Source organism: Conger conger, chromosome 17, assembly GCF_963514075.1.
Source record: "Conger conger chromosome 17, fConCon1.1, whole genome shotgun sequence".
Taxonomy (NCBI): Eukaryota; Metazoa; Chordata; class Actinopteri; order Anguilliformes; family Congridae; genus Conger; species Conger conger.
In genome coordinates this window covers 20786622-20930800 of record NC_083776.1, presented here as the reverse complement: position 1 = coordinate 20930800, position 144179 = coordinate 20786622, and the positions used below count along the sequence as shown (strand labels likewise).

At 43.2% G+C, this 144179-nt stretch overlaps 3 protein-coding genes across 5 annotated transcripts in view; 1 reads left to right on the top strand and 2 right to left on the bottom strand.

Annotated features, from left to right (window-relative positions):
• The window catches only part of fmnl2a (formin-like 2a), a 60018-nt gene extending 25123 nt beyond the window's left edge, over positions 1-34895 (bottom strand). For all 3 annotated transcript variants that reach the window (XM_061227207.1, XM_061227206.1, XM_061227208.1), the window contains exons 1-4: positions 34332-34895; positions 9134-9217; positions 4967-5047; positions 1359-1435 (exon numbers count right to left, since the gene is read on the bottom strand). In XM_061227207.1, coding sequence (XP_061083191.1) covers positions 1359-1435; positions 4967-5047; positions 9134-9217; positions 34332-34448 — 359 coding nt within the window. In that variant the 5' untranslated portion in view covers positions 34449-34895. The remainder of the gene's footprint in view (positions 1-1358; positions 1436-4966; positions 5048-9133; positions 9218-34331) is intronic.
• A 3668-nt stretch (positions 34896-38563) lies between these two features.
• mylka (myosin, light chain kinase a) lies at positions 38564-103849 on the bottom strand. The gene is made up of 32 exons (XM_061227209.1): positions 103564-103849; positions 90625-90768; positions 80748-80955; positions 79120-79168; positions 78439-78604; positions 77661-77826; positions 77311-77332; positions 76620-77140; positions 76093-76296; positions 72313-72447; positions 70293-70445; positions 65500-65640; positions 64512-64709; positions 63993-64239; positions 63251-63322; positions 62136-62890; positions 59746-59862; positions 59160-59228; positions 51842-51889; positions 51433-51560; positions 51187-51343; positions 48590-48898; positions 48389-48421; positions 48218-48302; positions 47880-48083; positions 45936-46153; positions 45536-45659; positions 44009-44161; positions 42170-42293; positions 41749-41854; positions 40652-40786; positions 38564-40302 (listed from the first exon to the last, which is right to left on the bottom strand). The coding sequence occupies exons 2-32, from the start codon at positions 90760-90762 to the stop codon at positions 40061-40063; spliced, it is 5427 nt and encodes a 1808-aa protein (XP_061083193.1). The 5' UTR covers positions 90763-90768; positions 103564-103849; the 3' UTR covers positions 38564-40060.
• A 14797-nt stretch (positions 103850-118646) lies between these two features.
• kalrna (kalirin RhoGEF kinase a) overlaps positions 118647-144179 on the top strand; it is a 165972-nt gene continuing 140439 nt past the window's right edge. Inside the window, exon 1 of the mRNA XM_061225614.1 lies at positions 118647-119090. Coding sequence (XP_061081598.1) covers positions 119024-119090 — 67 coding nt within the window. The 5' untranslated portion in view covers positions 118647-119023. The remainder of the gene's footprint in view (positions 119091-144179) is intronic.

Here is a 144179-nt window from a genome sequence, read left to right as displayed (position 1 = left end):
GAGAACACTGACCCAGACACTCCCCTCACTGTTGTGCTTTTTCCTTCAGGTCCAACGGCTTTTGAAGAATATTTTCTTAAAGCCTGTTTCGTAAACATTTCAAAATAACGCACAAACCGCAATACCTCTGATCTGAGATTGACATCTTGGTAACCCGAAAGCTTTGGTTTTGTTTCGTTTTTTTTACATTTTCTTGGATGATGTCTTTGGTGTGTGAGAGATCGCCTGTTTTTGACACACTGCGAGTGTCTTGTGTAACTGCACCTGGCAGTGGTGTAATAGAATTGGATCAGGCCTCCCTCACTGTGGCCTTCCTGTTTCTCACAGAGATGGGCCAGTGACCTTGCCCCATTTATCAGCACTGCCCTCCGCCCCCTCACCCCCCCACCCCCACACATTCTGCTCCCTGTTCCCACCATGCATCTGGGCTCTTTAACTGCTCTGATGACATCAGACCTGGACGCTGCCTTTAGCTGATTAAAAGCAGATGCTTATGGAAGTAAAAGGCTTGGCTCTTCGATCACGGAAACGGAGAGTTCCGCAAAACAGGGGCGTGACAGTTAAAGCACGGCTATCTTTAACAATCCTGCTGAAGATCCCCTTCAAGAATGTGTTTCTTGTTTGTTGACATCGCCATTATCCCTCAATGAATACTGAATAACCCAGCTATCACAAAATGTTCTGACAATGTGACTGGAATGTTATAACGTTACCACTACATGGCAGCAACATTGTGAGAACGTTTTGTGTTGACCGGGTTATCTGCAATGCTAATGTCATCTTAATGTGATCTGACCGACTGGCTCCATGGCACAACAATGGGAAAATGTAATCTCATTGCAGTATGAGTGTCCCATTCCAGTGGTCTGTGTTTAAAAGCACTTTGTTTACTTGGCTTAGTAGTCAGTGCAAAGTTCTCACATAGAGCCTGTGCTTAAGCCTTAAATAACACACAACCTTATGACATAAAAGTCAGCTTTTCCAAAACCTATTTTCTGAAACAGAGCACTTTCCATACTTAAACTCTGATGTGATGCTGGCCTTGTCGACTCTAACTGCAGCACCTCAACAATGAATGAGATATCATACATAAACTGAAAGCGGAGGACATTAAAATAAGCAATTCTCTTTCATTTATGAGCACGTCTCAGATCAAATACACAGACTCCAAATCAAAACTATGACTGTATCCCCTCAGTGGACCAAGCCTGGAAAAAAAAGTATTTTCACTGGCAAGCGTTCAAAGGGGAGAGAACGGTTTTCACTGATCAAATCAATGCCTGACCGCACTATAGAAACCTCTCTCTCATCTGGATTGTGAGGCAACTGTGGTGTTGAGAGACTGGTTGACTACTTACCCGATGTGATTGGTTCTTAAAGAAATTTCCAGTTCTCGGAGCACTTGGGTCGATTCCTGCACTCTTCTGCGGAATTTCTGGGGGGAAATGGAACGACTGTTAAACCACGGTTGACCCTTCCGTGTTAAATCACGATAACAGCCCATGATATCCCTGCCAGCTTGGTTAAGCTGGATGACCTCACTGGGGCAGAGGGAAAGCAGTAAATGGAATACTTCCAAACAGTAGCGCTCTGTAAATATGAGGGCACGCAACTCAAGATGCTTAATCACGAAGAGACAGCATGGTGACTCCTCTATTTCTGTGTGTACTGAGCCACAACAGTACATCATTGCATGCAAATCAAAACAGATATGCATAAATTATGTCATATCACGTTCATTTGAATTTCAGCTCCGGCTTAAAGCATTTGCGCAGTCAAAAGCATTAGACATTTCGCAGTGATCCTACAAATTGCAATATTGCTACCATTCCTCACGTTTAGCTACTCTTCGAACAAAAATAACCGCGAAACCAAATGACATTGTTGCATATTCCGTCTCTGTACTCTTCCATATTTTTGTGCATGCAGTGAATATTGTTTGCTTGATAAAGTGACCTCAGTTAAATGATGTCTATTTGGGTTGTGATGGTATATGAAAAACACACTGCTCAGTCTTGCTCCTGTGCAGTTTCCATGGTTACTGCGGCTGAAGGAAGGGAGTATCAGAGCTAATGGTGAGCCAGTAGACTGGAAAAGCGCACGTGAATCAACTTTATGGCACCGGTGTGAAACGGTACATTCTCCATCTTATTTAGACCGGAGAATTCACACACACAAGGCTGCAATCTACAGGTATGACGCATAAGAACACAATTCTGTGCACACGTGCAGAACACAGTACAGGCTACGCTTGCGAGAGTTGCAGGTTACAGAATCCATCCCGCCATTATGTTATTTCACTAAAATCATCCGGACCGACTGAGGAGCACGTGCTTCTATCCGCCGAACAAATGAAAAGGGGAAAAGAGAAACTACTCGTCTGAAGCGAGAGAGGCACGATCGCTCACGGCCAAAGCAAAATCGACCTCTCCGAAAGTACAATTTTCAAAAGATGATATTTTTTTTTCACTGATGACAGGGAGTGAAATCGTTGCATCAGGGCTGAAAGTGAACGTTTTGCACGGCGCGGAGGTGGTGTAGCCGCTTTGTGTCTGTGTACCGGTCGAGGGGAGAGCCGGGGCTTGGTACGTGCGACACGCGGGTGGATGGAGACGGAGCGGGGCTGTGTTGTGTTTTTTTTTTTGTATCGAGGAGGAGCTCTTTTATGTCTTTGTGTGGAAGTCACATGCTAGCTGTAGCCGCGCAGACTCTGCCCCCTGCTTACAGCACAGCTCCCCTATAACTACTACCAGCTGCAGGGAGAGGCGCAGGGAGAGAAAGAAACGGTAAGCGAGAGAGAAAAGATAAAGAGAGAAATAGTGAGAGAGTGAGGGAGAGGGAGAGAGAGAATAGGAGAGTGAGAGAAAGTGAAACAGAGAGCAAGAGAGAAAGAGAAAGAGAAATAGAAATAGTGAGAGTGAGAGAGAGTAAGAGAGAGAGGGGGGAGAGGGGGGAGAGAGAGAGGGAAAGAGAGAGAACAAGACTAAGGGAGAGAGGGGGGGAAGAGAGAGAGGGAGAAAGAGAGGGAGAGAGGGAGAGAGAGGGAGAAAGAGAGGGAGAGACAGCACGCTTTCAAAGGGGTCATCCTGGAAACAAATCAATAGCCGAGACATTCTTGAGGACTTTTTGGAATGATCCTTTCCTCCTCCCCTCCTGATTGGCTGGGGGCCGGCGGTGGAATGTTCCGGACTGCGTATGTAAAGCGGAGGCACTGACCTGGGGCTGCCTCACAGAGGCACAAAGTGCCGATTGTTTGAGTCTGAAGAAAAGGGGGTTGAACAGGAATGTAAAAGCATAACTCTTTCCCTCTCTCGCTCTTTCCCTCCCCCCAGTTCTCCCCCTCTCTCTCCCTGTACAAGTTACTGACCTCCGTGTGGGACATGAGGGCTATTGTTGGAAGTGGGCATTCCCCGGGGAGATGGGCCTACGGAGAATCCGCAAGGTTTCTCACAGAACGACTTGGCGGTGCGGCCAAACGTCACGAAAATAAACTACTATACCCGGGCGCCTTCTCCTCACACAGCCACACACCCCCGCTCTAAGATGGAGGCTGTGGTGGACTGGTCTGTCCTCCAGAACGACACAAGGTTTCACTCAGTAAGGCGATCCTGCGTTTGACGCCGGCGCGTAAACAAAAGGGCCCGGGCGCAGACGCAAAAGCCCGTTATAAATCGCGGAGCTGTCGCCGGGGGAAACGCCGACACCCTTTGAAAGGGACCTGGCCGTTTCTCCTCCTCCGGGAAGACGCCTCCTTTTCTGGAAGCCCTGCCCATCCCTCCACCCACCCACCCACCCACCCTTTCACATCTGACTTTCTTCACAGGACTCCTGAAACCACTGGAGAGGCCTCCCTCTCTTCTTCCTCTGAGGAGGACGATAATCCTCACTCAGCCCTGCGTGTTTAACATCATCCAGGCCCATATTCAGAGAGGGGGGAGAGTCTCGAGGACTTAAATATAACCACGGACACACAGCCTCCCTCATTACACGCCATACCTGGCACATTACCCTTTCTGGTTTCTGGGGAACGTCTGGGAGAAAATCACTTTATTGAGCGTAAAATATTCAGAAGATTAAATAATAGGCCTACATCATAAAGGGACAGGTCGCGACTGCCTATTGCTAGACGCAGGGAGAGGCTTCACATTGAATAATAACAGTGTTCTACACGGTCGCACAGGAGAGCGGCAGTCTCTCAGACCCGCGTGCTCGTGGAGACGGCGGGTCTCGCGGCGGAGGGAGGGCACTGCCCCAGTGCGCAGGCCGGGATGACGTCACAGGGAGGCCGCACTGTGCAGCCTCACGCGGCTCTTGGCAGCGTTTCTTTGCTGACTTGTTTGTCTGAGTCGACTCCATTTCACAGCACCCTTCCTGTCTCTGTGAGCCGGGGGTCTTACTATCTCCTGGCAACCTGTCTCACTCGAGCACACACACAGACAGACACGCACACACACACACACACACACACACACGCACACAGACACGCACACAGACACGCACACAGACACGCACACTGAAAGGGACAGACAAACACACATACTATTAACACACACACAGACGCACATTCACACGCACGCACACACAGACACAGACAGACACAGACATGCAGACACAGGTATAGTCACACACATGCATACACATTCACACGCCCAGACACACACACACACACACACACACACACACACACACACACACACACACACACACACACACTGACAGACACAAACACTTGCGCACACACACACGCACACGAGCGGAAAAACCTAAATTCACACTCCCATCCTTCTATTTAGCATCCCTGCGGTGAGTGTGTAGAACAGCTGCAACAGAACAGGCCTGCTCATCCAGCTGCAGGCCTATCACAGGGGCTTTCTGGCCTAGCAGGGATATCCTGGCATAAAGGGGGGGGAGGGAGGAAGGAAGAGACCCTGAGCTGAGGAAAGAGGTCTCTCCCCCGCACTCTCACCTTCCGAGTGACGGCTGGGTCCAGATAACCCCTCAGCTTCTGGATGTACGTGTGCGGAGGGTTCTTCACCTGAAACCGTTCCTGAGAAACAGAGGAGGAGGAGAACAAAGTGAAAACCATTTACTTTCTTTCTTTCAACTACTTTCAACTTTCAACTACTTTCAACTTACTCGATAAAGGGAGACAATACCAGTTATTTACCATTGTCTGAGCCTAATTCAAGATCTGAGAACTTCTGCTTTTAGTTGTTTGATGTAGGAAAAAAGGAATGCATCTTCGCTTCTGCAGGTGAAAATGTACTGTATTACGAGGAGACTACCAGACTTATCATATTTTTAAACTACGCCAAGGAACAATATAATCTTTAACATGGTTGTAAAAATACTTCCTGTAAAAGAAGAAACCCATACTAATCCAGCCAGGAGAAGTTGTGCTTCCACAGTCAACTTGCTGTGCCATAATTCATACAGTATGTTGGCACGCATACATGCTAATGGACATTCTCATCATCCCACTAGGCGGCCATGAAAATGTGATAAATGAATAATCATGACCTCTCTTTATCCATGATAAGAAGGGCTGTGGACGGCTCCAGTTTCTGCTGACTGGGCACGTGCAGTAAGGCTGCATTACCCGCCCTGGTGGGAGCGGGTGTGTGCAAAGCAGAATTTATTCAAAGAGGTATCACTCTGACCTCACTCTATTAGATTTGAAAGAATGTTTTCCTACATGTTAACCTGTATGAGAGAGTGTCAGAATGTGGTTTGATTCACCAGAATAACCAACCATTCATGAGAGAGGGCCCCCTCCCCCCACCCAAAATCCTCACATTCTAAAAGGGTGAGGTCAGAAAGTGATCGATATCAGACGGAAAGCCCCCTAAACAAGCACTGCCAGTAAGGGTGCTGTGTGGAGTTGCCTCCAGTCAGAGAGCGGCAAAAAGCAAGATCCCTTTGGAAGGGGTGCACAGGCACTGTGAGAGCTGGAGACTGGTATCTGTCGATCGTTGTTGATGTTGCGATGACGCGCTCCATCGCCCTACATCAGGGGCCCGTTCTGTACCCCGTCTGTGCTCCCGAGGGTCACGCCTCTATTCCAGTGCCCGGTGGACTCTGCGCCGTTACCGTGCCAACAGGGCCAGGCCACGGGCTGAGAGCTCGCTTCCTGTACTCTGTTCCACATTCACGTAATGGGATTAGCGGGGCTGTGGAAAGTCCCGCGCTGGAACGGTTGTATCAGACAGGGCTGACGCAGCCTGCGGCTTTGCTCCGCGTGCCGGCCGTCTCGCAAAGGGCATTGTGGGATCGCGGCTACTGCGGTGGGAGAAGTTGTGTAAAAGATTCGAGTCTGTGTGCAAAACTTTCTCTCCGCCTACAAAACTTTCTCTCTGCCTGTGAAATTTTCTCCCTGTGAGCGAGACTTCCCGTCTGCCTGTGAAACTTTCTCCCTGTGAGCGAGACTTTCTCTCTGCCTGTGAAACTTTCCCTTTGTGAGTGAGACTTTCTCTCTGCCTGTGACACTTTCTCTCTGTGAGCGAGACTTTCTCTCTGCCTGTGACACTTTCTCTCTGTGAGTGAGACTTTCTCTCTGCCTGTGAAACTTTCTCTCTGTGAGCGAGACTTTCTCTCTGCCTGTGAAACTTTCTCTCTGTGAGCGAGACTTTCTCTCTGCCTGTTGAAACTTTCTCTCTGTGAGCGAGACTTTCTCTCTGTGTACGCGGAACTTTCTCTCTGTGTGTGTAAAACTTTCTCTCTGCGTGCAAGACTTTCTCTGTGTGTGAGACGTGATTTATCTCACTGCTGCCAGAGCACGTATCGCACTCAAAAACAGGAAGGACAGCGGCTTGGAGAAGAGGAAGACTCGGTCCCCACGAGGAGCGCACAGGGACCGCCGCTGACAGGAGAAAGCGGAACGCGGGCGGGACTGAAACGCGGCCGGCAGGAAGCGCGGCAGGAAGCGCGGCAGGATGCGGACGACGGCGCTCTAGCGCGCGCAAACGTCTGCGGCCGACGCCGAGGATGAGCGCGGAGCCGAGCCGGAACGTTCCGCGCGCGCTGCACCTGCGGGGGCTGCGCTCAAAGCGCCTGGGACGGCGGGGGTTAACACGCTGCAGCAGCGGGCGCTTATGTAATATCCTGTGGAGAGAGGATTCCATCCCGGGGCCGGCAGATCGAAAGCAGGCCACAGTCCCGGTAATTAGAGTGAGTGAGTGTGTGTGTATGGGTGAGTATGTGTGTGCGTGTGTGTGTGTGCGTGCAGAGCCTTCAGGAAATCTCGCCGCTCCTGGGGGACCGTGGTGCAGCGCAGAGGAGAGAGAGCCGGGAATCTCACACAGACTGCTGGGGACGCCTGTGATTAATAAAGCCCACAGACTTACGCAGGGCTGCCTTTCGCTGCACTGGAGACAACGCGGGCCTCACCGAGAAGCTTGAGATCAGCGCTCTCAAACTCACTGCCATGGAGGGCCATGAATGCAGGCTCGCATTCCCACCAATTAATGCTGCCTTTGATTCCAATGACTCATTCAGCCATAGGTATTTAACTGCATTCAAGCACAGAATATAAGCAACAGGTGTGATTTAGACAACACAAATAACACATTTCGCTTTAAATACATTATGTTCAAACCTACAGCCCTAATTCAGCAAATAATTTAACAAAATATATAATCAAGTGAGGTAGGAATAAAACCAGCATACACTCGGCCCTCCATGTCACTAAGTTAGAAACTAACTGCTCTAGAAGCTTCTGTGCGCAGATATTCAGTCACACTGAAGATACCTTGTCATTTCATATTTTATCAAGACCAGTCCATTCAATCCATTTCAAATAGCTAAATAAAAGTCACTAACCTCTCATTTTTAAAAAGACCAGTCCCTTTAAAACCAAGAAATAAAAGCATTTTTCTCAAATTAAATAATGCTGCCGAGTAAAACCAACAATCATGATTAATTTGGTAAAAAGAACCTTCTAAAGGTCAGAGAATTCCTCTCTAAGCATTAGTTATGACTCCTGTCATGGCGCATGTGATTTAGTTCTTTGCTGGGAACGATTCTCTGTTGACTTACGGAGTCTTCCTATCCCCCGCCTCACACGTTCTGCCCGGAGCACGGTGTTTGGAGGTGCTTTCGGTGGTGTTGGAGCCCTGACTTTGAATTCAATGCTGAGCCCTTTCGCTCTGAAAGTCCTTCATATCAAATATATCCTCATAAATTTTCAATGTTTCAATCTACCAAAATAATATTTCTAGGAAAAACCTTTTTGTATATATATATATATATATATATATATATATACACACAGGGACGTGCGTCTCTCAGACATCCTACACTCTACCTTCCTTACGTCATGGTTACCATGGATACATAAAGATGTTCGGAGAAGCTATTAATATGACATCGAAAACATACCTATTCTCGGGAGCTGAAGTCGGCCTTTACGGTGGCAGAAATAGTAATAGAATAATATTTTTTCTAAATAATTGAATGCTTTGCTACACCTTTGATACATTTTCTGTAAAGCACAATATCCAGAAGGATATATGTTTGTGAGAATAGACTATGGCAAGGTTATTGTACACTGAGGGATACGGTCCAACGACTATGGTCCCCCTGGCTCCCCGTGCTCAGAGCAGCAGAACCCACGGCGGCACACAGAGGGGAGCACCCCGTCTCACCCCGTCTCCACACAAATCTCCGCCTGTTAAACGCACGGCTCCGCGCCAGGTGTGGTCCGGCCCCGGGGCCCGTGGCGGGAGCGTGCCGGTTTGAATTCTGTGCAGACCGCTGTGGGCCGCGGGACGGAAATCGATCGCGGTCGCGGTCTCTCAAACATAAGGGGCTTCTGCTGGGTTCTGCTGCCAGGCAACATTTCAGGAGTGCGGATTGATGCGTCTGATTTTACGACTGTTTCACTGCAAAGTGGAGGATCCATGAGACATGCCATTACGAAGAGTAGGAATCTCATTGATTTTTCCCAGCGTATCCCAGGTGACTGAAATATGCTGCGTTTTATCAGATCAGATATTCATCTCATTAAATTATTCAAGGGTTTGTGAGCAGTGTTTCACTTCAGAATCGTGCCCGAGACCTCAGATGATGAGCCCAAACCCTTCACCAAGCGACTAGAAGCGCAGGGATGTTCTAAAAGACGGAAATAAACTCTCACCTGATCGCAGATTAGTTCCCATTTCTTCTCGTTGTCGTACTGACGCAGCAGTCTGGCTTTGTCTGGAGGAAGGTTCATGGAATTCTGAAAGGAAGGACAGAGGAGGAACAGTCATGAACATGAGTCAATCATACAGTGATTAAACACATGCATCGTGACCTTACATTGCACTTATGTATCTGATGCTTTTATCGGAAGCGACTTACAGTTGATTAGACTAAGCAATCCCCTCAGAACCAATATGGGGTTGCAGGGCCTTGTGGTTGCACTGGGGTGTGAACCACCAACCTTCTGGGTTCCTGTCAAGCAACTCAGCCACTAGTCTATAGGCTGCCCCACTAACCAGGGAACAGTATCCATATCCACACCAAACAACACAGCACAAAAACAACAAGCTCCAGCTTCACCTAGACCTTCAACTGTGACCACCCCGGACTAATCACCCGCCATCTTCTCTACACGACACGCGGTGGCAGGCGGAGGCCGGGGACGTGGGCTCTTTGAAGAAGCTGAGGCTGACGCGGGGGAACGGGCGAGCGCTGATTACAGCGGTCATTGCGAGCGCAGTTCTCTGGGAGACGAGCTCTGACCCTCTCATAATGAGCCGCATCGACAGCGTTTGCTCAACACCACTTAATCCCCTGGCCGCTTCCGGAGAGGGAGAGGGAGAGGGAGATCCTGTTGTGTGCGCGCAAACAGCCGAGCATCAACAACGGGCCAGGCCGCGTTACTCCAAGCAAGTCTGCCTCCTTCATTCCACCACACTGAGGAAACTTTACGGACAACATTTAAGATTTTAAATGGTTATCTTGAGCATTTTGTCCTTTAACATATCCGTCACCGCAATCTTTTAGACCGGGGAAGTAGTTATAGCCTGAGATTCACACTGTATAAGGCCAAAGTGCAAACAAGCCTTTATTACATGACATTATATTACAGTCATTTAGCGGACACTTTTATCCAAAGCGACTCACATTGATTCGATTAAGCAGGGACAAACTCCCCAGGAACAATGAGGAGTTAGGGATCCTTGCTCATGAGCCCAACAGCTGCACTGATGTTATTGTGGCCTCCCAGGTCCCAGTCAAGCACCTTAGCCATGAGGCTACAGCCTGCCCCCAAAATGATTAAATACATAGGCTAGTGTAAAGAGCGGTATGACAAATGGTCGCGGCCTTCATGTTTTTGCTCTAAGCTCATCAATAATCAGAAAATCGTCTTACAGAGTGTGCGTGCAGTACACACGGTACGTTCTGGCAACACGCAGGTCAAACCCAGCTCTCCACAGCACCCATCCCGCATTCCCACCTAGCATGCGGTGGACGGCGGGTTAGAATGTAGTAGGCTACATTTCACAATGGCATTTGGCAGCATGAGAGTGCGTTAAGTTCAACGCCCGTACGCCTGTAAAACGGTGAAGGGAATGAGAGAACCTTCTTACTCAGAACACGTTTTTCCATTCTGACCAAGTGCAAACAACATCTGCCTCGTGGAACTCCCCCAAAGACAGTTGTCTTGTTTTGGCTTCAAACAATAAAAGTGCTCCACCCTTAAGTGCCTTTAAAAAAGATTGAAACAATCAGTGCTTAACAGCTCCATGCTGCATACACACACATACTGTAAGAAGACCTAAGCTAGAGCACTGAAAGGCCCTATTAAACCTTATCTCTTGAGAGCAAATATGAAGTTTGTATGATATCCTGTATTTCAATCCCTCAATCAGATAACCCAAAAATACCCATTTGTCCGTTGTCTCAGTTTTAACAGCACCAAGTTCTGTTCTTTCATGAATCTGAGATCTTATCACTTTGATTTCAAAAGCTGTGAGGGCAACAAAATAAAAGACGAGGGTGTTGTGATAAGCTTAGCCTTAGCAGAACTGTGTGACTAACACAAAAGAGGCAAAATGAGCACTGCTGTGTTGTGTCTAGAGATGAATCCAAGGCAAAGTGCATTAGGTCATGCATTAAGTCATCGGCTTATACAAACACAGCATAAATGTAGCAAAGTACTGAAAAAGGACCAGCATTACTTGAAAAAACAGAACTGCAAATTACATAAGGATAAATGATTATTGTGATATTTTTGATCAATCATCATCATCAGTACTGAAATAAAGTTTTTATTCTTTTCATATTATTCCATGTTTAAATATTGAAAAACACGGTTACAGCAGACAGAAACTGGAGAAGAGGAATACTTGAATACTGTGGCTGGTTGCATCTGAGGAACAGGAACCTAACAAGGTCAATTCACACTGGAGAGCTTGACAAGAAATGTGGTTTATTTTTATACGGATCGTAAAAAGTAATTTATAAACAAAAGTGAAACAAGCCTTCATTATAAACCTGTTCTGAACAGGCTTTTATCTAAACAGAAAAGGGTGGGTTCTCCTCCCTTATCCTCTATAGGCCATTTAATCTACAAGGTCTTGGCCATATGATATTTTAATCAAATCCCCTTTCTGACTCTCCTCTGGGCTCACAGTCTCCAGTGAACAGCGATGTTTATTACAGTGAAGAAGTCTGACTCATAATGTGTGCTACAGAGACACACTCATTCAGTCATGGACTCGTGGTATAGGGTGACGTTTTGTGAATGAAACCTTAACAAAGCCTCGTGATCTCTGGAGGCTTTCGCCTCCCATGAGCATCCGCGGTCAGGGCTAGACAGGAAAAGTGCCATTAAAGTGACCGTTTAAACAGGCAGCCTGCTGATTTGAGGGCAGTAATTCTATGGTGCTCCAATGAGTGACACCACTCATTGCCATTCTTGAAATAGATTTACTGGATGCCCCGGACAGAGCAGATTCCTGCACATCTGCTCCGCAAGGCAATACCTCAGGAGTTTATACAGTTGTAATCACTATTTCCACATGCTTGAGCTCTTAGTATACAGAATACTCCCTGCTATCTTCGTGTTACTCCTTCAGAAAATCGACTTCAACAGGGCCTAGGAATTTAGCCTACTTCCTGGGAATTTAGATAATATTTTCTTGGAAACACCTCTGAAGCCAAGTAACGGATACTTTCCACAGGGGTACATACACATTCAGGCTATGACCAAGCTAAACCTTTGACAACAAGATAGCCACTTGAATCGATTGATAAGAGAGGGATTTCTAACTGTTTCAGCTTCAGTTTCTTAGTATTAACCCATTTTTTCCTTTAGTAGTGGTAATTGTGCTATTTTTACAACATATTCACCTGGTAAATACATAGTGCTTAGGGGACTACAAAAAGAAGAATTATCATAATAGTACAGTGGGGATTAAATACAGATAAATGGGACCACTTGGATGCTGGCAGAGATAATATTTGCACTGGTACTCTGGCCAGTGCAGGTCTCCACTGTGGAGTGCAGTTGGCCTGCTGGCACAGTGCTCCACCCTTTGGGTTTTCTGTCTGGTGAAGATCCAGTAAAAGCAAAGGGCAGTTACACCGCCTTTAATCTTCCTCCTCCCCAAATGAGCCCTGGCAGGCACTCAGTGCAGCTCTCCTGACGTTCCCATCCCAGGCACCACATAAAGCGTGTGCGGTTCAACGGCAGCGGGGAGCGCAGCGTCAGTCTTACTCCCGTCAATTCTCCATGACCTTCTCTGACCCCTGCCAAGGAAAATAAATCCCCACAATCCTCTGCCCTTCAGGACATACACATGCTGGGTGCAGATTACATTCCCAGAAATTGTTTTGCCAGAATAGCTGCCTACTTAATAATACTTACAATAATCAACAAAGTCTGCCAGGTTTAAATAAACATGGGTTTTCAAAACTAAAAACAATATTAGACGTGCAAATCCTGGGTAGGCTTACCTCAACATTTGTTAAGCACACAACGATATATTTCGGTCTTATGTATCATAGCCTGGTACTTAAAATATGAATATTAAATATGAAATTTTGTCTTTCCTTGAATGTGTCAGCAACCCTTTTATAACAGGGTTTAAATTATATCAATACACTTATCCAACTTTAGTCCACAGCAAAAGTACTGCTGGAACGGAGCATGTAACATGTTATTTCCAGTTTACAGTGCGAAGTGGTGGTTTGGGCAGTAGGATGATGGGGCACTTCATACATTCAGATTTGGACAGATGATTCTATTCTGGTCTGTGAGGAGGATTCAGTGAAGTCACAGAAGTCTGAGTCAAACTCAAGTCTCCTAAACTACTGAACAAAGCCTCTGAATCTGAACCGATTATGCAACAAAAACATATGTTTTAATTTATTCTTATTTTTTAACGTAACCCACATAAAGTGTACCAGCACTGAATGGGTTCATTTCTGCTTGTCTTACGTGACAGGTGGTGGATGGAGCGCGCATGCATGTTTTCGCTATCTTTCCCTGGATACCAAGATCGATTAAGAAGGAAGTTTAGCGGAGATTTGAATAAATGATTTCAATTACTTTTCAAAATTTCAGTACACATAAATTGGAGATGTCCCATAGACAGTTATATCAAAATGCTATATCTAGTTTAGACGCTAGAGCCTAGCCTAGTGTTTATTTTCTGGATAAAATAAATTGTATAGCTTTTATTCCAGTAAAGCTATACATGTAAAATACAAACAAAGGGGAGAAATGTGTAGCCATGTTATTCCTGTGTTCTTATAACTCACAACTATTGGCAATATAGCCAGCTATGTCATTTAGCCTTGCAAGTGTTTAATATGTTGAATTTTGTGTCTTTCCGAAGATACCAGTCCACTGTAGCACAACTCACCCAGTTACATTAATAAAAAATCATTTTGCCTCCAAAAGCTGAGCAGGCATTCTTGCATCAAGAGAATGCTAAAAATACGCGCCGTGATGACCGTGTGTGCCACTTCCTATAAACGCCTGTCAGGAAATCAAGTGGAAATATGCTTGGATTTTACTGGCAGCGAAAGACAGAAATGAGGCTATATTCCTCCAGAAACCCCCAGCCTCAGTGCTAAAGGGCCTGAGTTTCTTCTACACTGCACATAACATGCCTGGGGCAGCCAGCTCCCCTTAAATATTCATTCAGTGGGAGAGTGTGACGGACGGGAATCAGTGTCACTGACGCAGACCTTTATAGCGAAGCCCGGAGACTAACGACATCATTAACTCCGCCGCGCGAGAGAAGGCCGCGGGGGAGGAAGCGTCTGAGTAAAGGGGTCGCTCAGGACGAGCGCAGTGGGACGCCATCTTCAGCTGAGCCCGGTGACAGAAGGACAGATCTCTGGCTGTGGTGCAGACCATGTGAAAACCGTTTGACGCCCTTGCTGAGTATCAAACGCACACCTGAACCTACACTTCACAACCATTGGTATTTTACGTTTGACCCATCAGTGCACCTAAATCCACCTGCACATGATTTCACGATGGAATATTTCCATGACAAACAAATCAAGTCTTTACATACGGGGGCGATATTAGCTCGATATTAGCTCAGGAGGTAGAGCAAGTCGTCTGGCGGGCGGAGGGTTGTTCGATCCCCCGCTCCGGGTGTGGGTGGGAAGTGTCTCTGAGCAAGACACCTAATCCCCAATTGCTACAGATGAGCTGGTCGGTGCCTATTGCTAATGGTGTGTGTGTGCGTGTGTGTGAATGGGTAAATGAGATGCATTAATGGTAGAGCACTTTGGGGAAAAAAATGCAGTCCATTTACCATTATGCAAAAATTGTTTGTTGCAGCATCCTACAACCATCCATCTATCTGTCGTCTAACCCGTTTATGCCTAGTCAGGGTCGCAGTGGGTGCTGGAGCCTATCCCAGCAGGCAGCTGGCATTAGGCGAGAGGCAGGAATACATCCTTAACAGGGCCCACACACCATTCATTCACACATTCATACCTTCATCCCTATGGGCAATTCAGTCTCCAATTAGCCCACTGCATGTCTCCGGAGTGCCTGGGGGAATCCCACACGGACACAGGGAGAACTATCCTCCATTAGAATAAACATCATGATGGAGCGCTGGTGGTCACCAGGAGCGCGGTGGAGCCAATCAGCACCGTCGCATCTCCATCCGCTCCTCCACGTTCGGCCGGTTAACCCCGGAGTCAGCACGACATCAGCATGGCGTGGTGTTTTCCATCTAAACCCGCGGAGCCACCCATTACACGTCTATTACGCAAATAAAACAACAAAACGACCGCGTTTGCCTCCAAAACGGCTAAAAAATACCCGTCAGTGTTTTACTTAGGCCGTTTCACACAAAACCCATTTTCATACCTTTCAGAAATGTCATTTTACATTTTCGACTCTTTTAATAATAGTCAGTGGTTTCAGAAATAGACGCTTTCTGCGTTGGCATATCGTCAGGAGGGATCCGATGTCCGGATATGAAAACCTCAAAATGCGTCTGCTGCTCCCCGCTCCTCCTTGGTTCCCCCCTCCATACCTCGACTGAGAGGACCCTGGAGAGGGGAGATATAATGGGAAAAGAATGTGCCCCCTCTCCCCCACACCCACCGTCTCAGATCCAGAGGCTCCCTGACCTCATGGGCAGTGGGTTCCAGGGGCCCACCCTGCTTCTTTAGAACCGTATGAGTCAGAGAGATGTGGAGTGCACTGGGAAAGCACAGTGGGGACATTGTTGGAAAAGCTGGAAAATGGCAGCGCTCCTTAGCCTCCGCCTGTTGCAGACGGCTCTGGGAGCTGTCCGAACTCTCACATTACCCCTCCCTGCACCCCCCCACCTCCATTTCCTGAGCTACAGCCACGGTCTGCCTTTCTCCAGCGCAGTAAAAACAAAAGAGATCCGCAGAGAGAGGGAGAGGAAGACAGAGAGAGTGAGGATGGAGAGGGAAAGAGGGAGATTGAGCAATGAGATGGCGTTTAAACCACCCTGAATAACCAAATAGGCAATACCCCAGAGGACAGTTATGACCCCCCGCTCACACACACACACACACACACACACACATTGCTATGGTCACTGTTTTGGGTACTGCACAGTGTCACACCTTTCCTAGCCTCACACAGTCAGTAACAACTCAACGTAAGTAGCCTGACAACTGGGCGAGAGGAGGTAAACATGAAACAGGATTACTCCCTGCCACTCAGAATGGATTCCAATTACCCAGAGTTCCCTGCACGTGCTGCCAGACCGTTGTGCCATCCCCTCATTTGCGCAGCTTGTTCTCTAATCCTCTAATTTTGACAGGGGTGCAGGTGTTCCCCCGTCTGCCCTGGGATTAGCAGCGTAATCCAGGAGAACGGTCCCTGCAGCAGCAGGCCAGCTTCCCTCCTCCTAAACGGTTTTGTTTACACTGACGCCTGCTCGCATTCAATTGTGTGCTTTGGGTGACTGACATATGGATGGCCAATGACTGTGAAAGGAAGCCAGCTACTTTAAAGTCAGTCATGCAAATACAACTTGGTCAATAGTTTTTTAATTGGAATTATGTGAATCAAGTGTATCTGACTTGGTACTGCTTTGGCCTAGTTTGAACAGCTAGCCTAATAAAATAAAATAAAACATGGAAGTCCACAACAAATCTTTCCTTACAAAACCCCTCTGTTAAAATAGTATTTCCAACACATCCAGCCCAGAAAAGTAAAATGAAAATAATTGTTCCAAATAAGATCATCTATTGTCTCTATTACTAAAAACATTATTTGGTTTTATTAGGCTATAAATCATTGTTTTGGTTTCTTTTCTCATATCGCTGGTTTATCACCATGCGTCTTCAGCACTATGGGAATTCCAAAACCCACGTAATCAACTTTACACTAGAACCACAGAGTGGGTAATTTTAGGAGAATTCAATTTCAATATGAGCATATACACTCACTTTGTCAGGTAGACCTGTACCCCAGCTTGTTAATGCAAATATGTAATCCGGCAATCATGTGGCAGCAACTTTTAAAGCATGCAGATGTGTGTTTTTCGGACCAAATGTCAGAATGTGCAGACAATGTTGCGGAAAATAACCAATAATCATTAAAAAATGGTATAATGTGCATTTTAATTTCTATATTCTTACATGGTTACAAGGTAATATAAGAATTGAGGACTTGAGGACACAATAACATTCATATCTAAATAATAACACCATAAACCTTATTATTGCTTTAGCTTGCAATTGGAGAAGATAAAACCCTCTCAAAGTCTGTGACTTCCTAGCCTTTTGCCTTGAAACAGTTTTAATGCAATGCTCAAATTTCAAAAGTACAAACAATTGTATTAATTTCCATCCACTCCACTGACTGGCAGTGAAAAGAACACTCTTAAATCGCCATCGTCAGTAACTGTCTGTAAAGGTGCCATTCAGAGGTTCCTGCGCTAAAAGAAACCTGCAGACTGAGCATTGGCTGATTTATTTATTGAAACTTTTGACAATGACACATGGTCCATAAACCTGCAGTAGTCTGTATGGAAATAAGGCCATGGCTAGCCAATGACAAACCATAAGAAGATTTACTGCCACAATCTTCATCGGTCTCACGCTTATAATCACTTTGGCAGGTTAATGTCGTCTTTAATGTTCCAAATAAGGCAGAGGTTCTCAGTGTTGTTCTCAGTGTCTGCTTACATGGAATTATTAAAAAAGCTACACGCATTCATGAAACTCGTTTTTCACATCGTTATCGGTCCGGGAATCCAAACAGGTGTCATACAGTCATATGTTCCCTTTAGCTCAATGTACAGAATGGTGAGTACAACAATAGACAATTCTTAAACAGGGGAGCTGTATTTGACATTTGCCTCTTTGCTGCCTTCCAGTGAAGACAAAACAGCAATTAAAATGAACTGAAACTGAATCTACGCCACAATGCCGAGGTCAGCCCACTTCAAAGACGGCTGAACAATCCCCAGCCTACACACAAAAGCGGATCAATGCCGTCTGGACACCCAACTTCCCCGTTTTTGTGTCCAGTAGCCTGCTCAGACACCATTGTGAAAGATCCTACTACTTGAAAAAATAATAATAATTGGATTGTACCTTGTTGCCAGTGAATAACTATTTAATGAAGGGAAAAAAACTGTATGAAATCCAGTCAGTATTTTATGAGATGGTCATTAATGAGTCATTGCCGTTATTCTAAATGACTCTGACAGTGTTTTGAAAAAAACCCCCCACTGAACTCCTGTTAATTTCATTTTTTTACTGTACATTTCTTTTTTTATATACAAACAAAACCACAGCGATTTGAACTGAAATAACACTTCTGAGCTAAGAAACCACCGGGAACAGAGGAGAACCCATGCGCTACACACCCAGACCGTGCCCCCTCTGTGCCACCTCTCACACTGTGAAGCGTGTCACCTCAGACCCCTGCCAGGGCGGCCGTGCTCCCGCCATCCCCCACGCCTCACCAGCGCCCCAGACAAACCCTCTCACTTTCGGGTAGACGGGCCTTAACTCAGCCCCGAGCTCCTCTGCGCGGCCAGCTGCAAACCATTACCGCTTCGCCCACGGCTCGCGCGGAGGAACGCACGTACACGTGAGCGTTCCTGGCCGTCGGGAGCTGTGGGTGGCAACGCGTCCCCCAGAGATGCTGCCTTCTTTCTGACCGATGAACGTTTGGCTTCAGTTTACAAAGAAAGTGAAGACAAAAAAGTGATAATTACCAATCATGCTTCAGAGGTGAATATAACAACAGAGGAAATAGTAAAGTAAAGTAGGATTATTAAAGTAGGATATTGCTGCCAAAACATCTTTTAACAAGGAGATGCAGCATGACACATTGGAATGGTGTGATAAACCTTACCAAGTTCACATTCATGAATAGTCACGCTAACTAGCAGGTTGCATGAAGAAAGTAAAATCCATTTATAATCTTGCTTGTACTGTCCAACAAATTGCTTCCAGAAATTGCCGTGCAAAGAGTGGAAACTAGTGTTAATGAGCAATTGTGTACACATTACCACATTATAGGTGAACAGCAAACTGGCTAAAAGTGCATGGGGCCAGAGCAGCACCTGGTAATGACACCTAGCTTTTGCAGATGGTAGCTGGAAGGCTACTTGCTCGACAGGAGCAATAAACAAATAAGACTTATGGCCAGAAGTAGTAAAATGCTTAGTGCTTTAAGCCTAAGCCATCATCAGCCAGTTGATTCCACTTGTAAATCTTAAGAGGAACCACAACAGGATATAAGGGGAAAGTAGCCTATATGCACTGAGCCCATAACCGATTCATTACAAAATATTATATTGCGAAGAAGCTTGCTAAGTCTAGTTGGTGCTATATTATTACTTTTATCTTGTGCAGCTAATGGTTTATACATTTCTGACTCCCCAAATTTCTGATTTAGTCAGATACACAACTGTACTGTATATTTTCCAGTGCAATTAAATGAATGAGAACATGCACAATCACAGTCAATGCTTTTCTTGATCACTAGTCTGCTACCACTGGTTAGTTAACGTGGAAACATATTTTTTGTCTCAGATATAACTTTTTTGTTTTTGAATGAATCGTAGCATGTACAGACCCCACAGCAGCATGCTGGACACTTAAGATATTGCCGTCTGGGTGGATTTCAGCATGATATCGAAACCTGGGGCACAGTCCACCTCCAAATGGAGTTTGACAGCTCTGCTAACAGCCTCACAGTGCCACAGGCACATTTCTGACAAAAGAAACTGGATTGCACATAAAAGCCCAGGACCCATTAACCTGATAATGCTATATCACTGATCAGCCTGACATTTGACACCTTGCTGCCAGCCAGAGAAGCACAAAGAATTTCTAACAATGTGCAAAATGTGTTGTCACTCCTTTATAAAGGCAAATGATTAATGCACGAAGGGTACAGCCCTGATTTATTTTCTTTTTTTTTTGCAGTATGATATTGTAGCCTGCAATTCAGGTGGAATCCACTACACTTTTCTTTCTTTGAGCACATAAGAAAGCAGTCTGGTATCATCAATTTAAATCTGTCATCTGACAAATTACGATGTTGACTGAATTCATCACACTATAAGACTGGAACCAGCAGCCTTTAGGTCAACATGGTTGTGTTCCATACTGATCTGGTGCAGTGCAGGATACAACGATAAGCAGAAGTTATTCTGGTAACACGTGGTCAATTCATGACAAAATGGCCTGAAAAAGCAAATGATGATGTCTCAAGCCCAGTTATGTTGGCCGAACCGCAGCAAAAAGAACATCCTCCATTTTACAGCTTTGTTAGTACTTGGATAGAAGGCCTCTTGGAAAGCCAAGTTGCTGCTGGAAGTTGTGTTTATAGCATGATAGTAGGGATACTGCATACTGCAAGAGAATTCCAGTGGCAGTGTTTTTCTTAACCCCTGGACTTGTGTTTAACCTGAGCCTTGAGTGCATACTATGAAGCACCTCCAAGTATCAGAGATAAGGAGGTGCATAAGGTCAGTCACGAAAATGTACATAACTTCCAAACTTCCAAAAACATTTAGGCAGAGTTGTCAATCAAAAAAAAAACCTCAAAAGGACCCAATGTGCTTGGCCAAATCTCTTCAAACTAACATGTCAATCAAGGTGTTAGTTCTACTATAACTCATTCTGCTAACCATAATAGAAGAAGCTGAATAATTTAAAAACTGCATATAAGAAAAATCTGTCATAAGATACAACCACTTAAAGTTTCAACATGAACATCTTTCCAACTTTTTTATAGAACAGCTGCATTGACAAAAATAACTACTTCCTCATGAAAAACAAAAAAAAGTCTGGAAACCATCACTAGTCCTCTAAAATCTGTGATACTGGAAAAATTCTCTATCACACAACTCGTACAACATGAAGAGTGGACCACGCACAATGTACAAGCAACAGTTAGCACTAATGCCAAAGCTCGGATATTAGCTGAACCTAGTTTAGTTGCATACATTTGTTCTTGTAGACCTGAACTTGCAGATAAGCCAATAGGAATTGACACCTCTAGCTTACTTTAGTAGACAACTGCTCCATGTGATGTGCTGAGCCAAGAGGGAGGGAATGATGTTGTCCATCCAGCAATCCTGTACCGACAGATTGCTTCATTGTTCCGGCGGGTAAGGAGCTGTCTCTTGAGCCCTTTATCAAAGCCAGGCAAAGGATGGGAGGATGTCTAAATGCACCAGGACCTTGCATTTTATGTGCAGATGTTGCTATTGGCAAGAACGTACCGGGCCAAACCTTCTTACTTCAGCCACTTCGTAAAAGCTACAAAGGTCCCAAGAGAATTTCCACAGTTGAGCTTCAATTAGGGCCCGAGAAAGCAGCCTGCAGACCCGTACCTAAATATTTCAGCGTGGGTGCAATCAGGCGGACGCAACATTATTCAGGAGAACTGCAGACACAATGCTGCCTTTCCCTTACAACGACACAATGCATTAGGCAAAGAATACATGCACCATCTCGGGCCAGGACTCCCACAGGGAGATTCAGAATGCCACAGGCTACCTTCACTGTACCAAGAGAAATGCCTACTTTACAAAGTGCCTGTAAAAAAGGGAAAATTAACCTAGATAAGAAAGAACTACTGATGTTAAAAGTGAAACGGTGCATTAAAAATGAGATACCATGAAGAGGGAAGGCTACACAGTAAACCATAGTGCAAACAGAGGAACGTGAGCCCCTTACCCACATCAACAAACCAAGGAGTTTCCTCGGTCATGAAAGCAGTCAACAAAAAACTCAATGTTATCACCTCCTTCCTTGTCCGTAATTATGCTATAAGAGAGCACAATATAAAAAAAAAAGAAAAATGCAGCTCTATGAAAAACTAAATTTTCTTCAATTCACCAGGCTTTGGAATTATTTAGGGTAATTTTTGCAGTATCAATGCAAAATACTGCATTGATACTGGACTTTGTAAAAACCAAATCAAAATGGAGACAGAACTGGAGAGCAGCTGGGTTTTGGGAAGCAAAACAACAGAAGTTAAAATCAATATTTCATCATTTCCATCAACAAACCTTCAGTCTAGCTAGACCCCATAGCCTTGGGTCAGAAATCATAAAAGTCTTTTATCTGTTATCATGTAGCCTACATCATAACTAGTTGTTATAATAGGGAAAAACATACTTTGTCTAAAATGTCAATACATTAAAAAAATTGCCTACAGGCATAATACTATCCTGGACGCTCAGTTCAACAGAATTCTGAAAGTGGATCAGTTCAGTTGCTTCCAGTCTGTGTCAGTTGTGATTATGTCACGGGCTCTTTAAATAAGGTGCTAGACTGTGACAATGGAACCAACACCGGGGATCACACCATGATGCAGTCGTGCTGCGCAACTTGAGGACACTACGGGTTCGTTGACGCACTGTGTTCAGCACCGGCTGGCCCAGACAGACACTGCCTTACATCATCTTCCACCTGCTCCTAACTCGGGAGACAGAGGACAGCAGAGCTGGGCAATAAGGCTGCTCTTACAGTGCTGTACTTGGCCAGGCAACAGAAAATACATTAAAAAATATAAAAAGGCCATAAAGCAGCCATACATTACTGATTTGGCAAGTACGACATATTGCACATAGTGCCATTTCGACTCTTAAGTATTCTTTATGCTATATAGTGCCAGGCAGTATTTCTTTTATTTATGCAGTACTGGATATTTAGCTTTTAGATTATGGCTTCCGAGAGAGACGGCAAAGTTGTTCATGGTCCATAAAATGCGACAATGTTATTAAGTAACCTGCTCCGGTTGACCTGATCGTAAGAATGCTCTCTCTCTCTTTGCCATCCTCAATCTCCAAAGGGAATGTCCTTAGGCAGTTAAAAGTCACACTGAGTCCTTTATCTCTGCATACAGATCAGGGTGTCAGAGTGGCTCCTCTCCTGGGGAGTTGAATTACCATTACTTCTGAAGAGACACCAGAATGCAAAGCTATTTATGGGAGAGTCAGAGCCCAGCATGGCCACAGAATACCATACGGATCACGGTTTCCTTTCTGATTAAAAATTTGAATGCCAATATGTGTTCACTTGAAAGTCTTAATGACTATGTAGATAATGGCTGTTGAAGCTTGCCAGTGTGGAATTTACATTTTTGCAGACAGCTCTAGGTCAGTGTGGCCTTGTCGCATGGACATACTGTTTTGCCTGAAGGTCGAGATTGCACAACTGACTGGACTTAACAATTTCTGCCTACAAACGTCACCTCTGTTAATGATGAAAGCAGGGGGGTACATTTCCATTTTGTAGAGGTATTCAGTAGCTTAGCAGAATTACCCCTTTACATAGTCAATGTGTGATTGTGTTAAGAGGCTAAAACCATGCACCTTTCGATAATAATATGGTTTTAGATCCGCTTTCAACAACATAAGTTCCCTTTAATAAGTACGTTTGTCAGCTTTGAGATAAGCCAGTCCATGTAATGAATGAGCCAGAACCCCTTCAGCACTCCCCATCCCTGCATCAAGGCAGGCATCCTCGAGCCCTGCTGGGTAAGGCATTTATGATGGCCCAAGGAAAGAGTTTGTTTTGCCTCAGAGAAGAATGGTTTTCCTCTTCACATATACAATTATTTAATCGGAAGACCTAATACTGTAGTTGGTTTTGACTTGTTGGTTGACTCCACCAGGTTACTGTGACAACCAGCCTAACCTTTCCAAAATGCAGAGATTTAAATTATTATAATTTTAATTTAAACTTTTAATTTAAACTTACCATCCTGTTGAATGCATCATGTGCTTAGCAATCAGGTTTGTGAGACTTTCTTACTTCTTTTATGGAACTTTTTTTCATGACAAAATTGTTATGAATTCCAAAAGCCAGGGGGAAATTAGAAATAAAATGTTGACTAATTGCTGGGGGAAGTACTTGCCATTTGTCAGACAACAAGCTGAGATTCCATTTGGCACAGCTGTGGGGACGCAAAATTAGAAAACTGTGACTAAAGCCGAATACATACACTGGATAAAAATACACTACAAATGAAGGAACTTCGAATATAAGCCCAGTTGATGTTTTACTTTTCTCAGGGAAATTAAGTTATGGCCCTTCAACGACTCACATACCAAACATACTGCTGCCATTAAGGTTCCGAAAGATCTCGTTTCATGTCAAACAGACACTTCAGAGACTTTGTAAATGGTGTGATAATCATAAGGTGCCAAAATCATCGAAAAATGCGTGCCCAAATGGCACAAGAACGCCGCTTAAAGGGCCAAACACCGCTACTCTTGTTTCAACACCATGATTCTCACCGACTGCCAAGAGGCCAGTTCCCACATACTGACACAGCCAGCAGAGAACAGGCTCCACAAATTCCTCAAAGATAGCTCCAAAAATTTCTGCACCTCAAGCACATGGTCCCCACAAGCCAGGGAGATGCTGATGCGTAAGGGAGAAAACATCACGTTCAAGCGGGCCCATAAGGGAACCTTCCCTCAACATTTATCTGAATGTGTATTCAGATAAACAAAGGCACTGAAATGTTGATGCTGGTAAAGTTTGCATTTGAAGCCACAGCTAGTTAGCCTCCCTTTCCTCTTTGGTCAAGTCATATCCGCAACGTCTAAAGCAATATTTTGTTGCTTTAGAAATCGCTGCCAAACACTCTGCCGAGACCTTTTCCCCCTTAACTTACAGTTTATGTTTTTTCATTGGTTTGGCTAATTAGCAAGGCAGGGTCCTGGGGCTTGAGCATAATGTCGCTGGTCAGCCTTCAATCAAAGCCAGAAACAAGGAGGCCTTGACTGTGGTATGAGGAGGCTTCCACGCGTCAGGCCAGGCCCCTGGAGGGGCGCTGGAGGCCTGTGGCTTTGGGTTCTGTGCCAGTCTCCGTCTGTCACAGAATAAGCCAGGCTCTGTTCCACTGGCTGGCTGCACTGTGCCAGGCCAGTGTCGATGCACTCCTCCCCAGAGAATAGCCATTGTTCTTATTTTATTGAACAGTCAACAATGGAAATGCTCAGAATGCCTGGTGAGCAGCGTGCGTTCTCCTGCCCCATGTGTGTGTGTGTGTGTGTGTGTGTGTGTGAATCTACGCCACCCAATGGGGCTGTGCAGTGTGCTGGGCTAGGAGAAAACCGGGTGACTGAAAGCACAATGCGTCAAGGCCGTCCAGCTTCTCCACGTACTAAAACCCGATGACTAAGCCTTTATCTACTGAAAACAAAAAACAATGAAAACAGCCGTACATCATGTATGGGACAAATAATCAAATGTACCTCATCACAGAGCAGTTGTAGATAGTAAAAGAAAACAAAACACAGTCTCCCCTGGTTTGTGCAAAGTTAGAGAATCTCAGAAGGCTCTAAGGCTATAGAAAGTGCAAATGCAAATGTGGACAGCAGTAAATGTCATTGATGGCTAAGGGCCCACTGCAGTCTTCCCCAGATACCACTCAGTCCATAAGGCTTGGCTGTTGGCCCAGGACCCCACCTAGTCAACCCAGTCAGTAGCCAAGTGCATCCCACTGCTGCTCAAATGTGAGACGCACAAAGGAAGTGCATTAGGCTTGCCAACCTAAAATCTGGGGAAAGGAGTAATTCCCAACAGCAAAGAGCATCCTTCAGGAACTTTCCGGCACAGCCTGTCTGAGAGCGTCTTGCAAACGCAAAACTTTTCCAGGATATTCGAGACACGGCAAATCTTGACACATTGGAATCTGATTTCATGGTAAAGCTACAGGACACAGTTAATTTATTTTAAGAATGAGACAAATAGTGAGGATTATTGTCCTGAAACCTCCATATGTGCAACAATTCCTTTGATACCATCTCATGAACAAAGGTATCAAACAGGCCACTCAAAACAAGTAAACCCAACAGAAATCCATTTACTGAAGATTACACAACTCTAAAGAGATCTAAATTTAGATGAGAATTACTCAACTCAGCCCACAGCACTGTGACCTGCTTTTTCCCCATGATCTTTATTCTTAATACACTGAGGACCACCGAGACTACCAAGAAGACAAGGAGAAAATACAATTTATCTAGCAGTAGCAGCTAATTCAAAACAGCTAAGGAAAGCACTGTAACTTATGACTAATTCAGTACCTATTAAACGCTGCTCTCTCATAGCATACCAGGGATCTTATTTTCATTATGTGCAGCCAGAGTTACAGCTCTGACCATTCATAATTAATCTTTCAAAAATAGACTGTGCTAAAAATGTTACCACAATGGAAAAGTTTCCTTTTCCAACAGTACAATTCAAGCCATAATCTAGGCTACATATGCCAAAAGCATCAGACTTGAGTATTCAATAACTGAAACAATGTAGTTAAAACTGCCATCGCTGATGTTTCAATGGATAATGTTACTATTCAATCAGTCAAAGTAAACCAATTAAAATTACTACCATAATTTCTGCTCATAGTCCAGAATGATCACTGAGCAAGCAATAGCGATTGTTTATAGAAAATGTAGAGATGTTTAGCATTCAAGGCTTCATTGCAGAACAACACAGATGTTCCTTACTCAGAGGACTAAAAAGCCTATCAAATAATTTTACTCTTTTCAGCTGAAACACACAACTTTGTTATAAATCAATTAGTCTACAATTTCCGCAGAAAAAGAGAAGTTAATTAAATTATGACAAATGTAATTAAACCCAACTGAAAACCTGTAAGGGAATCCTACCAAGACAGATGTGCCAGTGATTGCAGGATGTAGGACAGGTAATACTGGTACCTGCATAAACATTTGCCCAGAATCACAGGGACAAAAAAACCCCCCCAAAAAAAACATGATTCTTTAGCACCCGTTAAACAAAGCAGCTTATGCATAATCTGGGCAGACAACTGTGAGCTCAAACTACAACAGCCACAAAGCCTCCAGTTTCCATATGGCATTGAAGCGAGCCCCAGTATGCCTAATTGCCTCAAACCTTTGGTCCTAGCATTGCTTAGTCAACATGAATCAAAAGCAGGAGTCAATGTTAAAGATGGACAATGTCGAAAGCTTCCTTTAGAGATCCATGTTTAGTCTGGTAAGAGAATGTACTCTTTTACAGGGGGGGGGGGGGGGGTTCCACTGGAAAAAATCCACAATCCAGATCACATGATGTGACTCACACTGTAGACCATAGACTGAAGAGTATTTTCCAATGGTTGATGACTGACGCAAATGCCTAACAGACAGAAATAACCATTTACACTGCCAATGGGTCGTTAAATCTCAAAATACATGGGCTGAAACTGCTCAATAAGTGCGTTCAAACTTGAATTTTAATGCACTCCGATCATGTGAAATAATGAGTTCTCCATCGCCAATAACCACAAAAGCTTTTATTGATGTGTTTTTTTGTGAGCTTGAAACACAGGCAACAAAGAATCCTGTGTATTTTACAGTCTAGCCAACATGTTCAATGTGTTCAGCAAAAATAACTGGTTTAAGTCATAGCCTAAGAGCAAACAATGGATAAATTGCATTCTGACAGTGGTGTGTTTCACACAGGCTAATTTCTGAAAGCATGATCAAACTGAGACTCACCTCTCATTAACATTTTAACACACACATTGCTTCAAATATTTCTGACTAATGTATCAGTAGTTAGGAGGAGAAAAAATAGTAAGACCATTAGAACAAGTAACACCCCAGCAATTCTGATGTGGCAGAAACACACCGCAGCTAAATCATCTGGCAAGGCAACCGCTAGAGGACAAAAGTGAGATGATTGTTGTTTTTGCACTTCCTAAGTGAAGACAAAATAAAAAGTAAAAAAAAAGGTTATGGCAATATAAAATGAAGACATGGCTCACATTCCAGCATTCCATTCACAGAGCAGCAGGCAATAGCACTCCTGACTACAGCTATTCCTTTCACCCAAACTGACATCTATTTCACTCTTTACCCGGTAGCCAACAGGCACATCCTGGGCACTATGGCAACCACACCAGTGCTTATAGACACGCTCCTGTCTGAAAGGGGCTATTAAACGCAAACACGGGCTTACTTTTTCCCCCCTCTGGTCTTACATTAAGATTCCTACACATATCCATGTCTTTTATGGAAAAAGAGCCTTGAGCAGACAATTCCTAAGTGTAAAGAACAAACTGTTTGTTTAATCCTCCGGAGCGTTTAATCCTCCATCTATGGATATGCTAACTGTCAATGATTCGGAGGGAAGCCACTGAAGCATTCTAAGCCAAATCTAAGCAAAAGTACTGCTGGTCAGAAAATAGCAAATGTCTGGCTAATACTCCTGCTTCTGGCAATCTACTCAGTAAATGTTCACATAAAGTCTGAGCTTGCAGGTTAAACCAGTGCAATGTCAACAGAAAAAAACCCATCTGGGGGTTTTACTCAGGAAACATATCACTATAGTGATAAGTGTAGCACACTGATATGCACACTTGTGTGATAATCATTTAATGACAATAAAGCACTTATTGCTACTCGTTTTAAATGAATTACAAATAGCAAGTTTGACATTTAAAAGAGCTATGAAACCAGGGTAGGTTAGATAAAAAACCACACGTAGATGACAAAACAAACTGACAACCTCAAAAGACTGCAGCACACATAGGCCTAGTTGACAGAAAATTTAATTGAGGTATGTTTGCTTAGAAACTAATGGCCTTAACATTTGCAAAAACAAAAAGTTATTAGCCGGCATTCCATTACCATCGTCAAGGTCACACGCTCGTTCTCCTCTTCTCAGAGTCTTAAAGAATAAAGTGCTTTCAGTTTGAGATCTGGTGCATAGGTAGTGTGTGTATGTGTATACCAGACCAAGGTCAAATATGTAATTGCTTTGGATTCAAATGCTTTTCTGTGCTCGACTGCCTGGTGCAATTGAGGCAACCACTTTTTACACACTTAGTATAAAAAAATTAAAAATCTTTCTGTTAAAAATGTAACTTGTGTGTATTGATTATTACACCATCAATTCCTGGGTAAATGGTAAGCAAACTATAGCTAGGTGACTGAAAATAATTACAAAATTAGACTTCACCTATATCCTAATGAACTAATAAATACTAATGTACACATTATTTCATGTAATGAATAACCAGCAGATAATTACTGCCCTAAACACTGGGCTATAATCTTAATACCCCAGTGAAATGAAGATAGCTGGAGGCGTCCAGCAGGCTAAATGTTTACGCTTCCTTTTGTGCAAAGAGTTACAGAATGCCCGAGCCTGCCAAAGAAAACAGACCTGACATTTCAACGGGAACAGGAGAACAACAAAAAGCCGTGTTAGAGCTGACGTTGTAATGCAAATGTTCTCAAATGTTCAATGCATCTGCAATCTATACAAAAAAAGGCTTGCCATTATGTTTACTGCATTACAATGACTTTCGCTCAATTTCAATTCCCCACAATAATCAAACTGATGCGATATGAGAGGCAGTCACGTATGCCATCTGTCATTACCCGAGAGGTCTCTAATGAGAATAAAGTATCACCACAAGGCTGGTACTTCACACTTATCCAGACGAACAACCTTCTCTGTGCACATCCAGCTCTTTCTTTCATAAACTGACCATTGTACTACTACATGGTGTACGTGTGTGAAAAAACAGTCCTTTCTCTTCCTTCCAGAACAGAAATATGAGATTGGCAACAGAACCTCCTGGTTGTAGTCCAGTATCACACTGCTTTTCTGCAAGATGCAACATACTCAGAGCTGGAAAGAGTGCAAATTAATCCAACAGAATGATGGAAATTAGGTTAAATGGTTTACAGCTCAAAAAAGAAACAAAAAAACATTAAAACGAATGTGGCCCCATTCCAAGTCCAAAATAGCACAACCCCTTGTAAAATAAATCATCTTTAAATAATGTACATTATGTATAGTCCCAGTTCGCCTGCTTCCTCAGCTTGAAAGGGAATCCATCCAGTCAGTAGTCAAAGGATGCACTGTGGATGCCTTCAGCACTTGGGACTTCTTCAATTACAGCCTCGGCTGATATAGGCCACTGATTATGTAACATGTGGGTTTTCTTCCCCCCCCCCCCCCCCACACTTTGATTTCCTTTGATCTGAAATACAAATGAACCCAGAACAGTGCTGTACAAACAAAGTCACAGTCGCTCGGTAATTCTGACCTGTGGCTCAACCCCACTTCAAACTGACGTGTGCTGCAGCAAATGGAAGCCCTTAGGTAGTGTCTTGAAACTCACTCACAAGCAGTAAACCAAATCCAATATGGCCTGTAAGCTCGATGCTGCCCTAAACAATAGTTGGAAAGTGCCCTGTGAGGGCAGAGCAGTAGGTGAGGTCACCGGATGATCCTCACCACAGAGGCGATTAATGCAGGACCAGTCACCAGGCAGCACAGACCTGCGCCAGGCCTTTAACACCACTTAATAACACCAAGTGCTGCAATTAAAACACTAAACACTCCTAGCGTGGCATGGTAGACAGTCTGCCAAGAGTGAAGACATCCTTCTGGCAGAGGCCTGGAGTTTCCCAACACACCATCCCTTGAGTCATGTGCTGCACTCAGCATCTCCACACAAGTGAACACCAGTGGGGTCTTAAGCCCAGTTCAGATTTGCGATGCAATGAAATGATGAAAATGTTTTAGAATGTTACAGAGAGGAGTTGCAGCAGAGTGAACTAGCTACCTGTCTGAGAATGTCTGATGCTAGCACTTGCCCTTGCAGGTGATTCAACTGGTCTAATCGCTGTTGGCAAGTTTTAGAATATGCAAAGAGTCACCAGTTGCAGCGAACCGTTGGTCTGAATTTGGCTACAGTACAGTTGGTATCTTTACTGACAAATCCTGCTCCAGTATACAAGTCACAGTTTGAGTGGGTTTTTGTCCCACCAAAGCACAAGATGACTCAGCTAATCACAGTCTTGAATGGACCAACTTAACCACTACTCCTAGCCGCTGCTATTTTAGTGACCTGATAGGGCGTGGAGCTGCAGGACCAAAATTTGACATTTCTCCTCAGGGTGATACAATGAGAAGAAAGCTTTTGGAAAGTCCTCAAAGCAACAGACCAAATAAAATGTGTTTAACAGGGGACCACCTTTCCTGCAGTCCACCACAGCCCACATTCACTAGATGAGGCGTTAAGGCTACATACAGTCCACAGCTGACAGGAAGCCAATGGCTCAAAAAACAGACAAGATTAGATGGAAAGTTCCAATCCCCATGACATCATTCAACGAAGATCTGTTCCCAGTGGTAGAGAGCTAGTGGCATGCAGCCCCGACAAACCACTGCGATATGCATTAAAAATTTCTGCAAACCTGCAAATTCTTCATGAGGTCTGGGAAAGCCCTTTTGGCAGTCAGCAGCACTTAACTTTAATGAAGGAAAATCTACACAGTGCGCTTCAGAATTACTGGCACCCTTGATAAATATGCACTAAAAATCCTGTAAACTAAAAATAATACAGTTATTGACATAAGCTTAATTTTTAAGTCTCTCTACATTTTTAAGATAAATATATTTCCCCAAAAACAGGATTAACAATTATTGGCATTCCTGGTTTAATACACTGTGCATCTTTGCAGCCCAAAGGTGACAGTCTTGAGTCTTTTCCTAGAATTTGTGATTAGTTAAGAGAAGACATTTAGGGGAATCTTTGACCATTCCTCCATGCAGAACTTTTCAGAATCATTTATATGCTAGGGTTTGCGCTTATGGACTGCCCTCTTCAGTTCAGATCAAAGGTTTTTGATGGGGTATCTGGGAAGTCTGGAGAATGAGATGGCCATTGCAGAACATGGATGTTATTTTCACTTAACCATTTCACCTCCATATTTGACAGTAGGTATGAGGTGCTTTTTGCCACCAAAAAAATTGATGTTATTTACAGGCAAGGTTAAATTTCAATCTGAACATAATACTCTCTTCCAGTTAAAATTCCAATGACGTTTGACAAACTCCAGATTAAAGTTTGTAACCATTATTACACCGTTATTCATGTTTTACTTTTTTTTTGTGCCATAATAGTGCTAAGGGGTATGTTTAACTGTGTATGTATAACTCTGTACCCATTACCAGGCGTTCAGTTACCAACTGTCTCTTCTGAATTGACAGTTCTTTGGCTTATCCCATGCTCATCGATGACAAAGGGATTTTGCGTGCTTGTTACATAATTTTTACACTCTTGTGAAACAGGAAGTGATGGAATTATACAATATAGTTCCCTCAGAGTGAGATTAAGTAAATTAAGTAAAATTGCTTTGATGATTTCACTTGACTGACAATCACTGCCTGGGGTGCCAATCATTTTGACATCTATGGCTTTAAGAAATAATGAGTGACTAAAAAAAAACATTGAAACATGAGAAAAAAATAAAAATTGAAATAAAGGTATATACTTTTCCCATATGTTTGAAAAAAACATATAAATCATTATCTGTGCTATATATTATGTGCAGCCTTTTTTTTTATAATTCTGGAGCCCACTGTAAAAGTAGGCTTGTATGATTGTACCCTTAATTCAATCTATTTTGTATGCATTCCATCGAGATCACACAGTATTCCCTCGTGTAGATTTTAATCTGTGTTAATTAACCCAGCCTTGGTTCAACAGCGGAGCAGCAAGCTACAGTCAGTGGTGCATTAGGTGCCTTTACACCAACGTCTGACCCACATTTGCATGACCTCATAAAACTGGGCCTCCCCTGCTTTCCCATCCACGTGGGTCCACATCGTCTGTGTGTCTGTACAGGATGAAGTGGCCACCTGATGTAGCAGTGCTTCATCCCTTTGCCAAATTTCATATTTTGTTAAATTTAAATGAACCCTGAATTTTTTCCCAGGTCAAAAGAAGGTACTTCCAACTGTTTACATTTTTTAGTATGCAACCACCGATCAAGTCACGTGCAAGCGTGCAACACGTCAAAGGCGATTTAAACGCACAAGCAGATACAGTTAAATGAATCACTGACAAATGCCACCGCGGAGGGAGTTTAAATTGGACAGAATTAACGACAAATGTGCAGATGCTTCTTTGAGTAAACACAGGTGGTCACAGGGCTATGTGCAATACGCGGTATGTAAACATCCTCAGACATTGGGCCAATAATGAACAACCCCCCCCCCCCCTTATTTACCCTGCAGAAAAGAGAATTCGCAGAGGGAGGTTTCTCTCTTGCGAACAGTCGTTTCATACAATAAGCTTCACAGTTGCTATTTTAATTACGATTTGGGCAAAGCCACTCGCAATAACAAAAAATAAAATGCAGCCAAAGCGTTAGTTTTTGTTTGTTTGCTTTGTACGCTCTTGTCATTTTATTTATTTCCATTTGGACAGAGTAAAAACAGACAATGAATTTGATAAAAACCTATTTTTCAGAGCCCCACTTTCTTAAATACTGAAGAGTCGATCGAAACGTGTCAACCATTCAGTAGGGTTTGTCCTTTTTGTTTTGTTTTATTAAAAAGTTTTCTAAATAACCTAATAGATAGCTTGTATCCTTATATTTAAAGCATACTGAGTCAATCAGCTATTGAATGCCAGAAATACATACTGCTTTCACATAATCCATGCACTTTTATTTTTTATTTATTTATTGTATTTCTTTGAAAATTGTATTTTCACTATTTTTCAAGCATGTATTGTATGCTTACTCTCGTTGTTCCAGGGTTTGCCTGGGATCTTTTGTCAGAAACAGCCACAGTAAGCTAGCCTAGGCCTGAACAAATGGATCGGGAAAAATGCTAATAACGATGGTGCAACCTCTTTGTATTTCTAGTTTAGTTTCACATTATAATCCATTTTACTACGTGCCGCATTACCCAATTCCATTTTGTTGTAACCAACCCTAGGCAGGAGAAAATATATTTACTGTTCTAACTTTTAGGAATACGGCTCGCTAGCTACGATAGCTAAGCTTTAAAAACTGCAAATAAGCTTTAGTCCATGTGGTTGTCCATGCAGCCAGTCAGTCAGACCCCGACACTGTGAAAGGATTCAGGGGTACATTAACCAGGAGACCATTAATAGATAAACTAAGTGGGATATACGAGCCAACCAGTTCCCAGTAGTTTTCTTTTCTTTTCTTTTTTAACGCCAGATTAATAAATTGGCTAATTATCTCATTTTCTTAAATTAAAATTAAACCAAGTGGATGTACAAACAGCTTGCTTAGCATCGTTAGCTGGCAAACGTTGCCATTCGCTCTATGCCTCTATAGCTAAACACTGCAGGCAAGCGATCGTTGAAAACAAATACTCAAAACCACCGACAAATGATGTTTTCTGTCATCTTACAAACGAGATTCATTAGCTAGCCATCAACTACACACAATGGATGTGGTACATTAAACCTAGGGAAAGCTAACCATCAACTGGGCGAGAGAAAAATATAGCTACAGGTCTAGTAAAGTCACGTGAGCAAAACAAAGAATAGTAACGTTTGGGAAAAAATACTTAAAACCTACCAGAACGATGGCAAATCTTTCTTCCAGTTCACCTGGGTCGGGCATCGGTAATTTCAGTGGCAGGTTATGAGCCCTGAAATCAGTCTGCTGAGAATCCATACTCCCTGCGTTCCCCATATTTTAGCTAGTCTGTATGAATGGCAATTTTCCAGCCTTACTCCTCGACTTAAAAAAATCAAAGCGAGACAAAAATCAATTTATCCTGGGCGGAATGCCTCTCACGAACTCTCCAGTTTTGTCCCAGTCAGATCACTTCCAGCAAAACAAACGTGGCGAAGACAGCAAAACGAGACGTATTAAAAATGGTCTCATTCAAGCAAAACAATTCTGAATAGTCTGACCATTTTCATTCATTACTAGTGAAGCAATAATCAAGTAAGGCGTTGAAACAAAATAAAACGTGTTCCCTATCCGTATCTTGCACAATTTCTGCACCACTCCCAGTTTGTCGTAATGGTGATGGTGTGCATGATTCAGGCTTAGCGGTCCTCTGTGTAGCTGGTTAATCCTTCCAGTACTGACAAGCGATACAGTACACAGCATCCACACACCATACAGCTTACTCTACATTCATATTCAACACAATGAGCCCTTTCAGACTGGCCTCCCACTAGGGCGTGCCAAAGACGTCGGGAAGGAGAGGGGAGGTGATGCTTTGTTTTGTTGCATGCTGGTAGTTGAAGTGTTAGAGGAGATGCGACTCTCCTGTAGCAACATGAACAGTGGCTTTAATGAACACACGATATGATTAAAACGTGATTTTACATGATTTTGATGGCAAAGACTTGCGATCAAAGGCAGACGATTCAGGGTGTTGTTTAGCCTTATTCATTCGGCTGACTACAGGGGAAAACACGTTTTCGTGAACAACTGTTTCTGATATGAAAAGAAGTTCTGCATTAAGCAACTGCATTATGTACGGTAATGTCTGTAATGCACGCTCGAGACAAATAAATCATAACTTGTTGCCTGTTACTCATTTGGGAAACTAAAAATAATACCGTCTATACAAAACGGTAAATGAATAGCTATACAGTGAGAATGAAGTCAAGACTCTACAGTTATGCGGTGATGGTTGGATAACGTTGGCTAGGAATCCTTACAGTCTTGACCAATAATAAAATTATGATGTATGCACGCAAACACCTTGGTAGGATAGGCTACAAGTATATTTCTTGTGGATTTTTCAGTACAATTGATTCCACCCAAATTCATGAATGTATGACGTCAACAGGGAGAGGAGCTCAGCCCTGAAGCGCCACAGATGTGTAGTTACTTTAGGGAATTCTGTACAATTCAACAGGGCGTCATCTGTTTAATGGCTGAATTCAAACATGCACCACCCACCCACGCACGCATGCTGTACGCACACGCGCGCACGCACACACACCAGAACTGAGATCATGCAGTTTCACATCATAAACAAAGCTATCGGCCAATACAGCAACCGACCTTAAACTGTATTAATCTGTAACGTGCGATTTCCCGATAACAAGCTTTATAAAAGAAAGCAAGGTAAGCCATTGTGCCAACTATGCTTCCATCTGGTATAGATAGCATAACGTTCTCAGATTATTGCAGACATTTGGAGTATCAACACAGTAATATAAGACTAATTCCAGCTGAAAAAAATCTTAGCTACAATAATTACATATTCAATAATCTTAGAAACAATATACAGAATCATGCAAACAAAGATAAACCAGGTCTTCCACACCAGGCGATGTGCATTCATAACATTATCATGATAATTCTGTACATTTGTCAGTTCTAGCTGTCCCTATATTGATTTGTTTGGCCTGTTCGTCATCATTATTCTCAAACATACACAAATCCCTCTGGTGCTAGTCATCTTGACCCTATGACACCAGAGTTCAAAGCTCGTTGTTAGCGATGATGTGTTGAAAAAGAAATATAGCGCACTTCCCATATGAAATACGAGCATTAACATCAGGCCGTTTAGGTCCCGGGTTCCTGTAACTAAGCAGTGAGAAGGGATTGCAGCAGTGGAACACAGACACAGTGACGTGCAGGTCAGGAGACAGAGGGAACAAATGACAGACTTGTGCTAATATTGTCTGATGGGGCCTGGGCTCAGCTGGCAGGGCAGGGAGGGGGCGTCACTGTTCTGGAACTGGAGAAAGAGGGGCTCAGGTGTGGCGCGGAAATAATGGGGAATATGGTCTGGAGTTCCACACAGAGAAACTGTCCGTTATTCCCTCATCACTCTGTTAAAAAACACTGGGCCAATTTCTGTCTTACAGCCGAGTGACCAATCGCAATGTTGGTAATGTCGCATTGTGTCTGATAAATGAGTGATGTATTTTTGTATGCCAAAACCAATATAGACTAATACAGACTAAATACAAAATCTGATTACATCATGGGAGGGACATTGAGCTTCAGTACAATGCTACACTGCAAAACTTTGAGTTTACAAAAGAAAACACAGGCATTTGATGAGGCTGATTGCAGGTGCAACAGATAAATTAACAAAATCACTAAAACTAAAAGTGTAAGGTCGACGCAAACAATTGAAACAAAACAAAAAACAATATGCTTTTTAACAAATGCATCCTAGTAGATAAGTAGATAACAATCTACAGGCACTTGACTGTTCTCAAGTCAGTAGAATGGGCGATTATGCTGCTGTCAGGGGGAGACACCCCACACATGCTGCACATTAAGTGGACTGAAGAAACTCTCATTGAGTGCCCAAAATGAACCAGAGGCCAATCATGAAATGGCATACAGATGCCAGAAGATTACAATGCAATCTCTGTGTTAGTAATCTCACAGGCATACCAATTCACAGATGTGGCCAACGTTTGTCTTAAATTGGCCAAAGGAAGCAGTGTTCAGACATTTTAAGTGCACATGTTTGCAGAAGAAAAGAGATAGACAGAGGAGGGCAGAGAGCGAAAGAGGCAGACAGAGGGAGGCAGAGAGAGCAACCGAGAGAGAGAGAGAGAGAGAGAGAGAGAGAGAGATGTGACATACAGAGGGCACATTGTGATTTGACCCAACCCAGTGCCTGGAGTCAATCATTCCTCACTGTGTTCACGAAATCACCAAAGAATCTGTCTTCCCAGGCCAAGCAGAGGTTTCTATTGTGTCAGGAGACAGAACATGTCTTCTTCTATTTTCAATAATAAATGAATCACCAATACCATGTAGTTTCTGTCTCTGTACAAGTATGTAGTATTGTTCACTGAATGAATTAGGGAATTAAAGTAGTAGCATATGTTGGCCTCTAGTGGATGAGATATGCATTACAAAACAAGAAGGGAAAATTGAAGGGATGCCTTCCTTGTATGAAGATCGACACTCAGCCGTAATTCGAATGTAAAATGAAGGTCAATTAATTTTACAGATGTGATATAATTAATACTTAAGTGAATTTGAAACTTGGAATAATGTAAGTGACTTACGTTGTTAAATTCCAAGGTTTATAGTCATTGATTTGTACTTGGTCAATGGGTCTTTATTTCTGGCATTGCATTCTGCCTCATGTGACTCATACTGCCTTAATGATGAAGGACCCTGTGACCAGGCATGACTCAGTCATGTTGACAAATGCAATTCATTGCAATCTAAGGTTTGAAGTATGGGGTATTAAAATCTATTTCTGTGCATGGGTAGTATGTATGGGTATGCATGTAGTATGCATTATTAGGGTCCAGTGAGAGAGCATACCATCTCTGTATTAATTGTTGTTTTTTATATAGCAAAAGTTTGACTAAAATGGTTAAACTGAAGCTGAAACAGTGATCAACATTCTCATTTAAAATGTAGCACTCACTTTCTGTTCGTCATGGTTTTATGTAAATTATTTAGAAATTTCTATTTTGTCATTCCCACATAACCCAATACATATTCAACACAAGATGGCTCCCTTTTAATGTTCATAGTAATTGGGTCTCTTGAACCAAATTCAAGTAATGCAAATAACAGCAGTGGCATGTGGAAGAGCATCTCTGGTGGATAGGCTACGGCAGCAGAAGACTAAAAAATAAGTTTAAGGAATACCTAATAAAGTGCTCACTGAGTGTATACAACTTCAATTTTGATCTGAAGCAGTGACAGCAGCCCGGAACTGTGGTTTGCGTTATGAACATATAATTAATTATAGGCCATTACACTGGAGATAATGTAATGCATAATTACACCATAAGTGTACCTGAAAGTGTGGTTTACAATTCTACTAATAATGAAACAGGCTGTACAACATGTAGTTTAAATTTTGTTTAATATTGAAGGTGAAAAATACAATTAGTACAAGTCTCTATTCTAGAACCAATAAATATTTAATGTTTTTTATCATAATACACAACTTGACATTGTAGCCCTGTACAAATCATCTTAAAACACCCTTTGTTCATCACTGAAAATCCCACCCTGGTTTTGTACTTTATCAGAAGTTAAGTAAATGTTTGCTGTATTTTTCTGCTCAGAAAGCCAATTCTTTACAGACGGTACAGATGTACCACAGTCCTCTTCAATTATTATACTGAGCTTAATGAAAATGTATTTATATATTTTTTTCATTTGGAACCTTGAGTGTGGCTGTAATAATTATGACATTTAAAACCAATACAAACAACACACAAATAATCATGAGTGTGCATTTTAAAGGAAAGTGACATAAATATTGACTTTTTATTGGCAACAAACAGGTGAGGGGAATGCTTGATTTGATTGCAGTTTGATTCAGGAAAACAACCCTCACCATCTAATGTTTCATTTTCCCCAAATAGTTAGGATTTGCCGGTTAAGCAGAAGTAAAAAATGGTTTGTCGGTTAAACAGAAGTAAAAAAACCAGACATAAAAACCATGTGCAGTATCACTGCAGAACCCACTCTGATCCATATTTGGTCTGAATTCTTTACACCAACTTCCTTGCTGTAAAACATTTCCGCTCAACACCAGTCTGTCCAACTATTCCACAATGGAAAGGCATCCTGACTTCAGTTCAAACGATGAGCAAGTCATATATATATATGTTTGTGACTGGAGTGGATTTTCATGGAACTCTAACTTCTCCAATGCTGAAAATGAAAAATCTTTTCTTTCACAACATGCTTTTGTGAAAACAATTACTCTGAAACATTAAAAAACTGCTAAAGTAGTGTTCCCACTACTTGCACTCTGCAGTTTTCCAAAGAGATAATTACTTTTTCAAATAAAAATGAATGGAATACAGTCTACATACATCTCAAAATAGTGTTATCTTATTGCATCTGTTTCTACCTGTAAATCGAGATGGTGGACAAAACTGCATGCTGGGATATTTCAAAACTGATGCACAAACTACAATATGATATGGATTCTGTGCTCAAATAGTTTTAAAATAACACATTGAAAATGTAAAAAAAAAAAAAAAAAAAAAAGTCCTGGTAATATCAAAGATCATAATGTTGATAATAAAACATTTGAACAGACTTTTTGTTTGTTTTGCTCGGTGGACCTCATCGACGGCATGCGATTCAGAATCACTCGTAGAAAAGAAAATATCAGCTGGAATGTCAATGGTGTTGCAGTAATGTTATAAATATCAACGTCTGATTTCTGCTATTACACTTAAGACAGAAAGAAAGTGCCCAAACATAGCAAAGGGTGATCCAAGCGCAATTTCCCCCTGTTGGTCAGTCTGTTATAGAGAGTGGGTGCCTCACGAAAGCAGCTATTAAGAGTACAGTTCAACAGGAGACTGCTCCTCTTGTACCACTCACTCCTCTTCCTCTTCCTCCTCTTCCTCCTCTGCCATGACCTCCACAATGAGTTCAGCCACGCAGGTGGCTTCACCCAGGCTGTTCAGAGCCTTGCAGGTGTATTTGGCGTCGTCGTCTCCGGACACTTCCGAAATGACCAGGGAGCAATTCCCGTCCTCGTCGTAGTCGATCTGGAAGTGCCGCGTCTCTTTTATGGGCTGTTCGTCTTTGTACCACACCACCTCTGGGTCAGGGTAGCCTGGAATCCCCCCCCACACAAAACAACCCCGTTGTGAGTCTATTTGTATGTATTTATTCCTAAGGTAAATATGTTTGTATTCTCATGACAGATAGTGACAGAATTAGCAAATCCAGCGGATGAAGGCACGCTGAAACACAGAGGGATCAACCGGCTTACACTGCAGGCCATAATCTGAGTTTAACAACAGCTGACCTAGATCTATAGAGAGCCATTTCAGAGCACAGCTTATGTAACCTGCTGGAATTGAACTGCAGTACATTTTATAATAATTTCATGGCCGAGGCTGTAGTTATTTGTCTCGGTGTAGGAGGCAGTTTTGAGCAGTCAGCACTCGAATTGACATTACCCTCAATCTTGCAGTCGAATCTTGCAGCGCTGCCCTCGACCACCTCCACGTCTTTAATAACTTTGCTGAAGGTGGGCTTTGCCTGAGGCCGGTCCTCATCCTCCACGCTCTCCAGTAACTGGTTGGTCAAGTCATCTGCACAAGCCGATGATCATAGGGATAAATCACACAAGAATAAATAAATAATTACTTCAGCCAAATAAGCACAAAACTATTGCCTTTATTTGTACGTATACAGTGAGCTCCATAACGTTTTTATTGATTTGGCTCTATACTGGTTAAAGTGTGGGTTTACAGCTTTTATCAAAGCCTATTTTTATACATTTCAGTTTTGCCATGAAGAAAATAGTCATATATTATTTGCCCATAGACATAACCATGTGCTGAGTCTCTTTGGCCTCAGCATAAGTCCTCAGTATACTGTATATACTATCACTCTGAAGTCAATCCTGGTCTCATCTGTCCACAAGACCTTTTGTCCAGAACTCTGTAGGCTCTTTTAAGTACTTCATAGCAAACTGTAAGCTGGCCATCCTGTTTTTGCAGCTAACTAGTGGTTTATGTCTTGCAATTTCCATATAAATCCACAAGATTACAGAACCCACTGTATATACAGTATAATAGCATTTTATTCCTAATTGTACCCAGTATAACTGCATACTGCTTTCAGTAGCCTGCTCGATCATTTCCTTGTTCTCTTCTGATGCAGTAGAGAGCAGACGCCAAAATACCTGCAGCAAGCTGCTTCTTTTTACAGTTTTTTTTTCTTTGACCCTTTTCACCTTTTTTTACCCTGTGCAGCTGTGAACATTCAACCAGAGAAGCCACTTTTGTGTGAGACCTGCACACCCTGTCTGAAATGACCCCTGGCCACAGTCAACACTGTGAAATAACAGCATTTGGATTCCCATTAAACCTGTGGTCCACGGTGTAATGATGAATATACTGACCAAATATGAATCTTCCCATCAATAATTGTTTGGGGAGCATAGTAATAAAATGACTGCCCAGGCTGAGCCCCATCACTGGATCAATAACGCTAAATATATATTACTTTCTGGAACATTTGTGCAGTGGGAGAACTGTTGCTATGGCACCTTCACTCGGGTTACCAGTTGGAGAACCCCCCTTCTTTGCGCTGACACCAGCTAGCATCGCCATGGACGACAGTCTGCCGATAGCTCGCACTGCATGGCCCGTTTTCTGTTTAAAAAAAAATAACAATGTATTTTTCTGTAAAACAGCATAGGAAAATTTATAGAACTATACTGTATGGATGCCATCTTCATAGTACATTGATAATATTCCCAGTATTTATACTAGACATGGGTCATTAACATATGAGATTACATTTGAATCTGAATTGTTTTAGATTCAAATACTTTTCTACACTCTACTGAGCTTGTCAGGTGTATTGGATCCTACGATGAAATACTCTTGAAAAGTGCAAACCCCCCAAAAAAGTATTTGAATCTAAAACAATTACATTCAGTCTTGCGGAGGGGGACGTGTCTTTACCTGCCACTTCCTCCTCAGGATGTATTTCTTCATCCTTTCCTTTGAGAGCTTCTTAGCCTCCATGTTGTTTGTGTCCTGCTTTAGCCACTTGTGCTGGAAGCACTGTGCGCACGTGAGCCTAGCCCTGAGATGAAACACAACCACACGTGCTCTGCAGTGAGAACCCTGGCATTACCACTGGAGACCAACCCAGATAATCCTTTGGCAGCCCATGGCCTATTGGCTAAGGTGCTTGACTTGGAGCTGCTTGGTGGTTCAAGCCCCAGTGTAGCCACAGTAAGATCAGTGCAGCTTTGAGCAAGGCCCTTCACCCCACATTGCTCCAGGAGCAATTGGCCCCTGCTTAGTCTAATCAATGTATGTCGGATAAAAGCATCAGCTAAATAACTGTAATGTAAGACAACCCAGACTGGCACCATCAGAACACAACCCAGACTGGCATCAGAATACAACCCAGACTGGCATCATCCGGACACAACCCAGACTGGCACCATCAGAACACAACCAGACTGACGTCATCAGGACACAACCCAGACTGTCATCAGAACCCAACCCAGACTGGCATCAAACACAACCCAGACTGGCATCAGAACACAACCCAGACTGGCACCATCAGAACACAACCAGACTGACGTCATCAGGACACAACCCAGACTGTCATCAGAACCCAACCCAGACTGGCATCAGAACACAACCCAGACTGGCATCAGAACACAACCCAGACTGGAATCATTTGGACGCAACCCAGACTGGCATCATGAGAACACAACCCAGACTGGCATCATCAGAACACAACCCAGACTGGCATCATCCGGACAAAACCCAGACTGGCATCAGAACACAACCCAGACTGGCATCATCCGGACACAACCCAGACTGGCATCATGACACAACCCAGACTGGCATCATCCGGACACAACCCAGACTGGCATCATCATGACACAACCCAGACTGGCATCAGAACACAACCCAGACTGGCATCCGGACACAACCCAGACTGGCATCAGAACACAACCCAGACTGGCATCATCAGGACACAACCTAGACTGGCATCATCCGGACACAAGCCAGACTGGAATCATCCGGACACAACCCAGACTGGCACCATCAGAACACAACCAGACTGACGTCATCAGGACACAACCCAGACTGGCATCATCAGAACACAACCCAGACTGGCATCATCCGGACACAACCCAGACTGGCATCAGAACACAACCCAGACTGGCATCATCATGACACAACCCAGACTGGCATCATCCGGACAGAACCCACACTGGCATCAGAACACAACCCAGACTGGAATAATTCGGACGCAACCCAGACTGGCATCAGAACACAACCCAGACTGGCATCAGAACACAACCCAGACTGGCATCATCAGGACACAACCCAGACTGGCATCATCAGGACACAACCCAGACTGGCATCAGAACACAACCCAGACTGGAATCATTCGGACGCAACCCAGACTGGCATCAGAACACAACCCAGATTGGCATCAGAACACAACCCAGACTGGCATCAGAACACAACCCAGACTGGCACCATCAGAACACAACCAGACTGACGGCATCAGAACACAACCCAGACTGGCATCATCAGAACACAACCCAGACTGGCATCATCATGACGGATGCAATGTAATGACATCAGAAGGATGTCATTACATTGCAGCAAAGGCCTGATTCACACACATCTCTCCAGAAACACTGAAATTATTATGCCCCAAAGTGCGATAATTGCTTTGATTCAAAATCAAATGTTAGTGCCAGATTCCATGGTTGTATGTAACACTTAGTTCCTTTAAAAGAGGAATATATTCATGAGATGTCTTACCTCATATCTTTCTTTAATAAGTTGCTAATAAAGTCTTTGGCTTCATCTGAGATCTCGTCAAAGGCCTCATCCTCAAAATCCCAGGTGGCAGAGGTGACGTTGGACAGCGTCTCGTTGTCATTGTCTCCCATGAATGGAGAAAGTCCACTGACCCTGGTGGCAGGAAGAAACTGTTAACCCTTTCCAAATACAGGATTATTAAGAATACATAACTGGGCAAAATAATGCTCAGATTCAAAATACGAGTCAAAGGTTAAAGAGCATAATTTCCTAAATGGCTCCAACATGTATTTGCACAAGCAATGTTGCAGATACATATGGACAGGGAAACAGCTTCCAAAGTGCTGGGTTTTGCGAGAGCGATAATCCGGGGTGAATATTATACTCAAGCTGAGACACCAGCCCATTTTCAGGCCCTTCTGAGGCTAAAGGCCCTTTAATAACCATTTAGAACCACACTGGACCAGTCTGGGATCATCTGGCTGTGGAAACAATCTGTCACTGAGAACATAAACCAAAATAACCGAGCCCAGGCCTGAGTTGTAGGCCACAGCCGGTTGTTAAAAAGGCAAAAGCGAGGCCCCAACTGCTAGCAAGTATCAAAATGCTAGCTAAGGAGGGGTGGGGTCTTCCATTCACCTGCTACTGCCTGTTGTGATGTCAGAGGTGGTGGGAGGAGGCCCAGCCAATCAGTAAGTCTGAGCAAACGGAATTCACTGATTGCATACAGAACTCTTAGTCATATCAAAATTAATGAATAAATCAACATAACAATTCTTCTGACATGCTACTGCTAGAAGATCAACAAGCCCTATTCATGGGACTAACAGTAACTAGGCCACATCGTTTTTGATTCAAAGACATTTCTACGCTTTCCTAAGCTTGTCTGGTGTATTGAAACCTATGAAATACTCCTGACCTCCTGGTCCTCTTGGTTGGCTCAATTGCACCAGGCAAGATCAATCGAGCACAGAAAAGTATTTGAACCCAAAACAATTATGTATCTCATCCAGGTCTGGCCACCTCAAACCTCTACAAATCACTCACATCTGTTTGCGCTGTTATTAAGCTCCCCGGCCTGACTCCTACTCAATCAGTCCTGCTCTGCCTAGGTCATTCTCCGTCCGTCCTGAATGTAATAGTTACTCATCTAAACATAATCCGACAGGCTGTTATTTAGCTTTTAAATTCACCTCCTGCAAGCCATTTAAAATCCACTCAATAGCGTGGATGTGCATGCATGTTCCCAGCCAAGTTCGAACAGCGTCAAGTTACACCTCACATATTTTGGAGTGCACAGTGTTTTCACAGATGCCTGCAGAGGAATATTTTGAAGGGATCCACAGTTTACTTTGTCCACTCCACTCCACAGTTAACGTTCCTCTTTCTGACACACATGCTCAGTTACTACATTATTGTGCATAGTTGAAACGAGTCCTGGTTTTTAGTGTGTTGAGGGAGCGGTACTAAATTTTATGACTGTCCTCAGCTGGACCAAGCCTGTTTCAGACGGCATTCCTCACTTACAGAATGTAGCAGATGACTCCAATACTCCACATGTCTGTTGGGTAACTAATTGCTTCATAATTGATTACTTCTGGGGCCACAAATTCTGGTGTTCCAAACAGAACCTTCAGAGATCCAGAAGTTTCTGTGAAAAAAAGGAACAGAACAATGCAGGTCAACTTTTCTCTTTTTAATAAAAAAGTCTTCCGTTTTAGGCAAGACCGATTTGATGCAACATAGCACCAGGCCTCATTGGTTGAAAGTGACTGAGCTCACAGTTGTAGCAACCTTTATGGAGAGACAAAAGCTAGGAGACTAAATCTGAGATATACGGAGTCTTTTTCCATACAACTAGAGCTTGAACCTACAGTTTTGAACCTGCCATGTTGTCATGAGGTCCAGGGTTGCTGTGTGGAGTTACCTAGTCGCCGTGCAAGGCCAAAGTCAATAAGTTTGATCTTTCCCCCAGTCTTGTTGATGCACATGATGTTCTCAGGCTTCAGGTCCAGGTGGACAATGCCCTGTTTGTGGATGAACTGCACCCCATCGATGATCTGCAGCATGTACTTAATGACCTCCCGTTCTGTGAGCTCAAAGTCCTCGTCAATGATCCTTTCAAACAGCTCTCCTCCAGAGATCCTGCAGGATGCGGAAACAGCGATGAACAGTAGGAACCACACTACCCTCTAACACACCCCATGACACAAGTGGCTGCAAACCAGCCATTAGGCAAACAGTCAGACAGCTAAAACAGCACTGTTGTTTAGATGCTCACTCAACAGCTGGGCTTGAAATGGAGCGACCTCATTGTTTTGGTCTTAGTCATGTACACATACAGTACTCATGGGTTCAAACTGAACTGAGTCTTAAATTCAGATACATTGCGTTTCAGGTGGTCATTTGTTTAGGAATGCCACATCACATTTATGAACATGATAGCCTTTGGCAATGCACCACCGAGCTGGTTTAGCACTAATATTTTGTTATTTACTGAGACTTTAGGTTTTCAGATACATTGCAGTACATTGCATTGCTCATTTTCTTTGGGGCTATGTCTTGTACAATATTTCCTTTCATCAAAGCTCCTGACAAAATGGGAGGTCTTGTTTTCCTTTATGGTGAACATTTACATTTGAGGAACAGTTTTGTCCATCTACTGTTTCATTCCACACTATAAAAAGGAAACTGCTATATTTGATTTGTTTGCTTCTTTCACATTCTTGGCAAGAGGCCTTTTTCCATCCAACACTGAACCCCCACCAATGTCTATTTTTTCTGAGTCTGAAAATTCCTTCAGGATTCGCAAGGCAATTCCATAATGCAACAAATGGGAACCAAATGATAAAAAACCTCAAATAAGTTCAGACATCTGCAAGATGTTGTTAATAAACCAATTCAGAATACAGCAGCAGTGCTTTCTGCTCCAGCTATGCCAGCAGTGTGTTATAAGAAGAAAGGATACAGCCCTTTCCAGGATGGAAGCTGTTCACAAATTTTCGATTTATTCTTGATGAAATTATAAAATAATAGTATAGGTGATGTAGTATATATTTTATGGGCATTTGGCATAGGTTGCATTTAGGCAATAATGCATTGGTATATTATGTGTATTATATTAGGGGCGGCCTGTAGCGTAGTGGGTAAGGTAAATGACTGGGACAGGCAAGGTCAGTGGTTTGAATCCCGGTGTAGCCACAATAAGATCCGCACAGCCGTTGGGCCCTTGTGCAAGGCCCTTAACCCTGCATTCCTCCAGGGGAGGATTGTCTCCTGCTAATCAACTGTACATCACTCTGGATAAGAGCATCTGCCAAATACCAATAATGTAATGTGTGTTGCTAAAAATATGGAAATCCTGATATTTATTTTTCTATAAAGTGAGAATTTTGGAAACATTTTCAGTTTCATAGAATGCAGCTGCTTGTATTGTCCATGTCAACAAGTAAGTTTGACGTGATAAAAACATGTCTCGAAACAACATAACAAACAAGATACAGATATGGTCAACAAGTGGATAAGGTGACAATGATGTAATCTAAAGGAGCATCAAATAAGGATATTTAAAATCAAATAAAGATATTCATACATTACAGCTACAGTGTGAAATCACATGAAATGAGAGATACATCTAAGATAGTACAATGCCTTTATTTATGGCTCTTACAAAGGGCTTTAAACATACAGTATTCTGCATTTCACCACTAATGCATTGACAGAAGTCTTGCATTTGCCTAAAAATCTTGAAATCCTGAAAATTGTGTTCTATAAAGTTAAAAGAGCAGCTCTGAACATTTTGGCACTGTTGTAACTTGGAGATGTGACAGTACAAATCTGAAGGAGGAAGACGAAAACAAGAGATACTCACATTTCCAGAACCATGACGATGTCTGACTTGCCTTCAAAAGCATCTATGCACTGCACAAGCTTGGGATGGTGCAGGCAGTTCATAATACTAATTTCTTGTCTCACGTTTTCTTTCTCTTTTGCAGAATAGGCTTTGATGAATTTTCCTGCCCAAACTTTTTTAGTCGCTTTCTCCACAAGTTTAAACACCTGTCCAAATTTACCCCTGAAACAAAGACAAATGTATGATTTAGCCATTTCTAAGAGAGGACGGCAATGAAACTGGCAGAACACCACTGCCTAAATGGCACTTCATTTGAGTATCGGTGAGTGTGCAGGTAAACAGAATGGCTCACTTACGTCCCAAGCCTTTCCTCCACGTCATATAAGTCCTTGACTTTTTGCTCTTTTTTAATGGTTACATCTCTGTATTCCGGTTCTTTCTCTGCCATGAGGGAAGTGAATATTCTCTTTAAACAAAGTGTGGACGGATTATATTTAATGTAGATCGTTTTAAAATAAGACACCTACCATCATCAGATACCTCAGCCTCCTCTTTCTCATCTGGTGAAAGATGAAATCAAACAGAATTATTATACCTTCTGTGCTTAAAAAGCAATGTTTAATACTTAAAACTATGGACTTTATTATAAGCTTTAGTTTAACTGCAATGTATCCAGAGGAACTGCAGGAATTGCAGGATTTATTGAGTGACCACTAGGAGGAGCTCACCCTCTTCCTGTTCCTCTTGTCCCACTCTGACAGGCTCAGACTCAGCACTGGGCTCCCCGACTCCGTACATGTTCACAGCTCGTACCCGGAACTTGTAGTCCCGGTCAGGCAGCAGGTTTTCCACATTGTAGGAAGTGCTGTTGCAGGACACCAGATCCTTCCACTCCTTGTCCACGGAGTTCCAGATCTCCAGGTTGTAAGACTGGACCGCGCTCCCCCCGTCGTAGGTGGGGCCGTACCAGGACAGCGTGAGGGTGGATCTGCGGATGTCCGAGGCGGCGGGCACGCGAGCGGGGGGGTCAGGCTTGTCTGGGGGGGGGGGTACACGCAAACACCAGGACATCACTTCTGGCCAAAGCTAAAACCTAGACTCACACTAAACAAGAGTGGCTTTGTCTGTCACTCATGTATCTAAGACAGCTGTAAGGTTGTATTTCATTTAGAGCATTATAATTGAATTGCTTGCTGAAATGAGCTAGGAAAACTATACATGCATCGAAAACTGAACTGAACCTTGACTCAGGCTGAAATTAACCGGGTTCCACAGTAAGGTGGTGGGTGTGAATGAATAGGGGTGGCATTGGGGGTTTACCTAGCTGATGAAACGAAGGCTGTCTGCTCAGGTATAGAACCTTAAACCAACCCTAAGCTGTCTGTCACTATCATCGCTGGCTCCATGGTTGTTATTTCATTCTGTCCCACAAAAGTATTGTTTTACAAGGCAATTAAACCATTTCACACTTGTATTGTGAACACTTGTACATTTTGCACCCTCGTATTTTAAAATGAATGAATGAAATAACAAATATTTTGATTCAAACCCTGCAGGATCTGATTGCAATTGTATTGACACACCTGATTGAAGTAAAACTCAGTAAAACAGCAGTACAAATAAAACTCAGTAAAATAGCAGTATAAACCTTAAGTTCTGGCTCCTTCAGAACTTAAGTTACATCTTTAAGTCTTCAGGACAGCTCGGACTGTTTAGCAGTAGAAATAAAACAGGTTCCACAAGGGTAACATTTTACCCCCAACCTTTCACGAATGTGGTTTTACACAATAGAGGACTATAAAAATGACAGCAGTGGTCCTTGATGAAAGTAAATAAGTATGCACAAGGTGAACGCGTAAAAGCCGTACAAGTAGACTAAAAGGCTTCAGGGCAGGTCCTGCACTTAACATATTTACACTGGTGTCAGAAGAAAAGGTACAGATGTTCTCTTCGACATTTCCACATAGTTCTATGGTACATAGCTTTAATCTCAGTATCGCTGAGGCCATCACTCTCTCAAGCAATCATGAAAGTAACCCACCAAATTCAAAATATTTTGTCACTTCCCATCCATTTTCCAATAACACCCTGCTCAAATGTGATGGTAAACGCTGCTACCAAAAACAATTTGACTGACTGAATGACATATAGAGCTAGGTTTAAAAAAGATAAACATTTTGCAGTCACGCAATAGAAGCATTCAACTGCATTGTTCTCATAGGTAACAGAAATTGGTGTTACGCATTGGTGTTCTTGACATATAAACCCCAGAGACTGCAAGCAAAAGAAAGCTACAGATTGCTTCTACTGGATAGGGGCCAGAAGCAAAAACCACTGGTAAACCCACATCAACAACCGCGGGCCCAGTACTGGCTACTAAACTCTCATAAAAGCCGATCCCAGCGCAAGAAAAACAGTGATAAAAATGGGTCCCGGCACAGGCTAAAAATCTATAAAACTCAAGACTCCTGACTGCACAGAATGAACAGAGCAATGCAGGCAAGCAGCCCTTTAATAACTAAGCCTGCTTTTGCCGGTCTCCAACATCCCCTTTGAACCTGTGCTACTTTAGGTACGGAGGCCCATAAACAGCATTAAGGCAGGGAGGCCCGGCTGAATTCCCCCGCTCTGCCTCATGTTCCCGCAGCCCGGTTGGACACACTCCACGCAGACAGCCGTGGCAGAGTCTTTCATATGAAGTGGATGGCTGGAGTGCAAACAGAACCATAAAAGGCCATCGGAGATCCCTGGGTCAGGCCTGCTCGCGCGAGGATCCAGATCCAGAGCGCACCACACTTTCCCCAGCAACCTCGCAGGGAAAAGCCGCATCGCGAGAGGGTGCAAAACCGTAAACACCTCGTACCGGGCTGAGCGTTAAAGTGTCTGAAATTACAGCAGCGGTAAGGTTCTAACAAGGCTGTAATGGTTTTTTGGGGGGTGTCAGAAATGATTTTCCAATAAAAGTCAGGGAAGCATGGATATATTTTCATGCACAAATTAAAGGGAAAACAAGGTCCACATAATTCTAGAGCTTATTATTTTTAACAGCATGTTATTATCATTACATTACGTTTGTTTGCCAACTTCCACTCCCCCAAGTGGCATGCACTGCATGTGTGTTGTGTATTACCATAATATTTCAAACGGGTATAAGTTTATACTGCAGTTAAGAGCGATTAAACATCCTTTGGTTCAGTATGCATATCGGTACTATGAAGAAGGTAATGGTACTTTTAGAGGGTCACAGTTCCATTGAAAACTGCAACACTGAGGCCAAGAATCCAGCACCCTGTCCTCTTCTCTGTTCAGTGGCAAGATAGCCTACCTACAATGGTGAGGTTGAGGGCAGCCTGTCTGGTGCCAAACTTGTTATGGAGCTCTACAGTGTAACATCCGCAGTCATCCTGCGTGGTCGGTGAGATGGACAGTTTACTCGACGAATCCGTGGTCTCGATGGATACATTGCTTTGCTCATTCTGGATCTGTGAGAGAACATTATGTCAATTATTATGTCCCGACATACAGTATGAATGGCGTATGAAATATTGGGAGGAGCCCACATAGACCTTACCGGTTTTCTGAACTTGAGCCAGGTGCAGGAGATGGGCAGTGCTCCTCCAAACTTGCAGAGGATTTCAACCTTCTCTCCCGCCAGGATCTTCATGTCATCAGGAAACTGGAGTATCTGCGGCGGAACGACTGGGAAACATCGTGGAGTGGGAGTCACATACAGTACTGTACTGTGAATGACCTACGACCTACGGCCAATCACTTATCATCAACCTCTCTAACGACATCCAACAACACCCTGCTATTATTATTATCAGTATTATTGTCCGTGGTTCACCTGTGTCCGTCAGTCTAAGAGCGAAGCCTTACAAAAAGGCCCGGTCTCCCCCCCCCGGGTGATTCAAAAAATAAATAAATCAGCAGATAAGATCTTTGCAACACTGTTCTCTTAAAAGAAGCAAGGTTCTTACCTTGTTTAGTAGTGGTCTTTGGCGATGGCTTCTTTATTCTTGCTTCATCTAGAGGAGAAACCACAGAACAAACAGGCCATTACAGCGGATGCAGTGGTTATGTGTGTGTAGCCAATGCCTTGCCGTCAACTTGGCCACAAAACATTGGTAATGTGTTACAATGCTGGTAGAAGCACAATAAAATAAACAAACCAGGAACCACAATTTCAAGTTTACAAAGTTATAATTCTAGTACCCTAAACCATGTGTGGCACATAAAATAACCACCAAACCCTACTGCAGCCCACTGACTGTGAAGTTACATACAGGTCTTTAAATATCGGGACTTTAAATATGAATTAATTTCTCTGTCATGCAACTAGATCTAACACATATACACTCAGCGATCACTTTATTAGGTAGACCAGCTTGTTAATTCAAATATGTAAATCAGCCAATCATGTGGCAGCAACTAAATGCATGAGCATGCAGACATGGTGAAAACGTGGCTGGTTTTCAGACCAAATGTAAGAATGGGGAAGAATGTGATCTAAGTGACTTTGACCGTAGAATGATTGTTGGTGCCGGGCGGTTTGAGTATCTCAGAAATCTCCTGTGATTTTCACATGCAACAGCCTCTAGAGCAGTGGTTCTTAACCTTATTGGAGGTACTGAACCCTGCAAGTTTCATCAGTGCATTCACCGAACCCTTTGTAATTGAATAAAATATGATTTCTTCAAAACATAGGTATATATATTATAGTACCTAAACTCTAGAGTCTAGAGTTTGCAGAGAATGGGCGAAAAACAAAAAGCAGCAGTTCTGCCGGCAGAAACGTGTTGTTGATGAGAGAGAGAGAGTCAGAGGAGCAGGGCTCAGTTTGAAGCTGACAGGAAGGTGACAGTAATGCAAATAACAACACATTACAACAGTGGTATGCAGAAGAGCATCTCTGAACTAGCAACATATCAAACCTCTAAGTGGATAGGCTACAGCAGCAGAAGACCAATAATTCTAAAAAAAAATGCTTAAATCAACAGCCAAACACTTAGTATGAATATTTCAAATGCTTCACAGGAAACAATAAAAAACTTTTCTGAGATGAAAATATTAAGGCTGCAGAAGTGCACAATTAAAAAACAAAACCAAGCAAATGATGTGATTGATTTACTGTGATTTGTGTTATGCACCTCAAAATCGGCAAAGGAGGACAACCCTTAATCCGTCACTACAACAAACAGAGCCATTAAACGGTGAACTGATATCGTACATCAGTTTATCAGGATGCAAAAATGTTTATCCCCATACTCCAGTTACAAGATAAACACAGGAGCACGAATCACGAATGGCCGTCTAACAGAGGAAACATCAGGCATGCAGCAGGCACCCTCAATTAAAGGCAAGCTCAACAACAGAGCCTGAATATAGAAGAGCTGAGGATCACAACAGCCATGAGAAGACCAATGGATTTGTGTGGGACCTTTTTTGACAGTACGTGGGAGAAGGAATAAAGGTTCCTGATAACCGTTACTGGGGGAGGGGGGGGGGGGGGGGGGGGCTATTCTCTGGATGTCCCTGGGAGAACGGCTGCCTCAGAGCTCATGTCCTTTGGAATTTGCCTTTTTTGGTAATACTAAAAATAGTCTGAAAGTAGGCAGGAAATGGGTCTCAGCACTATTTATTTTATGTTTGATTGCTGTCAAGAAACAATGTGCCAGTAAAACCAGCTAATGCGAAGAGCGAATCGCAACCACAGAAGGGGACAGGAAAGTTAAACCAATTAAAATTTTGGCTGTTGCCTCGCAGTCATTAATCTTAGGTTTTCATATTTTCGGCTTCAAAACCCTTCCTCCTTTCTCTAAAAATAGTATTGAAAGCGCAAATCTAACTTTTGATCTTTCCTTTTTTCCATAAAATGTTTTATTTTTACAAAAGTCAAACCGGCAAACCAGTGCAATACTGGAATTAGCTTTTGCAAAGGGTGGTCCAACATAGGGCAGGATGAGTATGGGAGGCGATATACTGACAACATCATTCCAACATCAAGTGTGGTCATAAAAAGCAAGATGAAACAAACAAAAACAAAAGAGCAAATGCTCTTGTCCTAGCAACTCCAACAGAATAGCATGACTGTGCAAGTGGAAGCATCCCTTTAGATCCTCAACAACAGAAACTCTGGCTACAGTGCCACTGCATTGCTGCCAAGCTTAATTTCTCAGATGACAGAGGCCACCAGGCAGCCATTAATAGGAAGTCTGCAATAATAATGTTCCACTTGCTACCATCGCTCTTCTAGGACACAGTGGGCCAATTGCGGCGTGCTTAGCTTGAGTTTAAACACACAACCTGAACAGATATCCGAGTCTGTGAATTAAGGATTAGCTGTTCCGGTTGTAATTCAGTTCTGTTGTCTCTGTTGCCCTGAGGTTTACACTACTACTAAGCATGCTGCAATTGATCAACCATGTTACAGGACTATTTACTGGCTTACACAGTAAGTAAGCCAGTAAATGAAGTGCTGGTGGTTTAGGTAGTTTACAGGTACAATCACCTTGCCTGATTTCATATTTTATTTTCTCTGTTTGTAATCAAACAATTCACACATGGTCAAATACAGACTCAGAGCTTTTATTAAAGGGTATTTTTATATATATATATATATATATATACATTTTGGTTTCACCAACTACAGCACTTTTTATAGTATGTCATCCTCCATTTCAGTGTTTGAGGCAAATTAACATAATGTCAACTAAAAGAGTCATGCATTCTATTTGGTTGCATATCCTTTGCATGCCATGACTTCCTGATGTCTATCAATATTATCAATATAATCTGGTGGGACTAGATTCAGCTGTAAATTACACTGATAAAGTATGGAACTCATTTGTTGGCTGAATGGCGTTGAGTCATTAAGGGTCCATGGTATCAAACCAGTCTCAAACCTGTGTGCTGCCACTGAATATACAGTAGATACATCAAGGGTTGTTTCTCCTAAATATTTTTTTCCATTGAGTACAATGGGAAAGTTAGTCCGGAGAAACAATTATTGTATTAACTGTTGAAGCAGGATCATTTGATACCTTGGACCATTGATGACATAAAGCCATTTAGCCAACAAATGTGTTCTATACTGTATCACTGTAATTTACAGCTGAATCTAGCCCCGCCCCAAAATTCCTACAGAGATCCATTCCAATGCAAAGAGTTTTCATATCACTTGTAGGACAACCTGGAAATAAGATATCCAGACTCCAGATGATTTTGATAGGTCACAGACATTAGGATGCATTGCATGCAAAGGATATGCAACCAAATACAAAACATGACTCTTTGATTTGACATTTTGTTAGTTTGTCTCAAACATTGAAATTAGGGGCTACATATAAAAAGTGCTCTAATTACTGCAAGAAAAACCAAAAGGTATAAACAATACCCTTTAATAAAAGATTGGAGCCTGCGCTTTGACCACATGTGAATTGTTTGATTACAAACAGAGGAAATGAAATATGAAATCAGAAAAGGGCAAGGTGATTCCAAACTTTAAAACGGGAGTGTATAAGTGGGTTGTTTGTAAGTACAGAGCAGCCCGTAAGTTTTTGGACAGCGACACAATTTTTTAACTGCAGCATATTGGATAAACAATGAATGAATATGCGGATTAAGTAGAGACTGTCAGCTTTAATGTGTGGGTATTTACACCCATATCCTGGGAAACCTGTGGGAACTGCAGCCCTTTATATACAGTGTCACTGTCTAAATACTTACGGACTTAAGCTTATAATACGTATGCACTGTATTTATAAGTGTACATTAAACTGCATTTCCTTGCACTAGTTGGAACAGGCTCTGCAATTCCTGCATGACTCTCTTGTTGTTGCAGCTTGGCCGTGTAGAGTCAGAGTGGGACACAGCCAAGCCATTACTCCAGTGCTAGCATTAGTCCATTCGGAATCAGTGGTGTCAGTACCTTTCAGTACTGGTGTCACAGCCCTGGGGACGAAACCCTTAAAAGGAAGGACACTCTGGCCACAAGGTGATGGATCTACTCTCTCCCCAGGTACCAGCAGTGTACACACTGTAGTATATCTTCCCCAAGATGCTGAGTACATGCAGGGTACTTTTAAAGGGAGGGGGTGTTAACAAATCTTGTAAAGTGTCAGTTGACAAAGAGCGTGTGGTTTTGCAGGCCCTGCTCTTGAGAAACGGAGCTGTAGTTTAAGGGAAGCACAGAAGTCAGCCTCAGAGGGTCACGCTGATGCCGTAAATATGACATGACCCTCACAGCGACATCTCACAATGATCTACATCTCCATTATTCTGCTGACGGGAGGTGCTTCAGCGAAATGCTGTGCATCGCGATCGTATATCTTTTCGTCAATTCAATCAGTCGACTGTACCGAAACAGGCTGTATGTCTGACAAACCTACATTTTGCTCTTTGACAAAAATACATTTATAACATGTAAGTACAAATTTTCCATTCATCCAAGTGAATTAAATCCTTTTTTTTAAAGGTTTTAAAAGTGAATGACACAGTAATAGGCTAGTGAGAATACAGTACTGCTCCCTGAACAAAGCACTGAGATGGATTTTTCCACCTGCCCGTAAACACTATCAGATGTGCAAGCAGAATCCTAAAAGCACAAAAACACAGGCTCATATTGCTCCTCTGATGCCAGAGCCATCTGCGGCCGGCATCCCTGGCAGGACCGCACATAAATGACATCAGCATCAGGGTTAGCGACGTTTGATCCGCGTCTCATCGCGATCCCCCCCGGTCAACTGAGCGCCAGCGGCCCGCTAGCTAAAGCCGCACATAAAGTGTTGACTCTGCGCAGGGTCAGGCTTGTGGGCTGCGGCCTGAAAAGAAGCAGCTGGTGACACTGCGTGACTCGGAGGAGAATGCGCGCTTATCTACGCTCTGCGGCAAGAGCGTGGCTGTACACGGTTGGACATTCCAAATTTGGAAGAAAATTCGGGGGAGAAAACATATTTACAAAGAAATTTTAAATGAGGAGAGGGAACGAGCAGCTACAGGGCCATGGCCTGTTGTGATGTAGAGGCTATGTCCCATGGATTTGTTCAAAGGAAAGGAGGTGGAGCAAATTCTTTAAAACATAACTACCCTTAATTGTGCTTTGAAACATGGGCTTGGCCTGTTCACATGTTTGGACAAAACACAGTAAACTGCATAACACTGGACTCTACAGTCAACACACCTCTATAGATGTGGCCAACCTCAGTCTCCTGCCCAACACTGCAGTAAACGACTGAGGCACATGTTTTCAACAGAACCTTCAGTCCCCTACATGTGGACCAAGTCCCCTTGCAGTCTTAAAGCATTGCACATCTATAAACAGCGCCCCTATATCCATTACACGGGGCTAGCACTAATATGCACTTTGCCACAATGCAAAATGAGGCTCAGCGGAGCTTATTTTGTCAAGCCGCCTGTTGGAATCACAGTTGACCCAGAGGTCAGGGAAAAGCAGACATGTAGATGTTGGAAAATGTCCACTGCGGGTATCCGTGTGGCCCCTGCAGACTTGGGCCACCGTACCCTTTCGCTGGGACAGAGGAAATGGGAAAGGAAGCTCGGTGGCAGTCCAGATGGGACTGAGTGTCGTAAGCCCTCCAGGACCCGGTAAGCGACAGTGCCCCCAGGCACAGATAAAATAAACGCGCGGGGTTAGCGTTTTCCAGCTGGGATGAAAAGCAGGCTTATTTTTGTAGCACTGCGACAGCAGTCTCTGAGCAGGAGGGAGCTCTGGCTTCGCACATTTCCCATGGTCCCCTCCTTGCCCGACCGCATCACCAGCGGTCACACACACTCGGAATGTCTCTCAAACCGGCACCCTGTCCGACAGCGTGGAACACTGCGCGTTTCGACCGCGTGACGATGAAGAGTTAAACCCCACTCGGAATGCCACGTGAGCGGACTCCTCTGACCCAGACGCTAACTCTCCAGAGGCTTCCGGCATTTTCGTTTTCAATACTTCATAAAACAGGGATGAAGGAAAGTTGCTCTGTGAACATCTGTTTGTTCTTAATATAAAAAGGTATTTAGGATGGCCTTAAGAAGCATAACAAAAGCAAACTCATTTCATGCCCAGCCACGAACAGATAATGTCAAACTATTATGCTTGACCATTAGCACGTCGACCTCAGTGACTTGCTGCCAGTTTATGTTTCACAGTTTGCAGTGAAGTTCTCTATATGAGGTCCTATGGGATCCCACTGTGCATATGAGGGCCAGGACATGGTATTCGTCTCTAGCTATACCCCAAGGCCAAATGTTCCTGTACATTTTCGTCATGGTAGAGCAATATTTTGCTGGGGGAATAAGCCACCCACTCTGTCCAAGAACAAAACAACTAACTGGCAAAAAGAATCACGTCTGTTTCTCATGCCAATAACAGACCTCCTGTTATGAAATTCTCATTCCTTTCAGTGGGATTTCAAAGGGTCGATTCCAGCAGTAACGTTCCAGGGAGAGACGACTGTATTCCAAATCTGGCAGAAGCTCCGCAGAGCCTCTGTATATGGGGGGAAAAGGCTTATGCGCCGTTCTGGGCACGAGAGGCCAGGAGCCGGGAGACACAGGCCTTACATGGCAGTTTGGGAGAAGGTGGTGAGCGAGCAGGGCAGCCATGCAAGAGGCTCTCTCTCTCCTTCTCTCTCCTTCTCTCTCTCCCACCTTCTCCCTCTCTCCAGGTCTGCTTCTAAGCTCCTGCTCCAGCCGTGTGTCAGGCTCAAAGACAAACAGCCCTCAATTAACATTAGATCTGTCAAACAACCGAGTGCACTGAGTGCCCGGGCCAGCCTATGAACCCTGAGAGCTGCTGAACATGAAGGGAGCAGTAAAGCTGGCTTCACGGAGGCAGGCACGCACTGAAGAGAGCCCTCCTAAAGGGCGGTGCGGGAGGCTCGTCGCGCTCTTCCCAGGCTCAAATTCCATGCAAAAACCACAGAGGAAGAATCCGTGCACTCTCTCCTCCACTTTGTTCAGATAGCTCTAATCGTAAAGATGGAGAGATCAGAAAGTGCTCGTGAGCAGCTTTTTAAACACAAGGTTTTTTCTCAATCGGCATGAATCGGCTTGTATCGCAATTAACAATTTGAAGTGATTAATGTTGCCCTGATCTATGCCGGAGTGATCAGATACTGAAAAGAGATCGGCAAGATTCGATGAGCAAGGCCAGGGTACAAGCAGCATTTCCCTGCGTTCACATGCTATAAAGAGACTCCGGACAAGCAGCCGGCACCAGTCGGAAACACACACAAATCCCACAGCACTCCTTTTTGGGAAATAAAGCAGCGTGTTTTGGAAACTCACTCTCCGTGGTAGGAGCAGAAGGTTTTTTGGTCTTCTTGTCAGCCGGTGTCATGTTGGCGTCTGTAGGGTCTGGAAATAAGGGGGACATACGTGACACACTTGTTTTGCAGCTCCTTCCAGTAAATTATTTCCTACATTTTTGCATTTTTACTCGTAATGTAATCAGAGGACAAATTATCGGCATTCCAGGCTCATGAGATTTTATCAGTTTTACCAAACAAGCTCCATCTGCATGAACACACAGTCCAATGACTTGGCTACTTTTGTCAACACCATTTCAGAATGCGATATATTGCCACTGTCCTACTGCTGCATGAAACCTTTTCTATAAACAATTCAATGATAACACTTTACTTTACATGACATTATAGCTAAAAAGTACTGCTGTATGAAACATCTGTTGAGCAAGCTTGTTTTTTTCGGGACCATTTGAGGTGTAATTTACATAACCCTGAATGGGACGTGCGGCAAGAGAGAAACTGAAGTGGGATCGCAGCTGCTAATCATACGCTTTAATGACAGGAAGTTGCCTCGGGGCAGGGAGGGGCTCGGGGGAGCGGGGCAGGAAGTTCCCGCGAACACTCACCATCCACCAGGACCATGCAGTCGCATTCGGCTGAGCCGGCCGCGTTCTCCGCCCGGCACTTGTACTGGCCCTCATCCTCGGGCAGGGCCTTGTCGATGGTGAGGGTGCACTTTCCTCCTGGGGATGAAAAAACTCACGGTCAGGGGGGTCTGGGAAACGGTCCCCGGATGGTTTCTGTGCAGCCACGGTCCAACACAACCTCAAAAGCAAGACTGTGGAAATGGGCCCAGGCAAATATAAACTGTTCAAAAACCTTTTCTTGATCTTGATGGGAGATCAGAGACTAAATGTATGCAGGATTAACATATCAATAATATGTGCAAGAACGCATACGTTCCATTTTACATATGCTTCTGGAACAGCTGCGAGGGCTGATGTTTAAGGCAGAATGACTACATTTGTGCAATAGCAAGTATGAATGGGAGGCAGTGTTGACATCCAAGACTGGGTCGTGGCCACAGGTGTAAAAACCAGGTTCAGAAAGTAAAAGTCCTCAACAATATTTAGTTCCAATCTCCTGGATCTGCACAATTCTTCAGCCAGGAGATAGAAATAATCAGTGAAATCAGCTGGCTGAGAGTGAGTTGGGTCGAAGAAACACATGGCAGGACTTTCTGACGCCTGGACTTTCCTCCTCTGGTCATAGCACTGCTCTGATAGCAACAGAATGCAGTCAGCACCACAGGGCAGTCTGCTGAACAGAAAACCACAGGTTCAAGCCCAGGAATAGCCACTATAAGATAAGTGCAACTGTTAAGTCGCTTTGGAGAAAAATAAGATAAATAACGATCACAAAGGGATGTTTCACTGATCACAAAGAGGACAATCCTCATCTATTGGCATAAATTACACAGAAGTGTGCATGTAAGAGCAGGTGCACCCAAGGCTGCCGTTACATTGCAATAAAAGCCCTGCACAGGAGAAAGGACTCTTGACCACTTGTGTCCCACAAAATGGCAGCTAGAATGTGAAGACAGCAGGCCTCTGCTGGAACCCTCGATGTCTGCTATGATTTGTGTTTTTCTCCTTGATTCCACAAAGCAACTACGCCACAGGCCCTTATCTCCACGGGCACCTGCTCCGTTTCCTAGGAACCGCACACTTGGCGTCCGTTAGGATGTCAGTTCGTGTCTCGCTGTCCTTTTCAAACCCATGGCTTGACTCTGTAAACACTTCTCTCTGACGGAATCAGCTGCTGTCAGTGATGGGTTTTTTTGGCACAGCAATAGAAACCGTTTCAGTTTCATACTGTATCGCTGCTGCCGCGGTGTTAGTTAATATGCTGCATTTACTTTCACTTTGTTTGCTTCTGTTACTCTGAACATTTTATTTTACTCTTTATGGCTAATAGTTACACATTACCTATGAATTCCACTCTTTATATTTCATCAACACAGGTGCTGCTGAGATCTGACAATCACAGAATACTGTACTGTGTATCAATCAAATCTATCTACCTTTCTAGTGACTAGTTATAACGTGCTCACCAAGATGCATACTGGATCGCATTGTAAAAAAAAAAAAGCAAGTGGCTTAAGCATATGAATTAAAATGGCAAAGGTCTCACTGATTAATTCACATAAAGGATGAAGTACCAATAGTCTGAAACAACTGTGTAAACAAAAAAAAGGATCACGATGGGGCTGGGCTCAGGTTACACCTGTGCAGAGGACTGTCCGCAAAACACACGTCAGCCACAAGCAGTAGTACTGTCGGAGCTGAACCGTGGAGATCGAGCGCGACATCGAGCAAACGTAGCTACGCCCGAACCGAGAGGACCGGAGCACTGTGAAGCTGGAAACATTTAGGCGCATGGACTGAGCCCAGCTGCAACGCACACAGACGCACGGGCTGAATCGTTAAAGCAGAATATAACGAGGCGAGCAGCTTCGCATGCGATGCGGGAATGCCATACATCACTTCAACATGCGTGAAATGACACTGCTTGAAACAACGGAAAAAGGATTAATACTATCCATATAAAACTGTCAGGGACCAAAAGGAATTCAGACACAGGGAACCCTCTGGCTATTCTTGTGCTTTCTATTTAGGGAAGAATAAAAGAGACAGGAAATCTACACCGGCCCCTCTTTTACATGAAAACAAATACCCCAATAGGCCTATGAGGTAAAAGAGCTAAAATAATCCTGACTCTCCTATGTCAAATAATCTATTATTATGACAACACTGTCAAAGCTCTGTGAGAGAAGCAAGAGCTTACCTACAATCACTAACCTACAATTGACATTCTTACAAATAACTGCTCCAGTTTCATGAAGATAAATCTCTTTTTGTGACCAGCAATGTCATATAAACAGTGAAATCTTACATAATAACTCTAAATTCAGTGATAATAAGGTGCTGTCTGTCACTCAGTACTGGGTTCTCACCTTCATTGGACAGGACGATGAACTTGGACGCCTTGACGACTTTCCCGTCTAACGTCCAGGTAACGGTGGGCTGAGGGTCGGCGGCGACCTGGCACTGCAAGCTCAAGCACTCCCCGTCCAGCACCGCGGCGTCGCTCAGCTTCTGCGTGAAAACGGGCTGCTTCCCGATATTGTTATTTTTCTTATCGATAATCCCACCGTCCACGCAGTTGACGTCGTTCTTCAGCTTCTCCCCGGCCGTGGCCTTGGGTCCGGGGCTCTCCCCGTTGTTCTCCACGGCGGCCGGCGGCGGCTTCTTCTTGTTCCCCAGCACCGCCCTGAAGTCGGTCGGCGGGTTTTTGGCGGCTTCGCCGGCCTTCGGGGAGGGCGCCCCCGCTTTCTTGCCCAGGACGGCCCTGAAGTCCACCTGCTGCGGGCTGCTGCCCTTCCGCTCATCCTCCGGTAGCGGCTTCGGCTTCACCTGCCGCTGGAGGTTGGCCCTGAAGTCCATCTGCTCGGCGTTGAGCTCTTTCAGGTCCTCCTCGGAGACGCTCTTGGTGACGACCTTCCTGGACAGCAGGCTGCGGAAGTCCCTCTGCTCGGCCTCTTGCTGGCGGACCTGGTCCTCGCCGTGTTCCTTGGTCTCTGCGCGCCTCTTCAGGAGGCCCCTGCTGCTGCCCGAATCCTCTGCGCTGCTGCTCCTGCCGATCCTCTCGCAGGCTGCTCCTCTGTCCCGCGCTGTCCCGTCAGCTCCCTCCCAAATCTGACAAGGCTCTCTGCAGCGGCCAAAGGCGGGAGGGGGGGAAAAAACGGGGTGGTTTTAAAAGCCCCCGGCTGGCCCAGCCTACTGTCTAAAATAGGTTAATTGGAGGAATACAACTCATTGCTTTATTGCATCAGTGATGACTTCAGTGGCCTTATAAGGGCATGAGCCTAGCCCTAGAGCGTGTCTCCAGCCCCCCCTGCCTTTGAACAATGGCACAGCTGGGGGATGTAAACAGTTTCTGTGGCTTTCGGGCACGCAGCACTGGCCGATTACCTGCTTTAGAGACAGGGCAGAGCTGAGGGGGGGGAGGAGGGGTGCGTTTGTGAAGAATTTGGGGGGGTGGAGGGGGTCGCCTGAGAGGCGCACTTACGCTGAGGAAAGCTCTGAGTTCCCCTGGCTGACCAGCAGAGTGGCCACACAGCTGCAGTCTCCCACCGAGTTCCTGAGAAGAGGGGAGAAGAGGATTTAACGAGAGGAGGGGGGTGGGAAGGGGGTGCAGAGCAGGGTCACAGTGGAAAATTAAAGGAAAAGGGGATAAAATGGAGAAAAGTTTCTTTCCACAGAAAAGTCTGTCTTGCTCTGCGATCGAGAAAAGAACCAGGAATGGGGAAGAACTGCAGCACACTGCTTTCTGGGTTCTTCTTTTTTCTCTTTTTTTTTCTTATGTTTATTTTGGAATTACTTAAACTTTTAACCCCTCGGAAGCTGGGCCCCATCTTTGGGCTATTTCTGGAAAGCATTCGGCCAATCAGCACAGGTCACACCTCCTTGTGTTTACGTTAAAATGTTAAATGTGCAGGCCTTATATGGTAATAAACATATCCAGTATTCCTCCTTCCAGAGTGGGGAATACAACAGATATTAGCTTCAGATTGAACAGTTAAGAGGTCTGGGCTTTGTGTTTCACACACAGAGCTCCTCTTCACTCAGTACACAGACTGTTGCCATTAACAGTGGAAATGAACAACAGAACAGCGCATTCCTCAAGCAAATATCGATGCACTGCAGATGCAGTGGGGGACGTTGTATAACAGTTATATAATCTTAGGATCGAGGTGTCTGAGAGAGTGCATTTAACAGCGGAGTGAAAGAGCTCTAAATAGGACTCGTACTTTAGTCTGATCTCGTAGTCTCCCGCATGGTGAGGCTTCATTCTCCTGATGAGCAAGGACACCACGTCCTCCTTCTGCAGGATCTCCATTTCTTCCCCCGAGGACAGCACCCGGCCCCCCTTCAGCCACAGGAACTGCGGGGACGGGTCTCCGGCGATGGCGCAGGAGAGCAGGACATGCTGGCCCAGGCTGGCTGTCACAGACTTGGGCTTGGTGATGAACCAGGGCTGGACCCCCTCCTGAGGTTCTGAAACAGGGAACCCACCATTACTGATCTTTAACACTGATGCCTTACTGTACAGGAATACACATTTTCAGATTCATTTTATCTCGATATATACAGTATACTGTGTGTGTGTGTGTGTGTGTGTGTTTGGGGAGGCTGGTGTGTACATGTACATGTGTGTGTGCATGTGTGTGGGTGTGTGAGAGTGAGTGTATGCATGTTTATTTGTGCATGCATGTATTTGTACATACCCTGCACACGTGTGTGTCTTTGTGTGTTATGATGTGAGGTACCTTGCACAGTTAGCGTAGACTCGGTGCGAGCCACCCCACTGGCATTCCACACTTCGCAGGTGTACTTCCCAGTGTCCTCTGGGAAAACCTCCTGGATGAGCAGGCTGTACTCATTCCCCTTTTGTTCAAAATGGAAGTCCTCCGACTCCTGGATTTCTTTGCCATTGTGCAACCACACAATTTCTGGCTGGGGATTGCCTGGGACACGATGACAACATGGAACAATGGTGACATCGGTGTATGTCAACAACATTGTCAACGAGAATGGTGACATCAGTGTATAGGATAATGTTGAATTATTCTTTTTTTAAATATATATTCAGAGGTATATTTATAAGTATATATAGTATATACACACAGAATATGTAAAGGGTTGACATGAAGTTTATAAACACCACTACTTAATCTGAATTTCAACAGTACATGTTAACTATAAATAACTGGGGCTCTTCCCTTAGTTCTTGCAAGTGTACAGTTATAAATAGATTAAAATAAACAAATAAGAGCTTAAAAGACCATTGAAGGAATGTTCCAGAAAGAAGGTATGATAAACATTGTGCGGCAGTCATAGTTAATACAAGGAGACAGAGTCATAATTCTGATAACGTATCTGTCATAGACTGACAAAACTGGAACACTTCCTTGACGACAAAAAAGAAGCAAATTTTTAAGAATTATTCAAATGCGGAAATATTTTCATGAGAGTCAAGTTCTGAGTCCTGTAACTTGTGCAATGAACCAGTAATTCCTTAAAAAGGGAGCGGATGCCACCCCCCTCCCCCACCCGCAAAAGGTTATAAGTCAAAAGGAAATGTGAAAGCCAGACGCATCAGTCCGAACTAATAATGATGGGTTTGGCTTGACTGAGGAAATGCCAGTGACCAAAACAAACATGATGTTCGAAGCACAAGGAGGAGACTAATGGCTGGTTTGCAGACTGCAGAAGAAATTGTGTCGGGAAGGACACTGGTCAGAGCAAAGCCCTCACCGTTCACCTCCACCCTCATGCTGACTTGGCTCCCATCCATGACCCTCAAATCCTTCAGACCTTTGAGAAACACCGGGGCCAAGGGCCTCTTCCCTACCCCAAGGTCTGCACTGGGCTCTGTCCTTCTGGCCCTCTGCTTTTCTGAAACCAAACACAGAACATCGTGACTCATTAGTGTGACCATCCTGCAAACATTCTTTCAGGTGCCCATGTATGCACACCAGAGCAGACCCTGAGCTGGTACGTTATTTAAAACTAGATTTATAGTGTTCCGATGAAAAGTGCTTCAGGGACCCATACTTGGTCCTTTCTGATATCACCAGTGAAGAGAAGGGGCAGAGAAAAGGTTCCCAATCCATGCCATCCATTACAAGTGACACAAGAAGGCATGCTAAAAATATACCCTCTTCAAATGTACAAGTGGTACCAGTAATGCTGTCATCACACTGATAAGGATTACAACTGATATATGGTAGACAAGGGAAGAAATCTAGGTATTATATTATTTAAGATATGTAATCTTAAACAATATTTATGCAGTCATTTTAACAATGCTGAATAGACGGCATACTTAAATGCACTCTGTAGAGCTTTAATGGATTCCTAATGCATGGAGGACAAACAAGAAGTAACAGACTGCCTTGAATATAAAAGCCCTCAGCATTTCTCCTGGGAGATGTGGTCTGAAATAAAATAATCACATGGGAAAGTACAGGAGATTCTAGCTTGAAATCAGCTCTCAAATCTCTAATGACAAAACGCATGGTATACAGTTCCGTGGAAAAGTCATTCTTCATTGATGAAAGTTGTAGAGTTATGGTACCACCTGGGACCTGTTCCAAAAACCTTTGTTATAGAGCAAGACATCCAACACTATTATTACCACAATGGCTGCTATGACAACAAATTGTATACACATACTAGTTCTGTCACACGCTGTATATTATGAGCCACAAACCACAGTTATTGGAAATATAGAGGGGGGAGGGGTATATGTGCCATTATCAAAAAAATACTTTAATAAAATATAGGTTTTTTATTTCAGTTTGTGGATTAAGCTTTGATTGTATGCATGTAGCACAATGGGTACAATAATAAGGTGAATCACACTTGTGTTTCTTACAGTTTCTGCTGTTCAATTTGCAGAATAACCACAAAAAGAGCTCCAATCTAATGTGACTGGGAATCACACAGTGAAATAGAAAGTAGGATGATGAAATCAAAATCAAACATGATGACATGGAACGACAACCCTTGGCAAAACAACCTAATAATAGATCTGTGACTGGAGATGGTGAATTAAGGACACTTTACACTGATTAGACAACCATCTAAACTGCCATTGTTTAAATATTTGTATATGGATATGAAGATCAGGTTGTGGTTTCACAACTCAAATAAATGCAATGCAATCTACATTTTATGATGACTTCAAACCAATGTGGATTTCCACAATCCACTGTAAATAACTGTACTTGGATTTTGGTTGGTGCAGGTTCCCAGAATCCAACATGCAAGGCTAATCTGATGAGGGCCAAGACGGGGTTTGACTTTGGAGGATGTTTGGAGGGTCAACATCCAAGACTGCAAGCTATGAGAACACTGACTCAAAGTCATGGATTTTCAAATTATATTTTTTGTGATGGGGCTTTGCACATTGTATGCTCAAAACACACAAACAGACTTTTAAAAAATCTTAATGGCAGCAACTGGCGTCAATTAATGCAAGCAACAGCTATCCATTAGATAGCGAAGCAATACAGGCAAAAAAATAAGATGACTGAAAGCTTTCTTTTGTTGACTGAACAATTTCATTGAAATATGGAGGAGTATTTAGCTCATGTTAACAGCACCCTGAGAAAGAACAAAAGTACGAGTTGCCCTTATATCCATTCTCACAGGTCCCCGTTTACCATGTATGGTGCTTGGTGATACGTAGCGGGCCCTTAGGATTAATAAATCTAGCCCTCAGGACGTCAGGACCCCGCTCGCAGAACCAAACAGGCCGGACGCAGCATTTTCCTAAACACTCGCAGTGTCTGTATACATACCCATCATACCTCAGGGGGGATCCAAGACTCAATGCAATATCTTTCCACCAGGGCACTTCAAACAGGGTCTCACTAATGCAGTCTCAGACCACCGTGATCAGAACAGCCTTTTCTAACAGTTTACACATCAGCCGAGACAAGAATCAAGCCTTTCTGTGACAAAGCTTCTTAATCCCTCCAATTTCAACACCCACAGCGCATTTAGAAATGGCGCTCAAGCAAAAATATTGGTAGCACAAAGAGGAAACAATAAGATGCAGTTATAATACTCAGTGTTCAATCTGAAATGAAATAAAACATGCTACACTGAGAAATTATTTCTCTACGATTATAACCACAGACAAAACTTCAGGATTTCACTTCCCATACTGACCAAGATGTCATTGACAGTTAGTAGCTGGCGTAGCCCCAAAACGGCTGCTTTCCTAACACGTTCAAGTAGCTCGTAAAAAACCTCATTTGTGCAATAAAACATTGCACAACAGGCTTTCGAGAAATATTGACAAAAATATTTTTCTCCCACACTTTGGATTAGGGACCTAATTTTCTTCCACATATCAATAAGCGTCAAACGATACTGCAGGACCACTTAACCGCAAGGGCTGATGTTAAACCGCTCATTTTCATCTTCACAGATTTAGAGCAATACTCCTAGAACCTCCTTTATTTTAAGAGCTAACCCCTTCTTCACATTCCGAACACCCACGGAGGCTGAACTTCCGAGCGAATCTTCCCCCTAGAACTAATAGGAGACAGTTAATCAGATTTATGAGGATGTCAATCTGTGGAAACATGCTCGGTTCTCACACAGCACAGACACAGTCCATACTCAACGCTGACTGTGCGTGCTCACTGTTCTTCCCATTAAATGAATACACCCCCCTCATTCTGCGCAATAATATCCTTACTTCATAAGGGAATATTTGCTTTGGTGACATTTACAGTGCAAACTGTTAGATTCTGCTTCGATAGTAACCTGTTTTCCGTGCTTGTCATTGTTAAAGTCTCCTGATGAGATGAAACCTTTGAAAATAAATACTGTATATTAAAAAATAATAAATAAAGCACAGGGATTCCCCAAAGCAGTGGTTCTGGGAATGTATGTATTCTATTACGTATACATCTCTCAGAAAATATTTATAACCTTGGGAAAGATTTGCGTGCCAATAAATGCTACAGTATGTCTCCAGTCACTCCATCTGTACGTAGTGAGGTTGTTTACCCTGCTGGATCCGCAGGGTAGGAACATGGTGGCACGAGGGTGACGGTAGCCTCAATGCCCCTAAAAAGGCTGCTTTTTCACGGGGCACACGAGGAGATATGGAAAATGGCTCATCGCCAGAGTTTGTGTCTCCCCTGCCTGAACGAAAACAGAGAATCGAGACTGACACGAAAAAAAAAAAAAAAATGAACCAAAGAGATGGGACCTGGAATCAGAACAAAAATCTTCTGAAATCTTCAAAAATCTACGACATTGCTGTACCTGTCTGCATGTTTCATAACCTTTTATTTAACATGTATTTCATTGCATAATTGAATAATAATAAGACAGTATCAAGCTGTACATGGGTGTTAAAAATGTCCAGCGGGTTAGCAACACTACATATGGGGAGAATAATGAGAACTGAACTGAGGCACTGACTCAAGGCCTGCTCCTTTCTCCTCAGTCAGTTGGACCCTTTCCTACTTTTTCTGCTTTACCCAGCTCCACCCCCAAACCCCATCTGCCTGCATGGACTCAGTTATGATGAGCAGAATTGTCTGCTAGTACATTCTCACATTACCCCGGCCACATAGCTGAATTAACTTCACAACTGAGCCTTGGGTCTGTCCATAATTACTGTCGGGCTTTCTACCCTGAACGTGACGCAGTAGAAATTCAACCAAGACGGCCGATCAGACAGCAGGGACAAATTACCCTGGCGACAGTAGGGATAGTGAGGAAAACACCACAGAGTATGAAGAAACTTTAAACAAATAGAAAATGTAAACCAGTTAAAGGCTCTGTTTGGTGTAGAAGGCATGCGAGGACTCTGTGTGGGAAAAACGATGGTATTTCACATTTTGCTCCAGTGAAGATGACCCCTGCCACAAAAAAGTCAGCCGAGAAAAAAAAGAGGATGTTTCCTTTAATAATACCCCAAGACATCTGTTCAGCCTTAAAATAACACCGCAAAAAGAAGAATTCACTTATGACAAGAAAGCCATAAGTCGGCTCAGAAAAATACATTTCTGTTGCCTTTCTAATGAAAATGTAAGCATATTTAACATTATTTGTGTCAGGTTTATGCTCAGTATGGCGACAGGGGTCATGGCCTCGGCCATTACAATGTTTGAAAGGAAGCTATAGATCACTCATTATACAAGCGCCTATTACTAGTGCCACTGAGTTCAACCGTAACTCATCCTGGTATGGTTCACTATCGCAATCATTAGGCAGTGTGACATTTTGTACGATATTATTTCCACATTTCACTTCAGAGGTATACTGACAAACTATCTGACTGTATTGTACATATACAATGCAGTGCGTAAGTATATGAACAGTGAGGCATTTTTTGTTGTTTTGCCTCTGTTCTTCAGCACATTGGATTTGGCGATGAATATGAGGTGAAAGTGCAGACTGTCAGCTTTAACTTAAGGGCATGCATATCCCGTGACACACTACAGTCCCTTTGGGAGAAAGGGGACCGAACTGAGATGTAATGTGATGTAATTGGAGACTGAGTGAGGGCAGTTCACCTTTAATGGTCACCCGCGCCGTGCACGTCGCTCTGCCGAGGCTGTTCTCCGCCACGCACGCGTACGAGCCGTCGTCCTCCGGCAGGGCGTCCAGAACCGTCAGCTTCGCCACACCGTTCTCAAACGAGGCGTGTGTATACGGCACGGGTTTGTCTGAAGCAGGGGATAACATGTCACACACACAGAGTTACAAAATAAAGCACAAAGCAAAAGGTTTCCGATCCCCTCGTCAACTGTAGTATGTCAGAGACATATCCCCAAGTGTACGGACACATCGCAATACTGCAGGTGTAAATACAGATACGTCTTGCATCATCTGAAAAGGCAAATTACAGACACATCAGCAAGTGAACACATACGTCATTTGCCTAATCACTGGTTATGCATAATCACAATGTGCCTGCATCACTGTAATTCTGCATTTATAGAAACATTTACAGTAGGATGAAACATTGGCATACTGTTTGTATCCTGCTGCATGGAAACAAATGGCACATTACTTGAATAACACCTTCAAAAAGGAGGTTGTGAGCTGAGAGCCGGGAACCAATACCTCAACCCATTTCAAACTGCCTGCCACCCTGTTTCAAGAAAGGCTTTAGCTGTGAACTCCAGCGGTAGCTTTTCCCCCTTCACAATCAGGCAGAGGGATTCAAGGGGGAGAAGCTCAGATGTCTTCTGGTAGAGAACAAACACTGGCCAAGCCTGGCTGGGTGTAATGTTTCAGGAGACGGCAATGCATGTTTTTCCTTTATATGGGCTCTCAGGCCTCATATTTGTTTAATCGCTCTGGCTGGACGAAGGGACCATGAATCTGTGCTCCGTTCCCTAGGAGATGCCCGACTCATTCTTCTTCCTCGTTTCTTTCGGCCATTTACTGGAACCGACGATCCAGCCCAGCCCTCACCCAGAGAACCAACATAGCTCAGACTGGGAGACTGAAATAACTTTAAGCGGAACTAAAATGAATCCTTAAGTTCCAGCGCATGCCATTTCTTGCGTTATTAGTCTGGATCTTTTCCAAAATATGTTAAGAGGGGGTTTTAGTGGAGTCAACCTAATACATCAGGCTTGCAGTTATTTTCTCTGCATGGGGGGGTTTGGGCATTATGGTTACTTTGTTTGGTTCCAGTGGCGTGGTTAGTCTCTCTCTTCCTTGATCAGGAGAACTCCTTCAGGATAAACAGTGATTGCATATGCCCAATTTCCCTCAGCTGTCGAACACACATGAAACATTGTGAAAGAAGCAAACTCTACGCTGAGGAGGAAAACATGTGCACGTATTGCTTCCTTTAAAGGTCGTTTCCTGTGTTTTTATGGGATGTTTACAACATGAAGTATCTCAGATTAAACTTTCTAGCACAGCTACGACTGGAAGAAGACCCAGGTCTCAAACACCATGGACAAACTAGCAAAAACCTACTTAATTATTCCACTGAACAGATACCATATGAACTAGGGGTTTTCAACCTTTTCTGTTGCAGGGAAAAATTTTATTCACCCTGGTTACTTACAAAAATATTTATTTCACTCTCTGCTTTTTCAAGCTATCAAGTACCCCTGGTGCACCTAAGACCCCTAGACCCTGCTGATGAGGTGCTGTCAAAATGTAAAAATATCCAGTTCTTCGTGGACTTACTACAGAGACATTCAGCCCTTTGTCTTGGACCAGACTTGTATAGTGATAGCTCTCTGGTAGGTCTCCAACTGGGTGAAAAAGCAACAGAAGTGACTCTATACATTTGGCCTTTCCGGCAGCCTTTGCCGCTGTCAAAAAACTAAAACTGTACCATTTTAATCAATAAAGATTAATGTAGTGACCTGAATTAAACAAAGAAAGTTTTGTTTTAATGAACAAAATGGAGTACTTTTGCACTTCACCCATAGTAGTGCAGTTAAAGCATAAGGAGGCAAAAAAAAATTAGGATTATTGTCGCCATCTGCTGGTCAGATGAAAAAAGTACATGATAGCAAGAGGGTGTCATGGAGTCTATGATAACAGGGGCATGTGGTCACTCACCATTCAGGAGCCAGTTAACCTGTGGCACTGGCTCTCCCTCCACAGTGCACTGCAGAATGAAATCCTGGCCCTCGCTCACAGTGCAGTCTTCCAACTCACTGCTGAAAACTGGGGCCCGGCCTTCTAGCTTCGGACCTGGAGTGGCAAACGTACAATCAGACTCTGAAAACAAAGTATGCACTGGTATACATTGTTTTCCTACACAACTAAATCTGCTCTTCTATACCATCTTATACTGCTCCTCTGCATGATCTCATACTTTTCTCCTATACCATTATCTCAGAATGTTCTTTTATATCATTCTCTCATTATACCCTTCTATACCATGATCTTGTATACCATCATTAGGGATTTGAGCCTGTATGGCTAAACCCCTATTGTTTTCCTATCTCTCTGTGTGCATATCCTCAACTTCCTGTGAAATGGTAAATTGTAAATATTCGAGACTCGCCACACATCACAAATGTGTGAAATACAGAGAAATTAAAATATGAACTGAAAGCCACATGGGGGTGCTATAGTCCAAAGTTCAAATATGAGCCCTTTTTAAGGTCGTAATCGCCACGATTTGTTCAATTCACACCAAATTGCAGTATAGTTTATACCGGTTACATTAATGACATACTTTAAAATGACAGATAATTCCTAAAATCTGAAGCAGGGGTGTGACATCACAATGGATTAAATGTCATGCCAAATGAAAGAATGAAGTCTCAGGCACATATTTTGTATTCATTACATTTTCATATCTTATTTCAGTACAGAGTAAGTAGAGGGTGTGCACTCGTGACAATTTGCCCCATCCTCAAAACAGCAGAATACTGGCACGTAACAGTTGTTGTCTACTGTATATCTGACTAACTTTTCGGAGTCAGATTCACAGTTCTGGCTCATATACATTGCCTGGCCTTGGGTACAGACATCAATTTGATTGTCAGACTCAGCTAAAAGACTTGCGTGGTCCAGGGATATTTCTCCCCATTGGGGAGTTTTTTTTTGTGCTTGCTATTTTGGGGTTCAGACCTGGTGTTTTCACCATTTTTTGCCCTTCTGTTACTCTATCTTTGTGACAGTCATCTGTAAAAAGTGCAAAACAAATCAAATCAATTGAATACTACACCATTTTACTACCCGATTGTTCTATACCATTATCTCTGCCATTCTTCCTGATCATTATTTCATACTACTTAACTGCACCATTATATAACACTGCTGTACAGATTTATCAAACTGCTTTCTACCCCAAATATCCAACACTGCTGTTTGACTCACATGGGACTCAAACCACAGCCACCCTTATGAGTTTCCTAAACTGCCCTAACCCATATCCTTAATCTTTAAATGTTTGACTCCTAGGCAAACCTCTCTAATTGGGAGGAGACTGTTTTCAGAGGCCTCCGAGTTGCACTTACAGTAAGCGATTGTCATTTGTGGGGGTGGGGGGGTGGGGTTCAGTTTACTGTGACTGAGCTGGCAGGCTTCCACAGCTAATTCACTCACTGGCTTTGCGACTAGGGTGCCCACACAAAATGGAATAACTAGCGGCACTGAGAAAATGGAGGGTCGATCGTCAGATAGAGAGGCATAAACATTCCCAAACAAAGTCTGCTATCAGAAAACATCGGCGCTGTTGTTGTGGCGCTGCAGCGAATCCCCCAAAATATTTAACTGGCAAGCCCGCTATCTCTCATCTTCACCTCAGGTTAAATACAAAAGCAGATCTGGCCCGAAGTTCAAAGACATCTAAAATCCAGCTCCAACTGCACTCCATGATTTCCATGATAACTCACTCAGTAACAAAAATCAGAATTATTATAAAAGACATCTGTGAATGTAACATACTTACCTCCACCAGCTGTGTAATGTCAATGATTGTTTCATTTGATATCTTATTTGTGCGCAGTAATGTATTATTTATTCTTAATATTGCCCAGAACATTTGTTTTCTAATGTTAATTTCTCAATACTTTAGTTACACTGAATATCAGTTTGCATGAATAGGTAACGTTTACATTTTTTCACAAAATGCACTAAATGCTTGTCAGGACTTCGTTGTTTTTGAAAGACTGATTTTTTGATTACCATTCCTTCCAGCTTCACAAATAATTGTCAAGACAAGTGCCACTGACTCCATGTGAAACTGGAGTGTGAATGTCTCCTGTGAATCTTAAGGTTCTAAGGTAATAAATAATATATTATTAATATATTTTGGGAGGAGCTGGTATGGAATACAGACTAGAAAAATGAATTTGCTTCTATTTGTTATATACAAGCAATTGAAAAAAAATACTATTAACATTTCTTCTTGAAATCTTGCATAATATTATCATAGTAATAATAACAACAGTCACAGTCTGTCACAGCACCTCAAAAACACATTCCTTAATTAATCTGATAGACTGCAGATATGGTTTCCACCAGTAGGTGGCAGCAGTCAGTGGCATGCTTCACATTGTTGGGTGGCCTTGAATACAGTCTTGCATTCATAAACTACACTTGAGTCTACACACTTCACACACAATCCGCCATATGCCATAGACCATGTAATAATGCAATAAGCATGAACTATGCTATGGAGCATAGCTGGAATTCAACACTTGTATTGATCTATTTATCTTTTTTAATGAGCAATAGGAGAAGACTGCCATTCTCCATAATAGACTTTCTTGCAATTAAACCAATATATCCAGGCTTATTAATGAGAGCAAACGGGTGTGTTGAGATGCACATAAATCATTAATCTAATTCAAAACTCCTAACATATTCAGTACTCCATTCAATCTTTTAAATAGTCATTGAATAACCATTAATCTTCATTTGCCAGAGTTGTTGTTAAAACCTGATATCATATCAAGGCATTTCACAAAGCCAATATTGCTTCAACATGCTTAAACTAACAGTAAGCCGGTGCAGGCATGTCAAAGCAGTCCTGGAAAATAGCGTAATTCCCCTATGTGTTCAGTTAACATCCAGCGCCATTTTGAATTTAATTGCAGGAACCACAAGAGCCACATAAATTGTGAGGTGCTGCAGGGCTACACACTCTGACCTGTAGGTTACTGACCTGAAAATGATTGATTATTATTTCTGAGCAATGATTTCACTGTCCAAGACTAGTAGAATTCAGATTCTGAGATATTGCATACTACTGTCCCCTCCAGCTCATAAGATTATTTTGGACTGAATTCAACAGGTCATGTCTAGACCCTCACCAATGACCTACACATTGTTAATATGATATGTCATATTAACAATGAGTGTAATCGGCTCCTACAATTTCAAGGCCGCCTGTTATTGCAGAATTTCGCTTGCGTGAAAGAACAGTACCCGAACGCCACTCGCAAAATACCACACGGGTCAGATGAAGACACAGTCTAGTCCATGCTGTTTGTGCCACCATGAAGCTCTGGATAGAGGCTAAACAGTGCTGCTACACTGCGTCCAGGTTCAAGAAGCCCTGAACTCCACAGCATAATCTCAGTCCATCTATGACTTAAAGCTACACAGCCTCAGGCTCCCTCTTACACGATGGAGCTTGTGAATTTCTATAAGGGCTACTATTTTTGGTCCGACACAGATTACCAGTTAGTGCCTCTCCCCGGATAAGACTGATGTTGAAGGCTACAATACTAGTGAAAATGTGATGCATCTATAGCGAATGCTACAGTGTTTTGTTTGTTGTTGATGAAAGAGTGATGATGGAATGGCCCATTTTGAATGGATGGAATAAGTTGCGTATTGATCGAACATTCAGGTGTTTAAACAGGTGGTCGGACTTACTGCTGACGCTGAGCGTCCAGGAAGCAGATGCCGTTCCTCTGCTGTTATTGGCTGCGCATCCGTACGCCCCGCCCTGCTCTTTCCGGACTCCCTCCAGGGAAAGGAGGTGGGCGTCTCCCCGCTGCTGCATCTTAATCCCCGCCCCCGCACTCAGACTCCGCCCATCTTTAGTCCAGCTGACCGCAGGTGCTGGAGAACCCGACACTGTGTGTGCGTATGTGTGTGTGTGTGTGTGTGTGTGTGCGTGTGTGAGCGAGTGTGTGTGTGTGGGGGCAGAGAAGAACAGGCAGAGGGAAAGGGCAGGGGTTATGAGCACATAAAAGGTAACCGACAAAAATGACTGATAAAAAATGCAATGCTACTTAGACACTGGCTGTGTATAAGGGGTCAGGTGAGGCCATGTTACTGAAAAGTTGTCAAATGTATAGCCACAACATTGCACCTACATTATGAAAACGTTTTGTGTTAACTGAAAGGGCGACAGTTTTTTGAGAGCCATAAAATATGGATAAGTGCGTGTCAGTTACCTTTGCATTCGAATACAACACTTTCCCCCTCCGAAACATCCTGGCTCATGGGGTGAGCGTCTAACTTGGGGGCGGATCCCGACGCGTCCAACCGGCTCTCTCTGCCGAACCGCTTGGCCGTGGCGGGGGGCTGCGGAGACTCGGCGGGCGTTTGGGCCGCTCTGGCGGCGGGCTGGTTCTCCACCGACCCCACCCCTGTCCGCTGCACCTTGGCACTGCCGGGGAGCTGGGGCCCAGGCCTACTGATGGCCTTCAGGGTGATGGAGCTGGTGGCTCTCTGCGGAGACGCGGCCCCCCTCTGGGGCTCCGGTCTGGGGGACGGGGCTGTCTCCAGCGTCCTCTCCTCCACCCTCATCTCCACCGCGTCGGGCGCCCTCGTCTCTCCTGTCGTGTCCGCCCTCTCCTTCGCCTTGCCCGGTTTCTGCTCAGCTAGCACCCCGTTGCTCGCGCTCTCGATGGTAAGAGGCTCCGGCGTCTTTGGGAGAGGGGTGACTGCAACCGGCAGATTTACGCCGCGTTGGCTGGAGAGAAACACATTATAACCGATGACATTTTCTAGGCACAGTATTTAACAGCTGCTTGAGTCTGCCAGGGAGCAATGAGATAAAACAGTCAAATTTATGGGACATCAGTTTTAGTTAGACTCTGCTGCTGTAATTCTGTAGAGGGAATTATTCACGGATCTACTTACATGCTTGATTCAGAAGCTGAACCTGAAAGAAACAGAAAATGCTCAATAGCTTTCTGGGGCACAGCATAGAACAATAATCTGAGTAATCAAGTGACCACCAGCAGTGGTTACTATATTTTGAGAAAAATGTACAAAGAGCTGTAATTTATACACAGTTCACTCCATATGGACATACATACCCTAAGAAATGTGGTCAGCTTTAAGGTACATCCACATTCTAATGTCTTTCAGATTGCATGTCATATTACATAGTGAATTTAAAGTTCAATAAATGCATGAGGTACCAGTGGCCAGTGGTTAAGAGCAATGGAAGCTGAGAAGATCTGTGATTGGTGGATTGGCGTGTATACCCTGCATGATGAGTTCTGCCGTTGCCATGGCTTTTCCGGCACTGTTGACCACAGAGCAGGTATACATTCCGGCGTCTTCTGTGTGAACGTCACGGATCTCCAGGAAGTGGATCCCCGATTTTTCAAACATGCTGAGGCGCCCCCCGTCCTGCAGCTCCACATCCCCCTGGGAGCAGTAGCAGGTACAGGGGTGTGTGAGGTGGACACTGTGGCTGGCTCCACTCAGGTAACATTCAGCGCCATTTTGAATTTACCGTTGCCATAAGATCCACATTAATCGTTTAAAAGTTTGACGAAAGAATCTCCCATTCACCTCTGGCAGCAATCATACCACCCTGCACTCTACTCAAACTGAAGCTATGCAGGTGTGAGATGGGTTAGTGTACAGATATGAAAGAGGTATCGATGAGCCTGTAGGGGGCACCCTTCTCTCTGGAGTAAATAAGATTCCTCAGTTGTGTGAAAGAGACACTGTGCTATAGGAGGTGCTGTTCTATAATACACTATTAAACTGAGATTCTGATGCATTTACTACAATGTCCATTACATTCTTCAAAAGAGCAGGGGTGTAAATCCTGGTGTCCTGGTAGTATTTAAACACAAACAATCACTCTCTGCTGACATCTTATTGGCTTTACAATGCTTTGCAGCATTCCTTACTCAGTGTGCCTCCTCCAGCTTATTACTGCAAATAAAAGTTATCAGTTAACCTGCCTGTTTAAATGAACATAAAAATAACAATTATGAAAAGGCTTCCCTCATTTTCGTGACAACTTACCCTGAGCCACATGACTTGGGGCTGGGGCCGCCCTGTGATCTTGGCTGAGAATTTGCCGGTCTGTCCCGTCTTCAGGAAGAGGCGCGAGGGCTTGGTCACAAATTTCGGGGGACTCTCCCCCCAGATACTGGGCCTGTTCTCCACTGAAGCCACTCCCAGCCGCCCCCTGGAATTGTGGGAAGGATAATGCCACAAATGACATCAAGCGCATAGAATGTGTCTGTTAAACATAAAAGCACAAAACAATCAGTTGGATAAACAAATTCAGCCCGACTGATGACCTCATGATAAGATTCTCCAAAGAGTTGCTCTGAGGACAGAGATAGGAACTCAGGTCCCTTCTATGGCTAGTTCAGAGAAAAACACAGGCTCCAGTTGACCAGAGATAAACTTTAAAACGAAGATAAGGTGACAACTTATGTGAGATTATACATACATTGTTACATTTTTCACAAGCTTTATTGATATGCAGGAAATAAAACAGATGGCTGACGAAAGCCTGACAAGAATTCACAAGACTACTCCGACTGTGACTAATATTTAATTACAAAAATGAAGCGTTTATCATGCCCTTTGTGAATATTGACAATAGAACTGCATAAAAGATGAGATCCAACTGTAATACTGTAATACATTCACATTGGCCATTCAGTGTTTGGACAGTAGGGAAAGCAGCCTTACCCAGCAGTTCTACTGGATGATGGAAGGCTATATTTGTTCCCAGGCCTCCCTGTTTGTGGTGGAAAATATGCATATTATTAAAAGACAAAAATACATGCAAATGAATAACACAGGACATTTTTACATTTTAGTCATTTGCCAGACACTTTTAATCCAAAGCGACTTCCAAGTGCATAGGTTCTGCCACATTTAAAGCATCAAATCCATAACAATTAAAATACACGTGAAGGGCTGTTCTAAACAAAAAGACAACAGTCAGACTGTTTTTAAAAATAGACTGTAAGATCATTGCAAACACATACACTGCCAAAAGTTAATGTTCCGCGTGGGCCTAAACTACAGTTGGAGCATTCTCCATCTGTTTAGGCTCGTGTTTTATTGAGGCTGAAGTACTAAGGATGTTTATTGGTCCTGCAAATCTGCACAGTTGTGAACTACTATACATCAAAGATCATCCACACAGACTGTCAGAGCCAAGCTGTGCACAGTACCAGGCACATGCAATTCCTCTTTGATGTGTAACAACGCAATGTTCAAGCAGACACCACATACAGCAGATTACACAGGTCAGGCACTATTGACAGTGCATTGGCCAAGGTGTGTTCAAAGTCCTCCAATACATCTTACTTTGCAGGATGAGAAGATTCTCCAAGATTTCCATCTAAACAGCAAGAGTGACACTGCTAAACACATCAGCTAGATTATTACCATGGAAGTCAAATGATTTGTTGCATTCATTCTGTGATTATATCTATGTTACATCAAAAGAAAATATAATTAATCAAGTTGGCTGACAGCACGAACCATGGGCAAGGGAGAGTGAGCAGAAGGTTGTTCGGTCAAATCTGCATTGCGGTGCTAATGCTGTAGTCTTCAACAAGCCCATTAACCTAAATTGCCCCAGTAAATATCTGTATGAGTAGAATCTGGGTCAAATACATAATTATTTTGGATTCAAATACTTTTCTGTGCTCGATTGACCTTGTCTGGTGCAATTGAGCCAACCATGAGGACCAGAAGGTGAGATGTGCACAGGTTACAATACACCAGACATGCTCAATAAAGTGTACAAAAGTATTTGAATCTAAAAGAATGACATATTTCACCCAGGGCCTATAATGGCACTTAGAACTTTAACAGCAGAAAGGTGCACTTTCTTAAGAGAACTTGCCCAGGACTTTACACAGAGTTGTGAAGGCAGTTGGCTGCTGAGGGTTCCTAGAGGGGTCTTATAGGTGACTATTACCACCCACTGTTAATATAGCTTCAGATGCTTCTTTCAGGGAAAAGGAACTAACTCCTGAATCCAAAATGCTTCAGGCTATCTCTAATCTGTTTACAAATGAACTATGACCCATCCCCAACCATGCTTTTATCCATATTTAGCCTACATTTATTTTAAATTCACCCTACCATTGTCATTATCTTCATGACATATTGTTATTATATATTGTTTTAATCGATTTATTATTACGAATGTAAATTAAATGTATTGGATGAAGACTTATTTGTACTGTGCATATCTACGTTATGCAAAATCAACTGCCCAGTAATCAGAAGACGAAAGATTTATTGACTGCTTTGTTGATAAGATTGAGTAGGTGAGCGTTTGATGTAGGAGGCGGGACCTTCGACGGTGATCTCCACGGTGACCTGGCGGCTCCCCGCGTCATTGGCGGCCTCGCAGGTGTAGCGTCCGGCGTCGTCCTCCTGCACCCCGCGCACCACCAGGCAGAAGGCCCCGCGCGCGCTCTGCTCCATGCTGTAACGGTCCCCCGCGATCACCAGCTTTCCGTTCCTGTACCACATCACCTGGGGCTCGGGGTACCCTCGTACCTGCAGTGTAGACACATTTACAGTTACAGTTATTATTTAGACAATTCTTCTATCCAAAGGGACTCGCAGTGGTCCCGCCTGGAGCAATGTGGGGTTAAGGGCCTTGTTCAAGGGCCCAACAGCTGCACAGATTTTATTGTAGATGCACTGGGGCTTGAACCTTCCAGGTCCCAGTCAAGCATCTTAACCGCTAGGCTATAGGCTGCCCCAGTGACACACGTGCATTCACACACACAACGATATGCATGCATGAGTATCTCAAAAAATATAAAGTTACATTATTGCACAACCTGAACACAGTGAGCCAGGTATTTTGATTTATGCTTAAACACCTCATGTTCCTTAAGTTCTTTTACTTACTTATAATTACTGGACACAACAAGGAAATGAATAGGCCTATTGCCTACAAACTGCAATTAGTCCAATTGAAGGGGAATTCCCTTTTCATTTGGTACTAAGACGAGGAAATAAGTGATAATATAAGTATACTCTCAGTCTAAATTCCAACATGCAACTACAAAGATAAAAAGAAATACAGAAATGAAACAAACAAATGGGTCCAAATTGTAGCAGATATGCTTAAAAACGGAATAGGACACAGTCTTGCTCAGTGTGTTCTCGATCACGGACAAAAATATCCCAAAATAGCAAGGTCGCTACAGAGCTGTGCCTGGAACATGCAGGGCTAGCTATGCAGAGCGAAGACCAGCATCAGCAGGGAGCAGCAGCACCTGACTCTCATGGGCCGTAATGAAGCTCTGCTTCTCAGCGGTAATTCACACATTCAGACAATTTGCAAAAACAGCCCGGCCCTTTTCTGTTAACTTCAGTTCAGGGTCACTTCCTCTCACTACACTTGTTTTCTGTGAAGCCTTTGAAGCATCGCAAATTTGAGGCAGGGCCCACAGCTAATAAGGACACCATATGGGCAATCTTTTTCTTCTTTTTCCTGCTCTCCCCTCTTCCTTTTCACTGGTTCAATGCTAAGCCTCCCTTCCCGAAAACCCCCTGAATGCTTGTGCGACATCGCGTTTAAAGCAGAACCACGGTAAACCAAAACCAGTCGAAACATTACACCTTAGGAACACGTTTAAAACTGTACAATACATTCCCACACAGCACTTGGTTTGAATTAGGATCTAAACAAAGGAGAGGAAATTGTTAAACGGAGCAGCTGCTACGAATTTCAGATTGAATATACAAATTAATAAAGCTCGACAGCTTGTAGACAATAGATTGATACCATATGGAATTTAGATTCCAATGGAGGGAAAATAAATACACAGAAAATAAAGCTGCGTTTTCCAGGCTCCAGTTCCAGGCTACCCTGCTCCACTCTCCCATATTACTGTCAACGTTTCAGCTCCACCTCAGCCACAATAGAAAAGCAATATTTGGGTAAAAGTGTTTATTAAAATCCGACAGACTATCCAAATTGCCGGACCGACATTTACACAGCTTTCAAGCAGCCTTCTCGCAAACTGCCAGGGTGCTGAAAACGCTAACCTCAAAAATCTCTAGCGCAAATATCACACACTGAGTGGAGAAGAAAAAACAACTGTTTACATGCAAGGGCATTTTGTTGCGAAACCACAAAGCAGGCAACAGCATTTGATTGGTTCCTGAAGAGAAAAATACATTTGTCACACATTAAATGACAGTTGCAAAAACTCACAGTAGTTTCGGAATGCGACTTGTCATCCAACCAAGACTTTACAGTTTTTGGAATCGAGCCAACATAACTTCACAGCATCAAATCATCCAGACAAAAACTATGTAAAAGCCATTCAAAATGTAATAACCAATGAAGGTCAACATTTGATTCATTGCATAGTTTGGGGGGGGGGGGGGGGGGGGGGGGGAGTAAAATATCATTATTATCTCCATTATTGTTTAGGTTTAAGTTATTTATTTCACATAAAATACTAATAAAATAAAACATAACCCCATAATAAGTCCCAATGCATAGGTTATTTAATACTGCTTGAACACTGATATTGCAATGATGTACTCATTATTAGACTACTGTCAATATCCCTTTCCAAATGACAATATTTCCCCTGGGTAATTAACTTCTAACAGCCATTGTAGAAATTCTGTTTCCTTGCGCTTATACATATGCATCATTTGCCATTTGAAAGGATTTCATTGATACAGCTCTTTATCGTTCCACTTTGATGTTCAAAGCATTGTGCAGCCTGTGGTTCATTTCCTCATGCTTGTAACCTCTTCCTTAGTCAAACATAGTGTGGCTGGATCCCATGTATACATTACACATAATTCTCAAATAGCATGTTTTTTTCTTTTTGATTGCTTTTCCTGAAAGAATGGAATTGGACAGAACAGATTCTTGCTGAAATCATATATTTAAAAAGCCTTAAATGTGAGCAGTTCAACTGCTCATTGCATTACATTACAGGCATTTGGCAGACACACTTATCCAGAATGACATATGACAAGTGCAAAACAATAACCAGAGACAAGTGTGTTGAAACCCCTAGAGGGAAATACTTCCAAATGCTAGAAGTGATCACACACTGTAGATAAACCTGAACCCTGTAGATGAATTTAATGAGCTCACTAACTGATATGGAACAGTTCTGAATGTGTTAGCTCTGTGTAAGAGACAGCCAGAGTTGATGACAATACATTCACTAGCGAGCCAACATTAAAGAGGCAATGTATTATTCCTCAATAGTACCCAATGTACTGGCTCTTTCAGTTTTTGGAAAAAATGTCCTCTGTAGGGCATATGGTGTCGATTAATCCTGCACTTAGCCTCTGTCAGGGATTCCATGAAAAACTACCTGTTCAATAAAAGCAAGTTTCAATGTACACACTCAAGCCCCCTAATCATAAAATGTATCAGAACTTAACCACTGTTCATACCCGCTGGTCTACAATGTTGGAATCAGTGTCAGCCATGCGCAAAATAGCTGGTGTCAGCTGTAGGCCTATGCATGCCAACATACAATTAGTTATGAGTTCAATACTATTCTAACATCTGGTCTGCAAATTCCAAATAATGCTCTCCAAAAGTAGAAAATTGCATTCATGTTATTACGTAAAAAGAGCATTACTCTTCTGATTCAGAATAATCTGCTTGTTAAATGTTTTCATCCGAGTATTTCATGCATTGTATGAATTGTCAGACAATGATTGATGAGAGCCAAAAGTAGCATTACATGAAACTAACTGTACAAACATGACTTTATAACGCACATTTGGTCCAAATAGCACTTTTTGAATTTTTAATTTCATCCTGTGCCAAATGTACCCGACCACCTTATTGTTTTTTAATCAAAGAAACGATGAACACAAGGGTCACTGATGTTCGTCTGACGAGGAACCCAATTCATTGTGACCCTACTAACTAAATGCTGCATTGAACAATGAAGCTACCACTTTAAAAATATTTTCCAAGATTCATCAACAGCTGTTAAAAGCACAACAATCCTAAAAGTATGTTACAGAGTGGCCAAGAGAACATCTGGAAGGAATTAGCTACCTGCATGGTAATAATAGCCCTGCGGTAGTCTATGGCTCCATTGGATGGGCAGTACCAGGGCCTGCTGATCCTGTTACTCTAAACCCGCTTTGCTGCTCTTCTGGGATGTCCAATATGACTAGCTATTACAACATGTGGACATTTAGAATAATTTATCCCATTGAGAAATTAAAGGCTTGGGTGAAACCAAAGCCAGGGGATGTCGTGCCTCTTTGGTGCTGGTCTGAAGGGTCTGGGTTACTCTAGAGGTGAAGTCTGGTTGAAACAGCGCGATTCAACATCTGCTTTCAATAATCCCACTGCCTACAGTGAGGTCTCTGACAGCATACCTTTCACAGAGTTCACAACAATCCTCACATACTCCTCCCTGTGCACTTTCCAGGCCAGCAAACAATTATTCAACATGGAATTTTTTGTATAACTTTCTCTGGTCCGTTTCTGTCAGATTTCCGTTCCCAAACTTGGCCAAAAAAGGCAAAAATGGCTGGAGGATTGGAGCCCAGAAGCGTTTGGTGATGTCTGATGCCCAGTAGCTGTGGGCATTCCTGATCTTCACAGGACCGTTCCCCTATCGCTGAGAAGACGGCCGTGGAGCATGACGAGCACACAGCCGGGGAAGGCCCCTCAGGGTGAGACAGGAGAAGCGCACTCTATGCCACACCACTGAAAACACAGTGACACCGGATCCAGCCACGATGACAGACAGACTTTCAGTTTCTTTTTCAAGATGAAGTCAGCACCAAGCAGCACTATAACTCTTAACTGCCATCCTCACTAAATTATTTCACTACAGTCTACTTTCAAAAAATTGCAATTGTCAGGACAGCTTAAATCTGCCAAGTTTAATTTGCTTAAATATCATCCATGTGACCATAGCTCAATTTCTGCAATGACTGTTCAAGTCATACATTCAAGTGAGCAGAACTACCATTTGAGTGGAGCTTGCTTGATTTTCTTTTGATCATAGCTTTTGTGTAAGTTCAACTCATATCTTTTGAATTGGTAAACTAGGTAAATTTAAGCTCGGAAAGTAAATAATCCAAGTAGACATAGCATCATTACGACACAAACAAAACATTGGTAACAGCAATGATCCTGCTTGCGTTATCTCTGCACGCCAATCAAACCAGGTTAACCTTTGTAGTACACTACAGTTGGCCACTGACTCACAGGTAACTGCCTACGGTTCATTTTTTAATAGTATTCCAAGGTCTTTATTCAGTGCCCACTGTACCACACTACCAGTGCAGTTACACCAACCTGTTCCCCATGGCATTGGCTTTCCGGCATTACCAAACATTATTACATGGATAACCTGAGTTTGTTGTAATGCTATTTGAACTCAGTAATTGTGGGGGCAACACGCAGAGGCAGCAGAATCATTGGCAATTGTGCTATATTTGACGAGCACTGTCTCTTTATCAAACCTTGCTGTCAGCAACGTAAACACAGTCTTCTCTAGGTCTCTGTGAATCATCAAACACCCAATGCCATGGAAGTAGTGTCACTGGGCAGGCCAAGGAATAAACTGGAACATGCAGCACTGTGTTTTGAAAAAAAATTAGTCGTTGGATTTTGTATTCCTCACAATAGTCCCATCAATCTTCAACATCTTATTAGTCTTATAATAATAACAATCTTATCATTATTATGTTCAATGTGAATACATGTTTAAAGTTCATTGGTTTGAATAGGCAACAGTGCCTGCCTTAAAACAAAAATGTGCTCTTCAAAGTCCCATTTAGTTGGCAAATTTGAGTAAAGCATTCATTAATGTGCTACACCCTTGTGTCTGTTTGTCTGTTAATGAGTGTGTTGGCCACCATAACTATCCAAAAATTAAGGTTCTAGATGACATGGAATGGCAGTCATACATGCAAAACACCTCAGCTTCCAGTGGGGGTTACATCCTTTACGCCCTTGGGGCATGCACTGTGGTGTGAAAGATTTGCACACACATGTCTCATAAAAACTATAGATACATACTTAAATGCAAACAGTATGAAAAATGTAATGGCATGTGCAGGGGAAAAATAAAACAATTTATTAGTGATTATAGGTAGATAAGACATTGGCTGCATGCATTCCTGAAATGTGAAGACATATGTTTGAGTACTCCCACTCTGTTCTGAGCAAAACAGAATGGCCTTGGAAGGCGCTTGGACAGTAGTCAATGGAAAATCCACCTAATGTGATTTTGGGCAGATAATCGCGCTCCACGAGAGCTGGTCTTGCTTTGGGGATGGAAGTTATGACCTTGCGTCCCAGCAAGGTATGTCACCGAACACGATTTTCAAACATCAACAGGCCTTTTATCATTTAAATTAAGAACATACATGTCCCTTAAATCTCCCTTAAACACTTGGAACTTGGCTAGATATACTGTATATTGGTAAGTATTTTATTTTTTATCAAAAGCTTATATAAGACATTACCCTTGCTAAAATCAAATACATCATTTTTAATTTTTTAAGTCAATGACAAAGCATATTATTATCACTTTAAATGGAGCAGTTTTTTAAAAACCTTTAAATGATGTAGTCACATACAAACCTCAGGAAGACATGCTAGGCATAAAATGTATAAGCTGAACATTGAATGATGGGAAAGAGTTTTTGCCCAATTCCATTGAGGAAGGCAATACCTACCGACGAAGTATCAACAACGATCTCACAGATAAGACATGGCTTCTGTGTTTTTGTTTCCCCTGCCCATATAGCATGCAGCAACAGTAGTGAGCTGAATCAGTCTATTGAATTTTACTTAAATCAGGCTGCACATGCAGATATAGAAATATATTTAAAGTATGTTTTGAGGGTGTCAGAGGCGAGCATGACCTCACTGAACACCCAGACTAACCAAAAATACCAGGTTCAATGTAGTGTCTTTCATCCAGCTTCACGGTAAATTTAAAGGTATATTTCAATTTCAAATACAAGGATGTCTCCATGAACATTACATTTTCCAACTGTTACAGTCTCAACCGACCAGCCTTAAATCCTGAATGGACAGCTGAGGATCTTTATTCTAGGATAAAGGTCCAAGGAATCATCCAACCAAAAGCAGGACCATCTGAATTTTTCAGCACCAATGGAAGCTGAAAATCACATGTTGTACTGTAGGTATTTTTAGCCCTGTGAAAATAGTGAGTTGTACATCACACTGCTTGCACATATCTCAGCTGAATCAGGCTGTATTTTACTGTACATATCTCAGCTGAATCAGGCTGTATTTTACTGTACAATCCAGCACTGAAAGGGTTAGGCTGAACACTTGCTTATATTGCTGCAACTGTTTGGATGTCTAGCTTTTTTCTGTTTGGCTACAAATTTGCTTATGGTGTGTGATGCAAACAGCTCAACGCTTTATCATTACACATAAACAGTATACTGTATAGATGACACAACCTGAAAACTGGTCACATTACTCAGTGCCACCGTGTTTGTGTGCAGTTCTGATTTAAATTCAGCGAGGTACAAACTCAAAAGTCACTCAAGTCCAGCTATAATGGGAGGAATGACTGTTTATCCACGACTGCAAATATTAAAGCTCCAGACCTTAGCACATTGTGATAACAGCCAGAAAGTAAAACATGGAGCTGGTGGTAATGTTATTGTTGGGTCGATGCACAGAGCAAGAATGTCACTGAGGAGGCACAGATGTCTGCCTTTGAAACATAAATAACACTACATTTATGTATAGTGTTAATCTGCCAAAAAATGAATAATATTAGACCTATTGTCCAGGAGGAGTAAAGGAGTAAAACAAATTATTGAGCACCACAGTTTCATACAAAAAGTTTCATTTGTTACTTTAATACCAGTTCTACTTCAGATAGAGGGCCAATTCTCTGTTACTTTCATTTCATTGAAGAAGGTATTCCTTTAATAGCAGCTGACACAGTCATCAGCATTACAGAATAAATATGCACAGCAAAACCCCCCTTTTCTCTCAGTTAACCACATTACATACCTGGCCTGGTGCCATCTACATTTCTGCTTTGTCTACAATCAAGCACATTGGAATCCAAAGCCGCCTTTGCAATGGGGTGCAGAAAAGCATATTCTCCAGGATTTTAACAACCTGTCTGGTCACAAGTCTGGCATCCCACAGTTTTCTACTAACATTGGTACATTGAGTACTATTATCCATTACATTACATTATTGGCATTTGGCAGATGCTCTTATCCAGAGTGACGTACAGTTGACTAGCAGGAGACAATCCTCCCCTGGAGCAATGCAGGGTTAAGGGCCTTGTTCAAGGGCCCAACGGCTGTGCAGATTTTATTGTGGCTACACCGGGGATCGAACCACCGACCTTGTGAGTCCCAGTCATGTACCTTAACCGCTACGCTACAGGCCGCCTACGAGTAATACTGAGTACTCCTATACTGAGTAACTTTACAGGGCATTTCCTGATTCACACTTTTTCAAATCACAGGGTTGAGCACAGGTGTCAGTAAGTCAGTAAGACAAATTTCCACACCATCCCACTTGAGATGTGATGACAGCACAATGGGCTGTTTGTTGGCATGATAATCAGATTCCCAGTAATTATAGGCCAATGGGACCAAGTGCACAGACCTGTTTCCAAACAAACACCCTACTGTGAGATCCCACACAAGTCAAAGTGAAGCATTTTGTTTGAGACGCTATTTCAAACCTACATTGATGCCTGACTAAATGTTTTAATCTTAAGCTTCCCTAAATAAAAATGGACCTTGCTAAGATCAGTGATGTGCCTTTTGCTTCATGCACACAAATCGTGCAGAATTAAGCAAAATGCATGATGCGTAAATCAATCACAACCTCACATTCCACAGTCAAACATTTAATCTGATCCTCATTGCGCAGTTTTTGACATATTCAAAAACTGAAATGCTTAATGCAGCAACAAAAAAGGCGACTAAAACCATACACTGCAACAGTCCTTCAAAAACATTAATTAAATATCGTATTCAAATTTGAATACGATAACCAAACTTTGTCAACCTCACCCCTCCCCCCCCCCAAATTATTTTCCCAAGCTGGGCTCTTTTAAACTTTGCTTCCAGCACATGTCTTTGGGCTGTTGGAGTTTAGAGTCCGTGGCCAGGCTTCAATGGGCTCTGACAGGGTGCCTGTCTGGAGACAAAGCCAGCCCAGTTCTCTCCCCCATCCCGGCACTCTAAACACACTCCCGCTGCAGTTCCTCAGGCTCCAGACAACCGCAGCAGGTTAGCCTCACCATCTATTATTTCAATTTCCTCCGCGTTACACCCGCCATGAGGCCACGTCGGTTCGCGGGTAACCAGATTGCCGCGGCCCCTCGGTGAGCAGACAAGCACAGGCCAACTGCGAAGTCTTTACATCGTCTGGACGCGATCCGACATAAACAGTTTTGTCATTAAACGCAGCTGCCGATGTTTGGGAGCGTGTCTTTGGAAAAAAGAAAACGCAGTTCGGTTTGGTTTGAACTCAAATAATTTTGCACTTCAGAAATTTATGAAATCGAATCTGCTCCTTTCGGAGCAATGTCACAGTCAGTGGTGTACAGACAAGTCGAAGCGGTGTTCTGGTATTTTGGACCTGATCCAACTGAAAGTGCAGGGATATGATGCCTTGTATTCTGGAGATGACATGTGGTTTGACTTAAAGAAGATAATTGCTATGTGTCAGGAGGGAAGCGGAACATGCTGGCCATTACAACATTCGGGGAATATTACCCACAATACCTGTGGGCTATGGACATCATTAGGCTCATTTAATAAAACTCTAAATAGGGTACATGTTGCTGGTGGCCATTTTGGTCAGATCTTAGGTCTTGTTTCAGGCAGACAAGCGAAAACTAACATTTGCTTGAAACTTTGAACGGGTTTGAAGTTTCAGTTACAAATCAAGTTCTCAGGCTAGCACCTAACTCACACAGTGTGCACACAGACACAGACGGCAGAAAAATTAAATTGCCCAGTTGCACAGTTCTGCAACCTTGACGCTTCGCCTAACTGTTGGTCGGCATGGACGGTGACTAATGCCGATGGAATCACGTGCATCTGTGACAGTCTCAGCTAACATATACTGAAAGATGAAGAATTCACACTGTGCCTGCAGAGTGACAGCTGCTGTAGCCATTCACTGCAGAGGAAGAGGAAGAGGAAATGCGTCTGAGTGGTCACTCGTACCTTCCCGTCCAGTCTGGCCACGCCCCCCAGGCTCACACGCACGTTGCGGGGAGGGAGGGCGAACGCGGGGGGCTCGCTGGAGAGGGGCCCCTGGGATAGGGTCAGGCTGGTCTTGGTAACAAGCTGCACATCACCCATGTCTCTCTGCAGAGAAAAACACACGGACAGCAGTCATTAATTTATCCTTCATGTATTCCAAAGCCTCAGTCAGAACAACATTCACTAGATAAAGATGATTCATAGTTACAGTGAAATATACCATATGATCATGGTAATAAAATGCCTACTATATGCAGGAATCTATGAAGACAATAAACAATAACATCAAAGGCCACTCCCTAGAATAAGTTCATCAAAGTTCTTCCAGTGAAAACTAATACTAAAACTGGGCAGGGCTATTTTCCCTGGGGAAATGTCTTGTCCCAATACTGTACCTAAGCATGACACAACATGGAAGCAGTCAAAACTACATGACTACACGTTTTTACCACATGACTTGTGAAACCACAGTTTAGTTGAGTTATACTATACAATAATGTTTTTTTTTTTTTTTTTTAAATCAATAGATTTTCTGCTGTCCTTTTTTTACATATTAACTTATTTATTGCAGACAAAAAATATTTATTATTACAATAAACTTTACAGTACAATAAATAACTTTCAATAAATAAGGCTTGTTTTTTACAATATGGCCTATGCTAGACAGCCATGGAATCACAAACCAAAAGAAAAAATCATCCAAATGTTTTAGAGACTATTGCTCAATAAAGCTGCACTTTTCAAAAGTACTTCCAAGGAAGCTATAAAATCTTCACGCCTGGTTTAAATGATGTGATGTGTCACAACAGTTGGAAAATGCCTGCAGAGATGGCAGAAAGATGTAATATTGTATTGACAATTTGTTATCATATCTCCTGCTTCCCACAATAGTTTTCAAACTCATGACCTGAGCTGGTACTGGACCAAGAACAACATGGGTACAGTTCAACTTGTCACACTCACGCCCACGCCTCAGCGCCCCCCCTCACCTGAACACCAATGGACTCTTCCATGTTCCTTATTTAGATTTTCCTGTTTCCTTATATGGTGCTTCCTGCTTGTTTAGTTAATTAACTTGAGTTGTTTCTCATTAGCTTTGCCTGTATATATACTCCTTTGGCTTCTTAGTTCTCAGTTTCTCATTTGCTAGGTCTTGTTGCACTGTGAGTAGCAGTCTGAGCTGTGACTTGCATAGATGATTTATCTACCAGGATTTTTCAGCATTGCCTTGTTCACTGGATTCATGTACTTCAATCTACCCTCTTGTTTTGACTGCCTGGATTTGCCTGTGACGAGTTTATCTGGATTTTGAACATTGCCTTGTTTTATGGTGCAACTCTGTAAACATTAGTTCATGAGATTCTGTCTCTGACTCTGAACCTGGGTCAAAACAAAAGTGAAAGTCTTGCGGTTTGTTACAGAACTAGAGTGATGTGTAACCTACATTTGTGCTATCAACTGCATATAAAATGTAAATGTGTAAACTGGCAAGAAGCCAAACAGCCGGAAGGAACAGTTCCAAGTTTACAAACAATCCTCATCATAGCTCAAATCTTTTGAAGCCGGGAAAATAGAGTTGTTTAATAGAACTCAAAATAGAAAATACTTTACAGCAGAAAATCAACACTGCGCTAGTTTTGCTAGAATAGTGAAGCTCCAGTTTTGCAGCAAATGGAATAGATGGCTAGCTATCATAAACTTTTTTTTATTTTTTATTCTTGCCGCATCGATTAACAGAAAATGAAGGGTCCGTAGAGATCCGTTACATCACAGTGAACTGCATCTAAAAAACTTTGTCAAATCTAGAAAATTAGTCACATCTCAGCAAAACTATCAGGATGGCTAGATAGTACATAAAATATTAGTATTTAATTTTTGGGTGAACTACCCCTTTAACAGACCACAAAATTACTGTTTTGCAATGGCGATATAAGTCACCAGACCAATGAAAAACTTGTGGTGCAAAGCCTTAAAACCACTGTTGAGTGAATAATTTATGTGTCCCTGAGAGTGCTTCATCTGCTGTAATACAAGCTCAAATAAGCACAGAGTGCCAGAAAGCAGAGTCTGTACTCAACAAGTTCATTCATGAATGGGAGGCCAACCATGACAGTTTGACAATGTTATTGTATACTTGAACCTTCCCATCATATTTATCATAATAGGAACAAGACATATCAGAAAGGTGCTTACCCTGAAGGTCACCATGGCTTTTGTGCCATTAATACAGTGGGCTCCAGAATTATCGGTCTATTGATAAATATGCACAATAATACTGCAAGCTTGGAATCAAAAATGGTATTTCCCACAAAAAAGGTCTCAGTATTATTGGCACCCATTAATACTTTGTGAAACCACCACTGGCAAAGATGGCAGCAATGTATTTTCCAATAATTTGTTATATGTTTACAGAACACATCTTTGGAGGGAACTTTTCAGAATCATTGATATCCTCCGGTTTTCTAAGTCTGGAGACTGAGTTGACCATTGCAGCAAAGGTTACATGTTGTTTACATGTAACAATTTCTGTGTGGATGTTTATGTATGTTTGGAGTCAGTACCTATGACCAAGTCTCAGCTTCCTAGCAGTACTTTGTTGAATTAATTGTGCCACTGATCTTAAATAGTGCCCCTGGATCACTGGCAGCAAAACATCTCCATGACATCAATGACCCACCTCCATATTTGACAGTATGAGATGCTTCTCCTTGTATGAATTCCTATTTTGCAGCCAAACATGTCGATGGTGTGTATGCCCAAAACGTTCAGTTTTGTCTCATCTGACCATAGCACTTTCTTCATCTTCCTTGGATGGCAAACTCCAGATGCTTTTGTTTATTGTGCTCAGTAAGGGCTGTCTTCTTGCCACCATTCCAGTTAGTTGGTATGGAGGTGCCATTCTATAGTTCAAGATGAAACCAATCTCTGCAATTCTTAAACTGTGATCCTTGGGTTATTTATGGATTTCTCACCATCATTGGGGACAATGTGCACTTGCATCCTCTTCTTGGCAAGTTTGCAACCATTACATATGTTGTAAATTTCTTACAGTGGTATTTTCAACCGTTAACAGATAGGTGCCCTGCAGCAAAAAGTATTCACACGAAACCTGCCTGGCATGCTTTGACATTTTAACGCTCCCTTTCTGGAGAACTGGAGAAGGATGTGCCCGGGCTGGATCTATGTATCCTGCACAGGCACAGTGGAGTACCTTTCCCCCAATCTGGCACCTACAGCACACAGAAACACTGCCCAAGTGTTGACATGCCCTAAGCTGATGCGAAGCATACTACATAGTCCCATATCATTAAAATTCTGTCTTCTCAACTCAATCTGTTGGAGTAATCTTTTGGGCTCATAACTATGCCTTGGCTTGGTTTTAGGTATAAAAATGCAAGTTCAGACCAGCCTTTAATCTACCATACCTCTATCTTTGTTGTATTTACTCAGGGTGACTCCCTTATCCAACAGTCATTGGGGTTCAGCCAAAAATTAATCAACCCCCTCAAACACAAATGTGTTAATGGTAAAACTAGTTATTATAAGGCCTGCATGATGAATGAGGCAACGGATGGCACCATCAGGAAGTAAAAGTTGCTGTGGGCAACGCCAAAAGCACGCCAAAAGCACGCCAAAAGCAACAGACAAAATGCAGGTGTCTCAGAGAACATCCACCTGGTCCAGCAGGTTAGACTACCTGGTACATAACGGGTCAGTCACATACAAGAAACTGCAGAGAAGCAAGACTCAAGATAAAACAAGCCAATGTCAGCTCCTCATGTAGTCCTTTTGCCATTAATGTATCTCCCTGAAGGAGGGAGAAGCTTTTTACTGCAACCTTATACCTTCATGGCCCATGTATTTTCATATATTTAAATTCTGTTTGTAATTGTTCAAATGTCTAGCCACAGATGATTTATCATCATTGTTATGTATAGAGCATTTACTCACCAATTCTTGTTTTGAACTCTCGTTTAGTTTTACCAACATAATACAAATTACATGGACATTTGAGCAAATAATACACAAATTATTGTGTGTAATTCTGCCTCTTACTGTTACCTCATCCTCTGTGCTTGGGTGAATAAAATAGTTCCCCTTCATCAAACCATGACAATGGACACAGTTATGGCAGGGAAAGTTACCACTGGGAATGCATACGTGAAAGAAAAATCTGACAGGCAAGTATTTTTTGGCATATGTGACTGCCAAATATTTGCTTAAGTTAAAATGCTGTTTAAAGCAAAATCAAAAAGTGTCAATGCTTATTAACAACTTTTTTATTACTGCAGATATAGGGCTGTACGTAGAAAAGACTGGAAGGTAGATTTCTCCTTTTGGGTTCGAAAACCATGTTTCTTCAACTATTTTTCAAGGCAGGAGGATGAGTGCTACTCGATATTAAAAAATATTATGGTACGTTTTCTCAGTGACCCAATTTTATTTAACACTTTCCTAGTGTTCGAATACTCATGAAACTCTCAAGTCAAAAATGCCCCCATTCCAAATGAAAAATAACTCATCAGTGTACCTTTGATAGTATTAATATCTCAAATGTGATGAGCACTCCTCTCTCTCCTACCCACCTGACCAAACAACAAGGTGTTTCTACAAAGCACATCACCATGGCGATCCACCTGATATGTCACACCCCATATTACGTTCACATTGATCTCTGAGATGACATCATCGGACCCAGGCCAGGCCAAGAGTGGCACAGAGTACAAAGCAGGCCTGCGGTTGCGACAAAGCGATAATCTGCCGCTCCCACTATTCCAGCAAACAAACCTCAGGGCTTGAACACTCGATCTCGGTCATGTGAGGAACCCCAAGATAAAGGGGCCGGTCCAGCCGTACCTCGGTACCACGCTGACCGTGTAATCCGCTGGCCTCTTCACGCCTGTCTTCCCTCGTTTGTACATGCCTCTTAGCTTCTGAACAACCTCCAGGCTTAAAATGGACTTTCTCTTGATTCTCGAACAAGAGGAAAAAAGATCCAATGCCAGCAACATTGGGGAAGATATTAATATTGTACCTGACGAGAAGTACACTGCAAATGTGTAATTCACATCCATTTATTCGACAAGAACTATGGTTTCAGCTTATTCACTTGGTTTCTTATGCAACATGTGTGACATGAGGTGTTAAAAACACCTCTCTTTATTTGCATCTGTTTGTCTGTTTTCCATTCGAGACAGTGAACACTGAAATAAAATACAGGCAAACACATAATCACATAATCAGTCGACCAGCTGTACATTGCCGGCATACTTTGCTATGCTTTACTGAGCTTGTCTGGTGTATTGGAACATAATGAAACACTCTCAAAAAGTACAAAGCCCACCTTCTCATCCTCTTGGTTGACTCAATTGTGCCAGGCAAGATTAATTGAGCGCAGAAAGGTTTTTGAATCCAAAACAATTAAGTATTTGACCCAGGTCTGCTGTGTCACGCAAACACGCTGTCCTGCGAGCTCCACAAGAGATGGGGATGAAGGAAGCTACATCTCTGATGCAGTGTCACAGCATCCCCCAGGTGAGGTTTCCCTGTAAAACTAAACACCTTCTCCTGCTTAGAACTGGTGCTAGCCTTGAGCAGTTTGTGCTAGCCTCCCGCGTGCATACTCCCATCCACAGAGAACCCCAGAGGAATGTAGCACAACGGGGCAATGAGCACAGGACGTTTGGGTGTCAACTTAGCTCCCGTCTTCACAGAACAGGAGTTGAGTACAGAGGCGATGTGTGTATGCTTGTTTCTGTGCATACTGAAAACCATATGAGCCTTCACATGTCATTTGTTGTATACAAGATGCAGAGCCTATATGCAGTACATCTTTTTATGTCTCATATGGCATAAGCCATATGGCATATATTCATAAGAACTATTCACAAAACATGAGAAATGGTTTAATGATTGTCAAATGATAGCAGCACACGTTGGAAAGTTGTAACCAAGACCATGCTTTTGTTTGACTTTTTTATGCCGAGCGGATCAGGGACACATGGTACAAATTAAAAGTGAAATGCTGGTTCTCATTTAATGGGCTAAATCAAGTTCCAAATCAAAGAGCAGCTTATAGACTCTGCAGACAAATTGGAAGGGTGGAATGTAAACAAATGTTTAGTACATTACGATTAATTAGAGCAGATTGCGGTCACTGGTTAATAAGTTTACTGTAGCCTTCCTGTCTCCCAAATAACTATTGTTACTAAGACGGGTATCTTTAGAAATACACCAAGTATTGGAAGGAACATTACATCAGAAACACTCTCCACCTTGGGGCTATTGGTGAAAATACACCATAAAATACCAAACGGAATGTTTTTTAGTCTCCTGGCTGATACAAAATGGCCAAGACCTCTGCATTCACTTATCCCACGCAGTATTCACTACAGTGGTGAGATTGTCTTCAGACTGCACTTTTTGTCTACCTTTTCATGAGACTGTGACTAAACGCATACCTTTTAACCTGAAACCTATGCATCAACTTTGCTCCTGGAATAGCTCAATGCAACAAACTCAACTATCCAATCTGAATCTTCATCGACAATGCATGAAGGTGGTGTTTCTTTTTTTTTGTTTTTGTTGTTGTTGTTTTTTTATTTTCTTTGTTGATCTTTTCTTTTTGGAGTTCAGTTGATTTGTTCCTTTTTTTTGCGCTATGCCTAACTTCAAGAAATACCCAGTTTACCCATCTTTCTGAGATAGGAACAGGAGAGTCGCTTGCTATGCTGTGCAGTAGACTTGAGTGATAGATAAACAGCCTTATCAGGATCATGATCCTATTAGGGCAGAGGGACTAATTTAATCTAAGATATAAAGATACAAAATATTAAATATTTGTTTCTATTAGCTGCATTAGTTCTCTCTATTCACCAGGAACAGAGCAGAAGAAAAAAAAACATTTTTCACCAGAAAAAATATAAACCAGCAGCCTTAGAACACTTTTTTTTTAATCTATTTTGGAATTATACACGTTATCCTCGCTACCCTTTGCAGAATGAAGAGTAACAGGCTGACATTATCTACAGCCCACAGGCTGCCCAGGCTTTTATTATTTGAAATTCTGGGAACACTCAGATAACAGAGCTGTGCTGGTCCGCCTATCACAGAACACACTGAGCGTGTTTGGCCAACATTGGTTAAAATGTCCCAGTGTCAGGACGACTTCAGTGCCAGCAGACAAATTGATTCTTTCACAGTGGAAAATGAACACACGTCATGGGCTAAACAAATGGTGCAAGCTACCGCACTGGAATAAATGACATTCATGAGCAATGGGTCAGCAGTACGTATCGATGAAGAGGAGATGATGAAGATGAAGAAGAAGAAGAGGAAGAGGAGGAAAAGAATAGAAAAAGAAGGACTGCGTTGTAGTTGGATCACTCTGCTTCAGAACTGATCCATCTGTAATGCATCCGGATACAATGCTAGTAACTGCTGAGCAAGAAAAAGCAATAACAATAAGGTGGTGGGTACCACAGATCATACGTGTTTAGACTCTTACATGTCATATTGAAATATGTTGCCACCAATTTTCAAACTGTATTATGAAAAATACAATTACATTTTCTCAAATAATTAGGTAAACTTCGTAAAACACAAACAATGGTCATAGTATAACAGGTGCAGCTTTATCCCAGCATTTCCAACAGCCGGTCTAAACTCTGCATTCCCAGGGACTGAATTCTCTGGAATGCAGACGCGCAGAGTTTGTTTCAATTATCAGCCATCGCTCTGACAGTTGGTAAATGTGTTGCATTTGTTTTAGTGAGAGGTTTACATGGCCGAGGGGTCATTTACCATATCAGGAATTCCCTGCCGTGATATCAGCGATTGGACAGTCAGATAACAGGCCTATCCAACTGCAGGTTAATAACCTATGAAGCATTCCATTAAGATGCCTCACACACACACACACACACACACACACACACACACACACACACACACACACACACACACACACACACACACACACACACACACACACACACACACACACACACACACACACACACACACAGTATACACCCAGGCTTATCTCATTACAAATGTCATGGTGCCACAATGTTGAGTTTAAAAATGTGGCAAAGGGGCACTAACCGTGACAGATGTGAAGGCTCCAGCATGGAATGCTCTGTATGACCTCCAACCAATGTGCTTGAAAACAAACATCCACTGAAGCAACTGACTGAAGTTTTTGGAAGAAAATGATTCACATTCAGTTACTATCTGCTCATAATCAATACACACCACCAGACAGACCCTTATCTTAGTGGAACCAATACCGCAGCATATGAAGGGCTCTGCTTAATACAACTGAGTGTTAAAGCGGTCTAAATGTCTAAACAAAGCAAACAAAGCTTCTTCTCTCTGTTTACATTCTGCCAATGAAGGATCTCATTTATTGATCCTGTCTCCTTGGTAGTCTCCCAGAGAAGACTTCAGTGAGGATCCACAACTGCGGCCTTCGTGGAACCTGTGGATACACCTCTAAACATCTGCCACGTCCGTAATGGACGTAGCTTCAAACTGCGCTTAACTGAGCTGCTCAACTGCTTTTGCCTAATACACGTTGCCTCAATTCCTATGTCCTCGTGCCTCATCTCTTCCACGTGTCCTCCATTGGATGGAGCTAATGAGCGAGGAAAGGACGCAAGGACGACATGCAAGGAGTGAGAATAAACGAGCCCAGAGCCTTGGAAGAGTCTATGATGGCGTGCTCTCCTCTGTAGTTCATCATCACCGCTTTAGTGTCAATACCATCAGTACAGCTGCTGCAGTTCTGGCTGCTGTCCTCAATATCATATCAGCATCAATCAACATACAGACGAACAAATGAAAACCAGAGGTATTGTTGCACATTTTCCCAAATTTCAACTAAATGTTTCCAACATATTACAATAAAAATGCACAATATCAGCCATAAGTGCATATGAAGAACTATAAATCACACGAACGTGACAGAGGAGCTGAAAAACGTAGCTGCGTTTCATTATGACCTCAGATGTCCCATAGAAAAATCCAGAACAGCCAGGAGCTCGTGCTCACATTGAAGACACTGGGAGCTCTCTGAGCATCGCACAAAATATTGCTCCTTCGTGCCTAATAAATATGATTAGGTATGGTGAGGTAATTTCTGAAATTAATGACATTACAGTTCGCAGGTGAATACACACTGCGTGGCGCTTGCCTGGTGTCAAAAGGCTATTGCCACTGCTCTTCTGCCTGCAATAGCATACTAATGATCATATAATTATGCCAAATTATTTTTGTCACGATGACTAAAACATGTGGTTTCCATATTCTTCGAAGTGTGTGTGCGTGGGTGGGGGCTTCCTGGTAAATGGGTCCCCAATGAGCTCTCAACTGCATTACATTATTTGCATGCTTAGCAGGGACGGCTATACGGCATCTTTTTCTGAAAAATATAGTCCACTTATAAAGACAGATAGTTCACTGAAGCCACTTCACACCAGGCAACAACAACAGTGCCTCACCTCCTGAACTACCACCTCCTCAGTCACTATATACACAGCCTCTAGACTTCCTGTCAGGTGTCTCTATGACACCAAACACCACTCTGCATGCTACGGTTAAGCATACCACACCACACACAACATAGGAACCCCTCTCCTCGTCAGTGGAGCAGAGGATCCAGCCTTTAGCTGAAGACTGCAGTCAGATACAGTGGGTACGTGACAGGGAGAAGGCTTGCTGCTGCCCAGAGCCTGGAGCTAGAACCACAAAGCACAATGGCAGGAATAAGATAAGGCTTCCGTTACTGCCACTTGATTAGTTTATTTAAAACAACATTTCAGCCCGCTGAGTTACAATACAATGTCACTGAATGTTGAAAGCTGCCAAAATGAGCTGATTTTTAGCTAAAGAGTACACTTATAAAAAAGGGTTCTGAAAAGGTTTTGATTCCATAGAGGAACCCTTTTTAGTTCTTTGGGGAACCCTCTATTTGGCATGTGCGAAGTGCCAAAGCTCCCAGACAAAGAACCCTTATATGCAATCACAGGGTTCCTAGTGGAACCTTTTTTTTTTTTTTTGTACTTTCACATCACATCTCACACAATTTTCTTTGCTCAAACCTGCACAATTTACACCCACTGTTACAGCAGAGACTGTAAAAGCAGACTCACACAAGACCTGCAGCCAGAGTGTGGTTATGCTTCATCTGAGACACCTTCCTGAATGTGCTGATGAACGCTAAGCCCACCCAGCTCATGTGTACGTTCAGGAGGGGCTCACTTTGTTCAGGGCCACCTTCAGAAACCAGCAAAGCCAGGAGAGCAGCAGTGTGCCAGAGCCCAGCTGGAGGAACGGGATTCTTTAAGTACTGTGTTACCACTGCGGACTTGCAGCTCATCTGTGTTTAATTGCTTTTGGCTCTGTGGCCTCGGGACTGTATCCCCTGCTCATTCATCCCAACTTTTTGTGAGGCTTTTGAAAGTTTCAGGAAGAAAAATTCTAGACTAAATAATTAATAAGAGGAGGATTAGCAGAAGACAGTTTCCCTCCTGGGTACATGACTGGGAAGGTTCACTCTTTTGAAAACAATTGTACACAAACATTGGAGCAACTTAAAAATTCTTCAAGTGGTCACATCTAAAAATCGTACTTCAAAATACATAGTTTCATTTAATGAAATGATCTTAGTTGAGTCACACAGTACACTCAATTGTACTAATGTACACGCATTACTGTCACCTTCCTGTCAGCTTTGACCAGTCTGGCCCTTCTCCTCTGATCTCTCTCATTAACAAGGTGTTTCTGTCTGCAGAACTGCTGCTCCCTGGATTTTTGTTTTGTCTTTTGCACCATCCTTTGCAAACTCTAGAGACTAGTGTGCATGAAAATCCCAGGAGATCAGCAGTTTCTGAGATACCACCCTGTGTGCCATCAACAATCCTTCCACAGTCAAAGTCACTTAGATCTTTTCCCCATTCTGATGGTTGATGTGAACATTTACTGAAACTCCTGACCCGTATCTACATGACTGTATGAATTGCACTGCTGCTACACAATTGGCTGATTAGATAATCTCATGAATAAGTAGGTGTAAAAGTAAAATGTTCCTAATAAAGTGCTCAGTGAGTGCATGTTTTGGTGTGACCAGTTGAAGATTTTTTTCACCTGAAGAACTTGATCCCTTGTAGAACTTGATTCACTATTTTCAGTTCACTGTGCTGGCCAGTTAATGGAGACTCACACACCTGCAGTATTTCATTTGTTAAAGTTTGGGTCAAGGGTTGAATCGAGGATCTATTCATTCATCAAATGGAGCCTAACAGTACAATACAGATTACCCGGGGGAAAGTATCACAGTCTGACAACAATGCACATATCTGGGGCAGCATGCTACAATAGCCAGAAGCGTTGAGATCTTTGAGCCAGAATAATGTGTGAGCAGTCTGGATCACCGTGACGAAGCACTTAAATTGCAATGATGTGCTTTGGAATCAGACATACAATATACAAAGCAATGCCTCGTCCAGAAGAGAGGAGAAAAACAAACACCGGCCAGGAAAATGCCACAAATGGTTTCAATTGAATATTTCCTGACTTTGAAGAACTTTTCAACTATTCAAAGCTTTTGGAGACTTGGTTAGAGACCGGTAGTTGAATAGAAAATCTGATTTAAAGTGCAGACAGACTGATTGTAATTTATAGCACCTCCATAGGAATTTGAAGCTTTAATAATTTCAGAACCGACTATGAACATATACACTCACTGAGCACTTTATTAGGTACACCTGTATATCTACTTATTCATGTGATTATCTAATCAGCCAATTGTGTGGCAGCAGTGCAATGCATAAAATCATGCAGATACGGGTCAGGACCGTCAATTAATGTTCACATCAACCATCAGAATGGGGAAAAAATGTGGAATAAGTGACTTTGACTGTGAAATTATTGTTGGTGCCAGACAGGGTGGTTTGAGTATCTCAGAAACTGCTGATGTCCTGGGATTTTAATGCACAACAGTCTCTAGAGTTTGCATAGAATGGTGAAAAAAACAAAAAAAACAAAAAAACATCCAGTGAGCAGCAGTTCTGTGGGCATACAAGCATTGTTAATGAGAGAGGTCAGAGGAGAAGGGCCAGACTGGTCAAAACTGACAGGAAGGTGACAGTAATGCTAATAACCACACATTACAACAGTGGTATGCAGAAGAGCATCTCTGAACGCACAACATTTCAAAGTGGATAGGCTGCAACAGCAGAAGACCAATACATCTAAACAAATAAGTCTAATAAATACCTAATGAAGTGCTTACTGAGTGCTAACACTTGGTTAATATGTAGACAAGTATATTGTAGGTGGGTAGTCATAAGTTGGAGCCTGCATCGTGTTTTACACCAGACGTTATGCAAACATTTAAGAGATTTTAAATTATGAAACTTTATGTACACATTTTCTGGGAATATTCCGTAGGCATTTAGTATCGAATAGAACTGGGGGTAGCTGGGTGGTAACCTATGACTTGAAACCTGCGATTAAGTTGAGGGGTCCATGGTCCAATGATGAAAAGGATAAGCCTGCAACCGGACTTTGCCGCGCACTTTCCCTCAAATTTCAGACACACAACTAGTCTCAGTTATCCAAACATGCTGGCACGTGCGGAAGGTGCGGCAAGATAACCACAGGAAAACATCCCTGAACAGAAACCATGGAAAACTAAGGTGAATTCACCAATGTTCATTTCCCATTATGAGTTCTAAAACTTCACTCCCCTGAATTTTGCAACATTTTGCTGTTATATGCAAAGACAGTAACCATTGTATAATTAAAATATTGATAAATACAACAACAAATATGTATTAACATGTGTACGTCGAAGTTAAGATCACTTCAACTTGTTTAAAGTTCAGCTTCACCTACCTTATCGGCACGTTGCTGAGCGCTCCAATCAAGCAACTAGTGGCGTCAACAATCTTTTCTGCTCTCCGTTTGGAATCCAAATTCTGCTACTCTGCGGGACTGTTTTTTGGATGTTTGAGAAGTGAAACACGATTCCTGGAACACAGAGTATTTAAGTGTCGGACGTGTTACCGTCGACCTTATTTGGATATGCTTTCAATTTTCTTCTCTCTCTGTTAAATTTGAAAGTCTACTGGCGTGAATCCTAGCAACACATGTCAGCGACCCATCGGAGAGGTCTTACGATAGAGACTGTAAAGGGGGAAGGTCTTAGATTGAACATGCCTACCTTATTAACCTGATGCAAGGCGTAGCCTGCAGTGCACGCATGTAGACAGTTTCCTTATTTGAACAATATTTGAAATGTGTCCCATGTCATGCGATCCATTTGAATTGATGTAGGCTACGTGGCGTAGCGAAAGTAAGACGATTCGCCACATAACCGGTCAATATCACCCTTGTAATCGCTTAAACCGTCATTGGGGGATTGTAATTGTTATCACAGGCTATTGCATGCCCACACTGCACTGCTGTTTCATGTCGCCTTCATGGAATGTTTATTTTATATAAATAAAATGGTATCTCTTTCCTGCACATTTCCTGCACACGCTGTAGCCGATGCAATGCTGCATCTCTTATGATCGAACTTCCCACGGTCTTCCCGATAATACGTGCTTTTGAATCATTGTGCATAGCAAATTCAGATGATAGACACTTTGTATCTTTATATTCTGATACCCTATGCATTGTTTCGGCTATCATATCATGGACAGGAGTGGGTATTTCTGTAGCCATAGGTTATCATTTCAATTTTTAGAAGGTTGTGAAATGCTTCAGAATATGTGTGTATTATTTGGGGTTTAGGCATATTATGAGTGTATAATCAGTCTAGTTGCATGTGGTTTGGTCATTTTGTCGGTGTGGGATTTACGTTTGTGGTTGAATGGTCTAAACACCTGCCGAGGATCTCCTGGCTGTCACTCTATTAAACGCAATGCATGTGCTCACTCGTATATTCACGTTCTGTCAACTGTAACGGTTCAGAAGCGATATGAAAAAACAGGAAGCTGCGAAATGGATGGCCGGAATGGAAGTCCATTAGCTAAACAGATACATTCCACGTCTATTACAAAACAACAAACGCAGAACAGCCGGGAAAGTGTTTGGAACATCTGTTTAAAGCAGCGAGATAGTAATCAGTTGGTAGGCTGTCCTACATAAAATGACATAGCCTACATATCTTTGCGTTTTATTGCCCTAATTGCTGTTTTTGTTGCTGCATTCTGACTAAACATCCCTATCATTCATTAACGTGCAATACAACGGTAACTAAGAAACCTATTCCCGTTAAAGCATAAAACACAAAACAAAAGGAGAATGGAGTGGAGTGGTGAACACATGTAAGCAATAGAGAACCAACAGTTTAGGGCGAAAATATTTACCAAAAAAATTGGGCACAATTTCACCCAGGTGCGTGCGCTCCGTCTCTGGGAGATTCCTGGGAACTCTGGGAGTTCCACTCATAATACCGTCAGCGCTCTCTCGTGGATGTGGGAGGGACTGTGTTGAAAGTCTAAGTGTGAATAGATCATGTTTTTCAACAAGTTTTGATATTAATAATAGTGTGGATGTGTATAACGGTAACTTCTTTCACTAGTAAGGAATTAAAGGCAGCTTCTCTTCTGTATAACTCCATCTCAATGTTGACCTCACTCAATTAGTTATTTTTTATTGAAGCATAGCCTATTTAAAAACATTTTTCCTTCAAAATACATCTCCTTACTTTCATTACCATGACTCAAAATCCACACGTTTAGACTCAAATCTGTGGTGGGACGGGTCATGCCTTGTTCAGGTGTTTTGTTTCCTTCCCTTGTGAATGCTCTGCACTGGTGAGAAAGCTGGAATCTCTACACAAAAAAACTAAAACTAGGCAGTATGGATCCTGTGATTCCATCAAAGAACCCTACCTAGTTAAAGGGTTCTCTGTCGGGCAAAGTGGTTCTTTATCTGGGAGCTTTTGCACTTTATACCTAAGACAGAGGGTTCCTGAAAGAACTAAAAAGGTTTTTTTTTTAAAGAGTGTAGGCCTACGTGAATTCCCCTTGAGGATCAGCCCGGCCTTCCTGCCCAAAGGAAGACTCCACAGAAGAGTGGCTATGTGGGGATTCCAGAGGTTGAGGAACACCCATCAAGTGCCTTCCAGTGTCACAGCTCTTAAAACAGTATGAGCTGTCAAATTTCAAGACTTCAGTGCTTTTTGGAAGGTTCTTTGAGTACATATGAAATTATATTTACTTAAAATGTCCAAAATGTCTAAAGAGGCACGGCATAATAGTTTACTCTGTTACCTTTTTCTGTAAACTTGGGTCATGTGACCCATTCACTGAATCCTGCACTCAGTACAACTGCTGCACACTATGCCATAGTAATAGAGAAAAAAGGCATTAATTAAATACAATATACACTTTTAACAGAGGAATGCCATATACTAAGTCATGGTGCACTTCATCAAGCGCCTCCTTTTTTATTATTTTAATTATAAATTGAATTTATGGTTATGAACCGTGATCTGGCTCATCAGTTAGGACATTTTAAAGTAAATTCTACACAGAAAAATCAAACACTCTCGGTTTAAAGCTCAGAAAAGCATTGTTATTCTTCAGTCTGCTCAGCACTGTAGATCTGATGGAGGAAGCACCACAGGAAATGGGAGAGTAAACATTTCCCAGCAGTGCAGACCACAGATGAAGCCCCAGACAAAACTATCATACAGGAGTGAATTATAAAGGCAAAGTTTATATAAAAGCTGTTATTTTACGCATAACCTAAATAACCATCGAGCTGTCAGACTCTTCTCCCCTACTGTTCTTGACTTTTAAGTCAATAAGTGACCTGCCAGGACAATATTTTCAATAGTTACAGTGAATGCTTTTTTTTTTTTTTTTTTACAATTGTTTACTTTTGCGCGATATGTAAATGTTTTGATATTGTAATGTGGTGTAATTAATTATTTTTCGTAAGATTTTTATACCTTTGATTCTGCTAAAGGACAAATGAGCAATATTAATATGTACATGCACTAAATTATGTCAATATGACTGGATACAATCAGTGCATAAAATGTCCTCATTAACTACAATTGTAGACACTCCAAAACAGATCATATTCAAAGCAAAACATTCATCCAAATTTGTAAAGGTTTTGGAACAGAGTGGCACATTCTCCAGGTTTGACTAATGAACTACGAGCTGTTCCAAATAAACCCTGTCACCACATACAACCCAATGCACTGTATGCTGTGTGCAGGTCAATAGCGTATGTATTTCTCAGACACACAGAGACATGAAGTGGGTAAAAGCTGCTGGTGGCAGACATTGCTGCAGGGCTTGTGGTTCAGTGGGAGGTGCTCTGGGGCGGTGTCCCATGCGGGCGGCACTGTTTTCTTATCGCTGTGGCTGTAATTTATCTCTTCCTGAATGTCTTTACTCTTATCTTAATCAAAATGTTTTGAGTGATATCATGACTCATGGTCACGTTCCCATAAATGACCCTGGTCTCATCAAAGTACTTGTTGAATATGTACTTCCAAACACAGTAAAATGTCCAGTGTTATTGCAACTCTAGCACAGTACATGTGAGTCCAATAGTGACTATATGTACTGTACACTGTAAGAGTTGACTTAACACTGTGCAATTACTGTGTAAAAGTCCAAAATGTGTTTGATTGATGTATAATAATAATAATAATAATAATAATAATAACAACAATAACAATAACAATAATAACACTACTACCACTACTGCTAATAATAATAATAATAATAATAATAATAATAATAATAATAATAATAATATGGGCCACTGGTTCCTAGTGTCTAAGGTTCATGACTGGGACCTGGAAGATTGGTGGATCAAACCCCAATGTAGCCACAATAAGATCCATGCTGGCCCCTTGAGAAAGGCCCTTAACCCGACATTGCTCCAGGGGGGATTGGCCCCTGCGTAGTCGAATAGCTAAATAACTGTAAAGTAATAACATTAATAATAATAATGTTGTCCTGCAGTGAGTACAGAATCAGCAGCTGGAGCTGTGGAATTCCTGGGAGAGGAGCCTTCAGGGAGAGTCTGCACTTCCGATCAGACATTCCCAACTGGAGAACGGATGAAAATGGGATTAAAGGGTTTTTAGAGAAATTATTACACCACTTTATTGAAGGGAACCCATGTTTAAAGTGGAGAAAGTTTTATGTTGCACAGATTCAGAATACCTTTGTGAAACTAAAGTGACAGTTCTTGTAACACCAGTAGACTGAGACTGTGTGTCGGTGGATGCACTCCTGCAGGAGGTGAGGTGGCCTGTTTTACTGTATCTGCTATTTCTCCCCACATACGGAGGCCCCCATTTTATTCCAGATATGTAACCCTCCTCGACTTCCTCCTTGGTCTAAATCATATCAGATCTTGGGTTCATGTTCATAACTGTCTTAATTTTGTTTGGTCTGTATTCCATGTGAAAGGAAAAAAGCAAAGCCATGTAAGTATTTAAGCACTGTTTTGTAAAAGGTTAAGCTTGTAATTCAGTCATAAAAATAATGCAGAATTATTGGCTGTGATGATATGTTGATTTGTAGTGGGGAGAAAAGCTATACTGAGTATTGTCATTCAAAATAATGCAATTTCAACAGCTTCTCAGAAGGGCAGTGGATTGCCTTTGGATGAACAGGTTGGTAAGCTTATTGAACCACCACAGCAGAACTATCTTCTGAGAAGCACTTACTCACATTTGATGAACTTTGAACCCAGATGTGATCAATAGTTTTTAACTGGAAGGATCTTCGAACATTTGCATGTCCGCAGGGCAACATACTGCAGGAATAATCCAGGATTTATTATATGTACAGTATGTAGTACACATCGTTATTATGACTAATAATATATAATGGAGTGACTTGCTTTCACCATTTATGTACTTAATAATGTTTTATTATTGGGAGGCTACAGCTATTGCCACCTTTAACTGTGAGAAATGTAAAGAAACAGTGAGTGCATTATAAACTTGTGATTTAGTTATAGCTGTGATGTTGGTATGTGGAGTCTCGTATATGTCTATTAAAAAGTATTAAAGATCTGAATTAACACCACAAATTTTAACACTTCCAGGAAAGGAAGAGCCCTGTAGCTCTGAAAACCTGGATGTAATTTAAAACAATGAAATTTATGTTCAAATGCTGTCATTAATCACACTTAATGCATAGTCCATGTGGAAAAAGCCAAGCTGAATTCCAATATGTGTTATACTGTACTGTGGATGGCTCAGCTGACTGATATACCAGTGCTTGTTTTAGTGAGTGAGAGAACAGTCCCTCTCACTAAGCATGTTTATTATCTTTGACTGTGCCTCTGTAAGATATAAGGAAATACACATAAGATGTATAGAAATCCAGAACTGTGGGTTTGCTGGAAGGGCCTGGAACTGTAGACAGGTGGACTTAAACCTTGATCTCTCATGGCAACCTTCACTAAGGCCGTGTGCAGCCTTTAGCAGAGTGGTTAAGGTACATAACTGGGACTTGCAAGGTCAGTGGTTGGATCCCTGTGGCCACCATACGATTCACACAGCGGTTGGGCCCTTGAGGCCTTGTCTCCTGCTTAGTCTAATCAACTGTATTGCTTTGGATAAAAGCTTTAGCTAAATTGTATTTAAGAAACCAAGGATTAGCAATGATATCTCTTTGGATATTCAACATTTCCCGTGTTGCCTTGAATCACTTTACTCAAATTATCTGCACAGTCTCTGTTGATGTTCCTGCCTACAGTAGCTTTCCCTATGTGTCATGAAGAAAGCAAATCTGACCCACATTGCTCCTCGTTCATTATCCATATGAAAGCACAGGGCGCTTTTAGCTGTTTTCAGGTGGCTGGAGACATCAGCCTCTCCACCGGACTCCACAGCCGACACGTGTGCTCACGTGCCTGCCTCGCTAAACCGCTCCACAGCTCTCACCAAATTTGGTAGTGCGCACTAAAGGAAAACAGTGGGGAGACCAGGAGATATAGTGGGCCCTGATGTCGGGGCTGTGGAAACAGACTGCGACTTGTGTTGACAATAATGAATCCAGCGATATTCAGCTAAGAATAATACCAGAGCGGGGCAGGCCATTTTCAGAAAGGGGCTTTGTAGAAGCGTGTTGTTTCTCGTCACATCCATCATGATGTTTGCCCTTAAGAATCAACCAAGTGCACCGATTCAAATACAGCAATATGTATTTTACACAAATGTACAAGCACTTCTTTTTAGCTTTTTCCTAGACTCATTGGAAGCATAGACTCATCCAACTTTTCTCAAATTTAAATAAATTACGATTAAATAACTCTGCAAAGGCATTTCCTGTTTAATATATGCAGGGCCTTCCTGTAAGACATTATACAGCTGAACAAATATACATGTTCTACCTTTAAATAAGGCAAAGGTTGGGATTATGCAGTAATTACAGAGAACATATGTTTGTTGTATTAACTTATCATTTAAAATGGCATGTACAAGAATTTCACACAAAAAGCAGTAATTGATGGAGGGTCAGTAAGTTACTTTCTCATTACTCTGTAGTGTTGGGAAATGATTTATTTATTTATATTAATTACTTTACACCAGGCCAGGCAGCAAAGAAGCCGGGTTCCTCGTGAGACTGAGAAGTTTTTTCTTGCTACTGTTTGAGGGTTTTTCTCTCCAGTGGGGAGTTTATTTTAACCTTGTGTGCTTGCTATTTCAGGGTTCAGCCTGACTTTGGCCCTTTTTCACCCATCTGTTACTCTGCCAAGCAGTAAAAACCACGATACAAATAAAATTGATTTGATTCGAGGTGATTTTAATCCGACTGGACGGTTTTACAGCCGCAGTTTTGCTGCCAGTGAGAACTGCTGTTCTGTTCTTGAAAAGCTGTGTGGCGTGACTGCTGAATATAAGTTAAGTGGAGCCTGAGTCGGAGGTCCCAGCTCTGAGGTGGCATGATGGGATGCTAACAGTGAAACAGCCCCATTAATGCAGTCAGCACTGCATGGCTATGGGTTTTACTGTGGGATGCTTTGGTTTTTACTTCATTGTCACCCTCCAGTGGAATTTGGTCTTGTTGTGACTTTAGTGAGTGCCATTAAAAATAAACTGAGCCGAAGTAGCGTTCTGTACAGCCCACACGTTAAAATGTTCAGTGTTAATTTACCTCTGACAGACTACTGTGGGGATAAAATTCACTCTGTTTCATGTGCAGAGTAAAGTCATATGTTTATTTCCTTCGTTGCTTTTACACTGAACATTTCACTGTGGAAATTCTATGTTAAATTTTTTTTAGATTTGCTGTATTGATTGTGGGCAAATCCACTCTAGAACCACAATGAGTGTGACCGTCTTCAATAATTGCTGAACAAACACAGTAAGTCTAAGACAAATGTAATAATGTTGATAAAATGTGAACAGTTCTACCGGCATATCTGAAGATGAAGGTTTTTGGCTGACTGTCCATCCCACAGCTGCTGTACCTGTCCTAATACCCAGCTGCCTTCCTGCTCAGAGGATGTCCTTGGTGTACCAAAAGATGGCTGCTGTGGTTTTATCGTTTGTTTTTGTAGGTCACAGGTGCGACCGCAGCGCGTACACTGCCTCCAGTCCAGGTTCCAGGCCAAGGCATCTTCAGCAGCTGAAATCACAGCTCTTTCCTGAGGTAATCTGGACAAGCCATCGCCTGTGAGGATTTCACCATAGCCATCCTAAACGCCTGGAGGCCAGTTCCATCCATTCAGGTATAAGGTTTCAGAGTTAGAGACACAGTCAAACAAACAGGGCCTCCATCATATCTTTAGATGAGTCTAAAGCTGTTTTTGTTTAGTGCCAATCGGGCTTCTGTTTGCCTTTTTTTCCTGCTGAAACTGTGAGACTGCTCCAGACCTCCCTCCCAGAAGAGGTTGTGTTAAAGCAATCAGACAGGAGACAGACCTGCGAGCTGAAAAGCTATAAACAGGTCTTCCATCAAGTCTCTCTGCAGTGGTCCTGAGAAGACACGACTGGGACAGTTAACCGGCTGCACAGTGCCATCTAGTGACCATGTCGACTTAAATGATTCGATAATCTTACTGTAACACAATCCACCAACGGCCCATTTAAAAGAAAATAACACCTGAAGGCAGAATTTAAGATATTAAAAACATAGCTCATGTTTTCATGGTGAAATTAAATGCTATCTTTTTTTTTTCCAAAGAACTACTACAGGCTGTGTCTTGTACCACAATTGCATGGCATTAAAATGATGACTGTCCCTGTTGACGTGATTGGAACCGTCGTCTGTGGTGACTCACTGGTGGCAGTGTGCCCCCTGCCCCCATACTGTCACAGATGCTCGCTTTCTGATGCACCCTCAATAGCTCCCCATCCAGACCCAAAAAGAAGAACATGTGGCTCAAAGAGGAGGAGGTGGTCACGCGCGGAGTTTTAAAAACAACGGAATGCTGTGGCCCGGAAAGAGAAAGCGGCAGTAAAGACTGCCGATTCAGGATGCGCATAAAAATAGCCCGACGCACACGGTGGGTATTTTAGCGTGTGGGTAAAGACGGCCATTTCCTGGCACCTGGCTGCTCAGCGGGCCCATCTGTGAGCGGCCATGCTGACACAGGGTAGGACGGGCTCTGGGGAGAGATTGGACTCCGCCGCTGGCACTGGCTGTCGGACACGCGAAAACATCTCCCCCCCTCTGTTCCGGGGTACGAGGGAGAGGATAACGCAGTCTGATATGGCAACCAAAGAAGAAATAAATAATTTGCCTGTCCGACTTTGCACTCTTTTGTACTTGTAACGGTTGATTTCAGTTGTATCAGTTTGTTCCCCTTGCCAATGGATTAATAATTCATTTGTACCTTTTTTGTTTGTAAAATGTACTTATTTCTACCCAAAAGAACAGTACTATACCTATTTGGAAAATTTGGAACAAAAATGTACCTCCACTGTATGCTTACTTCTGAGAGTTACAGTAAATCAAAAGTAAAGAATGGTTCAGCAAAAAGAGGTTTAACAGCCAGAACAAGAAACATGTTATTTTGAGTGCCATTTGCAATCTGTACTGAAATTGCGCATTGTTACTAACTGATTATTCGCATATACAATATCCATATTTCTGAAACAGGTAGGACCATTTTTCTGCAGTGACAGCTGTGCTTACACCAAGACATGCTTACATCAAGTAAGCACTGCTGTACCCATAAGTGCATTTTAGCCATGAAGGCGGCCACGATCTATTCTATTCTATTCTTGCCTTGCCCGGGATGGGCAATGACTTTATGACTTTAGGTAGAACATACGTACCTGTGATAATGGATGTTGGAATCGCGCTAACATGTACATTACATTACATTATTGGCATTTCGCAGACGCTCTTATCCAGAGCGACGTACAGTTGATTACACCAATGCTCCTCTGGAGCAATGCAGCCTTGCTCAAGGGCCCGACGGCTGTGCGGATCTTATTCTGGCTACACTGGGATCCGAACCCCCGAACTTGCCGGAAGCCGCGCGGATAGTTAAGCTTAACTTCCCTTAACTTTTCCCATTCATTTTCAACGAAAGTTCTTATCACTTCTTGGCCGCACGTTGATATCGCGGCGCTGTTCCGAGAAAAACGAATGACGTCCTTACAGTGCGGATTCCTTAACTTTTCCCATTCATTTTCAACGGAAGTTCTTATCACTTCGGATGCGATATATTCTTGGCCGCACGTTGATATTGCGGCGCTGTTCCGAGATAAACGAATGACGTCCTGACAGTGCGGATTCCTTAACTATTCGAAATCGCCTGGCGCGAATCATTTCCATGGGCTCCTTTTGGTAGGCCTATCAAGATAATTATTTTACTATTAACGGGTCCTCGAATGATATTTATGTTGTTGAGGTATTCCCACAATATTTTCAATAAAATTGCCTGTACTTTAATCAGTCACTGCGATGTATTATTGTTATTTTGAATGTTCCAATTGTTCGTTTTTTTATGTGGGAAAATTACAGGTAAACGGGATAATGTCTCTGCATGTCTGTTTCTCAACGTCGTAGCCAGCTACACATTGACATGCTATCACATTACGGTTTAAAATATCACCGTCATTAATAGTTTTGACAATTTGTATACACGTTTGATTCATGAAGGTTTAGACATACAATGTATTATTGTTGCTCTGATTTCACTGCTATTGTAAAAGCAATAAGTAGCGCCAATGCCAATTGTTTATTGACATAGGCCTAACTTACTGTCATTCAGACATCTTGGTATATGTTCCTTTATTTTCCATGAATATATTATTGTTGTTGTTGTTGTTGTTGTTGTTGTTGTTGTTAACTTGCCCATATTATGTAGTTGCCCAGCTAAGTACTTAAATAATAGAGCAGTTTCCACAATTATTATATTATACAATATTTACACCCATGTTACCTTAAATTATATGAATGTACAGTAAATACATATACTTATTGTTCTGTTTTTTCTTTGTTTAGTACAATAATGACTGTAATGCCAGGCATTACAGTATAATTAGGCACACAGTGTAATTAGTACAGGTCTCTTGGTTGCTTTCATCCATCCATCCATCCATCCATCCATACATACATACATACATACATACCCGCTTATCCTGAACAGGGTCGCAGGGGGGCTGGAGCCTATCCCAGCATACATTGGGCGAAAGGCAGGAATACACCCTGGACAGGTCGCCAGTCCATCGCAGGGCACACACACCATTCACTCACGCATTCATACCTATGGGCAATTTAGACTCTCCAATCAGCCTAACCTGCATGTCTTTGGACTGTGGGAGGAAACCGGAGTACCCGGAGGAAACCCACGCAGACACGGGGAGAACATGCAAACTCCGCACAGAGAGGCCCCGGCCGACGGGGATTCGAACCCAGGACCTCCTTGCTGTGAGGCGGCAGTGCTACCCACTGCACCATCCGTGCCGCCCTTGGTTACTTTCATACATTTCATAACTAATGTTACTTTGATATCTCCAGGTGATCAGCATTTGGAGGCGTGTATATTTTCTACCAGGTAGGCTACAGATGTACTTCCGAAGAGGTCTGTGAAGTCCTTGGCAAAATCGGAACAATACCTGTACTTCAGGAGACCCAGCAGTTGTGGCAGCATCTGACTCTCGGGAGATAGGCTGTGTGCGTGCCAGGTGTCACCTTCCCTCCTGCCCTGGCTATTCCAACTGCCCCAGTCCCAAGCCCAGTCTCCTTTAATACCTATGCATATCCACCATGCTAATATTGTTACAAACAACAATATATAGTTATTCATTGATATTTTTGTTGCTGTTGTTGTGTTTATATGTTCATAAGTATTGTAATATGCTATGCCCTCCGTAATGCTTGGGACAAAAACATTAATTTAGCTCAGTACACCACAATTTTATATTCATAAACAAACATTCAAAGTGCAAGTTCTCATATTTTATTAAAGGGTATTTTTATGCATTCTGGTTTCGCCATGACAGCACTTTTTATACATAATCCCCCATTTCAGGGCACCATGATGTTTGGGACATATTTATGTGATGTAAATTACAGTCATGTTTACTGCATATTTTCTGTATGCATGACTGGTTGAAGTCTGTGACCCACTGAGACATGACTGTAGTCTTCTGTGGACAGTAGTCTCTGACACATCCACGCCTGCCTGGGTGTTTCTGATCGGTTGGACACATGTTTGGGGATTTTTCTTCATTATGATGAGAATTCTTCAGCTATCAGCTGTAGAGGTCTTACTTGGCTTGCCATGCCCTATGCCCCATTACATGTTCTCTCTCCTTAATGCTGTTCCAAACAATTGATTTTGTTACACCTAAGGTTTGGCATAACAAAACAGACATTACAGACTTTTTATTTTAATTTTTCAGTCTCATAATGGCTTCCTTGACATTCATTGGAACAACTCTGGCCCTCATGTTTAATGACAATAATACAAACCAAAGGCAAGAAAAAGCCTAGAAAAATATGGTGTTTATTGTTACTACATATAAGACACACTGTAATTTCAATATGGTGAAACCAAAGTCTGTAAACATGCCCTTCAATATTTGCTGAGAATGCATTTTTGATTACAAATCTAAAATTGTGGAGTACAGAACCAAATACAAAAATATGTTTTTGTCCTAGACATTACATTGGCACTGTATATAACATTGTAATGTTTTTTTGTGTATGTAATAGATTGCAATAATTGATCTAATGTCAGTAGTGATGTAATGTCAGTTCTACATCTAATGTAGAACTTTCCACATATTGTTATACACTGCTATTTTCACATACATACTACTGTACTACTTCTATGTTGCCTCAATGTATAAGTGTAACTATGTTTATACGGTTCTGTACTTTAATAAGCTATACCCTTCACCTCAGTTACATATTTTGCATCTTCTATTTGACAATGTACACTCACTTTATTTGGTATTTATTAGACGTATTAGGCCTTCTGCTGCTGTAGTCTATCCACTTAGAGGTTTGACGCATTGTGTGTTCAGAGATCTGTTCACTGATGTTATGTACAGTTATTTGCATTACTGTCACCTTCCTGTCAGCTTAGACCCGTCTGGCCCTTCTCCATTACCTCAGTCATCCTCAAGCCATCACTGCCGATCACTGAATGTGTGTTTGTTTTTCGCACCATTCCGAGTAAACTCAAGAGACTGTTGTGCATGAAAATCTCAGGAGATCAGCAGTTACAGAAATACTCGTACCTGGCACCAACAATCATGCCACAGTCAAAATCACTATTGGTTGATATGAACATGAACTGAAGCTCCTGACCCATATCTGCATGATTTTATGCATTGCACTGCTGCCACGATTAGGTCATCACATGACTAAGTAGGTGTACAGGTGTTCCTAATAAAGTTCTCAGTGAGTGGATATTTCGGCAATTGTTGTCTGTATCTGTGTGCATGGATAGTAGACAAGTTGTAAATATTGTTCTCCTTCAGTTGCCATAAAAACTTTTACCCAACATCCAACCAGCTGCCTGCCTTTCATTTTATTTCCTGCTTGATATTATTCATTTGAATGTAAAGTTTGTCAGGATTAGAAGATATTAAATGATGTACTTCATTATATGTCACGACCTGGCTCAATGGCCGTGACAAAGAGGGAGACGCACACTGACGCATTTAAAAACAAGGTCAAATTTATTTGAAATAACCAGTTAATAAAAATGTGTAGTGTGAAAGTCAGTTGCATCCGTAGTGTGAGTGAGTGGATGTGTGAAAAGTATGCTGAAGCAATGTTGTCTGATGCAAACCCAAAAAGAACCAACAGGTACGTGGGAAGAGAGTTCCCTCCTTCAGACAAGAGTCAGGCACATTTTAACATCTGGTCACAGGTGCTCCCAATTGCACAGATGACCTGGTACTCCATCAACAAGGCACCTGTGAAGTAACGCCAGAATAAGTAGCACAGAAATTATTTGACCTTATGACACTAATGACGAGACAAAAAAATTTAAATCTTGAACCAGCATTAGGCTATATTTGTCAAAAAATAATGAAACTGGAACTGAAGTAATGAAAGGGTGAAAATTTGTTTTTACATATTCTTTTAGAACATTTGTGTGCGCGTCGTGAATGGTCTCAGCACGTTTTGACAACGGATCACCCTCACAAACCACCCGAGTTCAGTTTAACATACCCCTTTTAACTTTTCTGTGGCAATGATAGAAAATTGTTGAAAATAAAAAGCACCACTAGAGGGCAGCAGGTCTATATTGAAATAAAAGTAGAAAGCAGAGATTTGTACCACACTTACTGCTCTTTATGTTTCTTATTATGCCGTTTCTTCTTGTTCATAATTGTTATTTTTAATTCCCTTGTTATGGTCGATCAGCCATTTTAGTTTGGTATTTTTTGGCAATTCGCAAAACAATTTTTCCAAGAGACAGAACATAATGAAATGATCATATTGTAACAATTCGTTTATGAAACAGCAATATATAATTACTGAATGTGTTTGATGCTGCAATTTGTAGTATGCAAACAAATTAAATTTGTGTATTCTGCAAACTGACATTCCATTCAGCAACGATTCAACTTAAATTGACTGTGCCACAGACTAGGAAATATATTTTGTAACCTGGTATAGCGGGAATTGAACAAGTAAATCAGCTAAATTATGATGGGACGATGAATGAAGGATCTGCATACTTGTGCAGAGAAAAAAGCCGGTCACTTTGTTGATTTCAGCAGAGAGAACGAACATAAATATCAAGAATATGTAGTCTACGCTCCAGCCAGACCTGAAATCTGCATTGTCACATATACATTAGCCTACCGTGGATGGACAGATAACGCTACTCTAGCTATCTAAATAAATATAAAAATACTCTACTTCTGAGGAGCTGTGATGGACTGCCTCACGTAAATAATTGCCTGCCCTAATTCGTCTGCACACACTGTTATGGCTTTGTGGACCCAACAGCTTCGCTACTGCTGCTTACATTTTCGAATAGCGATAACGTGGTCCTTCGTAAAAAAGAGAACAGTTCAGCCCAAATATCAAGACAGTTTTAAGTTTATTATATTAAAATGTCTCTCACCGTGACCTTAATCAACCTTGGCGTTAAATAGTGTATTTTAATTTAACTCAAACTAATAGGCATCACTGTGAATGGGGTTAAAGGCTTCGCAAAATTTCTGTAGGGGTGATAAAAAGGGGAGAGCGGAGAGGGAGGGGACGCAGAGGAGACGCGGTGAAAGAGGGTGTGGAGAACTCCGTGCTATTGTTAGGGATAGATACCCCTGTTGATACAAACACGCTTACCAGCGCGATGGGAGGATTTCTCTATGAACGATGGTCTATTTGAGGAAAGACTGGTTCAGTTCCTCAAGATGGAGTTTTTATTCTGACAAAAAAAAAAAACACACAGATCCGCGTCTTGCACCAGACCACTCACTTTCATTATGCAGATTTTCATGACATCACAAACATATACGAGGGTACCGTTGTAACGCAGCCATATGTAGGAGCCTTGGTTTTACACTGCTCGTTTTAAGGATGCTGAAATTATGCTCGCTATGTGAAACATTCACAGTGGTACCGTGCAACTGCTGTTACATAGATTGATTGCGGAGGATCTCATTGCTTCCTCCTTATGTCACATGTACTGTGTGTATTCCTTTTGTGGCGCCGGAGCAGCTGAAGGGTGGCTGGAACAAAACAATAGACCGAAATGCAGAGCTGTTCTTTGTAGCCAGCTAATAACACGGACGGAAACCCACGACTGGAAAACGAACAGCTGCGACCGCGAACACAAGAATATGGAGGTGATCGTGCACTGATATTGTCACAGACTGGATTTACTTGGTGTTAAAATATCCTGAAATAAACTGGGAGAAAATATGAATTCCGCTGAAGCAGCCGAGGAAGGACCTAACGATTCAGATACGGACGCGTTTTTCAAAACAGGTAGGATGATCTCAAAAGCTGTGTTTAACCCCAATACAACTTGTATCCGTTTGGCAGGCTTAAATCATTGTACCCATTGTACGCAATTGTGCACGACAAAGGATGTAGGCTAGTTTCTGCATTAGCCGTAGTAGTAAGGTAACGGAGCACAACCATTGTTTATATCGTTGCTGAACATCACTAGTGTCAGAATATATCCCATGCTTCTATCTATCGGGCTATTCATGGATTTCTTCGGGAGACAAAGATACATGGAGAACCATTAAGAAACGAGGAAAAACCATGTTTCTGTGCCATTACGAAACATATTCCTTGTGTATGATGTTTTTTCGTCTGTGTAAACTGTTTAAAAAACAAATACGCAATGGTAGCATTATTTACACAAGAACTTAAAAAACAAAGAAACTAATGCATACTATTTTCTGCCTCCGTTTGACAGCTGCAGATTCTATTCACTCCATAGTCTGTGTCTCCGTGCACACTCAGGCGCAATGTGTTACTGATATTGGAAAATTCTACATATTACTAGCCAAATTCTACACAATATTAGTAGTGATATTGGCTTACTAAAACTGTAAGGTGGAGCAACACTTTTTTCAGATAATTGAATGTTATTGAATATTATTCTTTTTCTGTTTCTGTCGTTAACTTGCATCTAGTTTTCGCTTTTACTACTCAATCCCGTTTAATATTAGGCATAAAATTAACTTGTCAGTAAAGGCTATAGTATGGCTCTCGATGCTGTTGGTGGGCCTAGCATCTTTGCTGGTTGCTGTGTGAATGGTTTATTGGGTTGCAGGATTGTAACATGAGAAATCTTAGGCATCCCCTTGTGTGATACCGGACGTGATTTAAACCCTCTAAGGATTGGACAGGATCTGGATTCGCACTTTCAGTGTGTTACATCTGTCTGTAGGGTCATGTCGTGTTATTTTTTAACGGAACACGTTACTTTTATAGTTAACTCATGCAAGTATTTTGGTTCAACGTCAAACCAGATTATTCATTTAAAATAACAATATATTTATGAACGCAATCATCTTGTTGAGAAAAGTGAAATGGATGACGGGAACCACACAGACCGCAGTGAAAGAGATTGAACAAAGAGGCGTGTCTGGCTCATCGGGGCATTGCAAGGAATCCACGATATGCGCCGCGTCGCCATCGGTTGGGAATGGTGCCGACCCGGGGCAGCGGAGCTTTGTCCCACACTGGCGGAAGGCTGCTTCAGGACAGACTGTAGCTCTCAGGCCAGCCACAAACCTCACGTTGCACTTACGCTGCCCCCGTCCCCATTCACACCTCTCTCCAAGCGTGCTGCCCCAAACTGATGTACAGTTAACTTCAGGCACCGAATACCTGCGTTTTATCCGAAGTGCAGGTAGGCTACATTGCACATGTGAATCACTTATATGAAAGCGAGAAGTGGCGTTCAGCTGATTCTCAGAGCATTCAAATGTAAATAGCCAATCTTTTTTTTTTTTTTTTTTTTCGTTTTTGCTCATTCATCAGAACTCTTAATGCAGTGCAAGAAGTGGTTTGTGAGATCTGAATAAGGGAGGTCATGTTTGAAAGGTCTGGTCTTCACAGGAATCAGTGTCCTTGCACTGAATGGACTCTTTGGGCAATGATGCCAAACATATGAGGCTTGATGGTGTATGTGTGTGTGTGTGTGGTGGGGTTGGGGGGTTCAGAGTAGATTTATGCTAAGAAAGAGCATGTTGACAGAAAATAATAATCAGAAAACATTGTTTTCTGAGTCAAGGTCTGTGTAACAGAGCTGCCTTTTTAATTCTGGTGGAGCAGAAATGTCCAGATGGCATTCCCCTGTTTAAAAGCCACTGGCGAGGACTATGTCTTTGCCATGGAGTGGCAGGGGAGATGGTCTCCCATGATTCCCTGTCACCTGATGTGTTGATACAGAACGCTGAGCTGTACCCTGGAGAAACTGGCCCCTCTTCCAGCTTCGGCACTAATCGGGAGTGGCTGTTTGCCCCACAAAGAAATACATTACATGGCTGAATAAGCAGTAATCCATTCATAAGGGCAGCTGAAAGAGGGGTAAAGTGGTCATATGGGCCTGTCTCCCCTGGAGGCTCCAGGCCTGCTTATTCAGGGCTTAGAGGTAGATTAACCTTCAATACAAACTTTAATTCCCTCCCCCGGATTGTAATGTTTAGCAACACTTGTACATACAGCCGTTGGCCCTGCCCTCCAGGCCTGTCAGCCCTGTAGACGGGTGAGCAGTTGAACCCTGGAAATGGCGGTTTTGTCTTCCTCCAGAGCGCTCTGATCAGACCTGGGTCAATACGTGATTGTTTTGGATACAAATGCTTTTCTACGCTTTGCTAAGCTTGTATTGGAACCTATGGAACACTCTCAAAAAGTGCAAACCCCTCCATCTGGTCCTCTTGCTTGGCTCAATTGCACCAGGCAAGATCAACTGGGCTTAGAAAAGCGTTGGAATCCAAAACGGTTCGGTACTTGACCCAGGCCTGGCTCTGATATCGGCCTGGGTGAACCGTGGTGAGGGCAGGCAGTGCTGATATCGGCCTGATTCTTTGTTGTTGTTTTTTTAACAAGGAGTGCCTTCGCGGCGCATGGGCCGTCTTCAGGACAGATAATAACTGCAGCAGATTGGCAGCGGCCGGCTCCCGGATCAATATCTGGATTACTTCAGCTCCGCTGTCTTCACACAGCCTTTCCCACTGAGTTATGCACCGCCGAGTGAGATCTGGCAAAACCGCAGCAATCGCTGATTGGGTCTCTTGGCAAAGTGTTTACAAGGAGCTTATTAAGTTAATGAATTCATTACAGAATTAGACTTTTGGCAAAAGCCAGTTTTTCCTACATCATCACAATGCTGACCTTATGTTGTGGGCAGGATGCGAGAGCGGCCATTCGGGCTCTGTGAGCTTTTTATTGGGGTGGGTCTGGCGTGGGGTTCATCCTGGGGCAGCCTGTAGCCTAGTGGCTAAGTTGCTTGACTGGAACCCGGAAGATTGGTGGTTCAAGCCCCGGTGTAGGTCAGTGCAGCTGTTGGGCCCTTGAGCAAGGCCCTTAACCCCACATTGCTACTGGGTGTATTGGCCCCTGCTTAGTCTAATCCGCTGTTAGTCACTTTGGATAAAAGCATCAGCTAAATAACAGTAATGTTGTGAATTGAGACACTGGGCCCCTGTTGTGGGTTCTGTGACATTCTGTGAAGGCTCCACAGATGTGTTCATTGGGCTGGGTTGGTTCTCAGGCCCGGGGGAGCTTCTCTGTGTGCTGACCTCCCTCTCCCACTCCAGTACTGCTGGTGATGGGATGCGCTCGCTCTCCCAGCTCTGAGGCGGCCCGTATCAGTCCGGTGTGTTCACTCTGCGTTTTATTCCCACAAAGTCATTTACAGCAAGTAATCACTCACTCCCAGTTGCCCAGGTGACATCATTATGACTCCTGGTACCTTTTTGATTGAGTAAGAAGGTTAGTTGACAGTAGGCTGCTTAATCTGAACACCAGAATGTGATGGGTTTTGCAGCTCAGCCGGTCAGTTGGCCTCCCTGTCTCAGTGACAGTGTGTGTATGTGTGTGTATGTGTGTCTGTGTGTGTGTGATAAACTCTACAGACAGAGTATGCAGGGGAGAGAGAGCCCTACATGTACACCCATCCAGACTGGTAAGCAGTTTAACTATGGAAATGGCGGTTTTGTCTTCCTCTAGGGTGCTCTTAGCAGACCTTGATCAAATATGTAATTGTCTTGGATTAAAATCCTTTTCTACTTTCTTACTTAGCTTGTCTTGTGTATTGGAGCCTATGAAATACTCTCGAAAACCAGTTTAGTTGACGGTAGATTACTTAATATGAACACCAGGGTGTGACAGATGCTGCTGTTCACACGGTCAGTTGGCCTCCCTGTCTCAGTGACCGTGTGTGTGTGTGTGTGTGTGTGTGTGTGTGATGTGTAACCCAAAAGACAGCGGAAGCAGGGGGGAGAGAGGCCTGCATGTACACCACACTGTCCAGGGAAAAACAAAGTGCTCCCTTTCATGGGGATTCCCTGTGTCACATCCACTTTCTTCAGTTGTTTAGTCTGTGGACTCCTCAGGATGACTAACCTCGTTCACTCGCTCTGTCACCGGCAGAGCCGCACAGGGTAAGACAGCGTCTCACGGACACATCGTCAGCGCACCTCACAGCCATACCTCGCTCTGAACGCGGCACGGTCGCCCTGGAGATGGGGAAAAAGGAGAAAACATTGCCAACAAAACGCGTCCACCTCCAGCCGGTGCGTGAGTCCGAGAGAGGCCTTGGCTCCGGCCCCACACTGGGCGGGCAAGCCCCCCGCCCCCCCTCCTGTTACCACGACGGCCGCCCGCCCGGTGGCCTTGCACCGCGCGTCCGCGGGAAAGGGGGGGGTGGCAGGGGAACAATAGGACCCGAATCCCCACCGTCACCCCCAGAACAATGGTGCTGCCGTGAGCGCGCTCAGTCCGCTCCACACCACCAGCCTGGCAGATGGCTAATTGGACAGCAGAGAGCACCGGGGCGACCGGGAGAGAGAGCGAGGGAAGATTTGTGGGGATTATTGAGTCATGATCTGACATGGAGGAGCGGGGCAGCGGGGAAGTCCCTCTCTCTTAAAAAGCAGCGGGCTGAAACTCCTTGAAGTCGAACCATATGCCACTTCTGTGGAGGCGTTGTCAGGCTGGGAGGGTAATGGAGTCAGATCTTATTAGCTGAGGTAGCTCATCCATTACTACAAAGAAGGCTTTTAGAGGAATTGATAAAATGGCTCCCGTAGGGCACACGTATATTCAGCAATAGCGCTCGTCCCACGGAAATCTGCTTTTATTTTTATAACGATGTGATTTAACATTTTTTGTGCATTTTATAGCTGAGTCGTACATTCATAATGCAGGCGCAGTGACTTCGTAAACACTTATTGCCTTGGTTGTTGGGCGAGTGGAGGTTCAGTCACTTTGCTTTGCTCTCAGCTGAAATACAGTTGAGTAGAAGTGTGGGGATTTTTAAGAGATGGGTAATTAAAACCGTATCGCGGTGCTTAGAAAGGCGATGAGATGACAATAACGCAGTCTCTGATTCGCAGTAAACATTTATTGGAGGAAGGAACATGTGCAACTCGGTGAGTTTATATGAGTGTGGTCACCACTCGAAAGCAGGTCGCAGCTGACTAATGCTGGCTAGTAATGCATAGGAGCGGGAAACAGACAAACTCTTCATTGTATTTTAGAGTATTTTCAATGAGTGCATTTAGCCCTGGCCTCATGATTCACACTTTTTCTTGTAGTTCAAGTGCTGTGGATGTTTCAATGAACCATGGCAGGTTTCTTAGCATGTATGGGTTTCATTGATGACTCATGTACCAGGTTAATTTGAACTCATAACATTTGAGTTTAAAACATGAACACCAGTTCATTCTTAATATTGTTAGTGATTAATCAAAATTATAATTGTTTGATGCCATTCAGCTTAATTATTAAGGAAAAGCCTCAATTACTTTTCAGTGTAGTGGGCAAGCAGAAAGGAGGGCAGCTGTGTAATTATTATTTTTGCGTTTTAGAAACTTGTCCAAGGTGGCTGTGAGCTCAGCTCTTGAACTTGAGTTTTTGATGTAAACTGGATGTAGCGAGCTCTCATAATGTTCATGTGTAGACGCTGTGGGGTAAGTCTTGATAATATGTGCTTGCATTGCTGGCATTGGAATAGAGCGTAGTCCACCATAGACCTGGACTGGAATATGCTTGAAATAAAAAAAATGAAGGAAATAAATAAATAAATCCGGATAGAATCATAATGATTCAGGGACTGGGCTTGTGACCACAAGGTTATTAGTTTCATGACCTTCTTGAAGGAAGCTAACCCGAATTTTGTCAGTTAGCAAGACTGAAAAAGGGTTTCTGTCAAATAAACAAAGAGTGATGTGATCAAGATTTGTGATTGGTGAATAATACCTACTTGCCCAGTCTTTTCATTCCCAGTTAATGGTGTGTGGCTTCATGCAAAGGGACACACATGTGGGGCTTTCCCAGGGCTTCCCTTGTTCTTTGACCTCAGAAAGATCATATGGTCGTACGCCGATAGCTATTGATCTTCAGTGTAGCTCCTGTGTTTGGGCAGATGGAGCCAATGAGAGGCCTTGTGTTCTAATGACAAGGCGACGCACAGTCAGGAGTAAACTCATTACACAGGGGTCAAGCGTGCTGCTGCCCCTTCTAAAAGTCCAATTAGCCACTCATACCATTAGTGTGAGGACCAGTGGGAGCTGACTCTCCAGAGGGGGGGCTACGCTTGTAAGTTAGCCCCAGGGCCGGTGACTGCGTAAAGATTAAAGGTTCCGGTTTGTGTGCATTCTACTCACTGTAGGCCAGGTAGTACTGTTCTCTCATCGCCACTGGCCTCCATGGCAACAGCGTGAGGGCTGGGGTAGCAAGCTTTGTGGGCACACCTCCCCTTGAGAGATTGAGAAATTGAGAGAGAGTGAGAGTGAGAGTGAGAGTGAGAGTGAGAGTGAGAGAGAGAGAGAGAGAGAGAGAGACAACAGAGCCAAGAATACAGGGCTCTGGACAGCCTCCTCTGATGCCGGTGTCATTACTGGTGGGAACAGGGAATCTTCGGGGCAATAACTTTGAGTACAAAGCTGCTCAGATATGAAGGCTAAATGGAATTGGAGATACTAATGTTATTGCCATGAAAAGCTTACCATGCTCTTTTTCTGTGTAGTAATAATAAGAAAGGTATCTTCATCGCTGCCTGGGTTAGTCAGTCTGAGGTGGAGGTGGAGCCTTCATGTCCATCAACATTGGGGGGGGGGGGGTGCAGTAAACCAGTGTCACATGGGATGGTGTGTGAGAGCACTCTTCAATATTTCATGTTCTGTTTGCTTCGACCCCCTCGTATTCCTCCAGCGTTCGCTGATATGAGAAGTAAAAAGCTTCACGCTTTAGACCACGATGCACTGCATACCAAGCACAATAAAAAATGAGTGGGTATTTATGTTATCCACAGCAGTGCTTTCTCCTTGAGTGTCTCTCATGCTTCCTCTTTACCTTCATAAAGTGAATATAAGCACATTTCTAACATTGCTAACTTACACACGACATAAATGTGACAATTGCTTACATTTAGCACTCATAGATGAACCACACATTGTGGAATTCCGGCTGTCCACAGATATTCTTTATCTTGGTTTAGTGTGCACAGAGGTCAAGTTTAGCAGGGTAGCAAGGCACAGAGAAGTGACCAAAGCCGCCTTCCTAAAATTCAGGGTGCACGTTCTGGAATCTGTGCATTTACGCGCATTTCATCTGGAGCTTATCGGCGTGCACAGATGGGCAGTCTGAACACAAGGTCATTTTAGGGCTGTGCGTTAACAGCAGGGAGTGCACACTCACAGAAATAAAGGTACGGAAAGTGCCTCAAAAGATACAAATGCTTGTTGTTGGGGCAGTACCCTGTAGGTATATAAAATTGCAATATGTAATTAATTTGTACCTTTTATGCTTGGAAAACGTATTAATTTGTACCCAGCCTTACTGTACTCTCAAGGTTCATTTGGGAAATTAGAATCTTTGAAGAACAAAATGGACCTCCACTGTATGCTCCACTGAGCGCAGAGCTGGAGAAGGGCGCACTGCGGAGGTGACTTCAGGGGTTAAAGTTCACGCCTAAACGGCGGGCCGGAGAGCGCATGGCGGCGTGGCGAAGCGGGGCGGCTCGTGCTGCCGTCCCACGAGACCCGGCGCTGCGCGGGCGGGCGAGCAGGGAAACACAGCGGGAGGGAGGGAGAACGAGGCCCGAACCGTCACGCTCCGCGGAGGGAGGCTACGCTAACGCTTTCCGAGCGCAATATTTCACTGGAACTGAAGCGCGGCGAGACCGGGGGAAAAACGCCGCGCCAGAGAGTTACCCTGGGAGGCGGGAGACCGTCAGCTCCCCTTGTCCCGCTCCTGCGGACTCCTCTGTTGACAAAATGGAGGACGGAGAGGTCAAGTTTTAAAACGCTTTTAGGCTGAGTAATGTCTGTTTTAATTTCAGCCGAGACGTCGCTGTTTGTTTTACCCTTGAGAGCGATACTTTAGGTACATGATTCTGCTGAATACAGAAATTATTAAGGCTAAGTAGATATGGTGCCAAATGTAGGGGTTGTACTGTATGAAGTAACCGCGGGTGACAGAATAAATAAGGCGATAACGGCGATGGGTGTAAAATGTTACACATCTCCCGCTGCTGCGGTCTCAGGTCTGCGATTACGGCCCATTACCGTGACGACAAGCCTGGGTGGAGAGGAGGCGGTGCTTCCTGAATCTTCCCAGCATGCTCCTCCGAACGGCAAATAAAAAGCCATTGTTTGGCCACAGCCGAAGCAGAGGAAAGCATTAAAATTATATAGCACTGCTTCCTAATTTCATTCTCAAGGGGAAGGACAAAATAATAGAGTCATTGTCCATGTTCAGTTCACAATTACGCTTTAATCCCATCATGCTTCAGTTTACTTAATCTAAACCATTCAACATCATTTTAACATTTTTACTGCGAGTTTCTTAAGATTTATACGTCCTGTTCTCACGAAATGGAAAACATCCTTTCGTCTTAATCAGGCAGTTAGTAGTTGCGCAGCGGTGCTGTCTTGTCCTGTCGCGTCGTCTGTCTTTGTTTGGAAACGTCCGTGTGAGGCGAGACGACGAACGCCCCTCTGACTGCAGCCGTTATTAATGACCCGTCCTGGGCGTTGCGCGTGATGCAGCCGCGCGGCGTAAACGTGCGGAGAGCTCGGGTCCCAAGGCTCTCTCATGTGGACCGCTGGCGCTGTTCCTCGTTTGGCTGGGGGGAGCGGGAATGACCTCATTGATGAGCGTGCTCTCTGCGGGCCCGTTCTCCCTCTTTATTAACGCGTGCGGCGGAATGGATTCTCCGGTCTCCGCAGGAGCGCGGCGTCACACATGGAAGCAGCATGTGCGTTGAGCGGCGGGAGCACATGTGGTGTAAATCGTTTCGTTGCCTGTGATTACAAGTGTACGGCGCGTTCTCTAATGTCTTCCTCACATCAGCCCTCTTATTCTACGGCCGCTCTACATAACTGCGCCGAGGGACCGTGTGCCTCGGCAAGAAGGGAACGCAAGAGGGATTTAGTGAGCATCTGAGAGTACAGAGCGTTCATTGCTTGAGGGGCCTCTTAAAACGCCTGGTCTGCCCTCTTCAGCTAATTTGTTGCTTTGTGTCATCAACTGTCACGAATGAAGCATTTTCTGAATGGGATTCTTTGACCCGGTTCCTGGTTCTAGGCTTTAACGCTTTAAGGTATGCGGTCACAAATATGTGATTAGAATATTCTTGACTGAACATTTGAATGCTGATGTAACAATCAGTACCAGTGGTACTGTTTGAGAACACTGATGGTAGAGTTTTGAAAAACCCTGCAGTTCCAAGGGTTAAGGCAGAGCTGGAGAATTGGGCGGACTGCTGCTATGTATGAGCGGAGCGGTGCATTGTGGGGAAACATTCCAAGTCGTCGCGGTTGAGTTATCAGCCCAAAGTCGCCAATACAGCAGCTTAAAGCTGCATGGCACTGCTGTGCTGTACGGAGGAGACTGTAGTAAGGCATTAAAAATAGTGAAGAGCTGTGCTCTGTGGGAGAATTGTCAGTAAGACTCGTAAGATATATTAGCAGGTGGAGTTATGCGTGTCTGCCTCACTTAGCCCTGTAAGCCACAGGGGCATGTTTGAGCTGGGTTTTAACAATGTCATCGACTGTATGTCTGGAAAGTGGAATTACACGCGCTCTGGGATTACAATGCTAGTGGCCAAATTCAGCACCTTTGACTACTAATACTCCTATATTTGACCTTACTGGAAACATCTGGAAAAACCATTCATCTGGGAAAGATTGGATCATCACAGCTGTGTAGGAGACTTAGGGCCATATTGGAAAACATGAATTGTAGATGGACACAGGGAATTGGTACACTACCAGTAATGGCTGCCTCTACAAGCAAGTGAAAGGCAGTTAGACCATTGATCATCTGAGGTTGAATCCACTGATATTCACAGTAGGATCCTTTTTTTCTTTACTTGAGAGGACTTTATAGATTCATCACTTGATGGAAATGTTGTCTGTTGCATGTCTGGCCTGGGATTTTTAACGGCCAATGGTGTTTTTTGGTGTGGAAGCAGATACAGTCTTCTCGTTGTGGCCTGAAAGCTGTAATAATGCGCTGGTTTGGTGAATCCCACAGCAGCTGGATTAAACCACATGACAAAAGCCTAGTGAAAGTAGTGCCAAGGTACACACCATATCCTCAGATTGAGGTGAAAGAACGTTTGGAAAAGTGAGTCAGGCAAGGTTTAAGGGAGCTTAGAGCCATGTGTGAATTCAGTCTTTGGATTAAGTGACTCAGCCCCTCTTAAATCAAAGCTGTGATGGAAGTGTTCAGTCACGCTGACAAAAGGCAGTGAGGTATCACAATAACGCAATTCACTATCCCCCAGTCATTAGGGATATTGCTTAAGACAAGAGCTGCACCTCGTTATCTAGTCACAGACTCTGTTTTTCTTCAGTATTAACTTAATTCACAGCATCAAGTTTGGCAGTGTGCTAATTTCCGAGTTTGCAGTAACAAGATGATCAATTACCTTGACGCCGTAAAGAAACCAGTGGGATGATTGCTTAACGAGAGCTAATTACTAATCTCATTGTACAGCCTGGGCTGACATCTTGTGACTATCGGACAAATTACAGGCTGTGAGAGCCAAGGCACCATCGCTCTTTAAGCAGAGCAGAGTAGATGAATGGGGCTCCAATTAGGCCACGCAACATGAGGGCAAGCAGCTGCTTTCTGGACATAACAACTCAATTTGGCCCAATATGGGAAAACATAAATCACACAAATAATCATATTACATATTAGGATTATGATTTTCTTAAACATTTGTTGTCCACACAGACGAGTCTGAGTTAATGGATTGTGTGTGCGTGCTTGCGTGTCTGCATGCATGTGTATGAGAGACCGAAACAGAGCGAGAAAGAAAGAAAGAGAGATGGAGAGATGGAGGAGAGAAAGATCACATGCTGGTTTTTCACATTCAGAAATGGCCGTAAAACCGTCCTGCTGTTTTCCTTCTTCATTTTCCCTGTGAGCTTGAGTGCAGCTGCAGAAACCGGCCAAAAACGGTCTCAGGAATGGGTAATGGGTGAGTGCGGTTTCTCAGCTTCACTGTTTTAACTCGGAAAAAGGCTTGTGTAGATGTGAAGTCCCTTCCCACTGATATTGCATTCAGTGGTTGAGGCAGCTGGGTGAAGCTGGCGTGTGTTTAGCCTGGTCCGTTGGAAAATAGTGCTGCCACTGACACACTGTAAAAGGCCTTCATTTTCCTTAAATGCTCCCGGCCAAGATGAGGGAGAACGCATTCCAGTTTGCTTTACCACAAGCACAGCTCAACTGTACAGCACACCAGCGTTACCATCTCCCAGTGGGTCTGCATAGGTCTCATTACACTACTAAATACTCAGCACGGTAGGAATTTTCCCCATTTCTTTCTCCTTGAATGAAAATCACGCACTTCACAACTTTACTTTTAACTTAATATTCTTGACTTTACAAATTTAAAAACATATGTGACTGGCTTTTGAAGTGGTGCTTCTCATTGGGTAGGGTGTATCTCAGCTTTCTTATTCAGTTATTCTTGGTCCAGATGGGCTCCATAGTAGGAAATGGGCTCTAGACCTTAAACCACAATCGACTAAGCAGATGTGACTTTTCATTTCTTTTCAAATGATCCAGAATTGGTTCAGCTGGTCAGTTTGGGTTCCCGTTGCTTTATTTTACATGAATCAGTTAAAACGTATAAGTTTTATTATGGCACTTAAGAGCTGATTCATCAATTAGCCAGTCATATTTGTGTATAAGCCCTTCCATAGTCTGGTTCCTCAGAGTACTGTAATTCAGATTTGTTTAGTGAGTTTTAATCGACATTCAGTCCTTGTTGGGGTTGGGACTCCAACAGCAATCTTCAAGTAAACAAGGAAACCAGAGCTTTGAGTCACAATGGGCAACTTTTTCCAAAGCAGCATGCTTCCTAGAAGCAGGTAGTCTTAAACAAACAAACAGCTCTGCTTTTTATATAAGGGCCAGATTTGGGTAGCAGTTTTCCTATAGACTTGTAGTTTATATGTTACATATTTGTACAGGTGGACATTTTCTGAGGCAATTCAGCTGTTAACTTACTCCAGGGTACCATAGAGTGGTCCCAGTCGTATTTGAAACTTGCAGTTTTATGTCCGTAAAGTACCCATAATGCATTTCTACCCTCAGCTCACAACAGAAAACAAGAGCTGCTTAGAGAAATATGTATTTAGCATATTTCCTGTTTAAAACGAAACGTTTTTAAAAGCATTGGCTGTAGTGTGCCTGCCATTATCTTGTATAATCATACATTTGTTACAGTTTGTTTTCTCCTGAAAAAACTCTGAAGAATCAGTGTTGCATATTTGTGTTGCAGTGTTGCATATTTGAATCCTAGATGAGGCATAGCTGAGTGAACCACTTATCCTATATTGCACTGCATCGGTAAACAACTGAGTTTGTATCTGGATGTTGTGGTAACCCCATCTCAGAAAATAAATCTTGTATTACATTTTCAGTTTTTCATGTTCGATAAAATACTATTTAACACCTAGCTTATGCTTGGATTAACCAGTTAGTCCCATAATATAATGGGATTTAATACTGGCAGCATCATAGTTTTCACTGTGATCTGACAGGGCTCATGGCCTTTTTTAGGTAGGAAAGCCTAACACACTCCAAACTTCCCCCTGATTCATTCAAGGCCCAAATACAAAGGGTAGGGTCACTGCACTAACAATTCTTCTAAACAGCCTTTCCTTATTTTGCAGTTCATTTTCACTTGACCAGAAAGCAAGCTGAAATCTCCAAACACGATATACAACACGTAAGGAGATGAAGAGTCACCTCAATCCATTCTCTTGGGAGCTTGAAAACATAGAAGCCTGTTTCAGCTACAGTAAAGGCTGCAGGATATTATCCTGTACTGAGATCGTAATAGAGATAATTTAGCCGGTTACTCTTTAAAGATAAGTGGTAGGTTTGGGAAACATCTCCAGGTTACCTTAGTTTAAGGAGCTTTTTCCCGAGGGGTCACACATAGACGGGAAGAGCAGGTACTTGGAAAGAGCATGTTTAGTAAAGAACAAAAAAAGGTGAAACCTATTTAAAGTGGGGGCGACATGGCTCAGGCAGTAAGAGCAGTCGTCTGGCAGTCGGAGGGTTGCCGGTTCGATCCCCCGCCCGGGCTGTGTCGAAGTGTCCCTGAGCAAGACTCCTAACCCCCAAATGCTCCTGACGAGCTGGTCGGGGTCTTGCATGGCAGCCAATCGCCGTCGGTGTGTGAGTGTGTGTATGAATGGGTGAATGGAGAAGCATCAATTGTACAGCACTTTGGATAAAGGCGCTATATAAATGCCTGCCATTTAAATAATGAATTCATATGAACAGCAGATGTCCAGACTATATTTAGCCCACTTGTTATTGGAATTTCTGCTTGAGTGTTGCCGGATGAAAGAGTTTGAGTGTCCAGTCCAGCCCAAGGGATGGGGAGATCTCAAAAAGTTGATATCCTCTTGGTCTGGTCTGATGTTTACACTCACTCGCTACCTGGTGCTATCACTCAATGTCTTGGTTCTGCTGCTTGCTGTCTAACAAGTCACCTGGGACCTGGAAAGACACCTCGCTCCGAAATAAAAACAGATGGTTTGGGAGTAATTTGCGATGCTACCTAGCTAGCTGTTTGTTGGAACATGTCAGCAGTCATGTTTTTTGCATATACAGTACATTTGCATATCCATCAAATCGCTAGGTGGTACTGCCTTTTTAGCTGTACTCCTGCTAATTCACTCCTGCTACATTTGACAGTGGCGGTTGAAATGGATTTGATTCCTCAAGTCATACGTTTTAATATTTTTCCTTTCCGGTCAGTGTGATTAGTGGTTCACTTCTGTCTCTGGCTTGCGATTGTTTTGATCTACACAATCTCAACCCATCACGTCTCACTGTGATCCAGTAATGAAACATCATGTTAACATGGAGCGCGAATTAGAGAGCGTACAAACAAAAAGGCATACGAATGCCATTACTTAAGCAGTGCATAGAAGCTGCATCTTCTAGCGAACATTACACCACTTCACACAGTTTATAAGACTGTATGTAGTGTTTCTGTTTTCCCAGATTGTCAGCCATTTTGAATATGCTGGTAGCGCCTCAGGCCCTGTAATATTGAAGCAGATACATTGCCACAGCGCACTGAGCTTTGATTGCAGGTTTTCCCTCACAGATGGCTTTCATCGTTAGCCGAATGCACGCATCGAAGAGCCTCGAGGCATTGTTTCTGTACCAGATCTAACCAGGGGAAACGGCACAGTGTTGTTTGAGACCGTTTAAAAGCTGTTGCCGAGGCAATGGACAGATTGTAACTGGAGCCTCTCTTTCACCTCTACAGAGGTTCATTTCACTGTGGTTGAGGAAAGACTCTGTCTGCATCCTCACCATAAACATGTTTGTCTGCTGAACACTGAACTGTGCCTCTCTGAACCTTGTGAATGTTCAGCTATTGTCCAGGGCAGCATGTTGGATAGCTCTCTGCAAGCCCCAGTAGTCCACAGCCCAAACCAGTGCTGCTGTGGGAGCCAGTGAGTCACTCAACTGGTTTAGCAGAAGACTGATTTCAGGCTAACGTCACGGTGGGTGGTGGGTGTTGGGGTTAATGAAGTTGGCCTTTTCCGTGACACATTTCTTAAAGGACAATTAAGATTTAGCGGAGATAATGTAATCTGGCAAGTTACCCTAAGCGATGCTAAATATAGCTAAATCAGAAATACATGATTATAAAGGATAGCCTATGATACATATGAACAGTGTATACTGTATACATACAGTATGGGTTGCAAGAATGGGAGAAGTCTTTGACTTTGTTATTATGCTGCTAAGTGTCTATTTCAGGAGTCTTAACTTCTGCCCACAATCAAAGTCTTATTTCCAGGTGACAGATGACGCAGTGCCAGTTCGTAGGCTCGTCTGTCCAGTCAGCCTTTTACGTGCGCCTTGTATTGATTTCTATAGTTCCAATTCACTCTTCAGTGTTTGCACCAAAGCAAGCTGCATCTTGCTGAAGAGCTGTGAGTTTGTTTGCCTTCTAAATTTTTCAGCAATGTGCTGTAGAAACATTGGATAAAACTTCTCACTCTATGTCAATTACTGAAAAATGTTCACTATGCGATCTCCAAGTGAAAGCAGAAAAGCAGCTAAAAATATCCCAACAAAACTCGGAGAAGGAAATTGTACTCCAGACAAGTTCTGCATTTCACTCTACTTGTTTACCATATATTTCTAGGGTAATTTATTCTAAATGTACCTATAATTGCAAAGCAGTTAATTTCAACAATTGTACTTTGTCTGTGCCTTTCTGGCCTTGCTGAGACGTATAAAACATTGCCAGTGTGCCACCCTGTCGGTTTGTGCATTCTTGGGGCGGTCTGCGTAATTACCGCTGACACTCAAACCACAAGTGGGAAATGTGACGGACTGTCCAAAAGCCTTGCGTTTGACATGGCAGGGGTGTTTGTAAATGCAGGAGGGTGACTGCTAGATGGCAGGAGATTGATGGGTCTGCATTATGGAAGCTCTTTAGAGAATGCTCTTTTTACATGTGCCGCGCGCTACACCGTCTGCGTTGCCCAGCAACGGGGTCTCCGAGGACCCGGCGTGTCAAGGTTTGTACGACCCGTCCGCTTCCTGGCGAGCGCTCTGCCGGCTACGGCGTCCGGGCGCGCCTTTTTTTCACGGAGAATGGCAAAACCGGAAACGTCATTTACCTTCTACACCTGGGGCTGGAAGTGAAAATGGAGATTTGCAGCTTCTGGACACGCCTATCCCAGCGTCCCCTTTGCTCCCGTTGCTGGAAGAAACGGCCGCTGCCAGCTGAAGTGCGGAAAACTGTGCGCAAGCCGAGGTGAATCGTGGGAGGCAGCGGGCTGCGCTGGTCGTAAAACAGCGAGGAACCGCCGGCCGCGTTCTGCCCGGAGGCTGAGAGCAGACACGGCCTATGGACGGCTCCCTGCTGCGCTGTGGGCAGCACATCCGTCCAGGCCTTCGCCAGGCCCAGTATCCTGCTCATGTTCCAGTAACATGCCACTGCCTCAGGCTGTTTTTACATACTGTACTGAGACAAGCTGGGAGAGCTGAGGCCTGCAGTGGAACTGAGATGAGTATGGAGAGCTCCTCGGTATAGTATAGGGTATGGGGGAGAACTAGGTTTGGCTGACAAAAAAACATGGACTCTGCCTTTCACTAACAAACTAACAAACTAACACAATTACTACCCAACTAACTAAATTACTACCTAACTAACTAAATTACTACCTAACTAAAGCAATAAATCAATATGCTATTTTACCCACAAAGAGACTGTCCATGTACGCCTATACAGAATTACCCTAATAAATATGTCTATGCATTTGCGAGATCTTAATGAGCAAAATCTAGATCTTATAAAGCAGTGATATTTGGTGTCCCAGGAAATAGAATACATTTTCCGGAACAGACCGTCAGAAACAAGAACATTCAAGAGAAAACCTGGATGGGTGGCAACCCTAGGGAGAACTGCAATCCTGATACAGTAGAGGTTAATTTTCATTTCAGTGTGTGATGTTGGGAAAGGAGACCTTGTAAGCTGGGGTCCACCCTCACACAGAGGCAAGGCTGCTGTTCATCTGCCTTCGTTATGATGCTGACTGGCGGTTTGTTTTTCTCTCTGGGTGTGGGGCTTGGGTATCTCACACCAGGGGCCTGACAACTGCATGGGATTGTCTGCATCACTGACCTGCAGATTCAAATGTTATGGCTGTCTAAAAAGAGATACCCGAATAATGAGATGTGTGTCACTGAAAAGTGAGGAGCAGTGATGTGTGTGTGTGTGTGTGTGTGTGTGTGTGTGTGTGTGTGTGTGTGTGTGTGTGTGCCTGTGCGCCTGTGTGTGTGTGTGTGCGCCTGTGTGTCTGTGTGTGTGAGAGACAAGAACATTTGAATATGATAGCATTTGAATTAGAGAGAGGGAGGAAGATGGGGAGAGAGAAGGAGAGAGAGGCAGACAGACAGACACATTATGCACAAACATACACTAAAGTGCAAACACATCTTATGACAAACCATGTTATGAATCACTGTATGTGCACCCTCTGTGTTTTGGAAGTCTTCTGTGGCCCTGTGGAATTGTGTGGAGATGCAGTGTGGATAAGCTGTGTGGTGCCAGGCCAGTCTTTGAAGTGTAGCTTAACTGCTGTCACGTTATAACCATTTGGGTGCAGCACACTCATTACCCATGGAAGCAAGGCTGCATTTATATAGGTCCTGCCGTCCAGTAGCCATAGCTTGAGATATGCTGTTATTTTCTTTGTGATTATCTGTTGTTCTGAGGCCATGGACACTGGCATGGATTTTACAAACTAGAGTAGAGCAGTTAATATGAACATTGGTGTGTGTTCTGGCGAGATGAGGTAGAACATTGAGTTTCTCTGGCAGTACATCCTTAGCTCCCTTGTTGATTCAATTGAAATATGAATCCACGCATGGTACTCTGAGTCCAAGGTACAGTACATCTCTTTAATAACCAGAAAGAGATCTCATGGTGTACAAATGTATTTATTAGAAGACACCCTTCATTGGCTCCACATCTGCATATATATCGCTCATGCATTCTCTGATAATGCATCTCATTCTGTGCCAGGAGTAATTTAACCAAACTTTTCAATAATTTTTAATTGGATCCAGAAATAAACTATTTTGTCTAAACATGGCAACAGACTAAATATTGACCTCCTTACCTTTCAGATGTGGTTCAGCATCCAAGAAAGTTTAAAACCTCACTCTTGCTTATCTGTGATGCAGTTCCTCGACCACGATGTGCTTGTGATGTCATTTGACGTCAGCTTGGTTGAAATGTGGGTTAGCGATACGGTTATGTAGACCACAATGCAGCCCCAGGGAATAAACGATTAGTACAGTGTCACTGTGTAATTACACACTACTACCAGCCAGTTTGTATATGAAAGCTAGATATACGTTTCATAACAGGTAAATTAGTTCAGTTTCAAATGAGCTCAAGCAAACATAGGTCAGTGTAGAGAGTGGGAAAATTATCTCTGTTTCTTGGCTGTAGTTATTGTTGAGTGCCTTTATTTATCTATAAAATATATATTTGGTTAAAAAACAAACCCATCTTGAGGTTAAATTGCCTGCTGGTACTGTATTTTCATAAACCTCTCTTAGTGGCTTGTCTATTTTTCATTTTCTCATCTATCAGTTCAGAGCATCTCCATAAGTCGCTTTCATTGTGTTTCTAAGCATGGCAGTTTGCGTTGAGCAGCGCTCTGTTTTCTCTTTATGACCATCGACTGGAGATGTGATGCATTCCTTCAGTATCCGCACGGTATACAACTCTCTTTTATCGTTCCCAGCCCAGGGGAAAGTCATAGGCAAACTCTGGCGTGTGGCAAGTGTAGCATTTCACAGACAGGCAGCCGTCCAATGTTTACAGCTCACAGTTTAACATATTTGCGGAAATGAATCGGGCGGGGGGCGCGGGGTGGTATTATATACTGTATGACCTTATTGGGGAGTGAGCTAGCGTTTATGTGCTTGTGTAGTCTGTGGTGCTGGCTGATCCGGGCAGGAGAACAGGTGCGTGCCAGCTTGTGCAGAGAGCTGTACCGAGCTGGCCTCAGCACACTTCACTGGAAATGGTTTTTCCTTTTTTTGGTGTTTAATCTGATGCTCAATGGAACATGTGCACAGATGGACAGAGACGGAGCGGTGAAATGGGTTATCTACAGTAGAGCAAACAAGGACTGTTACAGAGGTTCCGTGTGCAGACAGGAGGGTAGAATTGTAAGCTGTTAAATTCTAGTGTTTTTTGTCAGGTATGAGATGTGTATGATGCCTGGTATTTGTACAAATCACAGTTCACGCTCACCGGAACATTTTTATGTGAGGCAGGCGGTTATATCCTCATGCTGTGGTCTATTTTTACGGCAAAGAAAATGTGGAAGTATCTTGTGTCACATCATATTTGTCATTAGCCTTTGATTGTTTATCTGAGTTATGTGGTTTGGAGAGGCCACTTAACCTCAGCTGCTAGCAAAGGGACACTAGCTGTGAAATAGACCTTTTTCTCACTAAGAAGGCGCAGAAATTGGTATTCTCATGACCCACAATCATCATCGTGTGATGCGTGTCACCCTGCCTGAACACGCTGGCTGACAACACAAGGAAGTCTCTTTTACTAGGCATGATTAGGGTCAGGGGGTTACCGTAGCAGCTGTTGCTAAGTTCCTGGCTTTGAACCCCGAGGTCTCACCTGCTATGCCCTATCACCATATATGCATAGAAACGTGACAACTGGCAGAATTTGCAGCAAGCGGTATCATTAGATGAAAGGGACCAGAATAGCGCCCTGTGATACTAAGAAGGTTGATGTATTCAGTCATTTATATTTAATTCTTCCCCAGACCAGCTATTCCTTTCACACCGTTCTGTCGTGAGAGCTCTTGTGATCTTCGCCGTGAGACGGTGATGCTCAAGTATGGCCAGCTGTTCTCATGTTTAACCATGAGATGTGATGCCCTTGACAAACGAGTGCGACTTGCTCAGAATGATATACCAGAAGATAAAACTTTTGATATCAAAGAGAAAAAAAAAGAAAATACTCAGAAATGGAAATACTGAGATGAAAGGTTATCAACAATATTGATGCGCTGAAATATGTTGATACCTGCATGTTTTGAAAATGTGTTGATTTCAAATTGACCAGGGCGTTTTTTTGGCTTCCAAAGGGAAAGACGATGTTAAATATGTTTCTCTCTTCTGGAACCACGCCACAAGTCTAGACATTCGATCTGTATTAAACTTAAGCAGAAGGATAAGTACCGTGATAATGTTGGAACCACAGCTTGCTCACATATCGCCCAGCAAACCCCCCTGTATTACTGAGAAGTGCTCTTTCCCACATTTGCCTCATTAAGGTCCACTGAAACTGTTCTTGGAGTGATATGAGTGTCAGATACGGACTATGCAGGACATATTCATCCAGTCTCTGTTCTTCTCTGATCTCTACATGATTTCTTATCTGATATTAATTTTTCTCTGTAATGTTGAATCCTGGGTAATGGAGGTAGGAAATGAAACAGTCTCTCGTCTTGATAGCAGTGCTGGAGCTGAATTTAGCAATGGGAGGCTTGCAGCGTAGCACTCGCTATGCTGTTTTGACATTAACAGAGTGAATAATATAATAATATAATCCCCACACTCGCATCTCTCCAGTCTTTCAGGAGAGCATCCAGCGTGTGCCGCTTCTGTTCCCGCTGCCCCAGAGACGCGTTGCATCATGGTCTTTGAACATCGCCAAGCGGCATATGATCTCAATCCCGCAGTGTCTGCAACGTACCAACCTCTATCCACTACAGAGGGATCGCCTTCTCTCTCTGACCAAGCCGCTATTGGAATATTGTCCTCGTTACCATAGAGACATACGGCCTGTGTCACATTGCATCAGCTCATGTGTTTATGGGAGAAATCTGCAGATTTGTGAAAGTACTGTACTTCCAGACCGTGCTGGTGGTGTGGTGAGGGAGAGGTCTGGTTTTCATGAAGCTACATTGCAGGCCTTTAGGATCAACTGCACTGGGTAATTCTTGGGATTTATTACCGGAATTGCACATTGCAGTGCTTAATACTGCATTAACTCAGCTTGCACATTAATTACGGCAGCTCCGATGCAAGACACTTCAATGTTATGATCACGGCTAGTCTTGTCTCATCTGGTCTACTCTACGCCACTCTTTGCCCCGAGAATGCAGTCCAGTTTCTGCAGTCACAGGTTGGCTGTGTTGGAAGTCCCAGGGTGGGGATACGTTTTGGCCAGTGCTGCTCGACCCAGGGGAGCGTGGAAGGCAGCGTTTCTCATTCCCGCTCTCGTTTAATCCTGGTCAAGGCTCTCGCGCATGTGAAATATTTCCCTGATTTACACCGAGCTCATCCGGAGCAGGGCATTTGTATTGATTCCTGTCCTTTTTTTTGACTCTTTATGAGTCCCGGCGAATCCCTGGGAATAAATTGTAGCCCCGGTCATTTGTGTCAGAAGAAGAAAGGGATGGATTGATGCTGCTGACGATTTAGTTTCTGAGACTGCATTTAGATGACAACATCCGTTCAAATGATGATTTAATCGTCTTTCCCAAAATGTTCAAATAAAAACATGAACTGGGTTTAGTAAGAACTATTTTCATGTACACTGAAAGAATATCTTGAGCAAATCTAATATGTCTTTAAATAAATATAAATATGAAAATGCTGTTGCATCTACTTAAATCAGGCTTGTTCTGTGTCTACCTCTTCTAGGTAGATGCTGAACATAAAGATTAAAACTATTCCCCTGTCTGGGATCATGGTGATTTGACCCCGAGTGCATGTCTCACACACGTTAATGCTGAAACAACAGCTGGTGTCCCTATACAGAGAAATCACACCAGACCCAACACGACATTAGACACAACACAGCCACATCTGTCCCTTCAACAGTCCTCTCTGGCTGTTACTGTGAAGGCTCCATCCTCCTTTTAATGGAAAGGGAATCCACTAGACACTGGCATTTTTCTCGACTCTCAAGGAATGGCTCAAAATGAACCAAGTTCTGTCTAACGACAAAGTCAAATCACTGGAGGGTCATGTTTTTTGTTTTGGATTTGTCTGCTCTTGCTATTGGTCGATCTATCAACCCCTCAAATGTTTGTTACAGCTGCTTTAGTTTGGTCAGGAAATCCCTCTGTTTGTTCCTTCTCCGGCATGGAGAGGACTAGCCTTGAGTGAGTGGTCCTGACAGACAGGAGAAATGGTGCCCATATTTAAATAACAGGAGCACATTTTAAATTCTCTGCATGTCTGGTAGCTGGCCCAGAAAATGATGTGGGTGGACATGCTTTTCTTCACTTTAGTGATGTAAGGACTAAAACCCCACTTACCATTTATTTTCCTATAAGGTATTTCATTTTTATGTATGGTATTTTAGTGCAGTGAGCACAAAGGCTTCATTTGAAAAACTGCTGCAGGGACTTGAACATTCAGCATTTTTAAAATTCTTCGCTTTGTGACTGAATTTATCATTAAGAATTTAGAACGCTATTATCTCACATAATGAAGTGTGTGGTTTATTAAAGCGAAAGCATATGTTGAACTAATTTAAACCAGTGGGGTCTTTGTAATTGAATTTCCTACAGTGCAGTGTATTGCTGTGACACAGCCCTATGTGCCTTTACTGCATATAGAACTTACACTTATTTCACAATGGAGGTGGCAAAAACTTATTTTTCAGGTGGTGGAAATCACTGTGCTGAGACAGGTCAAGTGAGAAATTGTGCCGTTTGAGAGCGGAATGTTGAGCGCAGCAAAAACGACTGAGAGGGATGGGGAGGGAGGGAAGGAGGGAGGGGTGGTTGCCATGGTGACCAGGTTTGAGTGTAGTGCTGTTCTCCGTGGTCTGGCAGAGCACCCAGGTGCGGAGTTTCAGCTGGCTGTGTTTGGCAGCCCCGCATGCCAGTGCGGAAGTAGGCTCCATGCCAGCCCTGTGTGAAACGTCCTTCTCAGCTGGTCAGACTCAGAGCGCTGGTCAGACTCGGAGCGCTGGTCAGACTCGGAGCGCTGTTCAGACTCGGAGCGCTGGTCTGCTGCTCAGACTCGGAGCGCTGGTCAGACTCGGAGCGCTGGTCAGACTCGGAGCGCTGGTCAGACTCGGAGCGCTGGTCTGCTGCTCAGACTCGGAGCGCTGGTCAGACTTGGAGCGCTGGTCAGACTTGGAGCGCTGATCAGACTCGGAGCGCTGGTCAGACTCAGAGCACTGGTCAGACTCGGAGCGCTGGTCAGACTCGGAGCGCTGCTCGACTGGTTGGTGAGCTGTGAAGTGAGTAGAGGGAGTGACTGGTAGTGCATGTGCTGTCTACAAACTGGGCTTTAGGCATTTAGAGAAATTCAAGGCATGGCTTAAACTGGAACAGACGATAATAGTTCTCATGAACATAAAATGGATCGTTAATGTGATCCGTGTGTGTGTGTGTGCATTCGTGTAGCTGGTGTGTGTGTGTGTGTGCGCATTAGTGTCACTGGTGTGTGTGTGTGTGTGTGTGTCTATGTGTGTGTGTGTGCGTGCGTGCGTGTGTGTGTGCGTGCTTCAGCGTGTGTGTGTGTGTGTGTGTGTGTGAATGTGTGTGTATGCATTTGTGTCACTTGTGTGTCTGTGCATGTCTGTGCGTGTGTGCGTGTGTGCGTGTGTCTGTGTGTGTATGCATTTGTGTCACTTGTGTGTGTGTGCATGTGTGCATGTGTGTGCGTGTGTGCGTGTGTCTGTGTGTGTGTGAGTGTGTGTGTGTGTATTAGTGTCACTGGTGTCTGTGTGCGTGTGTGTGCATTAGTGTCACTGGTGTGTGTGCGTGTGCGTGCGCGTGCGCCTGTGTGTGTGTGTGCGCATTAGTGTCACTGGTGTGTGCGTGCGTGCGTGAGTGTGTGTGTGTGTGTGTGTGTGTGTGTGTGTGTGTGTGCATTAGTGTTGCTGGTATGTGTGTGTCTGCACATTGCTGTCACTGGTGTGTGTGCGTGTGTGTGAGTGTCTATGTGTATGCGTGCGTGTGTGCGTGTGTGTGCGTGCGTGCGTCAGCGTGTGTGTGTGTGTGTGTGTGTGAATGTGTGTGTATGCATTTGTGTCACTTGTGTGTGTGTGCATGTCTGTGCGTGTGTGCGTGTGTCTGTGTGTGTGTGTGTGTGTGTGAGTGTGTGTGTGTGTATGCATTAATGTCACTGGTGTCTGTGTGTGTGTGTGTGTGTGTGTGTGCGCGTGCGCGTGTATGTGTGCGCATTAGTGTCACTGGTGTGTGTGTGTGTGTGTGTGTGTGTGCATTAGTGTCACTGGTGTGTGTGTGTGTGTGTGTGTGTGTGCATTAGTGTCACTGGTGCGTGTGCGCGCGCGTGTGTGTGTGTGTGTGTGCATGTGTGCGTGTGTGCGTGTGTGTGCTGAAAGCAGGCGGTCTCAGACAGCTGCAGTGAGCGCCCCGGCTGCCTGCCCTTGGAGGCGGTGCTGAAAGGTTTACTGACACAAGCTGCCGGGGTTAAAGACATACAGCACCTCAACATCGCTGGCCAGACGTGCAGCTGAGCATCTCCCTGCTGACTGGCAGCCCGTTTAATCAGCTCAACACCATCGCTGCATATTAAAACAACAGTGCCTTCTGTCTGCTGGAGCCATCAGTGGTCCAGACCTCCCCAAAGCACCAGTTTAATGTCAGCCATGTTCTCCACTGGATCATCAACTCTGAGAATCCTGTTCCTCAGTGACATGTACTTTCCATTAAGGATCTTATTGTATTTCTGATGATAGTATATTATACTGGATCATCAACTCAAGTTGCCAGAAGGTTTTCTGGCTGGACTTGCTGAAACATAAGATAAGAAATACGGAAATGTTAGCGATGCAAATTATCCTGGCCTGTGTACATATAAATGTCACACAAGCTCACACGGGCTTCTGTGTGGCACAGTCGGAAAATAGTACTTGAATAATTCACACTTGATCCTATATTCACAGATTTAAACCTCACCTCTACTATGTTATTAGCTAACTGTGACTGAACACACAGTGGCAGGACGTGATAAGCATTAGCTAACTGCCTGAGCCCACAGTGCTGAGACATGATTAGCATTAGCTAACTAACTGAGCCCACAGTACTGAGACATAATTAGCATTAGCTAACAATAGTGGAGAGACATGGTGTGACTGTGCCCACAGTGGCGAGACATCATCCTGCAATCTGTACTGTCAGTTTAAAGTGTTCCTCAGGTTGCCAGGTTGTCAGGTTGCCTCAGGTTGCATTTGTTTCTTCTTAAAGCACACCAGTGACCAATCGGTCGTCCTCAATGAAAGAAAATCATCTTGGCAGTTCAGCGCTAGCTCTCCTATAGTACTATGTGACCAGTAGAGTA

Bases quoted from the DNA above. Each gene is read 5' to 3' on its own strand.
- mylka (XM_061227209.1), bottom strand. From the start codon at position 90,762: ATGGGTGATGTGCAGCTTGTTACCAAGACCAGCCTGACCCTATCCCAG. The intron at 79,169-80,747 runs GTCCCGCCTCCT...CACCACAAACAG, and splicing joins CGTGGAGATCACCGTCGAAG to GGAGGCCTGGGAACAAATAT. The intron at 65,641-70,292 runs GTGAACTGCCCT...GTTTGGTTTCAG, and splicing joins GGCGCGGGTGACCATTAAAG to AAAAGCAGAGGGCCAGAAGG.